At 42.8% G+C, this 142,291-nt stretch overlaps 7 protein-coding genes and 1 long non-coding RNA gene across 18 annotated transcripts in view; 4 read left to right on the top strand and 4 right to left on the bottom strand.

Moving 5' to 3' along the window:
* The window catches only part of ALOX12B (arachidonate 12-lipoxygenase, 12R type), a 20,294-nt gene extending 13,717 nt beyond the window's left edge, over window positions 1–6,577 (top strand). The window contains exons 13-15 of the mRNA XM_069104103.1: window positions 371–471; window positions 652–822; window positions 1,563–6,577. Of these exons, the coding sequence (XP_068960204.1) occupies window positions 371–471; window positions 652–822; window positions 1,563–1,742 (452 nt within the window). The 3' untranslated portion in view covers window positions 1,743–6,577. The remainder of the gene's footprint in view (window positions 1–370; window positions 472–651; window positions 823–1,562) is intronic.
* On the bottom strand, window positions 2,108–14,329 carry LOC138174025 (polyunsaturated fatty acid lipoxygenase ALOX15B-like). The gene is given in 10 exon segments (XM_069104181.1): window positions 2,108–2,152; window positions 2,779–2,940; window positions 3,237–3,337; window positions 3,452–3,573; window positions 4,714–4,874; window positions 8,229–8,432; window positions 9,051–9,206; window positions 10,675–10,847; window positions 14,231–14,281; window positions 14,284–14,329. Coding segments are annotated over 10 exon segments (1,221 nt in total).
* Window positions 14,330–42,110: 27,781 nt separating this feature from the next.
* GUCY2D (guanylate cyclase 2D, retinal) lies at window positions 42,111–81,245 on the bottom strand. Its single transcript, XM_069104180.1, has 19 exons — window positions 81,239–81,245; window positions 78,182–78,790; window positions 77,358–77,659; window positions 75,631–75,982; window positions 75,174–75,258; window positions 74,632–74,734; window positions 73,938–74,039; window positions 51,992–52,072; window positions 51,293–51,505; window positions 50,978–51,134; window positions 48,745–48,894; window positions 47,779–47,927; window positions 46,930–47,093; window positions 45,126–45,318; window positions 44,670–44,844; window positions 44,332–44,430; window positions 44,043–44,137; window positions 42,787–42,872; window positions 42,111–42,204 (listed from the first exon to the last, which is right to left on the bottom strand). Exons 1-19 carry the CDS (start codon window positions 81,243–81,245, stop codon window positions 42,111–42,113), a joined length of 3,216 nt encoding a protein of 1,071 aa, XP_068960281.1.
* Window positions 81,246–87,205: 5,960 nt separating this feature from the next.
* CNTROB (centrobin, centriole duplication and spindle assembly protein) lies at window positions 87,206–112,421 on the bottom strand. 8 transcript variants are annotated; one of them, XM_069104091.1, is made up of 21 exons: window positions 112,293–112,421; window positions 111,486–111,722; window positions 111,040–111,320; window positions 108,803–108,887; window positions 108,546–108,627; window positions 107,999–108,155; window positions 107,229–107,345; window positions 106,660–106,776; window positions 105,146–105,244; window positions 104,213–104,449; window positions 103,695–103,841; window positions 98,667–98,800; window positions 98,306–98,431; window positions 98,027–98,180; window positions 89,570–89,837; window positions 89,064–89,194; window positions 88,727–88,790; window positions 88,404–88,574; window positions 88,086–88,221; window positions 87,596–87,668; window positions 87,206–87,392 (listed from the first exon to the last, which is right to left on the bottom strand). In XM_069104091.1, the coding sequence occupies exons 2-21, from the start codon at window positions 111,508–111,510 to the stop codon at window positions 87,279–87,281; spliced, it is 2,718 nt and encodes a 905-aa protein (XP_068960192.1). In that variant the 5' UTR covers window positions 111,511–111,722; window positions 112,293–112,421; the 3' UTR covers window positions 87,206–87,278. The 8 variants fall into 8 exon arrangements, 7 of the variants coding, with proteins under 7 accessions (XP_068960192.1, XP_068960194.1, XP_068960191.1 ...); XM_069104093.1 differs by having other exon boundaries at window positions 111,486–111,695; XM_069104090.1 differs by having other exon boundaries at window positions 112,297–112,421.
* Window positions 112,422–112,566: 145 nt separating this feature from the next.
* TRAPPC1 (trafficking protein particle complex subunit 1) lies at window positions 112,567–118,654 on the top strand. Of its 2 annotated transcripts, none has more exons than XM_069104102.1 (5): window positions 112,567–112,708; window positions 112,899–112,997; window positions 113,365–113,435; window positions 113,971–114,109; window positions 118,247–118,654. In XM_069104102.1, exons 2-5 carry the CDS (start codon window positions 112,899–112,901, stop codon window positions 118,373–118,375), a joined length of 438 nt encoding a protein of 145 aa, XP_068960203.1. In that variant the 5' UTR covers window positions 112,567–112,708; the 3' UTR covers window positions 118,376–118,654. The 2 variants fall into 2 exon arrangements, with proteins under 2 accessions (XP_068960203.1, XP_068960202.1); XM_069104101.1 differs by having other exon boundaries at window positions 112,591–112,740.
* A 739-nt stretch (window positions 118,655–119,393) lies between these two features.
* KCNAB3 (potassium voltage-gated channel subfamily A regulatory beta subunit 3) lies at window positions 119,394–128,045 on the top strand. Of its 3 annotated transcripts, XM_069104100.1 has the most exons (14): window positions 119,394–119,789; window positions 121,427–121,470; window positions 121,574–121,611; window positions 121,972–122,051; window positions 123,232–123,276; window positions 123,392–123,436; window positions 123,981–124,024; window positions 124,317–124,403; window positions 124,732–124,817; window positions 125,014–125,134; window positions 125,314–125,408; window positions 125,548–125,668; window positions 126,586–126,674; window positions 126,782–128,045. In XM_069104100.1, the coding sequence occupies exons 1-14, from the start codon at window positions 119,533–119,535 to the stop codon at window positions 126,857–126,859; spliced, it is 1,230 nt and encodes a 409-aa protein (XP_068960201.1). In that variant the 5' UTR covers window positions 119,394–119,532; the 3' UTR covers window positions 126,860–128,045. The 3 variants fall into 3 exon arrangements, with proteins under 3 accessions (XP_068960201.1, XP_068960200.1, XP_068960199.1); XM_069104099.1 differs by having other exon boundaries at window positions 126,586–128,045; XM_069104098.1 differs by lacking the exon at window positions 126,782–128,045 and having other exon boundaries at window positions 125,548–126,728.
* A 2,941-nt stretch (window positions 128,046–130,986) lies between these two features.
* On the bottom strand, window positions 130,987–140,055 carry LOC138173988 (uncharacterized). Its single transcript, XR_011171604.1, has 2 exons — window positions 137,882–140,055; window positions 130,987–137,444 (listed from the first exon to the last, which is right to left on the bottom strand). It is a non-coding gene; the product is annotated as an uncharacterized lncRNA (long non-coding RNA).
* Window positions 140,056–140,093: 38 nt separating this feature from the next.
* Window positions 140,094–142,291, top strand: part of RNF227 (ring finger protein 227) — a 2,220-nt gene continuing 22 nt past the window's right edge. Inside the window, exons 1-2 of the mRNA XM_069104088.1 lie at window positions 140,094–140,748; window positions 141,675–142,291. The exon at window positions 141,675–142,291 is cut by the window's right edge and continues 22 nt beyond it. Coding sequence (XP_068960189.1) covers window positions 140,262–140,748; window positions 141,675–141,727 — 540 coding nt within the window. The 5' untranslated portion in view covers window positions 140,094–140,261 and the 3' untranslated portion in view covers window positions 141,728–142,291. The remainder of the gene's footprint in view (window positions 140,749–141,674) is intronic.

The following is a 142,291-nucleotide window of genomic DNA, read 5'->3' as shown; positions in this document are numbered from 1 at the left end:
ATTTAAATTCCTTTAAAAAATTTTTTTTTGGAGGGGGGAAGGCAAGGCAATTGGGGTTAAGTGACTTGCCCAAAGTTATAAGGTTAGTTTTATGTTAAGTGTCTGAGGCCGGATTATGAGCTGAGGTCCTCCCTGACTCCAGGGCCAATGCTCTATTCACTGCACCACCTAGCTACCCCTAAATTGGGTTTTAAAGGATAGTGTTCTAAGCATAGGGAACCTAGACCCTGATGAGATGCAGAGAGTAGTCCAGATGGAGCTCCATATAAAAGGCACAGAGGGGAGAAGTATGAAATAAGGTTCAGAATGTAAGGTGGCATCAGATTGTGAAGATTTATGGAAATGACCCTGTATCCTCTCCAACCCCCAGGATTCCCCACCTGCCTAAGGACAGTTCCTGAGCTTATCCGTTATGTCACCATTGTCATCTACACTTGCTCAGCCAAGCATGCTGCTGTCAACACAGGACAGGTATTGGGGTGGGGACTCCAAAATTTGTCTACTCCTTCACAGCCCTATTTCTGCTCACAGTCCCATGACCCTGATTCGGGACAAGGTTACTCTGGCACTGGGATAGGCAAGTGGGTCGGTCATTTGGAAACTAGGCTTTCATTTTGACACCAGATCCCCTTCTCTTCCCTTTGTCTCCAGCTAGAATACACATCCTGGATGCCCAATTTCCCATCATCCATGAGGTGCCCACCTATGCAGGAGAAGGGGCTGACCACCGAGGAGAGTTTTTTGGAATCACTGCCTGATGTTAAAACCTCATGCATTGTGCTCCTTGTGCTCTGGACCCTTAGTAAGGAACCTGATGACAAGGTACTGGAGGATGGAGGCTGAGTGTGGGAATGTTGGGTGGGAAAGTGATGTTGTTAAACTGGACCTAGAAGAGGGTGGCCAGGACTAGCAGGATGAAGGAAGCTAGAAATTTGGGAGTTGGGGAGAAAGGAGGGAGGGAGCCCCCTACAAATAATATTTTTGGAGGGGAGAAATGGAAGAAGTAAAAGGAGGGAGCTGGGTGGGTGGCACCAAAGGGACCTATAGGTTACAGTGTATGTGTAGAGCAGTACTAGAATCCAGGTGGATTTAAAAATTGTGTCCTTGTGTTACTATCTGCCTGGTTTTTACTTTAGACCAACTGACTATATGAACTAAGGTCATGGGGAAAATTGTCCAGTATTTTTTAAAAATGCATTTATAAGAGTCATGTTTTTTTCTTTTCTTGATTTTTGGAGGGGGGAAGGCAGGGCAGTTGGGGTTAAGTGACTTGCCCAAGCTCACATGGCTAGTAAGTGTTAAGTTTCTGAGGTCAGATTTGAACTCAGGTCCTCCTGACTCCAGGGCTGATGCTCTATTCACTGCACCACCTAGCCACCCCAAAAAGTCACATCTTTAGGTGTCACTTTCTAAGTGACTGCCTACCTACTCCCAACTTGTCTCTGCACAAGGGTGTAGCATTAAGGGGCTTTGTAGAAAATGGATCAGGCCTAGCCCAACCCAGATTTAGGAGACTGGATCTTTGGACCCCATAACTTCCTTCTACTTTTCTCAATCCACAGAGGCCACTGGGTCACTTTCCCGACATTCACTTTGTAGAGGAAACACCATGGAAGTACATTCAGAATTTCAAAGAGCGTTTGGCCCAAATTTCCTGCAACATCAAAGAGCGGAACAAGACCCTTCCCATTGGCTACTACTATCTAGATCCTGCCTTAATTGAGAACAGCATTTCCATCTAGATGTCTTCTCCTGGTCCCCTACTGTAATGCATACAATATGTATGTATGTACATGAACATATATCCCACTCAGGGCCCCAAAAAACTGTGTCTCCAGCCCTGATTCCTCTTGAGGAGCTAGGAAACTGGTCTTCCTACCCTCATTGACCTAGCCCTTGGAGGGAGAAACTATTTACTGCTCTGTGGATTCCTGCTTCCTACCACCCAGCACTCTCTGTTCTTAAAACAACAAAAGCAGCAGCAACAACAAAAAACCCAACCCCACCCACACACACACACAAACAGCTCGAATGCCTTCTAGTTGTATCAGCATGCATGATTTAGGGGTGAGGGAGGTCGGAGTTGGACAAAGCTTGCTGGGACAGCCTAGGCCTTGACAGCATTTACTGGTATCACCAGCATTTCTTGAGGCTATAGAACAAAGGCAGGCACAGGTCTGCTTTAAAGGGGTGGAGGAGGTGGATTCTTGGGGTTTTAGGACTGAGAGAGAAGAAAGTGACAAGGGCTTAGAATTCCTAGATCCAAGACTGGAGTGCTAAGGGTCCAAGGTAAGATTGGAAGTAGGGACCAGGATTTCCGGGTTTTCTGGTTCATCATACTATTACAATGCAGAACAAGCTGATGTTTTCTCTTGGGTGGGAGTAGAGAGATGACTCTGTTATATGTCAACACTGTTTTCTATATGGAGAGGATCAAGGTAGGTGTAAGGCAGTTCTAGGTCCTTGTTCTGCTCCTGGATGTCCCTGGAGATCTGGACCAGGTGACTCTGGAAGGCAGCTATGCTTTGCCTGGGCGGTCTCCTCCATGGAGTGCACATCTGGGTAGTTAGTTACCCAGGAGCCTCTGGGGACAGGGAGAAGCATGTGGGACCAGGCATCTGAGATTCTCCCTTCCTCCTCCAGCCTTGAACTCCCAACTCTCCCACACTCTGGCCTCACCCATCTGGAAATCAGGTCAGGACCAAGCCTCTCAGTCCTGCCCCTGAATCTGAGATCTCTCTGATCAGGTCCCAGCCCCAGATCCACTGCATGGCTCACCATGCCTCTGTCCTGGTCACTGACACCCCAGAAGAGTATCAGGGCATGGCAAGCTGTGGTGACATCCCTGAGGGATCCCAGAAGGTCTGCAGTGTCCTTGGTTACAGGTGGGGGCAGCCTTATGGAAGTGGGAACATTGGGTACCCTGGCACTGAAGTCAAACTGACAACCCCTGCCCCCCCATCCACAGATAGTTAAGTCAGGACCCATGGCTTCCAGTTCTCCTCAGGGGACCTAGGGAGCCTCCTTCCCCAGCTCCAAGTCACCAATCTTCTCCCATTCCTGCCTCCCTCCTAGCCTCAAGTTCTTAGAAGGCCAGGGCCTTCCTTACCCACTTCTAGGTCAACACCCCTACTCTTCCAAAATCTGAGCCCACAGGAACTCGTAGTCCTCAGCTCAAGCCCAAGTAGGCCCTCTCTGGGATGCAAAGAGAGGAAGAAGTTTACGGGTCAGCTCACCTGACTGCTGTTGACTGCAGCATGCTGGGCAGAACAATTGAAAATAATCATAGTGAGATACTGAACCAGGGCCTGTAGGGTCTCCAGGCAAGTGAGGACACCTGGAGGGGTAAAGCAAGGAGGGAACTGGGAATTAATACTGCATATCTATTCCAGAGAGGAACCAGTTCTGGGGGGAGATGGAGAACTGAGATACTAGGAGTAGAAACCTATACCTGAGCTTTTTTGGTCCAAAAAGCCCTCCATAAAGATCTCTTGGACCCAGGCCTGGAGTTCTGAGTCCTGGAGGACAGATCTGTCCTCTGGGTAGTAGATACCAATGACATCTGAGACAAATCTGAAACAGTTAATAAATATCTACTACGCACTGACACACCTGCTGTATACCCAGTACAGTAGAGGGTTAGCCAATTAATCAGTAAGAAAGTCAGTGCTGAGAAATTTTCTAGTCTAGCCCTTATTCTATAGATGAAGAAATAGAGGCAAAATGCCTTGCCCAAGGACACTTGCTCAGCTGTTTTGAGGGAAAAGCATTATAAGAAAGGCTTAGAGTTAATGACACTAATGTGTGGTGAATGAGGAGAATTTCTGGATCTTGCTGGATTGGAGTACAGGATGTATATTGGGTAGTAATGGGAGAGCTGGTTAGAAAGAAAGGTAGGACCAGTCAATTAATGAATGTTTATTAAGAGCCTACTGTGTACTAATGTACTACAACGATGATCTTTGCACTCAAGGGACTTGCAATCTAATAGGGGAGATAACATGCAAACAAATCCATACCAGGCAAGCTATATACAGAATAAATAGGAAGTAATTAACAGAAGAAAGGCACTAAAATTAAGAAGGGTTGGGGAAAATTTCCTGTAGATGGTGGGATTTTAGTTGGGACCAGATTACAGAGGGACTTGAAAAATCACAGAAATGATGTTTTGGACTGGATGCAGTAGAAACTGGGGGCCATTGTAGGCTCTTGAGCAGTGACATGAAAATAGTGCTTCAGGGAGATTAATCTGAGTGCTATGTACAAGAGGGACTGGAGAAAGAGGGAGACTGATGGGGGAAATCAGTTATGAAGCTATTACAGCAGGCTAGGTGAGAGGAGATGGGAATCTGAACTAGGGGGCTAGCAGCAAAAAGTAGAAAGGAGGAGACCATCATGACAGACATTTTGAAGGAAGAATCAACAGAATTAGGTGTCTTATGGGATGTAGGGGAGTGAGGGAGAAGGAAAAGCCAAAAGATAACTGATATCCCAAACCTGAGTGAATGGAAAGATGGTTTCCCCAATAGAAATAGAGACATTAAAAGCAAATCAAAGAAGAGAATAGAACATATGATGAGTTTAAACTATAGAAAATGGTACCAAAGTCTAGATCTCTAAGGGGAATTAAAGGTTGTAGAGTATAAAGGGCTGGATGAGGGCTGGTGCAGAGAGACATCTGGGGGTCTTGGACCCATGGGTCTTTATCCTCACCTTTCCACGGCATCCCAGATCTGCAGTCCATCATGGTGATAGTGATAACTGGCAAGTGCCCGGACCCCTCGATCAGCTAAGTTGTGGGGCAAGCAGAGGGAACGGTAGGTGAGGACTTTCATCCTTCTGGCTACCAACTCAAGACAGCCCAGTGTCCTAGACTTGTAGATTACAGGGAAGCAGAGACATCACCCCCATCTGGATGCAGAGGGCACCTATATCCCTTGCTTCTTCCTCCTACTCCCTCACAGCTCTAAGCACCCTCACTCCCTACCTTTGCTTCCATGTCCCCATTCATTCATTCGGAGTACCAAGCTAGCAGCTGAAAAGAATACAAAGATGCCGTCAAAGAAATGACAGTCTAGTAGAGGAGATGAGACAGGGACACATAATTGTGTAGGAGAGAAAGGAATTTGGTGTTGGAAGTACAAAAAATACTAGCCCCACCCTTCCCTTTGAGTTTTGCTAAGTTAAGTTACCAAAGGAAGATTTTTATGGGGTGGCTAAGAATAGGATTGGAACATTTCCTTGTATATCCATTCTTTATCAGAGAAACTTGTTGCAAAGATGCTTTCTTCTCTGTTAACTGATTCCCTTACAATTTTAACTACATTGATTTCGTACACGCAAAACCTCTTCAATTTTATGTGATCAAGATTGTCCATTTTATCCTCTAAGATCTTCTCTATCCCTTATCTTCATTACATGTAGTAGATGGGGGTCTAAATCTTAAAAGACCTGAGATACCTTTAGGTCTGTGAGCTAAAAGAAAGGACAAGTGACTCCAGTGGCAGCTAGAGAACAGTTCAGCCCAGATACCAGAAGATGGCAGCGTAGCAGAAAGAATAGATGGGCGGAGGACTCCCCTCCTCCCACACCCAAACTCCCTTGGAAGCAGAGATCTTTATTTCAGTAGGGATTGTCACCCTGAGAGGTCCTGGCCATATGTCTCCTTCTCCCACTGGTGGGAGATCGTACTTCTCTGTATGAAGGAAACATTACTTTGACCCTGCTGTTGCTTTCAGGAGGGGTCATGATTGCAGAGGGCCTAGAAAGTATGTGATGGGCAGTGATTTACTGGGTAGTGCTATGAGTGTTGCAGAGAATGGCTGCTGGAATTGGGATGCAATGACAGGAGGTTTGGACCACCCAAACTCCAGGCTTCTCTCCTGGCATTTATTGACAGATTCCTAGAACGAGTCACCTATGTCTTTTCTTGTTTCCTTTCCTGTCACTCACTATTTGAACCTTTGTTAACCTAGCTTCGGACATCACCATTCAACTGAAACTGATTTCTCTAAGATGGCATGGTTTTTGGAGTTGCAAAATCCCAGTGGCATTTTCTCAGTTCCCCTTCCTCTTTGCAGCCTTTGACACTGTTGACCATCCTCTTGACTACTCTTCCTTCTTGTCTAATCACTGCTTTTCAGTCCCTTTTCCTGGATATATCTTCCCTCCCCCCACCTGCCCAAACCCAACTCTCCCCCAAAATTCCCTCTCTGTTGAAGACAAGTCCCATTGTTCCAACCACCAAAGTTCCATCCACTCTTCCTTGCTCTCTCCCTTCCCATATACAATCAGTTCTCAAATCTTGTATAATATCCTAAATATCTCTCATGTCTTTCTCCTCTACACTCATGAAACCACCACCCTATTTCAGGTCCTCATCACATATATTCCCTGGACTATTCCAACATCATCTTCATTAAACTTCCAGATTCAAGAGCTGATTATTAAATTTCCAGTGAGCTTGGAAATAGGCAAATGCTACAAATCAAGACTTGATTTATTGTTTTGTTGATTGTCTAGACTTAAGAAAGTGATAGAGAAAATGTTAATACTGTAAATTAAACTTTAAAATGTATTGTGTGGACCTTTTTTTTGGAGAGCCAGTTTTTTTTTTTTTAAAGCAATCGGGGTTAAGTAACTTGCTCAAGGTTACACAGCCAGTTATTTCTGGGTGTGGTGCTGAGTATCTGAGCCCAGATTTGATCCAGGTCATCCCGACACTGGAGCCGGTGCTCTTACTCGCTGAGCCACCTGGCCACCCCTGAGCAATTGGGGTTAAGTAACTTGCTCAAGGTTACACGGCCAGGTGTTTCTGGGTGGGTGCTAAGTGTCTGAGACCAGGATTTGATCTCCAGGTCTTCTCAACACTGGAGCCGGTGCTCTTACTCACTGTGCTACCTGGCCGCCCCCGGAGAGCCAGTTGTTAAAATTTATTAGCACAGAACTATTTAATATCAAAATTCAGTTCATGTGCCACTCCCTTAGAAAATTCTTTCATCATTCTATTGTTAGTCTTCTCTACTTCCCCAAATGATTATGTATATGCATCTCTGCATAAATGCAACCACCAAAGAGAATGTAAGCTTCTTAAGGGCAGAGATTGTTTCGATTTTGTCTTTGTATCTATCCCCAATGCATAAAAGGTAGCATGGAGTAGAGAGGTGACAGCTGGCTATGGAGCCAGGAAAACCTGATCTCAATATCCCCATAGGACTCTGGCAAATTATAGGTCCAGACAAAATAATACTAATAATAATCCCTGGTGCTTAGGAAGGCACTTAATAAATGTATGTTGTACCGAATTAAATTGTAAACTACCAGGTGATTTACAAGGGTGTCCTAGGAATGATTTCTCTTTTCCCTCCCTACTCCACTCCACCCCAGGCCTGAAGGTGTGCCTTTCCTGTCTCTTGCCCTGGGTACTGACATCCTGGTTATAGTACTGCTGATTGGTGCTGTGAGAGAGATTTCTACAAAGTTCTCTGAAGAAAGTATTTCTCTGGATCTACTGCAATCTGTACTCCAATTGACAATTCTCTCAGTTTCCTTATTTCCAGAGTCAGATAGCCCCACTTCCAACTTTCTCTCCAGGAAGGCCTCTAATTCTTAGACATACCTCCATTCCCCTTTTCCTTAAAATCCCAGATTCTCTCTTATTCTTGAACCCTGCCCAAGCTTCCTCCACTCCACTTCATTCTATATCCTGGATCTTTAGTCACTCTTAGTTGACTGATTTGTCCCCTCCTTCTGATGTCTTCAGCCTAGGCCTAGATTCCAAAGATCCCTTACTCCCCCAGTCCCTTCCATTCCCCTTTCTCTGACCTTATTCATGAGGGCCCCAGGTTTACAGAAGTCCATGTATCCTATAGTACTGATGTGAAAATGAGGGATGAGCAGCTGTGGGAAGGAAAAGTGAGAGATGGGGATGCCTTTCTACCTTAGGTTCCAATCATGTGATACAGAAGAAGGATTTTGAATCAAAGGACTAAGATTCACATCTTGGCTTAGCCACTTTCTATCTGGGTGATCTTGGACTAATCACTTAACCTCTCTGGAACCCAGTTTCCTCATCTGGAAAATGAAGGGCTTGGACAAGATTTCAGAGGCCCCTTCTAGTTCTAAATCTATGATTCTTTGAACCCTCATGAAGATTCCTGATATTTTGGGGAGATGGTCAGATGGCTGGGGCTCAGAGGGAATGTGGAAGGATCTGTTGTAATCCTGACCTTGAAGACTGGATGGCACATGGGCAGCTGACACATGGTGGCTATGGCAAAATCCTCAGAAATGAAGTGTGGGCAGAGCAAGTGAGTGACCATCTCATAGATGAAGAACTCTGAATTTTGGACCCAGGTCTTGGCCAGGAGCCAGTCCTTCTCTGAATTGCTTGGCAAGAAGATGGGGTTGTCAGGGCCTGGAGTCTGGCTGAGCTAAAGAGCAAAGAGGCTGCCAGAGAGACAAAGACAGATGGAAGAAATGTTTTCTGAGCCTTTGAGGTCAACAAAGACATTTCCCAAGTCAAATCTACATGATATTCAGAACTGGGAGTAATCTCAAAGATCCTCTAATCCAACCCATTCATGAAACAGAGGATAGAGACCAGGGAAGGGGAGATGATTAGTGGCAAAGTCAGGAGTAGGATTCAGACTTTCTGACTTCCAGTTCAGTGCTCTATAAAACGCCAAAAAACATCATCACCATCTTCTTTCTTTTAAAAAGATTTTAAAAGTAACTTTTCAATGAAACATTCACTTCCAAATATATCCCTCCCAATATTTCCCCAGGAAAGTCACTCTTAGCAACAAAAATCTCAAAAGATAGTAAAAGGACTTTGATCTTTCAAAAGATCTGTGATTTCATCTGTGGGCATTCCCATTATGATGCAGAGTGCAACTTCTCAGTGCCTTAGGAAGCAGTTTTTAACCTGATGGTCCCTGGTACTAAGTCTATTCAAGCAAATCCATACCTCCAAAGGATTTTAGATATCCTTGTAACACATTTATATAATGTATTTACATGCATCATCTTCCCCCACTCCATCCCATGACACATCTCTCCTGGATGGCAAGGGGCAGGAGTGGCCCACCGTCTAGTCTCTGGTGTAGCAGAGGCATTGGGCCAGCCACAAATTGGGGTTTTCCATCAATGAGACCAGGAGAGAGGCCTGAGAAAAGGCTATGATCCACCAGGTACAGAGAACCCTTCTAAAAGGTCTTTCTAAAAGGCTAAGGATAGACCTTCCAACAGTATAAAGTCCAATTCCAAAAGACTCAGAAGGAAGGGGTAAGTATAACTTAGAACAAAGAGGTACTGTAGACCTGAAGTCAGGAAGAACTGAGTTCAAATCAGACCTCAGACACTTAATGGCTATCTGATAAGTCACTTAACCCATTTGTCTCAGTTTCCTCATCTGTAAAATGGGGATAATAATAGTACCTACCTCCCAGAGTTATAAGATATGAGATAATCAATGAGATAATAATTGTAAAGCATTTAGAGCACTACCTGGTACATAGTAAATACTATATAAACGTTTGCTATTATTATCATGAGGTATCTAGATGGTTTAGTGGATAGAACACTGGACAAGAAGTCAGGAAGACCTGAGTTCAAATCCAGTCTTAGACACATTAGCTGGGCAAGCCAGTTAACTTCTGTCTTCTTTAATCCACAGATGAAGAATATGGCAAACCATGTTAGTACCTTTGCCAAGAAAATCCCATAGTCCATGGGGTCACAAAGAGTCAGACACGACTGCATGATGACGACAGTTATTATTAATATTATTAAGATCATCTTAGTCACAGATTTATATCATAGAGCAGCAGAGCTAGAAGGGCCCTTTGGGATGATTTTCCTTTTATGGAGGAGGAAACAAGTTCAGAATGGGATAGGACTTGCCTGAAGTCATATATCTAATTAGAGTCAGGACTAAAGACCAGCTCTCCTACATTTCCTACAAACTAAGCAGCCTATGGTGAACTTTTAGAGGTCCAGTCCCAGACTATGTCAGTAGATGTATATGGAGAGCCAGAGCTGTGACTTCCCAGGTGTGGAGATTCCTCCATGGATGCAGATCCACAATTTGCAACTTATCCCACAGAGTTGCCTGGAGGCAATGAGGTGACTATAAGTGACCAGACTATGGCCACACAGTTAATATGTATGAGGAACAGGATTTGAGCCCTAAATTTCTTAATTCCAAGTTCTGGAATCTCTTCATTCTGCCATTCATGGTTCCTCTCATAGGATCCCCAAATCAGCTTTCTACCCTATTGCAAATTGCTCAAACAAGCCATTTGTTAGGCTAGCTCTGGACATCAAGAAAGCTCTCACCAGTTCAAAACCAATGACAAATTGCTAAGGCCCCTTGAATGAGTTTGTGAACTGGTTGGTCATCGTACAATTTTTTTTAAAGGGTCATTCTCAGGACAAAAATAGGCACTTCACAAATCATCTAAAGGGGGATTATATATGAACTCCTGGCCAATCTGGTTCTGTCCCCTCTGCTTTTGGCATGACAGATTAAAAATACTCATCAGGTAGGAAGTATTTTCTGTGAGAAGAGAATTGACAAATTTAGCTGACTAGATGCCCATATTCTTAGAGAGTTGTGGCTGGAGGTGAGGGTAAGAGCCAAAAGTAAGGGGTCTGAGGATCTGAGTCCCTCACCTTCAGCATCTCCTGCAAGCTGGTACCTGGTCCTAAGATGGCAGCCACCATGTCATTGGTGACAAGGAAGTTGTCTGGGAGGCTGCAGCAGCATCAGATCAAGACAGGATTGAGGCCATTCAGGAACTGGGAGGCAAAAAAGGCATCTTCTTGCCAATGGTCAGCTATGTACTCTGGGAGATAGAAGACATCAGGGTCACTACCCAACATTCTTAGGTACCCAAGTTCCTGGCTTCCCAGCATAGGACAAGAGAACAAGGTTTCTTCCCCCACAACTGATTTGTTAGCTTAATAGGGTGCTGATTTCCCTGGAAAAAAGGAAGGATTTGAGTCTTCTGACTCTGTTCTAAGGAACTCAGTCCCCATCTATTTTTCTGAGATGCAGGCATTCCTAGCTATCTTAAGAGAATATAAGCTGCTTGAGGCATGGACTGTTTCATTTTTATCTTTGAATCTCCAGCACTTGGCTCAGCATGTGGTAGGTTCTTAATAAATGTTTGCTGATTGATAGATCCACGATGTGAACTGATGCAAACACAATCCTATGGAGTAGCAGGTTAAATTAGGATGAGGAAGAAGGGAGATGGTAGAGAATTTGAAGAGACTTCAAATTCAATCATAATAGGAAAGGGAGTGGTCTTATCAGAGAACTAAAATGGAAAGAGTTACTGACAAAAGTGGGGAGAGGAAGGAGGTGAGAAGGGGAGTGGGAGTCCGGAGACCCAGGCTCCTCTCCTGACTCTGCTGCTCATTGGTTTTATAAACTTGAGCACATGATTTTCCTTCTTCAGTGCCTAAGTTTGAGTCTCTGCAATTCACTGCTCCTAATTCAGAGTTTGATCTTGATTCCATATAACAACCTTTCAAATTCCTGAAGACAAATAGCAGGTCCCCTCCCTAAGTTTTCTCTTTTCTGAGCTAAACATACAAATTTCTTTCAATTAATGGACTGTTTGAGTGCTTTATCTTTCTGCTTTTGGTCAATGGGCTCTAGTGAATCCTTTAATTTTTGGTGGTCTGTGACATGGGAGACACTGGCACAGGACAGCTCAGCCTGGTGTGCCCACATCAGAGAGGGTGTTGTGCTCTATGAGCAGAGCAGAATTGAACTCAAAAGAAACATGAAATGTGCAGATTTAGAGAATCTACCCCAAATGTTCACATAGACTATTTGTGCTTGACCTGTGGTAGAACATTGCAAGTTCACTTATATTGGTCTGATCAGTCACAATCAGACACACTGTAACTGGACTCTAGGATAATGATGCCATTTTGGTCCTCTTCAAGTACAAAGGGCAACAACAAAACCATTTTTGGTAGTAGTGAAATACAGGCTATCTTCTATTTGATACCCATATTTTGCATTATCTACCTGTTATCTATTTACACATTATCCCTTGGTTATCTCATAAACTTTCATGATTTGATATCACTCTTATGTAAACAATTCATAAACAACCCGGTCCTTATATTTTCCTCGAACTTCAGTCTGCAGGTTAGACATCTCTTCTTGGATAACTTAGTGTCACTTTAAACTCAACATATGAATCTGTCTTTGGGCACATCATGTAACTTCTCCAGGTCCTAATTTCCTCCAGTAAAACTGATTTCTTCCAGTTCTGACATTCTATCATTCAATTTATAAAACTGAACTCATTATTGTGTCCCCAAACCTGCTCTTTGTCCTAACTACTCTGGTTCTGTGAATGGCACCACTGTTCCCAGAGTCACCTAGGTTTGAAACCTCCTTGTTGTCTTCCCTTCCCTTCACCCTATATAATAAGTTGCCAGTTCTATCAGTTTTACCTTTACAACATTTCATCCATCTGTTCTCTCTAGTTATGTGGTTACCAACCTCTCAGCCCTCTATTACCTGCTCTCTAAGAGGTATTACAATGGTAATAGTTGTAATGGAAATGCAAATTTAAAGATCTTCCATGCCCCTAGGCCCTTTGATAGGCTTAAGAGACTCTGAGAACCTTCCTTGATTTGAAAATATACTCTGCCACCTAATAGGCTGAATGTGGTCACATGGAGCCTGTGGCAGGAGGCTTGGTTTTCAGGAATTGGCCACACCTTGATGCTGTGTGATTGGGCAGTGGGTCAAGAGGGTGGTTACATTCTCTGACCCAGGAGAAGGCTATATAATCCCTGATGTGAGGCTTTGCTTTGGGGCTCACTTTGAGAAGTGTTCTGTGATTTGATCAGATGAGGATCTGGGAAGCCTTTGTTGAGAGCACCTCCCCTCCCCCTTCCCGGCTTTGAAACACCCAGATGTTGATTTGGTATGGATATAATGTTTGGACAGTTTGGAAACCTGTCTACTTGATCTGTTTCTCTGTCTTGATAATTCTGTCTGTATACTCTGAAGTTCGGGGTGCTGACCTTTTTCCCCTGAACTGGGTGAACGATATATGTTTGACTGATTAAGGTAAGCTTGTTAACCAATTTTGAGTTGCTTTCCTTTAGCAAAGCAGATCTAAGAACCTGTGTTGGCAGCCACCCTGGGGACGCTGGGTGTTTGCTGCTACAATAGTCTAAAGGCCTTTTAATTTCTCTCCTTGACTCCTGTCTCTTCCCTCCCCAGTAGATCCCCTACAGAGATAATCTTCCTAATGTATGTCTGATCACACAATTCCCACTGTTCCAAAACCTTCAAGGGCTCCTCATTACCTATTGAATAAAGTGCAGACTCCTGAAAGGTTAGTATGTAAGACCCCACCCAATCTAGTTCCAATCCACTTTTCCATTTTTACTTCACACTACTGTCCTTTGGACGAAGTACACACCAACCAAACTGGAATACTCAGCTATTCTCTCTATTAACCCCATGTTTTCCTGCCCTGTGCTCACCTGAATTTTCTATATCTGGAATAAACTGCTGCCACTATCTCCCCACCCCCCATTTCTAATCTCTAACATCTGCCTGCTGGTGGCTTATCCATCTTTCAAGACCAGATCCCATGCTATGGATTCTTCTCTATGCCCACAGTCCAAAGTGATCTTTTCATGCTCAGGTCAGTTTCAACACTTTGTGCCTTTTTAGTGCATTTGTATTACTCTAATTTGTATTGCAGAATTTTTGCCAGGAATTTCAATTAACAGGCCTATGGGAGATGGGGGCTGGGGTGGGGGGTGAGGAAGATGGAATAAGACTGTCTTTCTATACCCCTCAGAAGACAACTGATAGTAGAAAATAGACCAAAGGGGAAACTTTGGAATTTATGTTGTACAAGCAGTAAGTCAAAGCCAACTAGATGGAAATGCTCTTGGTCACATCAGGAAATTGTACAAGACAGGAAGAGTGATGTATACAGTCCAGGAAACTAGCCCAGAGGGGAAGGAGGGTAAATGTGGGCAGCAGGAAGGGAGTTTATGTTGGACAGGAAGTAAGCCACTGAATACAGAAAGGGATTTCCTTTAGGATGGAAAGCAGAAGATCTATAGGCTGGCCATGGCTGTTGGAGGCCATAACTACTGCTGCTCAGGTCTATGGGGCTGAGGCTTTGCTCCACTGATATGTCCTACTCCCCTCTCCATATTCAGCGTGACAGACCTGAAACTTTTGATTTCAAGAACATGAAGATTTCATGGATTTCATCCAGATTTTCCAGGAGCCTTTGTGATCCATCATCCCCTTCATTTTCAATCTCATTTGTCAAAAGAAAAAAAGACAGAAAGAAAGAAAGAAAGAAGGAAGGAAGGAAGAGAAGGAAAGAAAGAAGGAAAGCTGGAGGAGGGGGAGAACTGGATGGGGCATGGCAATGGGGATGGGGATGGGAAAGCAGTCTCATGGGGGCATGGTGTGAAGCTTGAGGACCATATTCTTGGCAGTGAGGGATCAAAGATGTGGGTCTAGCTCTTTCAGATTATCAGCATCCAGACAGTGAGGTAACCCTGGGAAATACTCACTCCACCTAGAGACAGAGGAGAAGGAGATGGGAGTGAAAGCAATTGGTCCATTCCAGGTTTCATATTTGGGATAGACGTGGAGATGAAAGGCAGTATGGCAGGGACAGAAGTAAGATGATGTGTATGATGTAATGAGCATTTGGAACAGGAAGAGGATGACAGGTAGACATATTGTGACAATATTTCTCAAAACAAAAATCAGGAACAGAGTCTGACATTCCTTTGCAAAACTTTGCAAAAAATACACTTTTTTTTTAAATTGGTGTAATGGGAATGCAAATTTGGAAGATCTTCCCTGCCCCTAGGCTAAAGTGCACCTGGAGCCTGGGGTGGGAGGCTTGTTTTTCAGTAGATACTTTCTGATTGGCCAGTAGGTCCAAAAGGTTGTTACATTCTCTGAGCCAGGAGAAGGCTATATAAGCCCTGATGTGTAGCTTTGTTTTGGGGCTCACTTTGAGAAGTGTTCTGTGATTTGATATGGATTCTGGGAAGCCGTTGTCTGGAGCCCCCCCCCCCCACTTTGAAAAACACAGATGTGGAAACCCAGAACTTGACTGGGTATGGATGTAATGGTCGGACAGTTTGGAAATCTGTCTACTTTATCTGTTTCTGTCTTGATAATTCTGCCTGTGTACTTTGAAGTTCGGGGTGCTGACCTTTTCCCCTGAACAAGGTAAACGATATATGTCTGACTGATTAAAGTAAGCTTGTTAACCCATTTTGAGTTGCTTTCCTTTATCAAAGCAGATCCAAGAACCTGTATTGGCAGCAAACCCTGAGGACGCTTGGGGTGCTTTCTGCTACAATTGGGCAAGTCCAATATTCATGATTTATCTATGAGATAGGTGGCTCAGTAGATAGAGCTCTGGACCTGGAGTCAGGAAGACCTGAGTTCAAATGTGGTCCCAAACACTTACTAGCCATGTGACCCTGGGCAAGTCACTTCATCTCTGTTTGCCTTAATCCACTGGAGAAGAAAATGGCAAATCAGTCTAGTGTCTTTTGGACATGACTGAACAACAATATGTGTTATTATATTCTTTCTCCCTGTACTCCCCTCTCAATCCATCTCAACCCATCCCAATCACATTATCTTCTATAGGTTCAATTACCATGTGCCCTGTCCCTCCACAATCTTCAGACTTTTTATTCCATTGTGCCCTTTGGAACCCTTCCTCTATTATTAACTTTCATTTAACCCAGATTTCTTCACTTCATGTTCTTTCTGTCATCTTGGGTAATCAAAAACATGGGTCTGCCCAAGAGAGACCAAATTCCTGACCACTCTGTCATGCATATGATGCTCCTTTCATCCTCAAGGAAGAGGAGGTAAACATAATTTGGATTTCTCATTTCACTTCCAGACTGTCTCTTTGCTATTCTCACTCATCATCATCCTCTTTGAGGTTTATGCCATCCATTTATAGCATTTACAACATCCAGCCCAACTTCTTGTAAAAGGCATGTATCAATCTCCAGAACTTTCTCTTTCCTTTCTCAAGGAATTCAGTACCTGACTTATAGTCTTCTTCTCTTCAAGCTTAAGGACTTTAACAAACATTGTGATATTCCTTAAATACTCTGGTCTCCCAGTTTATCATTCTTAACTCCTGTGACTTCTATGTTTACTCCACCTCAGGCACACACAGGATTGATCACACCTTTAATCCCATCACCCCCAATTTTTTTGCCTCCATTATCTAGAATTCTGAAATTCTTTTACTTGAATATAATGTCCTATCCTTCCATCTCTTCCTCTCCTAAATATATTCTTTGCTTTTACCTCCAAATCAGGCCCCTCTATTCCTCCCTGTTCTCCCAGTCCATTATCCCTGTTCTGACTTTCCTCCTCCCCCTTCATAGTCATGATTCTGTGGTACATCAGTGTACCCTATGGCTGAACCATAGATTATCAGCTACCTTGCCCTCTTATCCTACCATCAGCCTTGTCTTGCTCAATGCCAACCCTGGGTTATTCCCACCATCTACCTTCTCCATTCTGGAGAATGGCTCCTTCCGTCCTACCTAAAAACATGCCCAAATCTCCCCTATTCTTAAAAAAAATCCCACACATTTACTTGACCTTTCTATTCCCTTACTCTATCATCCTAGATCTCTTTTCCCCTTACAGCCAAACTCCTAGATACAGTATTTTAAACTAATTATCTCCATTTCCTTAATTCCCACTTATTTCTCAAGACTTCTTAGTTCTATTTTACTGAAACTTCCTCTCCCAAGTTACTGGTTGTCTTTTAGTTGCTATGCCCAATGAGTTTTTTTCCTCAGGCCTTATTCATCTATACCTTTCTGAAGCTTTATAATCTCTCTTCCTTGGCTTCTGTGACACTGCTCTTACTTCAGTGTCCTTCTCCCATCTATCTACTCATTCTTAGTCTCCTTTGCTGGATCATGGTCTGTGTCTGACCCTTTTATTATGGGTGTCCTCCAAAGGCCTTCTTCTCTTCCATATCTACCTTCTCTCCCTTTGTGTTCACATCATCTTCCATAGGTTCACTTATCATGTGCAGACGACCTACAAATCTCTCCATCCATCCCTGTTCTCTCTCCTGAATTCCATCTGGTTCTGCTCCTGTACTAACTGCCTACTGGGGCAGGGAGGTAAGACTGAAGGACAGAGAGAAGGGAAACTCAGGGAATAAATAGGGAGATGAGGAGAGAGAGGAAGTAAAAACTAAAGGACCTGGGAAAATGCATATGGAAAAGGAATAAGGGCAAAAGAAAGGTAGGGGAGGGGGATGCTGAAAGGTCAAATATATCCCCCTTACTGCTTTATCCCTTTCCAATACTCACTGACATTCTCCATGACTATGGAGGATTCACAGCCATCTACTGAGGCCCCCAAAGTACCCATGGGCCTGCACACACAGGCACATATAGGAGCCCCAGACACCTCTCCAGCAGTGGAATTCTTATTCTGTTTGTTTGCTTTTGGACTAGGCCTGTGATTTCATTGCTAAAAGGAATCCCTGAGGAGGAAACTCCCTATACCAAAGCAAATGGCAATTGTTTGTGATTTGTAATCTTACCTGAGGCAGGTTAAGTAACTGGTCCAGAGTCATACAGTCAATGTGTGTTTCTCTCAGATAATACTGAGTCTGCTTCTCCAGAAACAGGGCTCTTACCCGCAAATTCCAGAGCTGTGGGTGTGTCTAGTAGTGAATCAGAGAAGTCTGAGCACAGAAATTTGTGACTTTACCCAGTTAATAGATTTGAGAGGGCACTAAATCCACAGGGTTCAGCCCAACCTTCAGGTTAGTAGTCAAGGTAATATTTAACCACAGTACCTCCAGACTCAGTATTCTCACCCGTAATTCTATTGTCTTTATATGAGCTCCAAATGGTGCTGCTTGAGGAGGAATGGGAAGGGGTCAGCCCAGATCACTTTGGCTAAAGGAGAATGGAGGAAAATGGGCAGTGAAAGTAGAAAGGAAACCTCCCCTCCACCTCTAAACTTGACCCTAATATCATACTCAACCTTGACCCTAAACCTTACCTTTACACCCCTAACCTCAGTCCCACAGTGACTTTAACTGAAAGTTGATCCTGACTGAAAACCTCAACCTGAATCAGAAATCTAAGAATGTCAAAACTGAAAGGACACTTAAATTCCTTCTAAAATATGATTACATTGAAGGAAGCCTCAAAGCCACTGTCTGACTCTAACCTATCCCTGATCCCAGGGATCCTCAACCAATTGTTCATGACACTGAATACGAGTGTCTTTCCTTCCCTGGGCATGTCTGTTTCAGTCTCTCAATGTTTTTGCCTTCTGTTTATCCGGCATTGTGCTATGTGTCTGTGCTACTTGTCTGTCTCTCTGTCTCCCTCATCAGGTGCACAGATGTCTGAGATCCCAGTCTCATTTGGGGAGGGGTATCCTCACCTGCCCCATCTCAAAGCACCAGGCTCTCCATGCCCTCTAGCCACTGGTAACAGGACAAATGGAGGGAAAGGCCTTTAGGGGGGATGAGGTAAAGCCATTGGCAGAACCAGGCATCAGGATCCAAAGAGGGCAAGGACTTAGGCTATTCTGGGGATGCCTTGTGAAGCTGCAGCAGCAATTCAGAACCCACATCCTGGAGGATCTTCACTTCAAAATCCTCTTCCTGGTGGCAGAGAACACAAGCATTTGTTAAGGGTAGAAGGAGTGAGAGGGGACTGGGAGCAAGACAGGAATCTTAGGATCAAGAGTTAGGAGGAGTAAGATCAGAATCAGGCCTTTTTTACTTACCACTTCCTGGTTGAAATCTTTCCCAAAGTTGCCCAACTGCACAGAAAGGCTTTCCCCTGCGGTCCCCACCAAATTGACTGAAATGTTGTCCCAGGACACTATTCCCAGAAAGGAGCCTGTGGCTACTCTAACAGTGTACACTCCCATATGATAATGGAAATAAGGACAGGGAGGAAAGCAAAGGCCAAGGAATCAGGGCAAAGGGGCTATTTGAGATGGTGTTGAAATAACTATATTTGAGATCAAATGAGAATGGGGACAAAGTTAGGACTGGAGTATGCATGTGAAGGCTAGTCTAGACCTGGGGTCAAATTATGGGTAGGGTAGGAAGTTTGAAGGGTCCTCTTAGGCCTTGCTGTGGTCTTTGCTGCCTCTGCCTCCGTTTGATGCCTCCTGTTTGATTTATAAAGAAAGTAGATGGGCTGGAACCTAGATAGTCCCACCCCAATGTCTCCCTGATCTTAGCTAACCCTCCCAGGAGGGATCACAAACTAAGAAGGTCAAGGTGTTGAGGAAGAATTGGGGTGTAACCCAGGGCTCAAGTATGGATCATTTGCTTAAGACTTTAATCATTGTGCTGCTCAGGGGAGGAGTCAAGATGGTGGAGTAGAAACAGCACTTCCTCGAGGCTCCTGCTCCCACCTCCTCCAATTTATGTAAAAAATGACTCTAAACAAACTTTGGAACTACAGAATCCACAAAATGACACAGAGAAGCTAACCTTCCGCTGAAAACAGTTCAGCAGGCCGGTAGGAATTGGCCAGCACAGAGCTCTGAGAGCCCAGCCCAAGCCCGAGGTTTTATCCTCACGATGGCCACAACCAGCCGCCCGCTAGAGGGACTTCAGATCACCAGCAGCTGTGGTGGTTTCCAAAATTATCAACCCATAGATGCTAAGGACAAAGTGAGAGGTCAGTGCAGTTCAGACTTTGGGACCTGGGAGTTCAGAGTGCAATCCAACTTTGCCCCTGGGGCAAGAAGAGGCTGAGGCATGGCAGCTGTCCAGCCACTGCCAGGTGTCTGCTTCAGAGCTCCTGGCCTGCAGATTGTAGGGGGACCAAGCGTAACCACTCTTGCTTTAACCTGCTTGGATCTGGATCACTGTCTGGGGTGGAGGTCCTGGGGTGCATGACCTGGTGCCAGAGCATGTGGAGGCTTCAGAGAGGGCACCCAACTAATAGCTCCAGCAGCTGAGAAAACTCCAGCAATTTGGGACAAAGCTCGCCCCGCTGGTAGCAGAGTTCTACTGTGGCAAAAAGCTCAAAAGTCAAGTAATTGAATGGCAACCTGAACAAGCAAAGGAAGCAAGGCAAGCACAGCAATCCAACTTTGGATTCCTTTTAGGGGACAAAAAGGATCAGGGCATGGAACAGGAGGAAGACAACAAAGTCAGAACTCCTGCACCAAAAGCTTCAAAGGAAAATACAAGCTGGTTACAGGCCATAGAGGAGCTTAAGAAGGATTTTGAAAACCAAATAAGAGCAGTGGAGGAAAAATTGGGAAGAGAAATTAGAACAATGCAAGAAAATCAGGAAAAGAGAGTCAACAACCTGACTGAAGAAAATAACTCCTTAAAAAATAGACTAACTCAAGTGGCAAAAGAGGCTCCAAAAGCCAATGAGGAGAAAAATGCCTTAAAAAGCCGAATTTGCCAGATGGAAAAAGAATCTCAAAAGCTCACTGAAGAGAATCATTGCTTCAGAATTAGAATGGAGCAAATGGAAGTTAGTGACTTTATGAGAAATCAAGATTAAACAGATCCAAACAAATGAAAAAATAGAAGGCAATGTGAAATATCTCATTGGAAACACCACTGACCTGGAAAATAGATCCAGGAGAGATAATTTAAAAATTATTGGACTACTTGAAAGCCATGATCCAAAAAAGAACCTAGAAATCATCCTTCAATAAATTCTCAAGGAAAATTGCCTTGATGTTTTAGAACCAGAGGGCAAAATAGAGGTTGAAAGAATCCACTGATCACCTCCTGAAAAAGATCCCCAAAAGAAAACTCCTAGGAATATTGTAGCCAGGTTCTGGAGTTACCAGATCAAGGAGAAAATATTACAAGCAGCCAGGAAGAAACAATTTGAATACTGTGGAAACACAATTAGGATAACCCAGGATCTGGCAGCTTCTACACTAAGGGATCAAAGGGCTTGGATTATGATATTCCAGAGGTCAAAGGAGCTGAGATTAAAACCAAGAATCACCTATCCAGCAAAAATGAGTATCATGTTTCAGGGGAAAATATGGTCATTCAATGAAATAGAGCACTTCCAAGCATTCTTGATGAAAAAACCAGAGTTGAATAGAAAATTTGACATTTAGATACAAGAAGCAAGAGAAGCATGAGAAGGTAAACAGGGAAAAGAAATCATAAGGAACTTATCAAAGTTGAACTACTTACATCCCTACATGGAAAAATGATAATTGTAACTTATGAAACTTTTTTCAGTATGAAAATAGTTGAAGAGACTAGAAATATATATGTATACATACATATATGTCTATATAAGAGGATATATGGACGTATGAATACATATGTTAGTGTGTGTACATATATGTACAGGTATACATAGAGGGCACAGGACCAATTGAATAGGAAGGGATGATACTTAAAAGGTGAAATTAAGAGATGAAAGAGGAATATAATGAGAGGAGATGGGGAGAGATAGAATGGGGTAAATTATCTCATATAGAAGAGGCAAGGGAAAACTGTTACAATGGAGGGGAAGAATAGGAAGGTAAAAAGGAATGAGTCAACCTTATTCTCATTGAATTGGGCTTAGGGAGGGAATGACATACACACTAAATAGGGTATCTCACCCTACAGGAGAGTAGGGGGGAAGGGTATGAGAGGGGGGGGGATAATGGAAGGGAGGGCAGGCTTGGTGGGAGGGAAGTTGGAAGCACCCACTTTTGAAAAGGGACGGGAAGTAGAGAATAGAATTAGTGGGGGTTGGGATAGGATGGAGGGAAATATAGTCAGTCTTTCACAATATTTCCACTATGGAAATGTTTTGCATAGCTACACATGCACAACCTATATTGAATTGCTTATCTTCCCAGTAAGGGTGAGTGACAAGGGAGGTAGGGAAGGAATCTGGAATTCAAGTCAAATGTTTAAAATATATGCAAAATATTATTATTATTTTACATGTAACTGGGAAATAAGATATACAGGCACTGGGGCATAGAGATCCACTGTGCCTTACTGGAGAGTCGGAGGGGGGATGGGGGAAGATATGGGAGAGAGCAGATTGGGGCAGGGGATATTCTGTGGGATCGCTGTTTTGGGGTGGTGGGTAGGGGAAAAATGGGGAGAAAATTTGTAACTCAAAATCTTGTGGAAATGAATGATGTGAATTAAAAAATAATTTAAAAAAGAAAAAATAGTTTAATCATTGTTAAAGAGAAGAATGATTCAATACCACATGACTGCATGGAAGTGGGGAGGATAGTTGGGACCAGAACTTGGGAGAAGAGAGAATCTTCCTTTCTGCTTCTAGAGAAAAATCATATGTGGTTCCAGACTCTCTTCTGGGAGAGACCTTGTGAGGAAGAAAACTGACTTTGGAAAACAGACATGTAGGGGAAATTCTGCTCCCCAACATGTCCTCAATTTCCAGTTCGCCCCCTTAGAGACTTTGAGTCATAATTCTCTCTGCCAGTGAAGAGAGTCTTAAGCAAATATGTTCCAGGTTTGCAAGTTGGGTTAAGTTTCCCTTAAGGTCAACTTGCCTCATATCCAGGCTTAACACCAGACCAGACCAGTTCTGTCAAGGCTTTCTTTTGAAAAGGAAATAAATATCCCCATTATCCTCTCCACTCTCAACCAACAATTTCATTTCTAACTACCTTCATTTTGCTGTCCCAGCAAACATCAAAGATCCCTTACTTCCCCCAACCCAGCCAGCTCAGTTCATATCTTTGTGACTGTTCTTTCTTTTGCCCAGAATTCCCTATTCTTGCCTTTCACCCATCCTTTCCCCCCTCCTCTCAAATAATGAATTAGCCTCTTCCCTTTCAGTCTGGGTCACCTCTTTGCTTCATTTCCATTCCAATCTAAGCTAATCCATATTTATTAAGCACTTTCTATATCTAAGACTGGCTGTTGTCCTTTGTTCTCAAAGTGGACCAAAGTGACTTCACTTTGCTAGAGTCAAGTTTCAATGTGTCCAACTGCAGCTGATCAGACCAATAGGAGCTCAGAATGCTCTACCACAGGTCGGGCACAAATAGTCCATGTGAACATTTGGGGTGGATACTCTAAATTTGAGCATCATGCATTTCTTATGAGCTATTTCAATTCTGCTTTGCTCATAGAGCACAGCACCTTCTCTGATGTAGGCACGCCATGCTGAGAGGTCCTATGCCAGTGTCTCCCATGCCACACAATCACTTCCAAAGTTCTTAAGAGAGGCCTTGAGAGTGTCCTCGTATCACTTCTTCTGACCACCATGTGAGGGCTAGCCCTGTGTGAGTTCTCCATAAAAGTCTTTTTGGCAGATGTACGTTTTGCATTTGAACAAAGTAGCCAGCCCATCAGAGTTGCTCTCTGCAGTAGGGTTTAAATGCTTGGCAGTTTAGTTAGAGAACCATAATTTTCAGTATTTGCTTTGCTAGTTTGCTTGAACAGGGAAGTTGCTAGCCATAGGACAGAGAAGTACCAGTTGGTTGGGTCTCCCTCCCATAAAGGTCCTATGGAAATGAAGACTTATAAGAATACTTTCATGTGTTCTGTCCAAAAAACACCCTTTGTTACTTTGGCTCACCCCAGTTCACACCCTCACTTTAGCTTCTGCTCAGATCTCATTGGAACAGGGTATGACAGAGGGCTCCGGAGGATAACAAAGCTACTCTAAGTTTTCTACACCCCAGATCTGAAAATGTCAGAAAAGAATGATATTACATTCTAGTCATCACTGCCCTGCCCAGTCTACACCCTGATGGAACTTCAGCAAAGGCTAAGAACAGCTAGTATGGACGTTCCCGCATGCCCTGCCATCCCCAATCCTTGTCAAATTTCATCACAGCCCCACCTACTTCTGCCTCTATTCTTCTCCTTTACTGTTTATGGATACTCCTCTCTCTTACTCAGCCTTTCTATCTTCATTTCTGCCTCTGTTTCTTCTTCTTTTATTGTGTCTCTGAGTCTCCAGCTATCTTAGGCAGCTTAGTAGTATTTAGAAATAACCTATAGTTATTATTCTCCATTGGGGCAGCTGGGTGGCTCAGTGGATAGGGTACTGGGCCTGGAGTACCCTATCTCCCTGAGTTTAAATCTGGCCTTAGATATTTACTAACTACATGACCTTGACCAAGTCAGTTAACCCTGCTTGCCTCTGCTTCTTCATCTGTAAAATGAGCTGGAGAAGGAAATGACAAACTGGTATCTTTGCCAAGAAAACTCCAAATGGGGCCGTGAGGAGTCAGACAGGACTGAACAGCAGATATTTCCATCCTTCTTTAAGTATACATTTGTCCTGGTTACTCTCTGTGAACAGCCAAAAAAGCTGGTAATGTTATTTGTTTTACAGTTTGAGATCTACTAGACTGAAAATTTCATGAGGGCAGAGACTGGCTTTTTTTTTTTCATTTATCCCCAGCATTTTCACAGTGCTTGGCTTATAGTAGGTATTTAATAAATGAATCAAAGGACACATTAGGTCAATCCTTTGGTCAAGGATTCAAATTTTCAAAACTTTATTGTTTATTACAAGGTTGTATTCACCCTGAGCCACATAAAAGGCATATTCTCTCACACCCAAACATATACTCTTGGTGTTGTAGCTTTAAAGAGATGAACCCAAGAGTTCCTAACCCTTCCCCAACATTTAATAGCAAATGGTCTTTAGAGGGATAGTTTTGTGGTGGACATACCATCATGCCACTGTGAAACAAAATTCAACACACAACTCCCATATATTCTAATGCAATTTATTAAAAGATCTGGTAAAGTCAGTCAGATCTTACATACATAATGCACACAGAAAGCTTGAGTGTTACCAGTTCCCCTTTGGGTGCTTCCAGGTAAGTGACGTGTCAAGTTCCTAGGCCTACACTAGATGTCAACACAGCAATACACACACTAACATCCCGATGAAGATAGTGAAAAAAACCTTCACCAGCGATGTAATTTGAAGCTGGATTATTTCTGCTTATATAGAGAGAAAGAGTTCTTTTCAGGCACAATTGATAAATAAAATCTCAATTATTTTTATCAGCCTTGAAGCCTTGGGAATATTGATTGATCAGGTTATGTATGTGAGACAACTCACAGACAGTCCTTTCTTAATTCATGATTGATCTTTTGGGCAACTTGATCTTAGTGCACATTTGCACATTCAACACTGTTGGAGACTATAGATGAAGGTGAGGTACGGAGTGGGCCAAGCTTCTATACCAGGCAGTTCTTCATCACAGACTAAAGAATTCAGGGTCTTTACCATTTTTTTTTTTGCTTTTTGGAGGGGGTAACGCAGCGCAATTGGGGTTAAGTGACTTGCCCAAGGTTACAAGGCTAGTTAAGTGTCTGAGGCTGAATCTGAGGTGCTCCTGACTCCAGGGTGGGTGCTCTATTCACTTTGCCACCTAGCTGCCCCTAGGGTCTTTCTCATTAATCCTTACAAAGACTACAACTCTCCTGCAAAGTTTACAAAATTGCTCCTGATAAAATTTCTTTAGCAAGAATTCTTTAGGAATTGATTTTTTAAAGAGCTCATATTCCTACAGGAATATGAGGAGAAGAGAACATTCCAAGTAGAAGAAATAGCATCCAAAAAACGCACAGGGGCAGATGTTCTAAAGAATTGTTTCCATAATCCTGTTTGACTGGAGTATGACAGAATTTGACAGAATGTGAAGTGGGAGGAGAGTAGGAGACCAGGAGTAAACAAAGCTGTTGAGGTAGGGTAGAGCCCAGACTGGGAATGGCCTGGAATGCTAGGCCTTGAATGATAGCTTGAAATTTACTTGAAAGTCAATAAGAAGTCATTGAGATTTTGGATCAGAGGGAAATGATGTGATCAGACCTGTGCATCACAGGGTTCTTTTAGTAGCAATAAAAATGGTTCTGTGAAACAATTTGGAAATATGCTAGAAAAAGTCAGTAAGCTTTGACTTGCAATACTATGTCTAGGACTTTATCCTAAGGAAGTCAATGACAGAGGGAAAATTGGAGAAGACCTCCCCACAGAAAATCCCCAATGAGAGAAGAGGGGTTGGCAGAATGAGGAGGCCAAAGGGGCTGATGTGAGTGAGGCGTCAGCTGAGGAATGATATTGAAGTCCAAAGAGAGAGAGAGATAGAGAAAATATCTCATTATTATATGTGTTAATTAAGAATAAAGGATGACTGTCCAGGAATGTCACTACTTACTCTTCCTGATCCACATGAGGGGAGAGACTAAACTTCTCCAGATACAGTATTCCTGCCTCTCTTGGTTTTGCTGAACTGCTTTAAAAAAAGTCTTTCTTAAAGGAGTTGGTTCTCTGAGGAGGGGAAGGGAGAAGCATATTTTTGGAAATGAAAACGATGTAAAAACAAAAATAGCATATAAAAATTTTAAGATTTAAAAAAAGGAGTAGGGGAAAGAAATCTAGTCCATGACCACAAGTAAGAAAAGGAGAGAAGTTTAGCTCTGTACCATTATAGCAGAATTATACCACAGAATGTCAGAGTTGGAAGGACCTTAGAAATCAACACATTCAACTCCCTTATTTTACAAGGGAGGAAAAGAAGGCCAGGAAAAGAGAAATAACTTGGCCAAGGTCTGCTGAATCCAAATCCAAATTTAGACTGAAATTAGAGGGAGGTGGGGGAGAGGGGGGAAGGAGAGAGAATGAGAAAACTTTATCATGTTATATTTTGTCTTACAATTTAACTGGTGTGTGTTTGTGTGTGTGTGTGTATGTGCGCACGCATGTCTACTTCTGTGGGTGTCTCTTAAATAAAACTATAAAGACTGAGACCTATAGTTTTGATGGGATCTCTCATGGTGCCCAGCACATGAACAATATCTCTTGGCTGAATGTGTGAAATAAAAAAGGGGGCAGGGAGGAATAGAGACAGAAACAAAGAAGGAGTAATAGAGAACTCCAGATACACAAAGGCACACAGACAGAATGAGGACACAGAGATAGTCGTTCTTGGAGGATAGTTATTTTAGGATATTACTGCTAAAGCTATGCTGTATTTTCATAACCACAGATGTCAAAGGGGACATAATTCACAGAATCATAAAACCTTAGTTGTAAAGGGATCTCAAACGCCATCTGCTTTGTATTTGAACTTGAACTCACTCTATAGCAGTCAACAAACATTTATTAAGCTCCTACTATGCACCAGGTGCTGTGCTAAATGCTGGGGATGCAAAACAAACAAATAAAAATCACAGTCCCTGTTAAGAAACTCACCATCTAAAGGGGGAGACAACATGCAAATAGCTATGTACAAACAAGATATATACAGGAAAAATTGGAGATAATCAATGGACCGAAGGCAATGGCATTAAATGGGATGGAAAAATGCTTCTTGTGGAAGGTGGGGTCTTACCAGGCAGAGCAGAAAACGGAAGTGAGGAGAGAAAGTTTTCCAGGCATGGGGGACAGCCAGTAAAATTGTCCCAAATCAAAAGATAGAATGAGTTAACAGGATTTTACTGAGCCAGTCTCTAACCTGGGAATTCTCAAAGCCTGAACAAAGCAGGCCTAGAGACAGGAGTGCCGGTAATCAAGTAGCAATTTAATTGATCAGTTTCTGAGTGAGGAATGCTCTCTAGGCTGGGCAGCTTATATAGATCAATCAGGTAGGGAAGGTGGGTTACAAACAATCCTTTCCAGAGCTTGAGTGGTTTCCCATGACAAGCTTACAGGTAGAGGACAATACAACTCTTTCTTTGATTATTTCAAATTTTGGAGGTCATAACCACCCCCTCAGGGCATAGAACCAGACTTCTGTGATGGAAGTTCTTTTTTTGATTTAAGGTACATAAGCCCAAGAATGCAGTGATTATAAGAACATTGTCAAGGATTTGATGGATCATTTCAAGTTGTATTGTAAGCTTGTGATTCACAAGCCAGAAGAGGCAAAACTGAAAAATCTAAATTATTAGTATATTCATTATACATATTGCATTGATAAATATAAAAATCATAATTGCCCTCACGAATGTCTTGTTTGTGTCACTGGTCCCAGTGGGGTGTGAGGCAAAAGAAGACTAAAAATTTAGGGACCCCTTGTAAAGGGTAAGTAATTTTCAATGAAGTTTATGAAGTGCCAAAACTTTTGATTAACCATCATTACATATATTTACAGATTTACTTACTTTATGAAATGGTTATTAGCTATCTTTTCCTTGATAACTCAAGGTCATGATCTAAACATACATTTTTGTAATACATATTTTTTTTTGTCTTTTTTAGTTTCCATCTCTTTCAATATTTGATCTTAACTATTGTTTTTTTTTCCATTCTCATTTGGTTCTTTGAATTTTGGTTTACTGTTTCTAGTTATAGGCTAGACCAAAAATTCTCTTTTTTTTTTTTGTGGATAGCAATTTATTTTTTAAAATAAATTTCATGTTTATTTTTAGTTTACACCATTCATTTCCACAAGATTTTAAGTTACAAATTTTCTCCCCGTCTTCCCCCTACCCACTCCCCCAAAACAGCCATCCCACTGTATACCCTCTTCCCCCAATCTGCTCTCTCCTACATCCTCTCTCATCCCCCTCTGACTTTCCAGTAGAAACAAGATGGATCTCTATAACCCAGTGCCTGCATATCTTATTTCTCAGTTGCATGTAAAATTATATATATTTTAAACATTTTATTTTAAAACTTTGAATTCCAGATTCTTTCCTTTCCTCCCTTGCCACCCACCCTATTGGGAAAATAAGCAATTCAATATAGGTTGTACACATGTAGCTATGCAAAACATTTCCATAGTGGATATATTGTGAAAGACTGACTATATTTCCCTCCATTCTATTCCGCCCCCCATTTGTTCTATTCTCTACTTTGATCCTGTCCCTTTTCAAAAGTGTGTGCTTCTAACTTCCCTACCCCCCAACCTGCCCTCCCATCCATCATCTCCCCTCTCATCCCCTTCCCGCTACTCTCCTGTAGGGCAGGATACCCTATTTAGTGTGTATGTCATTCCCTCTCTAAACCCAATTCAATGAGACTAAGGTTGACCCATTCCCTTTTGTCTGCCTGTTCTTCCCCTCCACTGTAACAGTTTTCCCTTGCCTCTTCTATATGAGATAATTTACCCCATTCTGTCTCTCCCAATCTCCTCTCATTATAGTCCTCTCTCACCTCTTAATTTCACCTTTTAAGGATCATCCCTTCCTATTCAATTGGTCCTGTGCCCTCTGTCTATGTATACCTGTACACATATATACACACATTCACATATGTATTCATACACTCACATAACCTTCTATATAGACACATATATGTATGTATACATATTTGTGTATATATACATATACATATACATTTATATTCCCTTCAACTATTCTCATACTGAGGAAAGTTTCATAAGTTACAATTATTATTTTTCCATGTAGGAATGTAAGTAGTTCAACTTTGATAAGTTCCTTATGATTTCTTTTCCCTGTTTACCTTCTCATGCTTTTTGTATATGAATGTCAAATTTTCTATTCAACTCTGTTTTTTTCATCAAGAATGCTTGAAAGTCCTCTATTTCAGTGAATGACCATATTTTCCCCTGAAACACGATACTCAGTTTTGCTGGGTAGGTGATTCTTGGTTTTAATCTCAGCTCCTTTGACCTCTGCAGTATCATATCCTAAACCCTTCGATCCCTCAGTGTAGAAGCTGCTAGATCCTGTGTTATCCTGATTTTGTTTCCACAATATTCAAATTGTTTCCTCCTGGCTGCTTGTAATATTTTCTCCTTGATCTGGTAACTCCAGAACCTGGCTATAATATTCCTAGGAGTTTTCTTTTGGGGATCTTTTTTAGGAGGTGATCAGTGGATTCTTTCAACCTCTATTTTGCTCTCTCGTTCTAAAACATCAGGGCAATTTTCTTTGAGAATTTATTGAAAGATGATATCTAGGTTCTTTTTTTGGATCATGGCTTTCAGGTAGTCCAATAATTTTTAAATTATCTCTCCTGGATCTATTTTCCAGGTCAGTGGTGTTTCCAATGATATTTCACATTGCCTTCTATTTTTTCATTTGTTTGGTTCTGTTTAATAGTATCTTGATGTCTCATAAAGTCACTAGCTTCCATTTGCTCCAGTCTAATTCTGAAGCAATGATTCTCTTCAGTGAGCTTTTGAGATTCTTTTTCCATCTGGCAAATTCGACTTTTTAAGGCATTTTTCTCCTCATTGGCTTTTTGAGACTCTTTTTGCCACTTGAGTTAGTCTATTTTTTAAGGTGTTATTTTCTTCAATCAGGTGGTTAGCTTGTTGGGGGCAGAGTCAAGATGGCAGAGTAGAAGCAAGACCTCCAAGAGGCTCCAGCTTCCACCTTCCTCGATCAATGTAAAAATGGGACTCTGAACAAACTTTGGAGCTGTAGAACCCACAAAATGACACAGAGAAGCTAACTTCCTGCTGAGGATAGCCCGGCAGGCTGGCAGGAGTCGGCCAGCACGGCCCTCTGGGAGCCGAGCCCAGGTCTGAGTGAGCAGGAGGTTTTAGCCCCAGGGCAGGTCTGACCAGCTGCCGGCTGGAGGGACTCCAGGTCAGCAGCAGCTGTGGACATTTCCAGAATTATCCACACATAGATGCGAAGGACAAAGTGAGAGGTCAGTGCAGTCTGGACTTTGGGACCCAGTAAGTGGGAGTGAGTCGGCTTTTGCCCCCAGGGTGAGAAGCCTCTGAGAGGCCCTGCACAGCCAGTCAGCGCCATGTGGCAGCTTCAGCTCCTGGCCTGCAGAGTGTAGGGAGACCAAGAAACCAGTCTGAGGGGTATTCACTCTTGCTTTAACCTGCTTGGATCTGGATTGTGGTCTAGGGTGGAGGTTCTGGGGTATGTGTCCAGCTTGCCAGGCCTCAGAGAGGGCACCTATCTAATACCTCTGGCAGCTAAGAAAACCCCAGCATTTGGGATGAAAGGCCCCCTGTCTGGTGGCAGAGTCCTACCATGGCAAAAAGCCCAGGGGTCAAGTGACTGAGGGGCGACATGACCAGGCAAAGGAAACAAAGCAGACAGAAGATTCCAACATTACACTCCTATTTGGGGGACAAAAAGGAGCAAAGCATGGAGCAGGAGGAAAACAGTGAAGTCAGAACTCCTGCACCAAAAGCTTCAAAGGAAAATACGAGCTGGTTACAGGCCATAGAGGACTTAAGAAGCAGATAAGAGAAGTGGAGGAAAAATTGGGAAGAGAAATGAGAACAATGCAAGAAAATTATGAAATGAGAGTCAACAGCCTGACTGAAGAAAATAATACCTTAAAAAACAGACTGACTCAAATGGCAAAGGAGGCTCAAAAAGGCAATGAGGAGAAGAATGCCTTAAAAAGTCAAATTTGCCAGATGGAAAAAGAATCTCAAAAGCTCACTGAGGAGAATCATTGCTTCAGAATGAGATTGGAGCAAATGGAAGCTAATGACTTTATGAGAAATCAAGATTCTGTTAAACAGATCCAAACAAATGAAAGAATAGAAGGCAATGTGAAATATCTCATGGGAAAAACCACTGACCTGGAAAATAGATCCAAGAGAGATAATTTAAAAATTATTGGACTTCCTGAGAGCCATGACCAAAGTAAGAGCCTGGAAAGCATCCTCCAGGAAGTTCTCAAAGAAAACTGCCCTGATGTTTTAGAACGAGAGGGCAAAATAGAGGTTGCAGCACACTGCAGTGTGCTGCAGTGGACCCTCCCTGCTGGTCTGCCAGACTGCCTGCAGCAGGAGATTTGTTTCTCTCTGTCACTTTGTGGGTTCTGTAGCCCTAAAGTTTGTTTAGAGTCATTTTTATGGGTATTTGAGGTAATTCTGGGGGGAGCACATGGAGTTTTCCTGCTTCTAGCTGCCATCTTGGCTCTGCCCCAGACCAAATAATTCTTAAGAATTCTTAAGAAACTTAGGGTTCAATAAGGCCTCAAGAGTAATAGGCAGAGGAGGATATCTTTAATGGCCATTTCTGGACTCATGCTAAGCCTGCTAGAATTTTAACTTTAAGATAAGCGTAGGGTTGGGGTGGCCAGGTGGTTCAGCAAGTAAGAGCACTGACCTCAGTGTCAGGGTAACCTGGGGATCAAATCCAGGCTCAGATACTTAGCACCACACCCAGAAATAACTGGCCATGTAACCTTGAGCAAGTTACTTAACCCCAATTGCTTTTAAAAAAAAAGATAAGCGTAGGGTAAAAAGGAAAAACGGGGAAATTTCTAAGAAGGAAACATGAACTTGTTTACACATACATATCGTGCTAAAACAAGATCATGAAGGTTACAGATATATATGAAATTTAGCGTTGTCATTGATTAGAATTAGAAAGGCAATGTAATAGTAGATAAAGAGCTAATGAAGACAGGAAGACCTTGGATCAAAGTCCTGCCTCTGACATGTACTGACCAGTCTAGAGCCTGAAGTCATTGGAAAGTAAGTACAGGGTGATTAAATGTTCCTCACCATATATGGGAAGGTTCCTTCCTTGATTACTACTCTTCTCGCTATCTGAGATCCTCACATTAAGTTACTATCAATACTCCCTTCCTCCAAAAGTGATTCAGGATACTAGGGCTGCATAATTACATGAACTGAGACCTAAGAGCACAGCTCTCTTCTCTGTTTCCCTTCTCCTTTTCCATTTCTTAGGAGTGTTCCCACCCAGAGGTTCAGAACTTCAGTCATCCCCTTCTAATCCTATCTTTTTAGCTAGTCACTGTTCCCAACAACTCCCTGCCTGCACAAATGACTTTTGTCAATATATTGTGAGTATGAAAGGACAGATGATTCCTCCACTAAAGATAACAACAACACAATGTCACAGGTTCCAGGATAGTTAATGCTTCACTTTTACAGAACTAGGATCCAAAAACCCCCATAGCAGTCTAGAAAATTGAGCCAAATGCAATAAGATGAAATTTGACAGCAGAAACTGTGAAGTGCTACATAGGTGCAAAAAAATCAACTTCAAAAGGACAAATACAGGGGGCAGAGCCAAGATGGCAAAAGTAAAAGCAGGAATTTACTTGAGCTCATCCCCAATTTCCTCAAAAGGACAAATATAGGGCTAGACTGTAATTTATTTGAAAAAGAGATGAGAATTTTAATGGACTGCAAGCCTATGTGTCAATAGTGCCACTTGGTAGATAAAAATGCTAATAAGCACCGTGGCTGCCCAGGAATAGTGTCTAGGATAAAGGAGATGATAGTGCAGCCTATGTACTTTGACTTGGTCAAAGCTGCATTTAGAATATTGTGCTAAATTCTTAGTGACATAGTGTAGGAAGGATATTGACAAGCTAGAGATTTCCCCAGAGGAGGGTGATCAAGATGGTGAAAGCCTTCAAGATCTTACCACATTCAATTCATTCAACCAACATTTATTAAATATTTATTAACTGAGGGAATTCAGTATGCACACATACACAAATATAAGATGATTTGAGAAGGCAGAGCCCTGACAACTGAGGGGACCACTTCCCATAGAAAATGGTACCTAAGCTCAGCCTTGAAGGGAGCTAGAGATTCTTAGAGGTGAAGGTGAAAAGGGAAAATATTCCAGACATGAAAGACTGACTGGGTAAAGGCATGGGAAAAAGAGAGAGGATATCCAGTTTGGGGAGCTACAAAACAGGCTTGTGAAATGTCTGGAAATCTGACCAAAGGAACCAAGGATAATTTAGCATGGAGAAAAAGGGACAGGATAGCTATGCTCAAGTATTTGAAGGTTTGTCAGATGTAGGAAAGGTTAGAGTTCCACACAGAGGGCAGAACTAGGCACAACAAAGGAAACTTGCACATGCATCTTTAGGCTTCACATCCCGAAAAACATTACTCAAAATTAGAGCTAACCAAGAGTAGAATGGGCTATCCCAGGAGGTAGTGGGTTTCTCTTCATTGGAAGTCCTCAAGCAAAGTGTATACTTACTTTTAAGGGAAATAGTAGGAGACATTCTTGGACAGGGTGACCGGTTGGACAAGGTAGCCACTGAAGTACCTTCCAATTTGAATATTCTCTGATGGCCTGGACTAGGGTGATAGCAATAGAAATTTAAAGGAAAGGATAGCCAGGGAAGAAATAAAAGACAGACTGACTGGAGATAGGAAAGAAAAAGAATAAAACTCGGTCAGTTGTTGTTTTAAATCCTTGAGCAATGGAGACAAGTATGAAATGCTTCAGGAAGTAGAGGTTCTCCATCACAAGAGATTTTCCCGCAGGGAAAAGGTCTTTATTGTTGAAGGATGGACGCAGAGTTCTATGATTCCCTGTCCACAGTTATGACAGCCTGAGTATAATGTATAACAGGCCAGTAGTGAAACATAGTACAGAGTGTACATCAGAGCTGAGCCCAGACCATCTACAAATTGTTGGATGACATCAAGCTCCAAGCAAATGTAAAAGGAGATTTTGTAAAAGCAACAGAAACAAAAAACAAGAGTCATGTTTTTATCTCACATTTTTATTGAATTTACAAACCAGGGAGCTAAATACCAACTCAGCTAAAATTACTTTATATTGAGTTAAAATAAAGTTTATTTTATTTTAATTATTTTAATTGAATACCTCTTAACTTAATTTTTTAAAAGATGTCATTGTTTTCATTATAATATATTGTAGAGGAGGGGTCATGAGTTCAGGACCAGGTAGCAGTTCAATACAACAAAACTCAATTTATTGAGTTTTCCTCTATTGGAGGCTGGGCCCCCTTTTTTTAAGACCCTTCCCTGCCCCTCTTAGAAGAATGAGCACCTTGCTGTATCTCTTGTCTGCTTGCCAAGTATTACTTGTTACACATCTTTGTTACCTGTGCATGTTTCTGTGACCCAGCACATCCTATTCCCCTGCTAGACTATAAGCCCTGTAAGGGTAGGCTTTTCTGAGTTTTGCATCTCACCTAAGCCCCCAAAATGGTGCTCTGTATACAGAAGGTACATGATTCTATGTTTGTTGAATTGAATGCTGAAAGACATGAGAAAATAAGGTGCTAGCAGGAATTTAGCTAATAACTACACATCAACAACAAAAGGAATTTCCTGAGTGGAAAGGCGTTGAAGGGAAAGGGTTTGCCTTCAATGTCTTTAACCTGTGCTTTTCCTGCTCTATCATCTAGTCTGAATTCTACCCCAGCTGTGTAGAATGACTGAGAGGCAAAAGGAGACACAGAGTAGTCATACATTATATTCTTTAACTCTCAGCTACCCTCCCAAGAATACAGGTCATAGAATTCTGGAGTCAGATAGAACCTTAAAGACCATCTAACCTAGGTCCTGCAGGTAATGAAGTGGCACAATGGGTAGAGTGCTGGACCTGGACACTTACCTTCCCGAGTTCAAATCCTGCTTCAGATACCTACTAAGTGTGTGACCCTTTGGAAAACACTTCACCCTGTTTGCCTCAATTTTCTCATCTGTAAAATGAGTTGGAGAAGGAAATGGCAAACAAAAAATCTTTGCCAAGAAAATCCCAAATGAGGCCAGGGAAGAGTTGAAAATAACTGAACAAACAAACCAGCTCCTTCATTTAACAATTGGGCTAACTGAGGTCCATAAAAGGAAATGATGTCATAAAGGACACATACACAATGAGTCAATGGCAGAGCTTTGACTGGAATCCTAGTTCCTCTTTCTTTAAATCGTGTTCTTGCCAAACATTAAGATATTTCTTCCAGGGGTAGCTAGCTGGTGCTGTGAATAGAGCACTGGCCATGGAGTCCGGAGGACCTGAGTTCAAATCCAGCCTCAGACACACACTTACTAGCTGTGTGATCTTGGGCAAGTCACTTAACCTCAACTGCCTTGCCTTGCCCCCTCAAAAAAAAAGATATTTCTTCCAGATAAGATAGTACCTTTCCTTGGGATGTTTTCTAAAATAAAGAGACTAAGAGGGCGAGATTGATAATTAAAGGGGAGCTAGATTACTTGGGGGAGGTATAGAATAAAGGAATGTAAGTATATTTAACAGTAGAATCTCTAGACACTAGGTTTATTCCCCTATTCTATCTCAGTCAGGAGGAACATTGTGCTCTGTTCTGGGATACTGACTGAGTTAAGGGAATTGGCAATAAAGTCATTGAAACACCCATAATCATCTTGTGTCATCTCTTTTCTGAGGCCCAGGGATCTGATTAATCCCAGCAACAATAATACTGAACTTATGGGCTCGGCCCAGTGTTTTTTTTACCTTCTCTATAGAATCCTAGAATCTTAGAACTGAGTTGGAAAGTTTCTCTAATCGGTTTTCTAGTTTAACCTTCCATTCAATGCAGGAATCCCCTCTATGACTTCTTCCAGTGGTGTAGAATTTACTGTCTCCCAAATTCGCTGTCCAATAGCTCTAGTTGCTGCAAAGTTCTTTCAGTATCCGCATTAGCGTACTGGCTTCCAGGACTTCTCTCTCCTGTTTGTCCTAACTGTCTGACAGTTCCTTCTCAGTCTCCTTTGCCGAATCATCTTCCTAATCCTCCATTGCTCTGTCCTTTGCTCTCTTCTTTCTCTTCTTTGGTGATCTCACCTGCTCCCAAGACTTCAATTATCACCTGTCTGTGAATAATTCCCAAACCACAGCCCTGAGCACTGGGTCCCAGATTTCCAAATGTCCACTGGATCAGAGGCTCTAGAATTAGAAGAGGCCTTAGAATTTGGTTCAATGGGATGAAGTAATTTGCCCCAGGCTACACAGGTAGTAAGTAACAGAACCAGAATTCAAACCCAGGTCTTCTGACTTCACATCTGGAGTCCTTTCTCCAAATTCATACTACCTCTTCTGATAGAAGCCCCAGTAGTACTACAAATTCAACAAAACCAAATTCATCTTCCTTTCCCTTTTCTCAACTAAATCTGGGAATAACCCTGGATTCTTCTTTCTACCTCACTCCTCACCCCCACAGCTAATGAGCTGCCAAATCCCATGGATTCAAACCAAAAATATTTGCAGCTTGTGCTGCCGCTCCACTGCCGCAACCTACTTCCAGCCTTATATGCCCTATTATAACGACCTTTGAACTGGCATCTTTGCCTCCAGTCTGCCCCCTCCCCAATCCAGTATAGCAGAATGAATCCTGGATTTGAAGTTGGAGGATCTGGGTTTGGATCCTAACTTTGCTGCTTGCTAGCTACAGAAGCTTTGGGGGATCCTTTGATGATCACCAGCATGTGTCCTTGTTAACTCTAAGTGATTCTAAGGCACAGGTCTGCACTCATCATTGCCTGTCTCAAAAATTGCCTGTGACTTCTCACTGATGACAGGATAAAATACAACATTTCTTAGCCTGATGTTTTAAGGCCTTCCACAGCTGGACTATCTTTCCAGTCTTATTTCATACTATTTGCTTTCATGTACTTTTTTTTTTTCAAAATGAATGGCTTGCTGTTCCCAAATTTAACTTGGAATATAGCCTACCCTTATCTCTGATTGTTAAAGATTTTTCTCTTTCTTCAAGGTCCAACTCAATTGCTACCTCCTCCATGAAGTCTTCCCTGGTCCTCCCAATCAAAAGTGAGGTCTCCTTCCTCAAATCTTGATAAAGTACTTTGTATTTTTCCTGTACACCTATCACTCCTTATCTTGCAATATGCTCATTCGAATTCAACAAACAGTTGAGTTTCTATTGTGTTTAAGGGACTATATACATATTTTGCATAATTAGACTGAAATCTCCTTCAGCACAAGGACTGCTTCATTTTTTATATTTGTGTCCTAATTGCCCAGTAGATCTCCTTGTACATTTTAATGTTTGAATTTAACTGAATTAAATAATAGCATATCCTAGAAGCTGTTGCTCAGAATGACCACTCTCATAGAGAACTCCGAGGCTCTGAAGTAGATAAGCAAGAAAGTGATCTTGAATTTTACACCCTCTGGTTAAGAAGAAATTCAGATTAGAATATTCTGTTTGCCTAGCATTCTGGGTCATTATAGATTCACAGTAATTTCTCATTATGGACTCTATTTTTTTTTCTTTTTTGCTTTTTGGAGAGCAATTGGGGTTAAGTGACTTGCCCAAGGTCACATAGTTAGTTTTTGTGTTAAGTGTGTGAGGCCAGATCCGAACCCAGGTCCTCCTGACTCCAGGGCTGGTGCTCTATTCACTGCGCCACCTAGCCGCCCCAACTCTATTTTTTTTTAAAGCCCTGAATCAGCCTCTTTGGGAGGCTTCATTGAATCCAAGCTGAATGTGTCAACAGGGCAACATGAAAGCCAAAAAGCAAATATGACCTTAGGGTTCACTGAGAGGAAGGGTGTTCAGAATGGGGCAGGTGAGCATCTTGCTATACTCTTCTCTTTGGTGTGCCATTGTTCTGGAAGGACAATTACAGAAGAGGATGACCGAGAGGTTAAGAGGGAGACTGTCCCAGCTGAAGCAATTACAAAGGTTTAGACAGAAGAAAAGACTAGGGACTGGGGATAGGGAACATGAAAATGGTCTTCAAATATATGCAGGTAGAAAAGAGATTAGAGCTTTTCTTCTTGCACCAGAGGGAGCAAAATAGGTAGAAATTTCAGAGAGCCAGATTAGTATTCAGTAGAATGGCTTTCTAATAAAGGAAAGACTTTTTAACAAGTTGTCCAGTTATGGAATGGGCTGCCTTGGGAGGGAGCCAGTCCCTCTCACTAGAGGACTTTATTCAGAGGCTGTTGGGGACATTGAAGAGGCAAATCCTACTCAGGAACAGGTTGAACTGTCCCTTCCAGCTCTGAGGTTTTTTGTCCTTAGGCAGGTCATCTTTGCTCATAAACTGAAATTTATAATGCTTTCCAGCTTATAAGTTACTTTCCTCACAAAAACCCTGTGAGGGAGGTAGTGCAAGTATCATTCTCCCCATTTTACAGTTGAGGAAACTGAGGCTCAGAGAGGTAAAGGGACTTGCCCAGGGTCACACAGCTAAGTAAGTGGCAGAGACAGGACTTGAACTCATGTTTCAGGATGCCCAGTCCCATGCTCTTTGCTCACTACCACACTGCCTCTCTCTCAAGTGCAAAAAGACCAGTTTCTAAATAGTGGCTTAAGATATTCCCTAAAGTATGCACTTAGGTATCTTTTAAGCCCTGAGTGAAAAACACAAATCCTCACCACTCCCACCACACACACACACACACACACACACACACACACACACACACACACACACCCCAAACACTTACACTTCCCCCCACCCCCCACTGCTAGCCCCAACCCAGGGTGTTGAAGGGAATCCTTTTCAGTAACTTATCCTCTGTCTTTGGAGGGCAATGACCTCAGCACCTCTTGACATGTAATTCCATTATTTTCTGTAATTTGACTTGGGCTCAAGTCCCAGGATCCCTGGGTGGGTGGATTGTAGTGGGAGGGTTGGTTGGAGGGAAGTAGAAGGCATTGAATCCCAGGATTCTCAAAGACCCCAATGCTCGTATAGCATGGGTTGATTGGCCTGTGATGGCCAGTCCTAGAAGTATGCTTAGATAATGTCTGCCTGGCTTTAGTTCAAGTGATCATGGGGAAATTTAGGGGGAACTGGTTTCCAACCAACTAAGAGGCAGGTACTATGAAATGACTAAAAGTCTCATAATGGAGAAGCCAGAAAAATGGATGACTCAGGGGTTTTAGATACATTTCTTTCTTTTTCTTTTATGGCTACAAGGAGAAAACTTTGAGCTACCTCTCAGGAACTGGGTGGGGGAAGGGCTTCCCTGTCTCTTACCCTGCCAGTAGTAGCTGTGAGCACATGGACACCACCACATGCCCTTTCCTATTTTCCTCCCTGATTGATTAAGGACAGAGCAGCAAACTTGAGCTAGATATGTCCAGGCACTGACCTTGTGAGTATTGCAAGGCCTAGAGAGATTGTGGAGTGATAACTGGTATCCTTCTCTCTTCTACCACCTGAACTGACATACTATCTGTCTGGGGGAAAAGGAGAGGAGAATCATGTGGAATCTAAGTGGAGGGAACACTAAGATTTAGATCTGGGCCTTTCTGATGACTCTGGATGAGAATGTATAAACGGTATTTGGGATCTCAAAAATGTAATCCAAGAAGAGCTAGCAGGAGTTGTTCTAATTTTGAGGACCTGAATAGATAATGGTTTCACATAAACACGATGAAGAGTTCCCCACTGTTGCTAAGCACCTCATAAATAAGGTGTGAGAAGATGTATTAAATTTGTTGAATAACAATTTTCTCCAAATGTTAAATCAAACTTGGAATGATCCTTGGACAGCTATGGTGATCATTAAAGATGACAAAATAATATGAAGGATGTCTACAATTGGAATCGTTTTTCAAGTTCAAGTTGTATATTATGACTTAGGTTCTGAGATCATCCATGATTGCAATCTTTGACAGGGCTGCAAGGCATGATTGCAAGAGTGAGGGAGGCTGCTTCCATTTTCATGCCCACTCAGTCCCAGCTCAGTAACCAATGAGTCATCAGGTCTTTTGGCTCCACAGCCTGTAGAAGACATTTTTTCCTCCAACCCAAGGCTCCAAGCCTTGGTCCTGAATGGCCAGAAAACTGCTTTCCCTAAAGTGGGATATGGTCTTAAATGGTCATTTGGATTGCAAACAGGCAGGGAATATATGAAGTTCACTCCAAGGACTGTCACTCATTGGGAGGTCCATCCATGCTACCCTTCCAAACCTCTGGGATCTTCTGATACTTAAAGTCCCAAAGTCCTCAAATCATTTTGGGCTGTGGGTTCTGATGTCCCCAAATCCTCTTGAATTCCTGAGACCTCCCATGTTCCAGAACTATTTGAAGCTGGAAGTTCAAATGACTAGAAATCCTGAGTTTCAATAGGGTCCAAGGCCCTTGATGTCTAGTTGATTTGAAGACCCAGAAATCTCTGCAGTTGGAGGAGCCTTCAGGGTAGGAGGTTCAAGAGTTCCAGAAATCCAACAGGGACCAATGTTCTAATGTCTCAGGATCAAAATCACAGAACCATGGAGTGTCAGAGTACAAAGGAAACCTTAAAAATTGTCCAATCCGACTTTCTTAATTTATAGAGAAGGAAAATTACTTGTCAAAAGTCACAAAACAAACTTGTAGTCAGGTATTCTACAGTCTGAGAATCTTTTGGTTCTGACCTAAGGTATGCCTTTTCATGACTCCAGGAAACCATGAGAGTGTGATGTCCAGGAGCAGTATAAACCATATTCCTCCTGAGGGACAGAGACAGAGAGAGAGAGAGAGAGACAGACAGACAGACAGACAGACAGAGAGAGACAGAGAGAGATAAAAGCATTAGGAAGTAAACTGGGTGTGAAAAGAAGAACGAACACTCAGGGAACAGGGGGGGTGGAGGGCTGGTAACATTGGAACCTTGCTCTCTCATCTGGTTTGAAGAGGAAACAAAGTATATTCCTGAAGTGTAGAAGTCTTCTAACTTCTAGAGAGGTGAGAAAACTTGGGGATGGGGGGCTGGGACTTTTAAAAGGGTGTATTGATTAAGATTAGGAGGGTGGGGTGAATAGAGAAGAGGTTAAAATAAGAGGGAAGAAGAGAAGAGAATAGCAACAGGGTTAAAAGAGAGGCTGAGAAGGAAAACTGAATAAAAAAAGAAGGAAGGAATTTCACAAATAGCAATTATAATGTTATTTGAAAAAGCAAGAGAACATTATACATAGTAACAGCAATATTGTTTTAAGAATAACTTTGAATGATTAAGTTATTTTGTCTATTATAAATACCCAATTAACTTTAAAGGACATATGAAGAAAGATGCTATCTACATCCAGAGAAAGAACTGATAAGTAGAAGTATGTATAGAATAATTTTACATATATATGCCCATTTATATCTAATAAGATGGGGGAGAGAAAAAAGAAATCTACATAATATTTTGGTGTATATTTGTAAGGAATAGCAAGTTGTGCATAATAGATTTGCAACTTCATTTGCAACCGTCTTTTTTGATTGTACTATGTTATGGAAGTGCTTGTTTTATTCCATAAATTAAAAATAAAAATTTAAAAATTAAGTAATTGGAAAGGCCATCAAGTGGTCTCAGAGAAGAGTAGTCATGAAATGGATTCCAGGAAGCATTTGTGGAGAGGACTCATAGCAGGGGATACACAGAGGGAGAATCATGCGGTTTAGGAAAGAAGGGTCACCTGTTCTTGGGGCCATGTCCTCATTTTCCTAGTAATTGCCCTGGGCGTGCCTTCTCCAGCTTCTTCCTTCTCTCTTCAGGGATCTCTTGCAAACTAATGCCATGGCTACTGGCCCTAGAGAAATGAAAACAACAACAATAATAGAGAAGATGCTATACTTTTAAAATTATTTAAAATTTTTTTATTTTATTTTTTATTTTACACTTTCTAAACACCTTCACATATGCTATCTCTTTTGCTTCTCATGATACCCCAATGAGGCAAATTATTATTTCCATTTTACAGATGGTGAAATTGAGACAGAGAAAAATGATTGGTCCAAGGTCACAACTTAGATTAAAACCCAGTGCTCCTGACTCCCAGTCCAATGGTTGGGGTAGAGGAGAAATACAAGTATCAGAAGCTGTAGGGAGGTAGAGATGGGGTGCAGCGGAGGGGCAGGAAGTACAAAGTAAGTAGCCTCTGCCCATAGGATCACAGGATTTAAAGCTGAAAGGGGCCCTGAAAGATTTTCTTACCCTTTTTGACCCCCAACACTTATGCTCAGGGACCTCTAAGAGAGATGAAGAGAAATTGGAGAGGATGGTAATAGTGATGGGAGACTATCAAACCCTCCCTCAAGCTTTTGCACTTGGAATCCCAACATCTCTGTGAGTCCCAAACCCACCAACATTCCTGTGGTGCCTGCCCACTCACCCTGGCTGCAGGTCAGGAGGGGTAGGAATAGGTTTGTCAAACCCTTTTCTCCCTACCAGCCAGTAGGTACTCTCTACACCTTTTCCCTGTGGGAAGAAATGTGGGAAGGTAATCAGAGTAGGTCTGGGATTAGGAAGGAAGGGTTAATACAGCGATCAGAGAACAACAGTGAAAAGAGGTTGGATCTGGGGAGGAAGTTCAAAGCCGATAGGAATAGAGGTAAGGGGGTTCCAGTGAACTGGAAAATAGTAGCCAAGGAGAAGTCTCAGACCAGGCTAGCCCAGAGATCAAAGGTGTCTTCTTGGAGATGACTTTCCATTATTAGTCTAGGGCAGGGGGTGGGGAACCTGCAGCCTTGAGGCCACATGTGGCTCTCTAGGTCCTTTGACTGACTCCAAACTTCACAGAACAAATCCTAAGGGTATTTGGATTCAGTCAAAGGGCCACAACTAGAGGGCCACTTGTGACCTTGAGGTCACAGGCTCCCCACCCTTGGTCTAAGGTGCGAGAGGTGTTGGGGCAGAGGGGATAGAGCAAGAATGGCCTGGCATCCTGGGAAATGTACCTATTCCAGCCAAGATATTTATTGAGAGTACTAGGGAAAAAGTTAGAAGGATTGTAATGAATTATACCACCTGATACATTTGTAAATACTATGAAATATTTCAGCATCTTTACAAGTTAGGATGTAGTTTGCATATTATGACTAACCCAGGTGCAGGTTAATTTACAATTTTTTAAAAAATGGGTTTTCATTTGGAAGCTTATTTTTTCAACAGAGTTTTAAAAAATAAAAGAATATTGAAGAATATTGTTTGCTTTTCTGGAGAGAGAGAGAAAAAGAGAGGGAGTAGAAGGGAAGAACACAAATACTAGGGAAGATGTAGTAGTGAGGTCAAAGGTTTTCCAAGGGGACAGTCCCATTATGGGGGCGATTCTCTAGTAGAGGAAGGGAAAAAACATTTATTAATAGCTATTACACACCAGGCTAAGTACTTTGCAAATATTATCTACTTTAATCCTTACAATCTGGGAAGTGGGCGCTATTATTATCCCCATCTCATAGTAGAGGAAACAAGCAGACAGAGGGATAGTAACTTGTTCAAGGTTACATAATTAGTGCCCAATGCCTGGAACACAGTAAGTGCTATGTAAATGTTAGTTATGATGATGAGGAGGTAAAATTTGAACTCAGAGCTTCCTGACCAAGTCCAGCACTCTCCACTGTACCACTACTTACTTCTATAAGGCATTACCTTGAGTTCTGTTCTGCCTCTGACTTCTACCTGGAAGCCCTCATTCAAACCCTGAAGAATCTTCACTGTGCTCAGGTTCACATGGATTCGATAGGCTGAGGGAAAGCAGATTGATAGTTCAGAATACACTCCAAAATCTGTAACCCCAGCCTCCTCCCTGGCACCCCATCATTTCCTGTCTCCCCCAAAGCTGTTTTTATAAACACTTCTCCTAACTCTCCCCTTGCCCCGACTACAGCAAACCCTCTTTATTTCTCTTGTCCAAACCCCCACTCTAGTCCCAGCTCACGTAGCCCTGTGGATTCCATCCGAGAGGCCGTATTGACAGTATCCCCAAAGAGGCAGTAACGAGGCATGGTGAGGCCCACCACTCCAGCCACACATGGGCCTGAGTATAGACACAGGGTGGCACAGAGTCATGGAAATCCACAGAGACATGGAAAAAGAGAGAGAACAGACTATGGGTTGTTGGAAAATAGAACCAGTGCATTTTAAAGGGATTTGGGAGAGGCTAGGGTAGAAAGGTTATCCTTGGTGTGGAACCCTATAGGATGGTTTGAGGAGCTCTGGAGATGAAAAAAAGTTTATTGGCAATGGATGGGAGTTCTTGGTGGGTGGGCGGATTACCAGAATGCAGGCCTATGCGGATGCGTACAGGAACCTCTGGCATATGGCGCATTCGGAAGGAGCCCACAGAGCTGAGGATATCCAGTGACATGTTGGCAATCTCTGCTGCATGCCTCTGCCCATTCCTCTTGGGTAACCCTGAAGCTACCATATAGGCATCACCAATTGTCTCCACCTTCAGGGACCAAGACAACCAACAATGAGTCATCCCTAACTCCCTGCCTAGTGGCTGATGCCCACAGAATTTTCTGTTCCTTTCTGGCTTCTTCCCCTCCCATAGGTCTTTTCAGGCCCAAATAGTCAATATTGGTCCTATTCCCCTGCTTAAGCTAAAGGTCTCATTCACTCACTCCCTGCCAACTGCTATGGCTTCACAAAGAGAACTGGGTCTCCTGAGTAGGTGGTCCCCCCTGATCCTTTTCTCTAACTCCAACATGACCCCTCCATGTCACCAACCTTGTAGACATCATGGGAACCAATGATGGCATCAAAAAGTGTGTAGAGGTCATTGAGCAGATCGACAACCTCAATGGGCTCACTCATGGCTGAGATAGTGGTGAAACCAACAATGTCACTGAAGTACAGAGTGACCTCCTCAAAATATTCAGGTTCTACTGGGATTCCCAGCTTCAGAGCCTCAGCCACAGACCTGGGGCAAAGAGCACAGAGAGTACAGAGCTAGAGGGGTCCATTCAGCAAACACTGGGCAACTCATTTTATGCAGAGTCCAGGGACGGCAAGTGCTGGGAAAAATAGCCTCTGCCCTCAAAGATCTCACTATGAGAACAGGGAGAGAAACGGTGTCATACAAAGTGCTAATGGAGTTCAGAAGAGTCAGAGATCAACCCTAGCTAGCAAGGTCAAAGAAAGCTTCATGGAGGAGCTAGGTCTCTGGGAACACCTGCCTGTCACAGAAAACAGCATGAGGACAGAGGTGAGATATATTTAAGGAGCAGCAGATAGTCTAGTTTGGCTGGGGAGGAGGGAACTTTATATAGCTTGTATCTGTGTGGGATGATTAGGGCAGAGTATGCCTGTATCTAGGACCTCAGCCATCTCTGTGGGAGAGGACAATAAGAAAAAGGAAGAAACACTTGACACACTTACTAGCTGTGTGACCTTAGGCAAGTCACTTGACCCCAATAGCCTTGCCTTCCCCCCTCCAAAAAAAAAAAAAGAAAAAGGAAGAAGTTGGACTAAATTATCTCTAAGGTACTTCCTATCTCAAAATATTCTATGGTTCAAAGAAAACTACATGCCCAAGGGGTGATCCATCCTGAGGGACCTGGCCACTGATTTGAAGTGAGGAATGTAGATAGGTTGCCCTGACCTCAAAGTCTGGGCTTCTGTCCTGGTAAAGAGGGCCTGGGGCAAGGCAGAGGCCATGTGATGTATTGGTGTAATTTTCAGTTAGAAGGAACTTTAGAGGTCTTCTAGTCTTACACCCTCACTTTACAGATAAATAAAGATCCAAGAAAGTGACATGGCTTGCCCAACATCCCACAGGTGGCAAGCACAGGTAGAGCTAGGACTTGAACTCGGGGCTTTAATTTTCATATCCAGAGAACTTTTTTTTTTTTAAGCAATAGGGGTTAAGTAACTTGCTCAAAGTTACACGGCCAGTTATTTCTGGGTGAAGTGCTGAGTATCTGAGCCTGGATTCGATCCCCAGGTTATCCTGACACTGGGGCCAGTGCTCTTACTCGCTGTGCTACGTGACTCTCAGATAAGCAAACCTTAACTCATTCCACTCCCCCATCTTCCAATCATTTCCCTGGATGCTTGTGATCAGCCATCTTTAATATATTCAAAACCTCCTGCCTTTCTCCATACTTATACAGCTAGGTCCCAACTAGTGCCAATAATGAATTTGTGATATGTTCCCATTATTTGAATTCATACTGTATATTTTCACTGGGCTGGAACCAATGACCATATTTTACATAATTATAATTTTGAATAGCACAAATTTAAATATATGCTACCACTTCATGGGATTCATTATTTGCGTTAACCAGGATCCAGCTGTGTGGCCAAATTCTGATGGTTTTCAGGGAGAACCCTAGTTGGAGGAATCATCCATATAGATTCTAGAGAGATTCCAAGATTTAATCTGGTCTATTTGATCTTGGTGCTTTCCTGCTCACCTTTCCCTGACACCCTGTCCTTGCCCTGCTCTTTAGCATGTTTTCTCAGGCTTGTCCTCCACTCACAGCCATTCTCCTTCCCCCCACTAGAGCATCCCCATAGAGCCACTCACGGGGGGAGCATCTGAGTGAGCAGTTTGTCCGTCTTCTGTTTCTCAAGCTCTAACTCCTCTGTTCGTTCTCGAATCAGGTCCTCCAGGTTGCTAGAATATTGCTCCAGCATCCGAAGCATGGAATCAATGATGTTTGTCTTCCGGCCCTTGTTGATGTTCTTGAACTTGAGGGTGGAAGGTAGGGAGGAATGGCTCTTAAGGCCTCAGTCTCACAACAATCCAAGAGCTGCAGCTCTAATCCCCTCCCAACCTCAAATTCCTTGTCTAATTCCATTACCCCCTACTCCAACAAGGGGTTTTCCTCCCTACTTCCTTTTCCCCAGCAGTAAAGTTCCTTCCTTCTCTCTTCTATCAATTCTTGTTCTCACAGACAGATTTCCTATGTCTACCAGCTAGGGTAAGGCATTTGTTTGAAAATTGTGCTCTCCTCCACCTTCATTGCTTGTTACTGTCTGCTGATGGCTTTCAGCTGTGACTAAACACATGTAACATAAAATAAGTACCTATGGGCACAGAAAACACTATTTTCTGCCATTAAAAATATGTGCCCTTACAAAAAGGGATATTAAAGTATCCCCTATTGTTCCACCCATGTGTTGTACCTTAGGCAGTTGCCTACCTTACCTAACTTATCCACCCCTAGTCCTAGTTCTGCTCTCACTCTCTGGGCCTCCCCCCGAGGGACTAGGCATGTGCTGCACACCAGCTAAAGGTACACCCCCCCCCTTCTACCCTAATGTCTCCTTCAATCCCCAATCATCAGCTGAGTGCAAGATTACATTAATCCTTGGCTATGGGGTAAGGGACTACTCTGCTCCTACACATTCCTGGGACCCCCCAGTCCCTGACCAGGTCAAAGGTTGTGTCCACGGTGGGCCTTAAGTCTGGCTGCTCTGCCCAGCACTGCTTCATGAGCTGGATACACTCCATGGGGGCCTGGTCTATGGACACTGAGGGCCGGCACATCGGAGGGGGGTTCTGCACTTTTTGGACAATTTCTGTGGGGAAAGAGAACACAGAGTCCAGAATCTAACTACCAGTCCAAAATCATCCCTGATCCCAGCTCATCTAAGAGTGACTTCTGGGAAGTATGCATGAGAAAAGACTGGGGCCAGTGGCAGAGAAGGGAGTGTGGTATTAAGGGAAATGAGCTTTTGAGATCCAATGAAAAGAGATTGAGATATTGAGGAGATTGAGGGCCTAGTGAGGGAGACTGGAAGACTGGTAGCATAATGGACATTATAAGTCTAGGAGCTGGGGGTTGTGGGGTTCTTTGTGGATGAGTTTTCAATAGTGTGTGTTGTGTGTGAGGGTAAGGGGATCCTAAGGACACTGTGCCATTTTGACCTTGGAGGTCTAGCCAAGGAGAGGCCCAGATGCTTGGGTGTGCCAGCTGAGGCTGGTAATTCCTAACACTTCCAATGTCTCTAAGATAACCTGTCCTGTCCCCAACCAGAAGTGAGAATGACATTTTAACTTTGCCCCATGGAGATCTGCTACCTCACCCTAGCAATGCAGGGAGGCCAGCTCCCCCCCAGAAGTTCCTGAATAGTGTGGCAGGCTCTAGTGTAAGGAAGAGAGCCTCAGAAAATGTGAGAAAATGGAGCCACAAAATTTGAAAAAGTTCATTGGGTTAGGGGTGGTGTCTATGCCTGTAGGGATGAGTTCTAGATTAGTGTCCCTGGGAGTACAGGGAGGTCAAAAGGAGTGCCCAATTGGACTCCAAGACTGGAAGAGTCCCTGTGTAAGTGAAGAGGTCTTCCTGCTGACTTCCTCCCCAAAGAACAAGACCCAAATGGAGGTCGGGGGAGATACCCTGAGGGGTCAGCTCCAACATGGCATAAGGCTCACAGCGGCATACTACTTCTTGCATGATGATGCCCAGGCTGAACACATCTCCCTGCAGGGTCCCCTGCCGTTCCAAAGCCTCATTCCGCAGTAGTTCAGGAGCTGTCCACAAGCGGTCTTAATAGGAGGGAGGAGAGGGTCACAGGATAGGGAGGGAAAAGAAAACTTTTTAACATGTAGTGAGGGCCAGAGCAAGGATCCCATATCACTCCCTGCTTCTCCCCAATTCACTAAAACTATCCCAGGTCCCAAGATAAGTTTCTGCTACTATCAGGAGATTTGTCTGTCATAGAATCAGAGGGTTGGAGCTGGAAGAAACCTCAGAGAACATCAGGGCCAATGACCTGATTCTCCAGAGGAAGAAACTCAAGCCAAGAGAAGGTTTAGGCAAGAGACCTTGCCTAAAGTCATAGATGTTTTGTTTCTGAGTCGAAATTAAAGGTTGTTTCAGTGTTCTCTGCAACAAAACTCCCTCTTCACCTGGAGGGGAGTCCTCACTCCCTTAGACATAAACAATGTCAGAAAAAGAGAGCTTAAAGATTATCTGTTCCAAGTTTCTCATTTTACCTTTCTGAAGATTTCTTCATCTGTAAAAAGAAAGGAGTAGAGGGGGAAATGGGTATATTAGGTGATATCTAAGGCCATTTTTTTTGCCTTTTTTTTTTTTGGAGGGGGGAAGGCAGGGAAATAGGGGTTAGGTGACTTGCCCAAGGTTGCACAGCTAGTAAGTGTTAAGTGTCTGAGGCCAGATTTGAACTCAGATTCTCCTGACTCCCAGGCCATTGCTCTATTCACTGCACCACCTAGCCGCCCCTCTAAGGCCATTTTTGCCTGGATGGTGCACCAGCCCCTTATTCTCAACATGTCAAAAACTGAATTTATTTTCTTCTCACCTCTTCAAGGAAGCCTTACATGGCCCTGAAGTGGGCAATGACCTTTTTACCCTCAGACTTCAGATGTGACTTTTTTTTTTTGAACCTCAGTGATACTCTTGGCTTGTATTAGCTCATACTATAGTTATCTGTGGAACCCATACACTTCCCCTGATTGTAGTAGATTCCATTATGACAAGTACTGTCTCTAAATTATATCTCCTCCCTAGAGAAAGTGTTGTGTAATGGCTAGAAGCTGTCCTTAGAGTCAAGAGGAACTGGGTTCTTCGAGTCCTGCCATACAAGCTGTGTGCCCATAACCACTTGGTTCCTCCAAGCAACTCTCTGGAAGGTTAAGTTGCAAAAGAGTTGCAGGTCAGCATTAGTGGAGGAAGACTCTGCATTGAGACTTCCAAACCCACATATCAATCAAATCACAGATCCAGACCCAGAGATACACATAGTTTCTCCCCACATCTAGCACCGATGTCTGCACTCAATAGACACTTAATTTGCTGAACTGAATTAAGCCCCATCTCTGTTCAGTCATATTAGGTCTCCTTCCCAGCTATGACTTTTATGTCAGTTACTACCATTCTCATTGGCACAGAGAAGGAAACTATTTTGCCTGCGATTGTGTAGCTGGTCAGTGGCAGAGCTAGGAATAGTACCCAAATCTCCTGATCTCCAAGGACCTGGGGTTTTCACCTTTGCTTTTTGCAGACTGAAAGGGGAAGCATAGGACCCCTTTTCCTAAACTGCTCTGGGACTACACTAACCTTTACTGCTTCTCCAAGGATTAACCATTAGAAACTCTGGAGACTTCCCACTTTCTGGTTAGGCTCTGAGGAGATTTGGAGATGGGGGAGATGAATTCCTACCCTGGACCTAGGGGACTGAGGAAAGGTCCTTGGAAGTAAGGGCCCATTCAGTGAGCCTCTCTGGTCTTGGGCTATCCAAAAGGACGTTGAGTGACAACGACACATTATAGTTTCAGAACTGGTAGGGAACTTAAAGATTATTCAGTTTGATCTCTTTAATTTACAGATGAGGAAACTGAGATCCAGAAAGGGAAATTGACTTGTCCAATGTTATGCAAGTAGTAAGTAGCAGAATTAAAATTCAAACCCAGACCTTCTGAGTCTAATTCTAGGGCTCCTTCTAATATATCTTCTATGTGGCATAACTATGAATTGTATCTTGCAAGGAATAAGGACATTAGGAGGAGTGACTGAAAACAAATGTAGGCAAATAAAAGGTCCCTGGGGGCAAGAAGGGGAATTGTTAGGGAACAAAGAATTTGGGGATATTTGGGAAAGGCTTTGTACCTTCAGCTTGGGGTGGCTCCAAGGACACTCTTTGAGCCTCCAGCAACCGCCCATGACCATGATCTGTGATCTTGAGCACGAATCTCCCATCCACCACACAATTCCGGGACTTGAGTCTCCCGTGAGCAACCCCACGATGGTGCAAATAGCGTACGCCCTTAGAAGTAGCAAACATTAGAGGTTCACTGAGAGTGGAGTGGATAGAACCATAGCCCCTAGTTCCCAACTATGGGATCACAACTGCTTGACTTCTGGTTTCCCTCAAGTTCTTTCCTCTGCTTCCTCCCAGAACATCTCTCCTTCTCACTCCCTTACCTTAATGAGATCCAGCAGGAGGGAAGATTTGAACATCCAGTCAAGTTTCATGTCCCTCTGAGTGAGTAGATCTTGAAGGGATCCTCGAGTGCAGTACTCAGAGACCACAGCTAGGATGCCCCCTCCTGGCCCTCCTGATCCAGCCCCTTCCATATTCCCAGCCAGGAAAAGCCCCACATAGAGAGCCACATTCTCATGGCGGAGCTCCCGTAGCTATGACATTTTGGAGTTGGAGAGAAAAAAGACAATCAGACTTCTCAGACTTCGGGGAGGATTTCCTGATTGGGAGTAGGGGTTCAGAGGGGAGGATAAAGCTGCCAATGGACTTCTTGCCTTAGGGAAAAGGGAATAAGGAGAGAGAAGTGATGGTTCCTTTTCCAAAGAAAGAAAGCTTTCTGTGAAAGAAAGTCCTGAGGAAAGGGGAAGGAGGAAGAAGGACCATCAGGATGCTATTAGGTTTGGGGGAAGGGGGGAGGGCAAGTAAAGGGAGGCTTGGGACAGAAGGTGAAGGGTAGAACTCTTTCCTACCTTATAATCTTAGGTTTTGCTAACAAAGGATATTGTGTTATTCTACAGCTAAGCCTACTTTATTAAATTATAAACTCCTTCAGGGTACAGGGCATCCCTTTATTCATTAGTTTATCCAACAATGCTTTGGGGACATTGAATCTCTTTCCTACTTCCCTAACCTTTCCTCACCTTGGAGAAGGCCATCTTTGTTGCAGGACGAATTTCAGTATGTTGATCACCTGGAAATTTCTTCAGCCAAACCCAGTCTCCCTGGAGCAGAGGGAGTGGAGAAGAGGGGATCAGTATTTAAGCAGGACTACCCTTCCCCCAAAGGATGAAGATGCAAAACTTTCACATTTTTGCTTGGAATCTAAATTTTTTCCTTTTTTTTAATGAATGAAAATATATTTTCTCTTCCTATTCTCTCCTTGTAACAAATATACAGTCAAGCAAAAAAAAAAATCATTCATTGCCAAAGTCCAAAAATGTATGTCTTGTTCTGCATTTTAAGCCCATCACCTCTGTGTCAGGAGAGGGGTAGCAGTGCAATGAAGACTGGGTCTTGAAATCAGAGTTACTCATTGCAGTAATCAGAGTTCTTATGTCTTTCAGAGAGGTTTGTTTTTACAATGTTGTTACTATAGAAAGTATTCTCCTAGTTCTGCTCATGTCATGCACTATTTTGCACAAATCTTCCCAGACTTTTCTGAAACTGTCCCTTTTATCATTTCTTATGGACAATAGTATCCATTATGTCGTTGTTACTCTTATTCAATCATTTTTCAGTCGTGTCTGACTCTTCAAGACCCCACTGGGATTTTCTTGGCAAAGATCCTGGAGTGATTTGTCATTTTCTTCTCTAGATAATTTTGCAGATGAGGAACTGAGGCAAACAGGGTTAAGTGACTTGCCCAGGGTCATACAACTAGTAAGTGTATGTCTGAGGTAAGATTTGAACTCAGAAAGATGTCTTTTTGACTCCAGACCTGTCACTCTATCTGCTGCCACCTAGCTGTTTATTTAATAATAGGAATGAATAATATGAAGACCCTCCTATTATGTTCCCCACCCCCCACCCCAACCCCTGGAGATATAGAGCTCCATATCTAAAATTCTGTTTTATAACCAACTAACTTGGCTGGAACACATTCATTCCACAGGCTACTGGGAATTGGATTCAGTACATCATCATAGTAATCATCATCATAATTTTCACATCATTATCATCTATAGGCCACTTGGTTATTACTGGATTATCAATCACCATCAGTCTAGAGGCAGTCTGTAAGAAGATAGTTCTGTGCTTGGAGTCTCTGACACTGCCCATCACTTAACCTTTATAATTCACCATAATCATCACCTTAATATTTCATCATTGTTATCTGGTGCTCATTACTACAACAGAAAGAACCCTGAAGGAATTCCAGACCTAAATTCTGATCCTGCCTATGCCACTGATTAGCTCTGTGACTATGTCTAAGTCAACGCCCCTCTCATCAGCCACACCCTCTGTAAAATGAGGGATTGGAACTAGAAGACTTCTCATTCTATGGCATTGAAGCAGACTCTCCTGAGTTTCCCCTATCTCCTTCTATCCTCAGCCTTCTGCCCTTCTCTCTATAGTCTCTCCCTTTGCAAACTCATCCTTTCCTGCAACTTCATTAAATCATTCCTTCTGTGTTGAAAACTCCCAGATCTATATGCCCAGCTACAGAGATATACTATGGTACAGGGGAAGAATGGCAGCTAGGTGGTGTGGTGGATAGAGTGACAGGCCTGGAGGCAAGAAGACTCATTTTCCTGAGTTCAGATCTGGTCTCACATACTTACTAGCTTCGTGACCTTGGGTAAGTCACTTAACCTTGTTTGCCTCAGTTTCCTCATCTGTAAAATGAGCTGGATAAGGAAATGGCAAACCACTCCCAGTATCTTTGCCAAGAAAACCCCAAATGGGGTCAAAAGGAGTCAGACATGACTGAAAAATGATTCAACAACAACAAAGGGGGGGAGAATGTCATATTTGGAATCAGAAACTTTGAATTCTGACTTTGCCACTTCACACCTTTAGTCATACCTTTAACCTCTCTAGACCTTAGTTTCTTCATCAAAAAAGATGGGGGGTTAGACCCCTTTGCTCCCTCCTGATGTAAGGAGGGAGAGGAGGAGCAGTCAGTGGGACTAAACATAAGAATTGTGTCTTTCCTAAAACCCATAGGCTATTGGCAATCAGAGTCTGAGGACATAGCCACATGAAAATTGTTCTATTACATATTGATTTATTCCACTTGTTGATTCTGTATCTATGGGTTAAAACTATATGCAGAAAAATCAAAACAGGGGGAAAGGGAAGAAAACTAAGGTTCCTTCCAGCCCTCATTATATGATCCCATGAGCTACACATAAATGTCCTTAAAATTGAACCCATCACAAATTGTTTTTTACATGCAACTGGGAAATAAGATGTACAGATACTGGGGTATAGAAATCCATCTTGCCCTACAAGAAATTTGGGGGGAGATAGGGAAGGATATAAGAGAGAGCAGATTGGGGGAAGGGGCACTCAGTAGGCTCACTATCTTGGGGTGGGAGTAGGGGAAAGACGGGGAGAAAATTTGTAACTCAAAATCTTGTGGAAATGAATGTTGAAAACTAAAAATAATTTTTTTTAAAAAATTGAGCTCATCAGCATCTTTAACTGTACCCTTTCTCCCTTCTAAAGCGGAGCTTTCCTCTTTCCATTTCTGTGCATTTATAAAATACCAGTAAATTATCTCTGAGTCTTCTCTTTTCTTTCATGGATTTAGAGTCAGCAAGATTTGGGTTCAATACTAATTGAGTCACTGTGGGGAATTCACTTAACATCTCTGAGCCTCAGTTTCCTCATCTGTAAAATAACACTTGTAGTACAACCTCACAAGGCTGTTGTGAGATTCAAATTAAATCATTTATGTAAAACACATTGCCCTGTATAAATGTCAGTTCCTAACCTGACAGATATTGACTGTGTGTCCCTGTTCAAGTCACTTAATCACTAAGTGGTCTAGTCAGGTTTCTAAGGCTCTAAGTTGACAAGGAGGTGCTTACCTGCATTAGTAGGGGAAAATTCCTCATCTAGGAGTTCCCTATACTAATGAAATCACAGGTCCGGTGTCTATCCATATAAATGTAAGTTATTATTATCGTCATAGAAAAATTACTCTCATTGTGTTCAATGGAATTCAGATAGAAACAGTCCTGGGAAAAATAATTAAGCTCCAACATGGGAATTTGTTTTGCTTGATTATGCTTATCGTTACAAAGGTTTTCTTTTTCTTTCTCTTCCTTTTCTGCTTAGTGGGTTGGGGAAGATAGAAAGGGAAAAAAATAAATGCTTGAAAATAGAAATAAAGTTTAACTAAATTAAAGAAAGAAAAGTCAGTATTCTATTGGTATTCCTTTATATTTAATATTTTGTGGACTATCACATGGCTTTTTATAGTTGAAACTAAAGAATTAGCATGTAAGTTCATCTCTGTAGGATCAGTGAAAGAATCCTTGGGACAACCCCAATAATAGTCAGAATCACAGGGTGATATGTTCTTTAATCTGTTCTTATATGATTTTTATTTCTTCAGCTAAGTCCCTGTGTTTTGAAAGCTTTTCATTCCATGCATTTTGGAGATATGAATCTTTGGCATGACAACATCTTTTAAAATATTTGCTCCTTGAGAACAGGGCCTGTTTGCTCTTAAGATTTTATGGATTGATGCTATGTCTGGGTAATAATGGGCAACAGTTCATCCTGTGATAACACTCCAGTTTCAGTACAGTATATTGATTAGCCAATGATATTTTGAGGTCTGTATTTGTAGTAAAAGGGATTTGTTGTCTTTTAGACCATGAAAGACACTGAGCTTCTGGAAAGTATAATTCTAATCAACAATTTGCTGTTGTTGTTTTCATTATTATTATTATCAGCAATAATTAGAGGTAGCTTCAGAGTCAAGAAGATTGGGGTTCAAGTCCTGTCTCTGAAATGTAGTGGCTTTAAGACCAGTTGAGAGACCTCAATGCCCTCAACAACCAACATTAACCCCACTTTACAGACCAAGGAATGAGGTCACAGAGGTTAAGTGATTTACCCGAAGTCACTCTAGGAGTAATTGCCTGAGAATGAATTTGAACTCAGGTCTCCTTTTTTACAAGTCTAGCACTCTGTCCAATGGGCCACCTCTAAGGCTGTAAGTTGCTGAGTAGGTGACAGTTAGAGGAAACTTCTTCATCAGGAGTTCCCTATTCTGGTCACAGATCTATTCTGAAAAAAATTATTATTGTTATACAGTCAGTCACTATGTCTAGACGACCCTAACATATATTGCACTTGTCCCTTAGCCATATCATGTCACAACTGGATTCCTGGAATGGCCCTTTAGCTGGTTTCTGGCAAATGGCCATTCACCTTCATAAAAGTGATTGTATATTGTGGGGCCAGAGGGGTCTCTGTTAAAACATAAGATATTCTAAAGTCATTGAGGGCTAACATGAACATGCCAGTCTGTCATGCATTAGGATCTTGGGGTACTACTATGAAGCTGCTCCTTTATAGACAAGTTGGCCTATAAACTTAACCATGGTACAATGGAAAGAACTGAAAGTGGAGTTATAGGTTCCAAGTTCTGCTTGCCAAATCCCAGTTCTGCTACCTACTACTTGGATGACCCTGGGCAAATTACTTAACCTAAATCTCTGTAAGAGGAAGACTAGATGACTTCTAGTTTGGAAGGAAGTTAATGGAAGTAAGGTTCCTTCCATTTTCAAATCTGTGATCTTATTATGATCTTCATGAATCATGAAAGGCAGCACTGCCATGTGTCACATGGCTCAATGTCATCAGGGCCACGTGCATGAATAATCCTGTATCTTCTTACTTTACACAATTTAAAGTAAAAAAAAACGAAAGGCTAAATCTTGGTCAGGTAGAGTGACAGACTTGGAGGTCAGGAAGAAGACTTATCTTTTTGAGTTCAAATCTGACCTGACATTTATTAGCTGTGTGACCTTGGACAAGTCACTTAACCCTGTTTGTTCAGGTTCCTCCTCTGCAAAATGAAGTGGAGAAGGAAATGGCAAACTACTCCAGCATCTTTGCCAATAAAACCACAAATACTTTCCAAGAGAACACCAAATGGGGTCACATAGGGTCTGAAACAACTGAACAATAGCAATGAACCATATATAAGGATCCTATTGGCTCAGAATATCACATGTTAGTATTGTCTTTGTTCTGTGGTATTTTTATTTATTTTGTTAACTATTTCTCCATTACATTTTAATCTGGTTCTGCTATCTCCTGGATAGTGTAGGTTGCACAGGGGCAGCTAACTGTGTGTTTGACACCTCTGTCCTAGGCAACTCTCTAATTGTAAGTAGACTTGCAAGGTTACCACTATACCACTAAAATCACAGACCCAGTCTGTGTCCCTATCATTTATACTCCACCACTAACTGACTACACTTAAGTGTGAATGAGTTTCCCACAACATATTACTTTCTTCACATATATCCCTAACTGTAGGAATATCTCTCTTTAAAGAATTTCCATTATCATCAAGCAGAAGACTCCTGAAATCATACTTTATCTATCTATCCTTAAAGTTTTTCTGAAAATATACTTGCTTTAGACACTTTGAGATAATAAGGGAGAAGGATTGTTCCATGACTTCCACATTACCATGATACAGGGGAATTGGATTTGGGGTTCAAGTTCAAATCTGCATTTTGCCATTTAATACTATCATGACCTTGGGCACTTACTTTTCCTAGGCTTCATGTGCAAAATGAGGAGGTTGGACTAGACTAGAGGGCCCCTAAGGTAGATTCAAAGGTTCTGGTAAAGCACATGAAAAACTTCCTTTTGAATTTCTCTAGAAATACAAGAAATTAATATTTCTCTATCCTAAAAACTTTTCAGACTTTTCCCTATTTGAAAATATGTAGTCTAAGAACAAAATACTTTTCCTTAGGGAAATGGATTAAGGTTAGAAACCAAACCTTGAACAAACCTTATCTTATCTTGTTAAATCATTGCCTTCCCCAATCCCTGGAATGACTGTCTTGCTGCCTACTTAAAATAAGTTCCCTCTTCTCCTTTCAGAGGGCAGTAGCCTATTTCTTATTCATAAAGAATTCTGGATAAGGTCACCGGGAAGGAGACCCTTTCCATCCTTGAGGGCAGTGGTCAAGGAAGGACTTGGATAGTTATTAAGTGAATATCATTCTATTTATTAGAGTAGAATATTAATCCCAAAGTGTATTTTAATACATTATGACATTTTCCTTGTTAAAGATTACTCTAAACGTTACTTCAAATCATGTTTGGGATAGAAAGGCATGTGCAAATCATGGTAGTAGGGTCAGAGGGAGGGGGATCTGCATTATTCTGGACATTTCTCTCTAAGCTAGAAATGATTTGGAAAAATGTTAAATTAATAAAAAATTGTTCCTTTCAGACTTTTCCTGTGTTTCTTCAGGGATGATCATTGAAACTGGCCTGGTTAAATTCTAGAAGCCTATTCCTGGGAATTTTAAGGGCAGTGGAAACCATTTTCCTTCTTGAAGGATCTGGAATCAATTTAGCCTAAGCATATGCCTGCCCATCATACCCCCTTCCTCCAAGTTTGTCCTTTTTCTAACTGAGTAAAGGTCCTCCCTTAGGGAGGACTGACTTCCAAATGCTTGTTTAATACTTCTGACTCAGAAGTTAATAGCTAGAAGAAGCTGTAGGCACTATCTCATTTCACAAATGAGGAAACTAAATTCCAAAGTAGAGAAGGGATTATTCTAGTATCAGATAGCTAATAAAGAGTAGAACTAGAATTCATATAAAATCCAGGTATCTGAGTTGATCTCTGAGGTCCTTAACAATTCTTAGATTCTGTTTGTAGTCCAAGTTCCCTGTGGGAGATTGAACCTCCCACATAGACATTGCCATGAAAACTTGGTTTGTAGGAATGCAGGCCTGCTGGTGGCCAGACATTACCCAGAGTTCCCTTCATTGTGGGTTGGGTTGGGTTTGATTTTTACCTTGATGGAGCTTCCTTTTGGAGAAAAACCAGATGGCATGTTGGAGGAAGAAGGATGGTTCTGCCAGGGGGTACCTCATCTTGCCAAGCCTATTAGGGAGTTAGAGATAACCCACCAGCACTCCTGACACCAAAAGCAAGTACAACAGAAGCAAGGCCTTACCAGACCAGAGAAAGACCAGGAGCAGAAGTTATAGTGGTTGTTAAGAATGAAATTCAAGCTCATTTGTTGGCCCCCTCTCCTGCCTTGTATCCTTGGATTGCTGAATCTGACCACTACTTTTTTCCCCATTCTCCCCCAGCCTGAGTGGAGGAATGAACGGATCCACTGCCTATAATATTGTAGCCTTATATACCACATTTAATGCATATCTGTGTTTTCATGATATATGATGATTCTATTAAAGTATGGCCATTTAACTATGATTAAGAGAGAGGAAATAAACCAAAAGGTAGAGATTTTCCCTAGTTCCACCTAGGCTGAGGATAACATGACTAGAGAGAGAGAGAGAGTTTCTATGATTTTAGTAATGATACAGTGTATATCATAGACTGCCTTTTTGAACCTGGAGAAAGACTTAACAAGGAAACAAGCCTATGGAGAGGTGTAGAGGGTTAGTGCAGTTGTATCTAATTGGCATTTGCTGCTTGTTAGGCATTAGACAGTTCCTTGTATCCCCAAAGGGTCAACAATCCATGTAGGGTCCCTCTTCTCATTTTACACATGGTTTGGCATTTGATAGTATTCAATGGCATTTTTGTAATGTAACCCTACTTTTATGACCTCCTTTAGTATTTGTCAGATTTATGCTCTCCTGTATAATTTCTGCCCCTAAAGTTTCTAAGTTTCAGCCTCAGTTTTCTCTTCCCTAAAGTGATCCAGGGGTGATGTAAGGCTCAAATGGATATTAAGTAATTTGCAAACTTATCATCATCATCATTAGGTTCTAGTCGGGTGATGACTTCATTCCCTGAGCCTTCTACTGCCCTTCTACCAAGGTCAAGAAATGTTTATAGAGCAATACAAGAATGAGCTGGGAATGTTTAATGCGAGCAGGGGGGAATGTATACACATATACTTTTAAGCTTAATCTGCATTATTAACAATTTAGACAATGAGTGAAATAATAAATCAAGCCTTGATTTATTTATCATTTGCTTATTTCTGAGGTATAAATTCTTACACTGAAAATTTATCAATCAGCTCCCAAGCCTGTTTGAGCTAGTTCCAGCTCATCCCTGTCAAGATCCTTCCTGGCTCTGCATCGAGTTGTGAAAAGAGGCACCAGTCTTATAGTAAAAGAGAATTGTATAAGTAGGTTGAGGAGGTGGGAGGGAGCTTAACTGAACTAGGAGGATGAATGATAGCTACAGAATGAAGCTGGAAAGAGCTAAAGAATATGTGTTATCAAGAGAAGGAAATGAGGGGGCGGAGTCAAGATGGAGTAGAAGCAGGACCTCCCCACGGCTCCGACTTCCACCTTCCCCAATCAATGTAAAAAGGGGACTCTAAACAAACTTTGGAGCTGCAGAACCCACAAAATGACACAGAGAAGCTAACCTCCCACTAAGGACAGCCCAGCAGGCTGGCAGGAATTGGCCAGCGCAGCGCTCTGAAAGCCCAGCCCAGCCCCATGCCAAGGCTTTAGCCCCAGGGCAGGCCTGACCAGCTGCCAGCCAGAGGGACTCCAGATCAGCAGCAGCTGTGGCCGTTTCCAGATTTATCAACACATAGATGCGAAGGACAAAGTGAGAGGTCAGTGCAGTCTGGACTTTGGGACCCAGTAAGTGGGAGTGTGTGGGCTTTTGCCCCCAGGGTGAGAAGCCACTGAGACACCTGGCACAGCCAGTCAGCGCCATGTGGCAGCTTCAGCTCCTGGCCTGCAGAGTGTAGGGTGACCAAGCGACCAGTCTGAGGGGTATTCACTCTTGCTTTAACCTGCTTGGATCTGAATTGCAGTCTAAGGTGGAGGTCCTGGGGTGTGTGTCCAGATTGCCAGAGTGTGTGGAGACCTCAGAGAGGGCACCCATCTAATACCTCCGGCATCTGAGAACACCCCAGTGTTTGGGACGAAAGCTCCCCTGTCTGGTGGCAGAGTCCTACCATGGCAAAAAGCCCAGGGGTCAAGTGACTGAGGGGCGACATGACCAGGCAAAGGAAACAAAGCAGACAGAAGATTCCAACATTACACTCCTATTTTGGGGACAAAAAGGAGCAAAGCATGGAACAGGAGGAAGACAGTGAAGTCAGAACTCCTGCACCAAAAGCTTCAAAGGAAAATACAAGCTGGTTACAGGCCATAGAGGACCTTAAGAAGCAGATAAGAGAAGTGAAGGAAAAGTTGGGAAGAGAAATGAGAACGATGCAAGAAAATTACAAAATGAGAGTCAACAGCCTGACTGAGGAAAATAACACCTTAAAAAATAGACTAACTCAAATAGCAAAAGAGGCTCAAAAAGCCAATGAGGAGAAGAATGCCTTAAAAAGTCAAATTTGCCAGATGGAAAAAGAATCTCAAAAGCTCACTGAGGAGAATCATTGCTTCAGAATGAGATTGGAGCAAATGGAAGCTAATGACTTTATGAGAAATCAAGATGCTGTTAAACAGATCCAAACAAATGAAAGAATAGAAGGCAATGTGAAATATCTCATGGGAAAAACCACTGACCTGGAAAATAGGTCCAGGAGAGATAATTTAAAAATTATTGGACTACTTGAAAGCCATGATCAAAGAAAGAACCTAGAAATCATCCTCCAGGAAGTTCTCAAAGAAAACTGCCCTGATGTTTTAGAACCAGATGACAAAAAAGAGGTTGAAAAAATCCACCAATCACCTCCTGAAAAAGATCCCAAAAAGAAAACTCCTACGAATATTATAGCCAGGTTCCGGAATTCCCAGATTAAGGAAAGAATATTACAACAGCCATATAACATATAATCCATATAACAATAATTACAAGAATATTACAAGAATCCACAATCAGGATAACCTAAGATCTGGCAGCTTCTTATGGTATTCCAGAGGTCAAAGGAGCTGGGATTAAAACCAAGAGTCACCTACCCAGCAAAACTGAGTATCATGTTTCAGGGGAAAATATGGTCATTCAGTGGAATAGAGGACTTTCAAGCATTCTTGCTGAAAAAACCAGAGTTGAGTAGAAAATTTGACATTCAGATACAAGAAGCAAGAGAAGCATGAGAAAGTAAACAGGGAAAAGGAATAATAAGGAATTTATCAAAGTTGAACTATTAACATTCCTACATGGAAAAACAATAACTATAACTTATGAAACTTTTCTCAGTAGTTGAAGGGAATAGAAATATACATATATAGACATATATATGTCTATATATGTCTATATATGAGGTATATGGAAATATGAATACATATGTGAATGTGTATATATATTTGTTTACAGGTATACATAGATAGAGGACACAGGACCAATTTAACAGGAAGGGATGATACTTAAAAGGTGAAATTAAGAGGTGAGAGAGGAATATAATGAGAGGAGATGGGAAGAGACACAATGGGGTAAACTATCTCATATATAAGAGGCAAGGGAAAATGGTTACAGTGGAGGGGAAGAATAGGAAGGCAAAAGGCAATGGGTCAACCTTATTCCCATTGAATTTGGCTTCAGGAGGGAATGAGATACACACTAAATAGGGTATCTCATCCTCCAGAAGAGTGGAGGGGGAAGGGGATGAGAGGGGGGATGATGGAAGGGAGGGCAGGCTGGGGGGAGGGAGGTCAGAAGCACCCACTTTTGAAAAGGGATGGGATCAAAGTTGAGAATAGAGCAGGTGGGAGGTAGCATAGGAGGGAGGGAAATATAGTCAAGTCTTTTACAATATATCTACTATGTTATTGTTTTGCATTAGCCATACATGTACAACCTATACTGAACTGCTTATCTTCCCAGTAAGGGTGGGTGACAAGTGAGGAAGGGAATGAATTTGGAATTCAAAGTTTAAAAATCAAATGTTTAAATATATATATAATTAATACTATTTTACATGTAATTGGGAAATAAGATATACAGGCACTGGGGCATAGAGATCCACCATGTCCTACTGGAAAAGTCGAAAAGGGTATGGAAGAAAATATGGGAAAGAGCAGATTGGAGGAGGGGATATCCTGTGGGACTGCTGTTTTGGGGCGGTGGGTAGGGGGAAAACGGGGAGAAAATTTGTAATTTAAAATCTGGCGGAAATAAATGATGTAAATCAGAAGTTAATAAAGCATTTGAAAAATGAAAAAAAAAGAGAGAGAGAGAGAAGGAAATGAATGTGGAAGAAAGAGACAAAATGGAGGGGAGAGAATAGCCCAAGACAGAAAATCCATGATGATGGAATTGCAAGTGCAGGGTCAAGGGATAGAGGGAATCTTAGGTAGGAACCTCAACCTTTTCCTCATGAAGAGCTACTCTGATTTTTCCAGTGTCTTAGAGGGGAAGGATTTGGGGTGGGAGAAAACAAGGAGGGTGGAGAGAGAATGAGGGTTGGACTATCCTTCTATAATTTTCAGCTTCTCTCCCTTTCATGCTTGGAGTTCCTGAAATAGGAAAGCAGAGAGGACCCTTTAGTAGCAATAGGATATGGTCTTCTCCTTTCTATCTACTCTCCAGGTTGGAGTGGAGAGAGAGGGTAAAGAAAGGGGTTGCCATTTGTGACCTTGAATATAAAAATGTAGTACATTCCTATAATGTCAGATATGTTAAAACTCATGTGGGCAGAAGAAATCTAAAGACAACCAAAATAGGTGCTATCAGGGTGGCTAGGTGGCGCAGTGAGTAAAGCACCGGCCCTGAGTTTGGTTCCGGACTCAGACACTTAACACCCACACACAAAAAAATAACCATATAACCTTGGGCAAGTCACTTAACCCCAATTGCCCTCCAAAAGGCAAACAACAAACAAAAAAATCTATCCCAGGAGAAAAGGGAGAATCAAAGAATAAGGTGCTTGGGGTAGATAAGTGACAACAGAGAGAAGGCAGTACTGTTTGATTATTATTTTGCTTCTGTTTTTTTTTTTCCCCCACCAATGCAAATGGAGTTTGTGCTGGAGATGAGAGAAGAAAAATGACTAATAATAATTGTGAACATTTGTGTGTCACTTTAAGGTTTGAAAAACAAAATAGAGAGTTAATACCTGATACCAGAGCCCTGATCACCCATCCTCACCAGAGGAAAGTTAACTTTCCCAGATAAATTATATTCTCAGGTACCGAGAATTTTCAGGTGTGATTGCTGAGGCACTGTCAAGGATATTTGAAAGATCGTGGAAAATGGGAGAGGTGCTAACAAGATGGAAGACTGGCAAACATTGCCCTCATTTGAAAAAAAAAAAACAAGGAAAAGAAAAGTGTCTACAAACTATAGGCCAATAAGTCTGATTTTAGTTACCAGGAAAATTCTATAATGGGTCATTAAAGAGATGGTGAATCACCAATGGTGATGAAGTGGTGAATCATGGTGACAATTCTATAACTGGTAATTAAAGAGATCAACCAACTTGGTTGTTTTTTTTATTACAAAGAGCCAACATTTGCTTCATCAAGAATAGGTCATCTCAAACTAATCTTATTTCTTTTTCTGGACAGAATTACTAAACAGAGAGCTGTAGAGTTGATTTACCTATGTTTTAGCAGTTTTTCATAAAATGTCTCATGCTTTTTTGTGGAAAACATATAGAAATATGATTAGAGGAGAATACAATTAGATTGACTCAGAATTGTCGGATGATTTGGGGATTTTAGTGGACTATGATGCCAATATAATGTAATATGATGCCCTTAGTATAATATGGTAACCCAAAAATGCATTTTGGGGCTAACAATAATAATAACTAGCATTTATATAATGCTTTGAAGTCATTAATGGCTTCACATATTAGAGTATAGCATCACTATACTCAGTCCCATCACTCTCTCCTTCCTCCTCTGTTTACTAATGAGCAGCTGAATGAAGCTGGAGGAAAACCCACAGCTGCACAGGGGTGAAGAACCTGAATCCTTGAGGCCACATGTGGCACAGGTTCCCTGCCCTATACCCATTACAAATTCATGTTATCCAACCTCAATGGGGTCCTCACTATAGCAACACAGTCCTTTTAATTCTTTAAGGGCACATGTTAAGTCCTTTTGGTTGATTCCCATCTCAAGCCCAACAGAAGCTACAACCTTTTCTTCCTTTCTCAACACCTTCTCCCCACCTCTCTTCCATTTGAAGACTTTTCCTCTTATGTAACCTAAAAAATTAAGACCATTCAACTGGAGTAACCTCTTCTCCCATTCTCTCCATCTCAAAGCCCCTTGGTATCATCTCCCACTCTCTCCTCCTTTCTCTCAGTCTTTGGCAAAGAGGGCTATTTCCTTCCCAAAGTCAAACCCTTTACATGGGCACTTGATCTCATCCCCTCTTGCCTTCTTCAGCAGATTGCACCCTTAATCTCTCAAATCTTTAACCTCTCCCTATTACCTAGTTCCTTCCTCATATCCTTTAAACACGCACAAATCACTACAAATTAAAAAAAAAACCTTTCTTAGACCCTACCATCCCCTTAACACATTGTTCTATACCTCTCCTCCCTTCCTCAGCCAAATTCCTTGAAAAAGTTTTCTACATTTCATTGTCTTCCACTCATTGTCTTCACTTCCTTCCTTTTTGCTCACTCCTCAACCCTTTACAAATTTGCTTCCTACCTCATCACAACTGAAAGTGCTCTCTCCAAAGTTGCTCTAATTGCCAAATCTAATGATCTTTGCTTTCTGAAGGGGGGGAAGGCAGGGCAATTGGGGTTATGTGACTTGCCCAAGGTCACATGGCTAGTAAGTGTTAAGTGTCTGAGGTCAGATTTGAACTCAGGTCCTCCTGTCTCCAGGGCCAATGCTCTATTCACTTCACCACCTAGCCAGCCCCTCATGATCTTTTCTCAGTCTGAATCCTTTTCAGTTTGTCTGCTGCATTTGACACTGTTGACCACACTGTCTTCCTGTATACTCTCTCCTCTCTGCCTCCTAATTGTCTTATTGCTCCTTTCCTCAGTCTCCTTTGCTGGCACACCATGTACCTCACCATCACCTAACTGTGAATGCTTGACAATGTTCTGTCCTGGACCCTCTTCTCCTATTCTCTCTTTTCTTCTCTCTCTCTCTCCCTCCCTCCCTCCCTCTTCCTTTTCTTCTCTTCTCCTCTCCTCTTTTTCTATTCTCCTTATTAGTCCCTATGTACTTAACTATCATCTCTATTCAGATTATCCCCAGATCCATATATCTAGCCCCAATTTCTCCCCTTGAACTTCAGTCCTGAATCACAAATTGCTCATCAGGTATTTGAAACTGGATACCCTAGAGACATCTTAAACTCAGTGTGTCTAAAACGAAACTCATTGTTTATACTCCTAAGCCACCTCCCCTTCCAAACTTCCCTATTCTTTGTTGAAAATACCACCATCCTTCTTGTGTCTCAGATTTGTAAAATTGGTATTCTCCCAGACTACTCATTTTCCTTTACCCTACATATCCAGTCAGCTGTCAATTCTTTTTTTGGGGGGGAGGGGTGTATGGAGGGAGGCAATCAGGGTTAAGTAACTTCTCCAGGGCCACCCAACTAGTAAGTGTCTGAGGTCACATTTGAACTCAGGTCCTCCTAACTCTAGGGCCGGTACTCTTTCTACTGCATCACCTCGCTGCCCCTAGTTGCCAATTCTTGCCATTTCTACCTTAACAACATCCTTTGCAGCTGACCCCTTCTCTCCACTCACACAGCTACCATATTCTATCAAGTCCTATCACTTTGTACCTAGATTATTACAACAGACTCCTACAAAACCTGGCCAAAATCTCTCTCCAGCTTTGTTGTGTATTACTTCCCCTTCCACACACAAAGGCTCTACATATGGAAGATGATGGGAAAAGCTGAAGGGCAGCTGATTTTAAGAAGAGGAATTAAACATAATAGCTAGCTAAGAAGAGGATGCCGATTTTTCCTCTCTGGTCACTTGGAGAAGCCTAGAAGATCGTCAGCTGGTCTTATGAAATTAGGAATAGGGATAGAGTCACCAGAAGGAGGGCTTAGTGACTGCTCAGGTAACTGTGGCATGACCCTGCTTGCTCAAGCTGGACCGAGAGACTCTCAGGAGGCTCTAAGTTTCTGTCTTCCACCAATAGTGAATCTCACTCCTGATACCAAATGTCCAAGTGGAAAACTCTTGTCACTCAGCTGCCAATTGGGAGCAATCAAGAACTCAGCTTCCAGGTTAGCCTTTATCCCAGGTTAGCCCTTACCTCTAGGCAATGGGAGAGAAGAGAAGATAGATTTCTGTCCCAACACGTTTCTACTTTGGGAGGGGCTGTGATCCAGAGAGCAAATGGAATGTATAATCCTCGTCCTTGTTACACACCAATTAATGCCTCTGTTTTGATGTTCCTTTGCTGTTCACAGATTAAATGCTGCTTACAATAATAGCTAGAATTGAATAAATTACATGTAAACTAGGGAATGAAAAGGATATTTTTTTTTCCTAGTGGTATGGCAGCTGGAGCCATAAGAAATCTGATTGAGGGGCAGCTAGGTGAATAGAGCACTGGCCCTGGAGTCAGGAGGACCTGAGTTCAAATCCAGCCTTAACACTTAACACTTACTAACCTGTGTGACCTTGGGCAAGTCAATTAATCCCAATTGCCTTGCCTCCCCTTCTCCAAAAAAGAAAAAAAAAACGAATTAAATAAATCCACACAAACCCTTAGACTACTCTCTAACTCCCACTATATCTACACCCAGAAATGGTCATCCTTTAATCTTACTATCACTCACCACTGTTCTATTTCCATATTCATTGACTGAAATTCCCTTATCTAGTCAATCCCTCTGCCTTGCTCTTCCAAACCCTGCTCTTCCTCACCACAACCTCCAATCCCTCCACCCCTGTCAGTTCTTTCCCAAATTACTATTACCTATGCACTGGCTACATTCTCCACCCTTCCCTATCTCTACTCCTTAGGGAACCAGTTCAATTCTACATTGCCATCCTCTCTCAAGTTCATTGACTGTTATCCTCTCATTGATTTTATCCTGCCAAACTTTAACCTTGGATTACCCACCATCCGCTGCCCTTGATCTTACTCACATGATCCTGAATTAAGCAGTAGAAAATCAGAAAACTATGTTGACTAGATCCACTACATGTAATTATGTTCCATAATTTCAACTGGATACTCACTGCTGCTAGGCAATCTATTTACACCTCCCTAATCAATTCACTATCCTATTCATCATAACAGCTTTTCCTAATCTTTTCATCCTTCCTCAAACTTCCCATGGCTTTCCCTTCCCCCACTCTCTCAGCTGAGAATTTTGCCTCATTTTTCACTGAAAAAACTGAGGCCACTCCCAGAGACCACTTATTTATTCCTTTCTCATCTCCTGTCACTCTCTTCTTTCACCCCAATCTCCCATGACAAGGTGGCCCCTCTCTTCACCCATTTACATGCACAAGTGATCCCACCCTCTCCTGCCTTCCCTAACAGATTGTCCCCTTTGTTATTCCTATTCTCTCATTGATCTTCAATCACTTGCTCTCTACTGGTTGCTTCCCAACTGCCTACAAATATGTTCGAGATTCCATCCTCAAAATAGTCTCACTTGATCCATTCATCCCCACTAGCTATCATTTTATATCTCTCCTTTTTGTGGTTGAAATCCTTGAACTGAAACTTTCACTTGCATTCCTCTCCCTCCCCTCTCTTCTTAACTTTCTGAAGTCTGGTTTTCCACATCATCATTCAAGTGAAACTTCTCTCTGTAAAATTACCAAGGATCACGTGATTGCCAAATTTAATGATCTTTTCACAACCTTAATCCCTTTTAACCTCTTCACAGCTTTTGCCACTGTAGGTCACCCTTTTCTCCTTGATACTCTCTTTTCTCTAGGTTTTTGTGAGACTGCTCTCTCTTTATTCTCCTCCTACCTAGCTGACCACTCCTTAGTGTCCTGTGCTGGATCTGCATCCAGGCCATGAACTGTGGTTGTCTCCCAAGGTTCTATCTTGGGACCTCTTCCCTTCTCTTATTATGTCATTTGCTTGATGTTCTCACCAACTCGAATGATTCTTAGATCTAGTTATCTAGGCCTAACCTCTCTCCTGACCCCCATTTTCAGAACTCCAATTACATTTTGGGTATCTTGAACTGGATGTCTCATAAAACATGGGAAACTCAAGATGTCTTAAAATAAGCTTACTAGCATTCCCACCAATTCTCTCCTCGATTCTTAATTTTCCTATTACTGTTGAGGGTACCACCAACCACCAATAACCCTCACAGTATAAATGTCATCCTCAACTCCTCACTCTCTCTCATTCCCCTATATCCAATCAGTGGCCAAGTTCTATCATTTCTACCTCTACAATATCTCCTGTAAATGTCTTCCTTCTCTCCTCTGATACTGCCACCACTCTGATAAAGGCCCTTATCACCTCAAGCATGGACTATTACAATAGACTTCTGTTTGGTTTCCTTGCCTCAAGGGTCTCCCTACTCCAGTAGCCTCATTAGATTGATGTTCTTAAGTTGGATCTGACCATGTCACCACCACCCCCACCCCCAACTCCATTCAATAAACTCCAGTGATTCCCTTTCATTTTCAGGATCAAATATAAAATATTTTGTTTAGCATTCACTGGCTTTATAATCTAGCCCCCTTCCATGATTTCAGTCATGTTATACTTTTCTCCCCCTGCCTTCCTCTCTGTAGCCCAGTGACAATACTATTACTTGAATAAAACACTTCTCAACTCCAGGCATTTTCACTGGCTTAAAATGTTCTTCCTCTTCATTTCAGCCTAGAAAGTCTTTCCTGATCCCCCTACATATTAGTGCCTTCTTTCTGTTGATTACCCCCAATTTATTATGTATTTAGCTTAAATGTACAAAGTTGTTTATATGCTGTTTCCCCCATTAGACTATAAAGTCCTTGAAAGCAGATTTTTTTTTTTTTGCCTTTCTTGTATTCCCAATATACAGTGCCTAATGCCTAGGAGCTTAATGTCTCTGAGAAAAATAGCTTGAGCACAAACTTTATCAAAATTTTTGGGACAGATGAAGCATGAGTTTGAAAAAAAAGGAGTTAAAATGTTTTTTATAAATGAGAGGTCTTGAGGGGGAAAAATGAGAACTATGTGGGGGGGGGGGTGGGGAGGGGGGGAGGTGGAGAAGAGTTGGAAAGAGAATTAACAGCTTGGTAAAAACTCCCTGGAAATTTGAGTGGACCAAACAGAAGCCAATGACTTTAGGAGGTGATAAGAAATATTTAAAAAAAAAAAAAAGGTTGGGGCGGCTAGGTGGCGCAGTGAGTAGAACGCTGGCCCCGGAATCAGGAGGACCTGAGTTAGGTTCCGGCCTCAGACACTTAACACCCACACAAAAAAACTAGCCCTGTAACCTTAGGCAAGTTACTTAACCCCAATTGCCCTCCAAAAAAAGGCAAAAAAAAAAAAGGTTGAAAAATGGAAGAAAATGTAAAGTATCTCATAGCAAAAACAACTTACCTGGAAAACAAATGAAAAAAAAAATTAAGAATCATTGGACTAGCTGAACACATGACCATAAAAAAGGAAGAAGATGAAGAGCTTCTTGCTATTTCAAGAAATTTTAAAAGAAAACTGCCCAAATCTCTTAGAATCAGAGGGCAAAATGGAAATAGAAAGAATCCACTGGTCACCTCCTGAAAGAAACTCCAAAATGGAAAGCTCCCACAAACATCACAGCCAAAATCCAGAGCTTTCAGGTCAAAGAAAAAATATTGCATGCAGCCAGAAAGAAAGAATTCAAATACCTAGGAGCCGCAGTTAGGAACACACATGATTTAGCAACCATCACTATTAAGCAGTGGAGATCTTGAAATACAATGTTCCAGAAAGCAAACAATGGCTTACAGTCAAGAATAACTAACCAGCAAAACGGAGTATAATACTCCAAGTGAAAATTGGATCTAGTGAAATAGAGGTCTTCTAAACATTCCTGATAAAAAGACCAGAGCTACAGAGAAATTTTGAAGCCTAAACATAGCAGCGAAGAGAAGCGTAAAAGGGTAAACATAAATGAATAATGATAAAAGACTAAATGAGGCTATAGAGATGATACATGTGATTTCTCTGAACCCTATCATCATCAGGGTTCATAGAGGGAGTCTAATTTAGACAAAGCCTGGGAGTGGTTCTGTTATGTCTTCATTATCTTTTTTAAAAAATAAATTTATCATTTATTTTTAACATTCATTTAAAAAAATTTTTTTTGAGTTCTGAATTCTCTCTTTCCCTCTGGTCCCATCCCATTGAGAAGGTAAGAAATGTGATTTCAATTATGCAAGTGAAATCATGCCAAACGTATTTCCATATTAACCATGATGAAAATAAATGAAAAAAAAATTATGCTCCCAACTGTACTTAGATTTCATCACTTCACTCTCTGTCAGTGGATAGCAGTTTTCATTGTAAGTCCTTTGGAACTGTCTTGGATCATTGTATTGATTAATATAGCTAACTCATTCACAGTTAATCATCATAAAATATTGCTATTTACTGTGTAAAATGTTCTTCTGGTTCTGTTCAGTTCACTTTTCATCAGCTCATATAAGTCCAGGTTTTTCTGAAACCATCATGCTTGTCATTTCTTATAGCACAATCATATACCACAGCTTCTTTAGTCATTCACCAGTTGACAGATATCCCCTCAATTTCCAGTTCTTTGTCATCACAAAAAGAATTGCTATAAATATTTTTGTACATATGGGTCCTTTTACTTTCTCTTTGATCTCTTTGGAATACTGTCTACATGATCTTAAGAAAAGAATGGAAAGAGAAAGGAATACATTGGTTGAGAGGAAAGGGAGAAGGAAAAAGAAGGTTAAAGGAAATTATCTCACATAATCAAGGTGCACAAGTAGATATTTATTCAAACAAGGAGGAGGTGAGAAGCAGCTGACATCTGAACCTTACTCTCATCTAAACTGAACTGAAAAGTACCCAGCTTTTTACTCAACCCAGTTTACTCCACGGGGAAATAGGAGAGAAAGGGGAGGGGGAATTAATGAGAGGGTAAATTAAGGGAGGGATTAGTCTTAAGCAAAAGCATTTACAAAAATATATATAACTTTTTGAGGTGGCAAAGAATAGGAATTGAGGAGGAGCCTACATATTGCAGAATGAATGTATGTTATATAAATGTGATAGAACACTGTGGTGCTCAATTCTAATCAATGTAATGATTCCAGACACTAGTGATGAAACATGCTACCTACCTCCTGACAGGGAGAGGTGCAATGCAGAAAGAGACACATTTTTCTTTTGAAAAGAAATTTTGGACAGTGGAAATTTATTTTAATTGACTATACATGTTTTTCTCACCCTCTCAATTAAGGGTTGGGAGAATAAGAAGGTTGGCTAATTAAAACAAAATATTTTTTTAAATAAAATAAATTATTGTTGACTGAATAATTAGCATCATTACTTGGAATAGCAGCTGAAGGAAAGGGAAAGAGGTGGCCAGGTTTCTGAGAGTCTGAGAGATCCCCCAGAGCATGGCTGATATTCAGTGAGGCCCATGGGAATTAAAATTTGATTGAACTTTAGTCATTACTCCACAGCAGTTCTAGTAGTCACATAAAGGGCCTTAGTAGTCACAGAAATGAAGTCTCAGAAAGATGAAGTAATTTACTTAAACACAGGTACTGAGTGTTCTAACACCTTTAGAAACTCAGGTTTCGTGACTTCGAATCCAGCTCTCTTTCCACCAGGCCCTGTTATCTTTCATAAAGGCATTCTGCAGAAAACACCTGCCCAACAACATACACAAACCCTGAGCCAGGATCTACAGTTGCCATTTTGCTGGCTTGAGTTAAAATTACTGCCCAGGGGACTACTTGACAGAAACCTTACATTCTGCACAAACCACATCAGTCTCCTGGGAGGTATGTTCACACTGTAAATACTTGCACAGGATTCCAGATAGCCCACATTTTTCATCACTGACAACAATCCAGGTAAACCACATTTTGCATCAAGGTATTCAGCCTTTTTCAGAATGTCAATCTAGAGGCAGCTAGGTGGTGCAGTGAATAGAGCACTGATCCTGGAGTCAAGAGGACCTGAGTTCAAATCCAGCCTCAGACACTTAACACTTACTAGCTGTGTGACCTTGAGCAAGTCATTTAACTCCATCCAACTCTTCTGCCTTTTCCCCCTCACAAAAAAACCAAAACAAAACCAACAACCAGAAAGCGAATCTATTCTTTCTTTTTCACGCGGGCTTACAATCATAGATGCAAGGATGGAGAGTAATGTTTGAGGTTGTTAGCCAGGCAATCGGCCAAGGTCCCCTACAGGACCCTCCAGTTACTCATGACTGACTTGCTGGAGAGGTTTCTTTTCACAATAATAAGAAAAGACAGCCTTTTCTTGGAGCCACACTCTAGATCAGAGGTGTCAAGAATACTGCCTGTTGCCTGCAACGCTCCGTAGTGTGCCAGAACTAGATTAAATAGCTACCAAAATAAATGTGCAATAAAACTTAGATAACATCACATTGACAACTAAGGCACTATGTAACTCGAAGGGATCCTTATGTAGGGCTTGTTGCTGCTGCTCAGGTGTTTCCAATTCTTCCTGACCCCACTTGGGATGTTCTTTGCAAAGATACTGCCATTTCCTTTTCTAGCTCATTTTACAGGCGAGGATCTGAGGTAAAGAGGATTAAGTGACTTACCCAGGGTCACACAGCTAGTACGTGTCTGAGGTCATATTTGAACTCCTGATTCCAGGGCCTGGCATTCTATCCACTGTGCCACCAAGCTGCCTCTAAGTATGGTTCAGTGGCCCCCATTTCTATTGGAATTTGACACTATCATTCTAGATCATACAAAATACAGTTTAATATAACTGACAGATAAAGCAGAATTTTCATCCACTCCTCTCTCATTCCATTGTTTAGCTGATACTATTTTTTGAACAGGCATCTATAGTTAGAAGAAAGACTGGGTCTATGAGGAAGGATCCTGGCAGGGTACTCACTTCATACATGCCGATGTTGGAACTGTCTTGGGGCTGGCTAGGGATGCTGCGCATGTCAGATACACTGTGGGCAGCCAGGCTTGACCGGCTCCCCTCTGCTACCTGGGTAGGGAGAGAGTCAAAGGAAGTATAAGAAAATGGGAGAATAATTAAGGGGGAGGAGGCAGCATCTTTGGGCTGTGATTGAAATCAGGATGGGGTTGAGAGTTAAGGAATAGGGAAGGAAGAAGGTAGGGGCCAGGTATTGAGGGAGAAAATGATCAGCTCTTCCCTGTGTATAGTTATTTATAGGTCAAAACCCTTTTACATCCTTTCTCCCATTATATCCTTTCTGCTTTGAGATAATTAGTCCTCAGGTAATAATATTGTTATCCCTGTTTTACAGAGGAGGAAACCGAAGTCCAAAGTGGTAAACAGAGTGTTATTTCCTATAAAGTCACACAGTAATTCAGTAGCAGTGACCACATAGGATCCCAGGTCTCCAGCATTCTGACCATTACCCCATGCTACTTCTCCGAAAATGTTGTGGGGAAGGTAGACTAGGGCAGAGACAGAGGAATCAGGGCGTGGCAACCAGAGGCTGAAATGATACCCAAAAAATCTTCTAGAGTCCCCCACCTCTTTTCCCAGTCTCTTAGGACTAGACTGCTACCCAAATCTCTCCCCATACCCACAGACACCTAGACTCCCATACCTTTCGGGAGCTGCTGCCCTGTCGAGGGAGGAAAGTGATGTCCTCCAGAGTCAGGATCATCTTGTTGGGACCAGAGATCATTTGGGCATGGAGGAGCTGGCGTCTGGGAGCCCAGAAACAGAGGAGTAATTTTGGAAAGGGGAATTTGGGGAGAGAGTGATGGGGAGAAGGAGAGGATCACCCCAGGTACAGGATAGGAAATGAGAGAGTTTTATTCCTGTGGTAAAAGAGGGTGATGGGGGCAAGCCCCCAATTCCTTCTAGCACCTCTCCTACCAAGGTCACAAAACTTGACTGGGAACTGACAACAACCCCAGCACCCATCTCTTTGGTCTGATGAACATTTTCTTTACTCTACACCCCAAGTTACGGAAGGCTATACAGGTTATCCAAACACATGGTTCCCAGAATCAGGCACAGAGAAGAGAGTTGGCTCATCAGTCAACCCCCAATATCAGTTTCTAGAACTACCCCCTACTCCTTCCTGTAAATCCTGCTCTCCTTTTCCATCCAATTTCTCCTCCTTCCCAACCTTCAGCTCACCGAATGTAATAGGCCAGTGTGGCAACCACCAGCCCCATAGCAGCAATGATGAGCATGACAAGAAGGATGAAGCTGGGCTCGACTCCTGAGGACAAGAGAAAAATGGAGAGGAGATCAGGGCAGCAATATTTATTGGGGGATGGGGGGCAGAGAGGGAAAGAGAATTTGGAAACATGATGATCAAATGGAAGAAATAAATTCAAGGGGCAGAGCCAAGGTAGGATCTCTAGTCTGGTAGGCCTGGGAGGGAATTTTTAAGATAGTCATGAGGCAAATCAGGGGGTTCCAGTAGGTTTCTAGGGGAGAGATATTTGGGGTTTCTAGGAGGTCTGAAGGGGAGTCCAGAGAGAGAGAGATCCTGAAGTGAGGGGGTGGGATAGTCAGCTAAGAAGAATCTCAGGAAAAATTACATAGGACATATGTAGACTTAGAGAGGTAGAATGGGAAAGAACCTCACCTCCACTGCAAATCATGTTGGGGTCAAACCAGCAAGGAGGGTCAAGACCAGGCCCCCGGCCACCATGAGGAAAGTGGATGGGATTACCAGCATAACTGAGGACACCCTGGGCTGGGTCCAGTGTATAAGTGGGGCGTAGCTGGTCCCCCACTCCATCTGTATCCAGTAGCACAAAAGGAGGCTCCTTTGTCCCTCCCAGGTGTCCACAGAAGCCAGGGACCTCAGTTTTAGGGATGTGGCGGGCCACTGCTGCCCCAGAGACCCATCCGCCACCCCCAGTTACTTGTGCTCCTGCCACGGCCCCTGCCAGCAGATAGATAGCGTCATAGATTGTGCCAAAGAGTGGGGATACCTGAAGAATGACAGAATTAGAGGCCATCTAGTCCAAGCCTTTGCACCATCCCTAACAAGTAGCTGCCCAATCTGTTTCAAGACTTCAAGGTAACCCATATCCCTTTTGAGACAGCTCTAATAATTAGGACATTTTTCTTCGTATCTGATTTCCAGTCAACATTCCTAGTTCTGTTCACTGAGCAGAAAGGAGCAAGCCTAATTCCTCAACTACAGTTTCCTCAGTTATGTCCCTCACTATTCCAATAACCTTCCTTTGCATGCCCACCACTTCACCAGTGTCCTTCTTAAAACACTCCAGATAGGAGTTTGACCAAAGCAGAACACAGCAGGACTATAAACTCCTTCCATGTAGATGCTATACTTTCCCATACTTAGCCTATAAGCTTTTTTGTTGTTGTTATTGTCGTTTTTTTTTTTTTTTTTTCCCAGCCTTGTCAAAGGATAAACTCTAAAACCCCCAGGTTCTCTTCATGTGAGATGCTTGCCAGTCACACCCCATGCCCACCCTCTTGTTTTTATGTAACTGTTTCAATTTTTGCAAAGTGCAAGACATGACATTTTTCTCCGTATTCCATTCCATTTTGTTAGCTATGGCCCATTGTCCCAGTCCATCAATGTCCTTTTAGATTCCAGTGCAGTGATCCAAAGTATCCTAGCCTTGAAACCAGACCTAATGCTCCAGATTAGGAAGGTGATGATCCTAAGGCATTCTACTCTAATCTGACACCTGAAGTGTTGTCATCAGGCCTGGCTACCACATTTTAAGAAGAACATTGACAAATTAGAGGACATCCCAGTTTCTAAGTATGTGTCATCCAGAAATTTGATAAACATGCCTTTGGGTAAGTCATTGATGGAAGGGTAGGAGGGAAGAGAGAGACTGGGCCAGAGCCAGGCCTGTCTCACTAGCCAGGAATCCATCTTCCCTATTGCCTCACTGACTGGGCACTTTTCAAGTCCCCTGGCTAAGGGGAGACATTTTTTTTTTGGAGGGAGGAAGGCAAAGTAATTGGGGTTAAGTGACTTGTCCAACGTCACACAGCTAGTTAAATGTCTGAGGCCGGATTTGAACTCAGGTTCTCTTGACTTCAGGGCCAGTGCTCTATTCACTGTGCCACCTAGCTGCCCCAAAGGGGAGACATTTTACATCAGCTTAATCCTATTTTCCTGTTGATGACTAGATACCCATTCTCAGCTTCCTTTACCTCCTTATACTGCTGCTCTCTCATCCCATCACCTCTCAGATCTCGTCTCCTATATCTACCCCATCTCCTCCACCCATTGTCCCAGGACCCTCTCTTCCTGATCAGGGATCCCACCCCGACTTCTATCTTGTCTATCTATACACTCTGAGTCCCCACATCTCTCCTCACCTGCTGGAGTTTAAGGTCCCGTGGTAGCTCTTGGTCCTCCTGGGCCTGGCGTAAGCTAGCTGACACACTCCCCTTAGGGCAGTAGCGGGTTAGAGTGAGCACAGCATCATGAGCTTTTCGGAGTCTGGAACTGTTTGTGATGGGCCTTAGGGCCTCAGGGCCAGGGGGCAGGGCATAGTGTAGGGTGTCGAAGGGCAGGAACACCATTGCGCCTTCTACTAGGCCCAGTTCCTCGGCAGCTTCCAACAGCAGCCGCTGCTCTTCCCCACCCAGCAGAACTGAATGCATCACCATGATCACCACTGCAGAGGCAGGACAGGCCAGGGGTGGAGAGGGGCTCAGGCATCAGAACCTGGCTTCTTCCTATTTGACTCAGGAGATCTAGAATTCTAGGCTCCTGGCTCAATTTCATCTTCTCAACTACCTTCCTCTCCTAGATAGCCATACCAAGAGCCATCACTGAAGGAGGTCCACCATTCCCATGCCTTAAGATCCTCTGTCATCCCTCATCACAAGGAACAGACTACAAGGCTTCCTCACCAACCCCAGGCTATCACCTCCACTGTCCTATGGCTATATTGTTCCTCTGCTAGGGCTTGACTGTCTTCTCTCATTACCACCTGTGCCCACTCCCACCTCTTCTCAGGGTTAGGGGTTCAAGGAGTATTTGCCATGATGCATACATAGGCTCTGCATACATTCCTTGGGGGACAGGCCATCTTCCTTTGCCAGTGAGATGATGCCTGTACAAAGTTATTCAAGCTTCCCTAAGGCTAAGAATTGTCCCCACTTGTAAGAATTCTTACTTGCAGCTCTATACATACCTTTTACCTTGGGACCATCTCTGACTCTTTTTAGGGCATTCTTGGCACTTTCCAGGTCTGTAGTCTCCAAGGAGGTCACCATGGTTACAGGCAGGCCCCTGCTACGGAGCACCCCAGCAAGGGCCTGGCCAGCCTCCACCCACAGGTCCTGTGGGGCAGTGACGAGGGCTACCTTGGCCCAGCGGAATGCCCGCAACAGGACATAGAGGGCATCAGGGGCTAGGGGAAGGGCAGGGGCTGTGGTTCGAGCTTCCCCCTGGGGACAACCCCAGGGCACCAGGGGGACCCCAGCTTCTTGGGCCAGTAGTTCAGCAGGGTGGCATGCAGCTGGGTTCACAGGCCCCACAAGACCAGAGACACGGGCTAATGAAGGGGATAGGGCCCCCAGAGAACCCGAGGTATGGCATGGCTCTGAAAGCAGGATGACCTCAAACCAGGGACCACCTTCCAGGGCTTTCTCATGGTTCAGGCGAGTAGAAGCCAGGTGGGCAGCCAGGTCTGGGTGAGCCCGGGAAAAAATAGGGTCACAGGTCCAGGGACCCAGTACACCTATTGTGAAGGTGGCAGGGAAGATTGGTGCGGGGAGGAAGAGGAAAAATAAAAAGAAAACTGGAAGAGGGAGAGGAGGAAAGCACCATGGTGGATGATAGGAGAGACCATTTATGGGAGGGACCAGCATGATGGGACAAAAGGGTAATAGGGTCAAAGAGACAAGGGAGAAGATGGAGAGGGAGCCATGGTGGGATAACTTGGGAGACAGACAGAAAACATAAAGGTCAAAAGAAAAGGGTTATGCAGTAGGAGAGAAAAAGGAAGGGACAAAACCATCACAAAAGATCCAGTTTGGACCTTTTTCCACCCAAACCATTCCCTACCACTATGATACCTCCTCCCCCACTCTCCCATCCCCTTACTTCCCTTAATCCCTTGGTTTTTCAAGGCTAGTCTAGTACTTTGTCACCCCTATGGAAGTTCATCACCACAACCTTCCTCCCATTCCCCTGCCACTACATACATATACCCAACAAGGAATCAGAAGACAAGATTGAGGAGCAAGGTGAGAATAGACAATGTCCAGCAACGTTTTCCCCCACCCTCCCCACCCGTCCACCCCCCTGCTGCCATACCCTCTTCTTCTCTCTTCATATCCCTCCCCCAAATACTTCTCTTGGAAACCCAATTCCTATCCAACAACAGCTACCTTACCCCCTGTCTAAAATAAATAAGGGTTTATCCCAGGCTAGAATCTGACCTCATCATGCCTCTAACTTCTTCTAGTTCTTTCTATGGAAGCTTTCCCACTCACCACTGGCTCCCAAGGATTTAGGCCCTTCCTGGGGGCTAAGGGGATGGATATTACAGCTTGGAGTTCCCCTTCAGGTCCTTGCCTCTCTCTTCTACCAATTGGCCCCCCAGTTGGGGAAGAAAGGACACAGATAGCACAGAGCCCCTGGGTGCTATCTCCATAATCTCCCACATATACACTCATAAACTGATTAGTAGCTGTGGGGCCCCCAGAGGGAAAAGGGACAAGAGATTAGCTGAGAGCTGAAACAGTGAGACAGCCAGATAGCTGTGAGGTCCTTGATCTGGCAGCCACAACCCAAGCAAGGGCTTGGGGTAGCTCAGGAAGGCAGCCACTCCTGGGGCACCTTCCTCCCCATGGTAAGTCATCCCAAAAGCAACTCATTACAGACTGTGTGACTTCCCGGGGATCACAGTAAGGACTTAACTGTTAGGTGGGAAGATAATAGGGTTATACACCATTAACAAATTAGGCTATTATAGATAAAAATAGTAAGGTTCCTCTAGTGTTTGTTCATTTTCATCACTCATGCTGAATCCTATTTCTTGCTTTCCACTCCCTTGAACCCTCTTCTTGCTCTGACCCTAATTCCTGGGTTCAACTCAAATTGTCTTTTATTCTTAAATTATCTGCCCTTTCGTTCTCTCTTCAAGCCTTACTATCATCTTCTGTCTTCTCCCTTTCAGCAGAGGAACTTATTGAGAACAGAGGTGCCATGAACTCATTCTTCCATATTCTATACCTCATAACCCTTTGTCAGTCAATACCATCCATTCCTGTCTCCTCTGGAAGTAAGCACCCAGCATCATTCCCTTCTCTGTGTAACTGCCAAGTTCTCTCTGTCTAATGGTTCCTTCTTTAATGTACAGATGCCCTCACTTAAGAAGTCTTCACTTGACATAACTGTCCCCTCAAGCTGTCATCCTTTTGTCCTTCCTTTTACAGCCAAACTTCTAAAAAAATTTATATATATATATATATATATACTTATGATTTCACTCCATTTGCTCTCACATTTTAACACCTTGCAATCTGTCCCCATACCTCACTACTTAACTGAAACTTTCCTTTCCAAAGTTATCAGTGATCTCTTAATCACCAAATTCAGTGTTCTCATCCTTTTTAGACCTTCTGCACCATTTGACACCTCCTAAAGACTCTCTTCTCTTTGGTTTTTGTTCAATATCATTGCCTACTGACTTTTCTCTTACCTGTCCCCTGTCTCCTTTCACTAATAAGAAGCTTCTATTCTACCTCTTTGCCCTCTCTGGGAGATCATCATTGGATTCCATTGTCATCTCAATGTGGATGGCTTCCACTGCAGTATCTTCTAGGCCCAAGTCCCTCTCCTCAGCAAACATTTCTTTCTCACTGGACACCCTGCAGTATTGTTCAGTAGTTTTTCAGTTGTGTCTTTGTGACCCCATCTGGAATTTTCTTGGCAAAATGGCTTGTCATTTCCTTCTCCAGCTTATGGATGAAGAAATGGAGGCAAACAGGGCATGTGACTTGCCCAGGGTCACACAGCTAGTAAGTGTCTGAGGTCACATTTGAACTCAGGACTCCAGGCCTGTCACTTTACCTGTTGTGCCACCTAGCTCCTGAAGATGTTCAAAATCAACATGTCTAACAGAGAACTTATTATTTTTTCCATGCAAATGCACCTCTCCTTCCAAAAGCCTCTATTTCTGTTAAGGCCTCCACTACCTTCTCAGGTTTACAGTTATCTTCAGTTCCTCACTCTCCCTCACCCCACATGTTGACTCAGTTGCCAAGGTTGAGGAAAACTGAGGGAAGTAACTTGCAGAAGGGACCAGTCAACAATTGACCGTCTCTCATAGAATATATACCCCCTAAGATCCTCTGCTAGTCATTTAGGGACACACAGGAGGGTCTCTGGGTACCCTAGGTGTTACAGCTCTTCCCATAACCCTAAGAAAATTGCACCAGATCTGGAATGCCTTTTATACTTCAGATCAATCAGGAGAAAGATCATATGTGATCTTGAAGCTTTGAGTGATAAGGGCCTTGTGGTGCAGTAGGAAGAGCTCTGGATATGTAGTAAGAGCTCAGCTTTAAAATATTCCTCATGGTATTGGAGTAAGATTCTGCTCCCACACCATATGTGCATAGCAAATTGGATCTCTACAGTGCATCTGACTGCATTGCCCCCTCAGAATACAAAGGGTAACCCTCAAGAGAAGTAGGGTCTTCTAATGCTGTTGGCTCAAGTCTCCATCCAGCATGTTCCTCCCACTATCATCACTAGTGATTATCACCTCAATATCATTTAATATGTTGGTATCTTTTCAATATAATTGATAACCAACTAATATAAATTAAAAGGATTATTTACTGAGAAAATAGAGTAAGAGGGGGCAGTTAGGTGGCACAGTGAATAGAGCACCGGCCCTGGAGTCAGGAGGACCTGAGTTCAAATCCAGCCTCAGACACTTGACTCGATTACTAGCTGTGTGACCTTGGGCAAGTCACTTAACCCCAACTGCCTTGCCTTCCCCTCTCTAAAAAAAGGGGGGTACAATTGCTCACTGAACTGACCTGGCTCAAACTATAAGAAAGTGAACACTCTCTAGAGAACTCCTGTTCCTAGGACTTCTCTATTGAAAATATTTCTTTGCAACTGTTATGTTTTAGCCACTGGCCTCTATGCGGCTCCCCTCCCCCTCCCTGTCCCCCTCCTCCCCCTGCCTCCACAGCTGCTGCCCCTCAGTCTAGGAAACTGATATTGGCAATTTCTGGACCAAGCTGCTGCCGCCATCTGCTGGTGATGAGGTGAAAAGGGGGCAAGGAGGAGGGAGGGCCAGAACAATCTTCTTCAACAGAAATGTTATTCTTTTCCGATTTTTGTCTAGCCAATGTTAGGCCCGTAGCCATTTGTGGATACAAAAGGGCTTATTGGATGGCTTTCAAAACCTTTCTTTTTTTTTTTTTTTCCAACTCTACTCATCCTCTGGGGCAGCTAGTAGATAAAAGAACTGGGCCTGGAATCAGTAACACCTGAGTTCAAATCCTGCCTTACTAGTTGCGTGACGTTTGGCAAGTCACTTAACTATAAATAAGTGGAAAAAAATGCAGAATGACTTGAGGAGGGAGACAGCACTAATGTATCAAGAAAGGCTTCCTGGAGGAAGTGTCAACTGAGTTGATCTGCTGAAAGAAGCTAAGGATTCTAAAAGGTAGAGGTGAAGAGAGAATGTTTGGAGGATGCACAACCTCTGCAAAGCCACATAGGTGGGAACTGATGATAGTTGAAGGTATCCAGCATCAGCTCAGAAACTCTCCCCTGGAATATTAGGCTAATTAGCCTCCTGATTGGCCTCCTTGCCTTAAGGTTCTACCTACTCCAATCAATCTTCCACATGATCACTAAAGTGTTATTCCTAAGCTGGCTCTGAAAGGTCCAATGGCTCCCAACTCCCTCTGGGATCAGATACCAACTCCTCTGTTTATCATTTAAAGCTTTTTCCTCCCTAGCTCTAACCTCCCTTTCTGACCTTATTACATCACACACTCCCCAGGCCAGTGAAACTGACTTGGCTGTTCCTCCTCTATGACACATCATCTCATGTCTCCTCTTAGAATCTCAAGTGTCCTTGAAAGCTTAACCCAAGGGTCACTTCCTTTAAAATTCTTGACTGTTGGTGCCTCCCTGTCCTCTCAATATGCTATATTCATTTTTATATAATTTTGATATACTTGAATGAATAAAGCATTTACTATGTCCAAAGCCCTAGGCATACAAAAAGTAAGACAGTTCCTGCTCTAATGGGGGAGACAATACACATGGAAGGTTTTAGCTTCAAATCAGACAGTTAGATCCCACGTCCTTAGGTCCACTGCACAGTGAGCACTGAAAGTGATGCTTCTTCTTTTTTTTGGAGAGGGGGAAGGAAGGGCAATTGGGGTTAAATGACTTGCCCAAAGTCACAAGGCTAGTGAGTTTGTCAAGTGTCTGCGGTCAGATTTGAACTCAGGTCCTCCTGACTCCAGGGCCGGTGCTCTATTCACTGTGCCACCTAGCTGCCCCAATGCTTCTTCTTTAATTACATGTACATATACTTATGTGTAAACATATCTCCTCCTATTAGATGTAAACCCCATAAGGGCAGAGACTATTTCATTTCCCCAGTGCCCATCTCAGTGTTTGGCACATGCTCAGTAAATACTTGTGGATTGATCGATCCCAGGGCAAACTACTCTTCCCTTCTTTGGGCCTGATTATGCGTCTGCATACGACATCCTTGACCCCTTAACAAAGTGTTCTGGTTAGCTACTCCCCTCTTTGTGGTACTTAGAAATAACTTAGCTCAATTCACACTTCATAGGCTTCCACTTCCAAGGACTCTTCCCTAACCAAGTTAGACTCTTCAGAAAAGTCATAGCAGCAAGTCATTGGAGTTTGTCTATAGATTTCTTATATCTTGAATAAGAAAGGAAAAACATAAGCAACATTTTAGTGGTAACTACTTCACGCAAGGGGCACAGGGACTAGGTAAGAAAGCTTTTAGAATTGCCAAGATGTTGTGGGTCAAATATTTCTTTGTATTGCATATAACTTCCTTGCCAGAGTTCTTCATGACCAAGGCACAAACTGTGAAAGTTAACATGATAAGCAGGCTATGACTTCGCCTATACTCCCAAAGAAAGCAAAGAGGAAAAGGATTTATATACACAAAATATTGATAGCCAGTCTTCATGGTAGCCAAAAATTGGAAACTCAGCGTCTGTCTTTCTATTGGAGAACGGCTAAACAAATTACAGTATGTGAATGTGACAAAATATTATTGTAGTTAAGAAATAGTGAAACAGCTTGACTACTGTGAAAATGTTTAATGTGAAGGTATATGTAGAACCTGTATGGGATTATATGCTGTCTTGAGGGTGAGAGGAGAGGGAAAAAATTTTGAACTCAAAAACTTGTGGAACTGAATGTTGTAGACTAAAAATAAATAAATTTAAAAGGAAAACAAACAAAAAATAGTGAAACAGTTAATTTCAGAGAAAACTGAAAAGCCCTGTATGAAATGATGCAGAATGAAATGAGCAGAACTAGAACAATCTATATATACAATGGTAACATTATAAAGAAAACATTTTCAAAGATTTCAGAACTTGGATCAACACAATGATAAACTGTGAATCTAAAAGGATGAAAACAAAGTATGGCATTCACCTTTGTTATTTTAAAGTGATGTTTCTTTTGATGTTTGTGTTGTATAATTGCAAATTTCAAGTATACCCTGATTTCCCCAAGAGACTGAAACATTTCTGTGTATGAACATTCAGCTCCTGGGCTGGAGGACACTGCCAGAGAGATGTCAGACTCTAGAAACTGTCAGTCACAGAGTTTAAGACTTTGATGACTTTTTTAAAAACTTGATTTGGTATTTGTGAGAGACATTCCATTCCACGTGCTGTGTAGAAGAAAGGGGAGGAAGGGTTTGTCCAACTTCAAAACGCTTCCTTACTCCCTGGCATCTCTCCTTCCTGCCACTTTCTCTCAGACTCCGGGGAATGTGGCTTTCCCACAATGGCACTCGGAACTGTGGGATGCTTGCTACTAGTCAAAAGAGCTTTAAGAGTTGCCAAGATGTGATTGTGTCAAGGGCTAGTCAAGGGCAGCTAGCTGCTTTCTATCTATCTCCTTTCTGATCTTGAACAATGTCATTTTTTTGTTGTCATTTCCAAAATTAGAATCAAGCTGCTCTGCTTTTTCTGCTGTCAATTATCTTCCCAACTACCCCAAGGAAAGATCCTATCCTTTCGCAGACCCTTTTTCTCCCTCACTATTGCAATTCTACTGGTAAAAGAAATAACTGTAGTTTTTCCTTGGATTTATTAGTTTTGCTTCTTTGAACTTCTTTCAACTATTTCAAATGGCCTCTGGACTTGTACACCTCCCCTTAACTCCGGCCTTCCCCCACCCTTCACCCCTACGACCTTGTATCTGCTTGGCATACTTAGGTCTCCAGTCATAAAGTTTTTTAACGGCACTTGTTTCTTGGGTCTCCTTTGTGTCTAGGATGCCTGGTAATTAGTATGTGTTTAATTAGTGCCAGTTAAGGTTTATGGATCAGTTCCCTTCACCTTTTCCATCTCCATGTGGCCTTTTAAAACTACTGAATGGGTCTTGTCTCACACTGAGATCTGGAAAAGACCTTGGCTAAAAAGGCCAATGTCTTCCACTGTGTCCTGGGCCATCTGCATTAGTCATGACCTATATCTTGCCACTGGACTCAAGATGCCTGGAGGAGTGAGGCAGATAATTTTGTACAGGTCTGACTCACTTAAATCCAATTCACATGCAAGTTGAGATATCACTGAGGTCTTTGGTCCTCTTCAAGAACAAAGGATGAACAAACAACAATCCTTGTGGCTTAAAGTCATGATATTGAAGATTAACAACCAGGAAGGTCATAGCTCTGTGTATAATGTGCATAATACATTTTAAAAACTTTTAAATGCCATATGAATATCAATTAACAGAGCTATAACTGGCAACTTTAGCATTCAAGGAAAATGGGGAAAAGAAAGGAGACTCAGGGCTGCTGATAGGTGATGAGGATATTGATTAGGCAGTTACTAAGCATTTCTAAAACACCTACTGTGTTCCAGGCCCTGTGCTAAGTGCTAGTACAGAGTATTATAAAACATACCTTGCTCTCAAGAAGCAGGGGAGGAAAAATACTATTTGGCAGAGTCCTAGTTTTAACTACTCAATTAGATGGCACTTTCTGATTTGTGAAATACTTTAGCTTATTTGGGCCTCACAACTACTCAAGAGAGACACTACAGGTATTACTCCCCATTTTACTGAGGACCCTGAGGATGACAGATTAAGTAACTGACTTGCCCATGGTCACAGAATAAGGATCAGAATGGGATTTAAAATCAGGTGTTCCTAGTACTAAGTCCCACACTCTAGATTTTTTGGCTGCCAGCCAGCTGGATGCTAAACTCAATTCCAAGTTACATAAAAAGTAAGTGCCATTAACAGTCTCAATTTTGTCAACCTGGTGCTAAAAACCAGTTACCCCCACACTAGTTATAGATGCTACACTGAATATTTAAGATCCTTTTTTTAAAATCAGAAATAACTTTTCCCTGCTGAAAGAGAAAACCTCCTTTTCTATTAAGTCTGAACTGAATACAAAATGCTCTGAATGCTAACTAAGCCTGAAGCTCCACTAAAACTCTTTAAAACCTGTTCTCTTTGTAGGAACAAAGTCCTAACCCCACTGCTGCAAAGCTGTGCCTGGGACCCCTGGGGGCTAAGGCTTAATTTAAATCTCCTAAACTGTGGCTTCCTAGTAGCCTTGAGTCATATTAAAGTAGCTTTCTGATCACCTAAGGCCCACCCACAAAGAGATGGGGTTCTGTACTCAAGGTGGAGAAATCTCTATCTTGCCTGGCTGACCAGATTCCTTTCCAGCTGGAGATGAGGCAGGACAAGGTAGATTCTTTCTAACCAAACTAAGTGCTGGAGCATCCTTGAAGATTCCTTCAACATTATGCCTAAGTAAACCTTTTGTTAACTACTGACTGACCTGCATGTCTCATTTTCTAGCAACATCAAACCTGAGACAGGGTCCAAGCCTAACACTGACAAAAACAGCTCTCTTATATAGGGTCTGTGGTCCTTTTCACAGAATTATATTTAATCCACCCACTTTCCCAGTTCCCCAAAGATTCAGATATAACCAACCAATTTTTATTAAATAAAATATTTCTTTTAAAAAATGTTAAGAGGCTGGGGGTAGAATACAGGGGCTATCTCCAGATTCCACTTCGACTCCTACCACTTCCTGGTGCAGGATGGCCAATCTTCTTTTTGCCCATTGGTTTCTCAGCCTTATGAGTACTGGTAGATCGACGGGAGGAGGCCTGAGAAGGAAGTCATGAAAGAGAAAGACAAATGTCAGTTTTAGGCATTTTACACACTTTTGATCTCCCAATCCCCACTAAAAGTCAATGGGAAGGAGGAGCCATGGTCAAAAAGAAATGGACAGACTGTCCATGTGCCATGGCAGCCAAGCAATAAGGTTGAGCTAGCAGAAAGCTTCTCAAGGTCCCTACTCTTCTCTTACCTCTTTCCGGGGGACCTCTCCCAACCGTGTGTCTACATTCCTTCTAGGGAGGCCATCCCCTCGACCTTCAACTCTGTCATACAAATTGAGAAGCAAGGCAGTAGGACATTCAACATTGCCCCAGTCCCGGGAGGGATGCCTACCAGCAGCTCAGAACAGAGGTAAGTAACATCTTGTTACCCCAAGAGGTAAGCAGGAAGACATGATTACAGGAGGGAGAGGGGAACTGAGCAGTCAGGATGACATAGCCTTGAGGGGGAGGCACTATGGAGTGGGGAGATTTCGAAGAAAGGAAGGAAGAGAGAGAAAGGGTAGAAAGCAAGAAGGAATATGGAAGGGCAGTGGGAAAAACTTACAGGCCTACCTCCTTGCTTTTCTACCTTGGACAGACCAAACCACCCAAGAAGTGAGATGGCAAAGCCCCACTATTTCTTATCCCTCCCTAGTCACCCACATTCTTATCCCTCCTTCCCCCATCCAGTCCTTTTACCCACTATGCTCCGACCCCCTTAAGTACAGTAAAAGATCCTCAGTAGATGGGCCCCCATTGCCTCGAGCCTGGTACTGTTGAAGCAGCCGGGACAGCTCTGCCAGTTGCCGGGGGAATATCGGTCTTCCCTCTCCACCTTTGGAAAACATAATCATTATTCCAGTAATTCCTGTACCTTGTCCTTCCTCCCTTTAGTCCCCAAGTTTTCTCACTGCCCCCCATCATATCTCTCTCTGAAGAAGGTCTCTTCCTCTCCCAACTTCAGTCTTCCCACACTCCAACACTCAACCTCACCTCTTCTCCCCCTGCACCACTCACCTCTCTCTGGGGAGCAACTTTCATGGCTGCAGCTTTGTGGAGGAGTTGGAGGGGGCTCAGGTACCCGGAAAAGACAGGATGCTTTGGCCAGCGGCACCTTAGTTTTGTGGACAGGAGGTGGGGGTCGTGGTAGTGGAGGGGCTTCCTCCCAAGGGGGGACTGTCAGGGGACCTGGACAAGGGTTAAAACTTTCCTTATTAGGAAAAATCATTAGAGGTTTCATTCTCCAGTGGAAAACTCTATGACTTTGCTGAGCACCTCCCTCACGTTTACCTTAGACATAGAGCCCTTCCTGGGCTCTATGAACTAAGAGCTAGACTTACCAGGTTTAGGGGGCAGCAGATCAATGGTGGGGCTCACACAGCTTTGGGGCACTGGTTCCAAGAACTGTGGAGAGAAAATGACAGAGGACCCTAGAAGAGATAGGGGGTTGGGCTTCTTGGTCCCTGCAAGGGTTGTGGTCTGGGGAAGGGAATGGAAATATCAGATGGGGTTGAGTAACCTAAAGCCTGGGAGTGTCTCCAAGAAGGTACCAGTAAAGAGAGCTAGAAACAAGGAGAAACAGGGACCTGGAAAGGGAGCAATGATGCCTGAATCCCTGGGGAAGAGTCATGAGATAATTCAGGAAGTCCCATACCTGGTACAGATGAAGTCCCATACCTGGTGCAGATAGTGCTTCAAGTCTTCCAACTGTGGAGGGGGCAAGCCTTGCTCTAGGTGCCCTTCTCCTTTGGCTCCAAGAGCCTCAGGGAATGGCCGTTCTGCTCGGTGCTCAGGAGGAAAGCCTCCAGCTGGTGAGAGGAAAAAAATGAGCTAGTGGCAGGGGTCACAAACACCACCCACAGCAATAAAAATCAAAGCTAAAGGCAGAAAGGCTAAATCTTGGGAGGTTTGGAAGAGAGTTTGAAAGAGAAGGCTGAAGATTAGAATTATAAGAGACCAGATACCAGATAAGATGAGGAGACTAGATGAAGAAGTCTAGAGCTGAAAGTGAGCATAAGGAGAGAGGACAGAAAGAGAAGTTTAGAGCAGATTTGTTTACAAGGGAGACAAGCCCAGGGCTAGAAAAGCAAATATTCAAATTCTAGGAGGAAAGAACAGGAGTCAAAGAGAAGAGACTAGAGAATGAACACAAAAGGACTCCAGTGATGGTCATTCCTAGTTACCTGAAGGTGGAGTAATATCAGGTTTAGGCTCCAAAGGCTGAAAGCTATGGTGGCTCTGGAAATCAGGGCCTAGCAGAAGGCTGAGATCAGGTGAAGGGGCACAAGGGTGGGGGAGGCCTCCAGGCAGCTCCTCCCTTGGCTCCCGGCTCTGCTGCAATGCTGGCTTCAGAGCCACCGCTGCAGGCGGCACACTCCAAGCCCTCCTCTCCTCTTTCTCTGGTTCTCTGGAACCAGAGGCCAAAGAGCTGGGAGTACGAGGAAGAGGGACCTGTGAAGAAATGGGGAGAAGAGCAAAGAGAAGAAGAGGAGTAAAGGTCAGAGCTAAGGGAAGAGGAGGCTGGAGAAGAATCAGTGAAGGCGGGAACCTTTGTGAAAGTGATCCAGGGCCATGTTTTCTACAGGGTAGAAATCTATGCTATTCTAAAACCAGAAGGTAGCAATTTCTTAGACTTTGGTACAATCAACAATTGTCCCAAGCTTGAAGGGAAAGGGGAAAAAAGAAAGGAAAAACAAACCAAGTGGGATAATAACAAGAGGAATAACTTCCCATGAGATAAGTGGTCAAAGGACAGAGTTTTCTTTCTTCTTTTTAACATTTTTAAAAATTTTAAGTTCGAAATTCCCTCCCTTCCTTCCTTCCCCCCTCATTGAGAGGGCAAGCAATTTATTTGATATAGGTTATACATGTGCAATAATGTAAAACCTATTTCCACATTAGTCTTGTTGTGAAAGAAAATACAGACAAAAAAAGCAACCAACCCCCCAAAATGCAAGAAAAATGAAGTAAAGAAAAAGTATGTTTTAATCTGCATTCAGATTCTATCAGTTCTTTCTCTGTAGATAGATAGCAGTTTTCATCATAAGTCAAAAGGATAGCTTTCAAAAGATGAATTGCAAACTATAGATGATGATTTGAAGACATGCTCCAAATCATTAATACTAAAAAAAAAATGAAAATTAAAAACAACTAAGGTTTCATCTCATGCCTGGTAAATGGGCAAAGATGACAAAAAAGGAACAATCAATGCTGGAGGGATTGTGGAAGGAGGGGTGCACTGACGCGCTGTTATTGGGGCTGTAAACTGATCTGACTGTTCTGGACGGTAATTTGGAATTATACAAGAACATTAACGGAACTATTTATACTCTTTGGCCAAAAAAATCTCATTATTAGCATCTATTCCAAGGAAGCCAAAGGCAGAAACAAGTTCCCGTCCAAAATTGCAGCTCTTTTTGTGGTATAGCAAAGAACTAATAACAAATTATCAATTAATCAGGGAATGGCTGAAAAAACTGAGGCATATGAATAGAATGGAATATTATTATACAGTAAGAAATAATAAGAGAGAGCATATCATACAGTAGATAGGGAGTTGGGAATAGGCTTCTGGGTTCAAACCCTGGCTCTTACACAAATAAGATATGTGATTCCCCACCCTCTTCTTCCCCCAACCCAACATAATTTAATCTGTGTCCCAGGCAACTCTCCAAGGTAGAGGTATCACTGGACCCTATTAAAATATAACAGGGAAATGTTTCACAAAATAAATAAAAATACAATAAAACATAATGTTAATTGTAATTTTCTTTCTTTTTTGTTTTGAGTTTCCCCCCCCAGAATTCATTTATTTATTTTTAGTTTTCAACATTCATTTCCACAAGATTTTGAGTTCCAAATTTTTTCCCCATCTCTCCCGTACCCCCCACCCCAAGATGACAAGCATATTGATTACTCTTTCCCCCAGTTTGCCCTCTGTTAATCCCCCCCCCCCATCCCTTCCCTTCTCCCCTTCCCCCTTACTTTCTTGTAGGGCAAAATGGATTTCTATACCCTATTGCCTGTATATCTTATTTCCGGGTTGCATATAACAACAATTTTTTAACATTTGTTTTTAAAACTTGGAGTTTGATTTTCTCCCTTCTTCCCTCCTCACTCCCTGCCCCGCCACCTTGCCCCCGGGAAGACAAGCAATTCAATATAGGTTATATATGTGTAGTTATGAAAAATATTTCCATTGTAGTCATATTTTGAAAGACTATTGTTTCCCTCCATCCTATCCTGCCCCCCCACTTATTCTATCTTCTCCTTTGACCCTGTCCCTTTTCAAAAGTGTTTGCTTCTGACTACCCTCTCCCCCAATTTACCCTCCCTTCTATCATCCCCCCTCTTATGCCATTCCCCCCTACTTTCTTGTAGGGTAAGATACCAAATTGAGTGGGTATATTATTCCTTCCTTAAGCCATAATTTGTGATTTTCTAAGCAATATGCATCCAGCATGGATATTACCCTAAGACAATTATCTATGCAAGACAATTCACTGTAGTGCAGGAAGAAAAGATTAGAACACTTATTTATATATATAAAAAAGAAATCAGTCTCAAATGACATTTACTATCTTTGCTGGCATTCTCAAGCAGTCTATTGTTCTCAGATGTCCCAATCTCAAAGTATCCCTGAGAGAAGAGGAAGAACTGACAGTGAATCCCTCACTAGTTTCAGTGTATTGTGATGCTAAGTGGATTTATGGATTACATTATCTATCTTTAACCACCACAAACTAGACCGGTGGCTTAAAAAGATTCTTACAGAGAAACTACAGACTGAAGATAATGCTAATAATGCAAGCACAAGCAAACAAGAAAAATGGCAGAGTTGGTGCTTCTACTCTTAGTAAAAGCTCTGTCATCACTTAACAATGACATTCTAATCAGATCTGACAAGAAGCTAGCCAAAAATAATCAAAATAATATCAACATCCAATTCAAAAATTGAAGCAACCAAGATTAAAATAAAGATTTATCTCCTCTGTCATTAACAACGAATCTCCCTTTAAAGGAAGATAATCAGTGAGGACTTCAGCCTCAGGACTTCCTGAACTATGGTGGACTTCCACATGTCTAGTTCAGAAAAAACTTCCTCTACCATGTAGACTGGCAACTATTCAACTCATACTCTTAGAACAGTGAAACTTTTTTGATTATGTATTTCAGTGAATAAAATTTTTTTTAGCATGGCTCCCCAGGATATGTGTAAGGGAAGAAGTTCTATTCCTCACATCAGGAAATGTTTCAATGTGTAACTGTCCAAGATAATATGGTTCTTCTACCCCTCAGAAATGCAGAAAAAGTCAGCTGAAAGAAAGGGGGACTCCGAGAAAGCCGGCACTAGTAAACAAATCAGCAGCATCTCAGCAACCAGCAAGAGACAAATGGAGCCTGCAAGTCTCTGTGTCCAAAGGTAACAAAAGCAGAGTGTCTTGAAGAAAGCACAGAGTTGGAAGTTTGAAGAATTTTGGGAAATGGCAATGACCAGAGTGGCATGGGAACATTCAGAAGAGGGATTCTGAGGTCCCTAACAGTCTGCTCTGATATACTGGAGAAGGTGCTGAAGATACAGTGCCCTGAATTTCAAGAGTCTGGGGGTGAGGGTAATATTGAGAGGTAGAGGTCACCTCAGGAAGCCAATCAACCCAGGGCAAGACAAAGTAGGGCAACCACTCCAGCCAAAAGCATATGAAGCAGAGCCAGGCCCTCAATTCAGGAACTAAAGCTGGAGGGATGCATAAAAAACCAAAGACAACACCAATCAATATAAAAAATTATGGCTGTAGTAGTGCCCAACATGAAGGAGCAAGTAACTCTGTTACAATTGTAAGGAGAGACTCAAAGAAAAAAAAAGAATTTCCACAAGAACTTCAAGAATACCTATTCAAGAAATGAAGCAAAAGATAAAAAAATGAACTAAAAACTCTAGAGGAAGGAACTGGAAGGAGAATAAATGAATTAGACGAGAAAGTAGTAAATCTTGCCTAAGTAAAAGACTCCCTGAAAACTAGAATAGCCCAACACAAACTCCATGAAACACTAAGAAAATCTAAAACAAAAAAGATGAGAAAAATGTAAGAAAATGTAAGATAGCTAATAACAAAAGTAGTTAACCAACTGTTAACCAAAAATAGGTCAAAGAGAAATGATGTAAAAACCATTGGGAGTCCTTAAAACTATAATTTTTTTTAAAAAAGCATGGATATTATATTTCAAGAAATCATAAATGAAAATTGCCCAGATCATTAAAGCCAGAATGAAACTGGAAGACGAAAGGAACCCACTATCACCTAATGAAAGAAATCTCAAGAGGAAGAATCTCAGGAATGTCAGGACTAAAATACAAGCTTCTAAGTCAAATGAAAAATATTGCAGGCAACCAGAAAGAAAGAGCTCAAGTACCATAAAGGGACATAGAAAAGACTAGGAAGCTTTTCCTACTAATGAGAGGCGATCTTAGAATATAATACTCCAAAAAACATAGGTTTACTATTAAGAACAATTTATCCTGCAAAACTAAGTGAGTATAATCCTACAGGTAAAAAACAAAAAATGGATCTTTAAGGCAATAAAAGACTTTCAGATATTTCTAATAAGATAAGAGCTGAGTAGGAATTTTAAAACACAAACACAAAGAGTCAAGAGAAACCTAAAAGATAAATTTATCTTCCATTGAAGGAGCTGCATAAACTTACTGTTTTATATTGAATTCTCTCTTATGGTCTGCTGTGTACACAGCAATGTTTTTTTTTTCTTTTCTCATTTTGTATTTAAATTTAAAATTTTTTAAATTTACCAAAAAAACCCTGCCATTACCAAAATAAGAGCTTAGACATCCTATTTCAAGAAACATTAGAAAGAAAACTGTCCAGATCTCTTAGAACTAGACAGCAAGGTGAAAATAGTAAGAATCTACCTGTTACCTCCTGAAAGCCCAAAATGAAAGCTCCCAGGAACATCACAGCTAAAATGTTCTTCTAGGTCAAAGAAAAAAATACAAGCAGCCAGAAAGAATTCAAGCACCAAAGAGCCATAGTTAGCATCATACACAATTTAGTATCCACCACTATAAAGGAGCAGAGAACTTGGAATACAATATTCCTGAAGGCAAAGGATACAGGCTTACAGCCAAGAATAACTTACCCAACAGAACTAGGTATAATGCCACAGGGGGGAAAAATGGATGTTTAAAGAAATTGAGGACTTTCAAGCATTCTTTTTTTTTTTGGAGGGGGGAAGGTAGGGCAATTATGGTTAAGTGATTTGCCCAAGGTCACACGACTAGTAAGCGTTATGTGTCTGAGGTCAGATTTAAACTCAGGTCCTCCTGACTCCAGGGCCAGTACTCTATTCACTGCACCACCTAGCCACCCCACTTTCAAGTATTCTTAATGCAAAGACATGAGTTGCATTGAAACTCTGAAGCTGAAAGACAAGAGTTAAGAAACATAAAAAGATAAACATAAATGAACAATGAAAAGGGATTAAACAAGGATAAACTACTTAATTCAAATATGGGAAGATGATACATGTATCTGCTCTGAATTCTAACATCTTCTAGAGTCACAAAAATAGTCTTCTAATTAGAAAGGCCTATGGGTGGTTCTATTATATCTTGATGATCTTAAGAGAAGAATGGAAAGTGAAAGAGGAATACAGTGGTGATGAAGGAAAGGAAGGTTAGGGAAAATTATCTCACATAACAAGAATGCACAAGAAAACATCTATACAAGGGTCTGGGGGAGCACCTGACACTTCAACCTCCCTACCATGTGAACTATTTAAAGGAAGAAATAAGAAATACATTTCCATGAAAATGGAAATAGGAGGGTAAGGGATAAGGAGGGCAGGGAATTAGAGAGGAGGTAGGGGAATTAGAGAAAGAGTAGACTAAGAGAGGGTACAATCCTAAGAAAAATGAGCTCTAAGAATGTACAAAAATATTTATAGCTTTGCTTTATTTCATAAATTAAAAATAAAGTAAAATTTAAAAAAAATAAGTAAAAAAATATTTATAGTTCTTCTGAGGAAACAAAGAATAAGAAACTGATGTGATGTCTATTAATTGGGGTATGGATAAACAAGTTATAATATGTAAATGTGATGGAATTTGTATGTAAAAGATGATGAAGGTTTCAGAGAAACCTGGGATGTCTTGTATGAACTGAAAGGAAATGAAGAGAACAGAATCAAAAGAATAATTTATAGAATGACAACATGGTCAAGACAAACAACTTTGAAAGAACTCTTATCAGTGTCATGACCAAACACAATTTCAGAGAACTAATAAGGAAACATGCTTCCCCTCTGCTGATACAGAGGTGAAGGACCCAAGAGTACAGAACGAAACAAACTTTTTTTTGGACGTGTACTTCCCTGATAGGCCCATACTCCAAAGGCTGGCAATAACATCAAAGTGCTTCAGGATGTACCTACCCTGATTACAAATCAGATGACCTGCTTGTCCAACTGAATTATGTTTTGAACAAGTTTCCTAAGATTGCTTCAATTTTTAATTCCTCTTTTTCTATATAAATAAACCCTGTAAATCACTCCTTTGTGTCTGACTTCTGAGGTATCAAATTATCTGATTCCACTGGCAATAGTCGACTTTGTTTATTAAATCATTGTACTCTGGAGTTTTGGACCTCAGCCATTTTCCTTTTTTTGGATTTAAAATCAACAAAAAGGGGCGGCTAGGTGGAGCAGTGAATAGAGCACCTGCCCTGGAGTCAAGAGGACCTGAGTTCAAATCTGACCTCAGACATTTAACACAAAAACTAGTTGTGCAGGGAGTAAGAGTGCTGGCCCCGGCGTGGGGAGACTCAGGATCGGTTTTGGCCTCAGATACTTGGCACCCACACAAAATAACTGGCCGTGTAACCTTGAGCAAGTTACTTAACCCCAATTGCTTTATTTAAAAAAAAAAAAAAAAGCTAGCCATGTGACCTTGGGCAAGTCACTTAACCCCAATTGCCCTCCAAAAAGCAAAAAAAATTTTTTTTTTAAATAAAATCAACATAAAAAAAATCAAGGCTGGGACAGCTTCAATTTTGATCAACTAGTTCCCTGACGTTCCTAATGCAGAAATCTTTATCTTCCTCCTCTGTTATTTGTTCCTTGATGTGTGGATCCTTAATTTCCCCTTTTTGCTTCCTATAAAATTCCACTGTATTCATCCAGCTTTTGTACTCACATTCTATATATTGTTACTGAAACTGATGCTCTGGGTTCACTAACTTTGTATACAGTGAAGACTGTACTTCAAAAGACTACACTACAAAATTGCAGTTAACCATCCCTTCAATGACTGACAGCAATAACTAATTAATGGACCCGTAGGTAATTTTTAATCTTACTAACCAAATACTTTCTTGAACATGACTGATACTATCAAATGTCTTGCTAAAATCTGTATTAACTCTCTACAGAATTCCCCATATCTACCAGTTTCAAAACCCTATCAAAAAAGTTAATATAAGGGGCAGCCAGGTGGCTCAGTGAGTAAGAGCACCAGCTCCAGTGTCGGGATGACCTGGGGATCAAATCCGGGCTCAGATACTTGGCACCACACCCAGAAATAACTGGCCATGTAACCTTGAGCAAGTTACTTAACCCCGATTGCTTATAAAAAAAAAATGGAAATATAGTTCAAATTGTGGTGCTAGAGAAGACTTCTGAGAATCTCTTGGACAACAAGGAGATCAAATCAGTCAATATTTAAAGAAATTAATTCAGTCTATTCATTGGAAGGTCAGATACTGAAACTGAAGCTTAAATACTTTGGCCACGTAATGAGAAGACAGGTCTCGCTGGAAAAGACTGAGATTCTGGGAAAGATTGAAGGCAAAGGACAGCAAAAGATGAAATGGATAGTGTCATAGAAGCAATGAACATGAACTTAGACAGACTTTGGGAGATAGTGGAGGAAAGAAGGGCCTGGTGTGTTATAGTCCATGGGTTCAGGAAGAGTTGGACATAAACAAATGATTGAACAACAGCACCTGGTATGATCTGTTCTTGATAAAGTCTTACTCTTTGTGATCACTACTTCTTTTTCTAAATGGCTACTAAACATATTTTTAATTAGAGTATTAAAATTTTGCCAAAACTTCAAACAAAGCTCATTGGCATAAAGTTGAATTACATGACATTCTCTTCCCTTTTTGAAAATCAGGACTACATTTGGCCATCTCCAATTTTGTGGTACTTTGTCTACTATCAAAGACCACTGACAATGACTCAGTAATCATATCCACCAGTTGTTTTTTTTAGTGCCCTAAAGATGTAGGTCACTGGGGCCAAGTAACTAGAATTTATTAAGGGGCACATGAGTGTTCTTTAAATAGCTTTCTCGATCTTGTTAAGTCCCTAATTTGTCATTTTTGTTCTGTACTTTTCAATACTAAATTCACTGTCCTTGGAAGAAACAGAAACAAAAATAAAAAATGACCAGTTCTGCCTTTTTTGACATCAGTTACAATCTTATCTACTCTGAGTATCAAGTTCTATTCCTTCTTTGATCTAACTTCCACCAAAACAGCTTTTAAAAACTTGTAAGCCTTAGCATTTTTCACTTGATTTCGACTGATCTCTGAGCTCACTGTGCATGTCCAAAAGACAAGGCTTACCTGAGAAGGGGCTGTGTTGCTGAGCAGTTGGTGTGCTTCATCCCAATGAGCCTGCAGCATGGACTGGAATCTCTCTACCAGCTCTACCCGCTGCTCTTCTAGCTGCCGGTGTGCCATCCGTAATTCCCGTACTCGGGCCTGCTCATGAGCCAATCTGGGAAAATGAGGAGAAAAGGGATTTAGGGACTCGCTAGGCTCTTAAATTGGTGATGAGATTATCAGAATCCTGGGTCACCCAAACCCAGAAGAGAAGTTGGAGGAGATTCCAGAGGCCAGCACCTGAGTTCATAGTCTTGAGCCACCTGCTGATGCCGATCTTCTCTCTCTGATAACTCCACCTGGAACTGATCCAACTGACTGGACAGTTCCTGCTGATGCTGCTCAGTCAAGTCCTGTAACTGCTTCCTAATAACAATTAGATCCATTAGTAATAAAAACAACTTTTATGGAGCAATTTAAATTTCACAAAGGTTCCTCAGTAGGTAGGAGCCAGAGATGAGAGAGGTCTGAGTTTGGGGATGAAAAGGGAAAACAAGAGAAGGGGGAACAGGGTCAGAAAAACAAAAGCTAGGCCTGTCCATGACAAGGGCAGGAGTGAGGAGACAAGTAGGAAAGGGAAAAACTGCATCATGCCAAGTACCTGTGTTGTTCCCGAAGACTGCTCACTTGGCGAAGGCTGCTCTCTTGCACCTGAGCGAGTCGCTCAGTTACTCTCTGCTCTAGCAGGATAGCAAGCTCCGACTCCATCTGTACTCGCTGGGCTTCAAACCGGGCCTGATTGTGAAGAGATCTGGAGTCTAGTCAGGCTGGCCAAGGAAACCAGGCTCTAGTCTCTGCTCCCTACTGAGGTTTAAAGAGGCTAAAGGGAGAATACACACACACACACACACACTCCATTCACAAGCAAAAGGGAGAAAAACAAAGAGTTTCTTTCAATCAAGGAACATGAAGATGTCTCCTTCCTCCTACTACTCTGTGAATTAATCACCTTTCAAAAGATGAAATTATTCCTCTTTCAAAGGAGAAAGATTGTCCCCTTCTAAAATTAGCTAATTTAGGGGAGGCTAGGTGGCACCATGAATAGAGCACTGGCCCTGGAGTCAGGAGGACCCGAGTTCAAATCCAGACACTCAAAACTCAGACACTTAACACTTACTAGCCGTGTGACCCTGGGCAAGTCACTTAACCCCAACTGCCCTCCCTGCCTTTCCCCCTCCAAAAAGCAACATATAAAATAAACAAAATTAACTAATTTGAGAAAGCAGGCACATTGATGCACTATTAATGGAGCTGCAAATGAGTATAGCTATTCTAAACTGGGTACATCCTTTGACCCAACAATACCACTATTAGGCCTATCTTCCAATGATATCAAAGAAAGAGAAAAAGCATCTATGTATTCAAAGCAGCTCTTTCTATAGTGCAAAGAACTAGAAACTAAGGAGGAGAGGTGCCCATCAATTGGAGAATGAAAATATTATGGTATATAAATGTAATGGAATATTATGTGCCATAAGAAATTAAGAAAGGGATAATTTCAGAGAAACTTGGGAAGATGTGTATGGATGTAGAGTGAAGTAAGCAGAATCGTAACATTAACATTGTAGAAACAAATTTGAAACACTTAACTGATCAACACAATGATCAATTAGGATTCCAGACAAGCAATGATGAAGAATCCAGCTTACCTCCTGACAGAATATGATGGATAAAATGAGGTACATTTTGAACATAGCCAATATGAGAATGTATTTTGCTTAATTATGTTTATTTTGCAACAAAGGTTTTGTTTTTCATTCCTCATCCAGGGAAGGGAGAAAAAAATAAATGTTTAATAGTTGAAAAAACAAAATTTTAATTAAAAAATAACATAAAATGAAATAATTCTACAAGGAATTAAGTGTGCATCTAAGAATTTATTAACAGAAAATATACTAAAACCATGATTTAAACTTGTATAAAGGTATGTACTTTTTCATGTGCTTACTTTCAATTCTATTAAATTGAACAAACATTAAATATTTACTATTGTGGCAAGTCCTCATGGGACTCCCATGGGATGGGAGTACTAGATCATCTTACTTGTCTCCTAAGAAACTTGTATTTGAGTCAAGAAACAACAGTTAGAAGCAAACATGGAACAACTGATTAGTTCAAGATTGGAAAAGGAATATGATAAGGCTGTATATTATCACCTTATTTATTTAACTTATATGCAGAGTACATCATGCAAAATGCCAGGCTGGATGAAACAAAAGTTGGAATTAAGGTTGCTGGGAGAAAGAGCAACAATCTGATACACAAACTCTGATGGCAGAAAATGAAGAATTAAGAAGCCTCCTGATGAGGGTGAAAGAGGAAAGTGTAAAAGCTGGCTTGAAGCTTAACATTAAAAAAACTAAGATCGTGGGATCTGGTCCCATTACTTCATGGGAGAAGAAATGGAAGCAGTGTAAGATTTTATATTCTTGTCTCAAAGATTATAACAGACGGTGACTGCAGCCATGAAACTGTTCCTTGGAAAGAAAGCTATGGCAAACCTGGACAGCATACTAAAAAGCAGAGACAACACCTTGCCAACAAAGGTCCATATAGTCAAAGCTATGGTTTTTCGGGTAGTAACAAATGGTTATGAGAGTTGGACTATCAGGAAAGCTGAGCATAGCACAAGAGATGCTTTTGAATTGTGATGCTAGAAAAGGCTTTTGAAAGTTCTTTGGAGAGCAAGATCAAATCAATCAATACTTAGAGAAATTAAATGATTATTTGTTGGAAAGCCACATACTGAAGCTTAAATACTATGGCTACATAATTAGAAGATGGGAATCATTGGAAAAGACATCGATGCTGGGAAAGATTAAAGGCAAAAAGGGGCGGCCAGGTGGCTCAGCGAGTAAGAGCACCGGCTCCAGTGTCGGGATGACCTGGAGATCAAATCCCAGGCTCAGACACTCAGCACCACACCCAGAAATAACTGGCCGTGTAACCTTGAGCAAGTTACTTAACCCCGATTGCTTTAAAAAAAAAAAAAGGATTGAAGGCAAAAGGAGAAGGGAACAGGAGAGGATGAGATAGATAGTGTTATCAAAGCAACGAACATGAACTTGAACAGACTTTGGAAGACAGTGGAGGACAGAAGGACTTGGTGTGTTATGGTCCAAAGGGTCATGAAGAGATAGACTTGACAGAACAACAATAATATATATTATATACAATATATATAACAAGTATAAGGTATTGCACTAAGTGCTGGGGACACAAAGACAGATAAAATAAGCCCTACCCTCTTCAACATCCTACTGAGAGGAAACAAAATACATGTATACAATGAAGTATAAGGAAGTGATTTAATAGATGGAGACAGACAGAGACACACACAGAGAAGACTAAAGGTGGGGGAGGGGTCTTACAAAGGTGGCATCTGAGTTGTTCCTTTGAAAGACATCTCTAAAAGATGCAGAAGTGGAGCGAGTAGGACAAGGTGTGGAGAAATGCACACCTGGACAGTAAGAGATGAATTGTACAGTCGAGCTCAGGGACCAAACCTCGAGTTTGGTTGAAATGTAAAGTTGGTTATGTCCCCTTTTCTCCTGACTCTACCACAACCCTGGTGCAGGTCCTCCTCATTCCACATTCAGATTATTACAATATCCTGCTGGTGAGATGCCTGCCTCAACTCAAGTCTCTTCTTACTCCAATACATCCTTCATTCAGACATAAAATGACTTTTCTAAAGCTCAGGATCAATCATGTCACCTCCCTACTCTATAAACTCCAGTGGCTCCCTATTGCCTCCAGGGTCAAACACAAAAATCTTCTGTTAAAGCCTTTTATAACCTAACCCCTTCCTATCGTTCCTATGGCGTAAGTCTTCTTACACTTTACTCTTCAATCTGGTGACACCAGCCTTTTTGCTGTTCTGTGAACAACAGATTCCATCTCTCAGTGCTGGTCTTTTTCTCCAGACTGTCCCCCATGACTGGAACATTCTTACTTTAACCTCTCAATTACTGATCTTTCTGGTTTCTTTTAAGTCCCAACTTAAAAATCACTACTCCCCACTTCTACAAGAACCCTTTCTAACTCCTCTTAATTCTAGTGCCTTTCTTCTGTTTTTTTCCTACTTATCTTGTATACAGCTTGCCTGTATACATGTTTGTTTGTTGTTTCCCCTATTAAGACTGTAAATTCATTGAAGACAAGGGACTGTCTTTTACCTCTTTTTGTATCCCCAGCATTTAGCACCGGGCCTTGATTAGAAGGGAAGTTGTATGAAATAAGATTGGAAAGGTAGCTAGGAGAAAGACTATGGAAGGTCTTATTAAATACCAAGTTGAGGGTTCCTGTTTTTTCCCCAAGGCAATGAGAAGCCTTTGAAGGTTAATGAACAGAAGGGTAATATCTAGACTTGTGCCTTATAGATTATTTTGGCAGCAGAGTGGAGAACAGTTTGGGGTTGAAAACAGAGAGATTAATTCAAAGGCTATTATAGTAGCCTAGGTAAGAGGTCAGAAAAATACTTTTTAAAAAAGAGGTGATAAGGGGCTAAACTAGGATGGAGACCCTGTAACTTCTCTTCTTAATCTCCTTATTACTGTCTAGAGTATCACCATACTCCTAATCATCCAGGTCCCCAACCTAGGGGTCATTCTCAACTCCTCACTTTCTCATGCCCTCACCTTCATACTCAATCTGTGTTGCCAAGGCCTGTTGACTTTACATACATAACATCTCTCATATGTACTTATTCTCTCCTCTGAAACTGTCATCATCCTGGTAGTTTTTCATTGTTTTACATCTGGACCAGTGCAGTAGCTGCTGGTAGGTCTGCCTGCCACAAGTCTCTGATCCCTCCAATCCATCCTCTCTACTCAGCTGTCAGTCATAATCCTAAAGCACAGGTCTAACCATGGGACCCCCTTTTCAATCAACTTCAATGGCTCACTATTACCTATATGATGAAATATAAAATTATGTTTGTCTTTTAAAGTCCTCTATACACCTTGCACCTTCCTACCTTTTCAGTCTTCTTATACTTTACTACTCTCCATATATTCTAAGATCAAGTGACATGGCCTCCTGGCTGTTCTACTCCATTTGAGTCATCTTGCTGAGAGATCCCATCTCTTGACTATGCCTTTTCACTGGCTCTCCCCCATGCCTGGAACTCTTTCCCTTCAGCTAAAATCCTATCTTCTACAAGAAGCCTTCCACAATCCCCCTTAATGCTATGCCTTCTCTCTTTACCTCCAATTCATCATGTATATATCTTATTTGTAACCAAGTTGTTTGCATACTGTCTCCCTCATTTGATTGTGAGATATTTGATGTTGCCATCTTTGCATCCCCAGAGCTTATCACAACAGTAGACACTTAATAAAGACTTGTTGATGTGTGTGGAGAAACAGATGACAGATGTTTTGGAGGTAGAAATTATGTAATCTGGGAAATGAATGGACGTGAGGGGTGAGGGAAAAAGTCTAGACAACTGGCACTATGGTGCCCTCAAGTGAAATGAATATGGAGGAAAAGCAAGGAGTAATGTATACTAGGCTCTACCACACTGAAACAAAATCAGGTCTCTTCTTTGACTCTCAAGGATCTTGGACAAACCTTTCTCAACCACATGGAAAGTTAATGAATCCCAATACTCTCCCTACCCCCTGACCTGCACCAGACTGGTTTCCAGCTGTAGAGCATCTTTCTCTCGCCGTGCTGTGTCCAATTCCTCTTCTAATCTCCGCACATCAGACTGAACAGAGGCCAGGAGCTGCTGAGCCTCTCGGGCTGCTTGTACCTCACGCTGGGAGTTTGCCTGAAGAAAAAGGAAAATCCAAGTCCTTTACACCCTATTCCAAGGCTATATATAGCCCAGTTTAACCTCTATACTCTGCGCTCTGCTTCTAAATCTCTTAATTCATGCCTCAGCCCTCTCCCTGTCCTCACTCTCCAGCCTAAGCCAAACTACTATACATCCATAACCCTCCATAGCAACCTGTCCCTCCGGCTAGAACCATGCATGCCCTCTTGGCCTTGTCTTCCACATTCCTTCCCTCATTTGCCACCACCACCCCTAGTAAACTCTATTTCTGTACCTTAGTCCCTTTGCCTTAAGTCTTTCCCCATTTATGCCCAACTTTCTGCTCATTCTCCCCTCTTCACCCTAGGCTTCTCTCCTTCCTTCACCTGCTCCCTTTCGAGTTGGATCCGGCCCTCCTCTTGTAGACTCTTCCAGCGCTCTTCCAGCTGGCGTTCACGCTGGGTCCAGGTCTGCTGCTTTTCCTCCAAGGCAGCCTTGAGTGCTTCTAGCTCTCTGTGCTGATTCAACTGCTCTGTCCGTGCCTCATCCCGCTCCTCCTGCAGAGTCCGACACCGCTGCTGTTCTCGCTCTAAGCTACGAGCTAAAGCTTGTCGTGCTTCCTTCTATAACCGCAACAGAGAACCATGATACCTACCAAGGTCCAGTGACAAACTTCATCTCCCATACTTGGGAAATACCTCTTTAACTATGCTTTTCCAGCAAGGACATCACTCATACATGGTGTAGTGGAAAGAACACTGAATCTGAGTCAAACATCTTGGATTTAAGTACCAGCTCTGTCATCTACTAACCATATGACCTTAGACAATTCACTCAGGGAAACTGTGGCTCACAGGAGTTATGTGAAAAATGGAGATAGTCACATTTAGCACAATCTACATCATAGAGGGATTTCTGTGAGGAAAGTGATCTCTAAATGTTTACATAGTATAAAAATGTGCTGTTATTATTATTGTTATTTTTATTATGAATCATAAGTCAAATAAATCTCAGTAGGCAATGAGAGAAAGACCTAAGGTTGGAACTCTGGTTGAATACTCCTTAACACTAAAACTGGGCTATTGTCATCAAGACAAGTCCTTTAGTACAATACGTACCAAATCCCACACTTAGCTCCTAACATATAGTAGTAATCACCTCATTATCTACTCCCTCAAAAGACTTGATTCACATCTCAATTCTTCAGTCAGAACCAAGAAGCAGGATACTAGCTACTTGCATGCCAGACTCTCCTGATAGCCCACAGTTCCCTAGGAGTCAGAATCCAAAGATAAGTGAAATTAGTCTGGCTCTCTCACCAATGTCTCTTGTTCCTGTTGCTGTTGGTTGGCTCCTTCTCGCTCCCTACTAAGGGCCTCCTTGGTCTGCTTTAGACTCTGTTCTAGGCGAGTTATAGTCTATAGGCAGAAGGAAGGAAGAGGGGATAGAATTCAGGAATGATGAGGACCCAAGTCCCAGAATGCAGTATGCCTTCCAGAACACACAAAGAATACACACTCCTTAGTTAGCTCTTAGTAATCTAGGAACTAACTGAGCAGGGGCACCCAACTTTTCCCAAATACAGTACTAATTCTTAATTTTTGAATGCCAGATGGGGTGGGGCTGAGGCTAGAGGGATAATGCTGACAATGAAATCCATGGTACTAATTTTGGGGGTGGATGGCAGATCTACCAAGTGAGGCTTCAAGATCATGCTCCATGGGCAAAGAATGGAAAGTTTTCAAAAGAATTACAAACCAACAAAAGCCATTTGAATAAATGTTCCAAATCTTTAATACAAGAAATAAAAATTAAAGCAAATCTGATATTTGACCTCAAATTGCCCATCAAATTGGCAAAGTTGAAAAAAAAGACAGAAAATCACCATTGGAAGGGCTAGGTACATTAATGGACTGTTTGTGGAGCTGTAAATTGGTCTCACTGATCTGGATAACTTTGGAATTATGCAAGAAAAGTAATTAAATTTTTTATAACCTTTGATTCAATAATCCCACTACTGGACATGTTCCTTAAGATAGATAGATCACTGTCATATAACATATGTAGAGCAGGAGTTTTTTGTGATAGCATAAAACTGGAAACAAAGTGAGTGTCCATCAGCTAAAAAATGGCTAAAAAAATTGTGGCGTGTGAATATAGTAAAAGATTATGACGATCATGAAGAATTCGAAGAAACATGGGATGACTTGTATGAGCTGATGTAGTGTAGAGAGCAGAATAAAGGGAACAACGTGCACAACGACATTAATGAAAACAACACCAAAAAGCAGCTCAACTCAGATTATATCGAACAGTCAATACTGAATCTAGAGAGATGACAGAACTTTCTTGAGGTTGGACTGGTGGAACACAATGGATGCTACATGCTGATAAAGGTGGTCCCTGTGTTGGGTGCTTTTGCTTAACTGTTTATTTTTGTTATGGGGTAAGGAGGGTGTAATAACCAGAATATAACTGACTTTGTGTAAAACACAAAGGGCATCAATTATGTTGCTCAAAAAATCATGTTCAACCTCAGAACCTCCTCTCTCTTAACTTTCCTTGTGTCATGGACCCCTTTAGCAATCTGGTGGAACCTAGATTGAAGGGGCCCTATTCTGGACTCCTTCTCAGAATGTTTTAAATGCACGGAATAACAAAGGAAATCAATTATATTCAAAGAGTTTATCAAAATATTTTTTAAAAAACAGTTCAAAAACTGCAGATTAAGAACCCAAATCTAGTGTCATGTTTCCTATGACTAAAGTTTCAGCTTCCCCATTCCTTTTGACCTTAAGGAAGCTGCCTTGCCTTCTGACCCCTCGATACGTGCCTCTTGCTGTTGGCTTCGAGTAAGCTCCACAGCCTTCTGCTCCTCTTGTAGCACCCGAAGTACTTCTGTCCGTTCAGCCTCATGTCTGTTCCAGCCCTCTACCACTCGGGCCAAGGTCTAGATAGGATAGGGGAGGGGGAGGAAGGGAAGGTTCGGTGAGATCTTATACAATCTTTTAGTTGCATCTCTGTCTTCTGACTGGATTGGTGGCCACCTCCACCTCCTAGCTTACGTATGAGAATAAACAGTCAGAAACCTGTGTCTGTAATTCCCTCATTCTCCATAACAAGACTAATATGGAAATGTTTTGCATGACAACATGCATATATAACCTATATCAAATTGCTTGCCTTGTCAATGAAAAGGGAGAGAATTTGGAACTCAAAATTTTAAAAAATGAGTGTTAAAAATTTTTACATGTAATTGAGGAAAAAAAATACCAAATAAACAGAATTCCCTTATTAATTGTTCTACAATTCCACTATGGTTAAATCCAATCCTTTGTTTCCCTGTTTGTTTGGGTAGGTGACACTGTACCCCAGGCCCAGTTTCCCTTGTTCCCCTGGCACCTTGTCCAGTTGCTCAATCATAAGATCTTTCTTTCGGTCTGCAGCCACAGCAACAGCTAACTGCTGCTGTAGTTCTAACACCCGGGTCTGGAGATTCTGGATGTGACGCTCACAGTGCTAAGGAAAAAAAGCAAGGAACAGCATTCATTTTTTACCTAGTCTGGCCCAAGCCACAGTACTACCAGAGCCTTCTGGTAGAGTAAAATGAAGGTTTCAAAACAGTTTGTCTAGGTCCTAGGTGGTGCAATTTGGGCTAAAAGAGGGACAACTGATGACCATGGAGCAGGAATCTGAGTCACAAAAGGCAGGTTGAGGACTGAGCTTCAGATATCTCCCTAACATGTTCCTCTTAGCCTTCAGGAACCAGACTTAAATGTAACCCTTCTCCTGAGTTTCTTCTTTTCCTTGGCCCCCTGGGAAAGGGTCTTGGAGACCCAGGGAATTACAAAGAAGCCTATTGTACACATCAACTTAACATGGCAGGTGTTAAAGAAGATTCCTCAACTTTCCCTCTCATCTAGGAGATCAGGCCTTATGGACAATTAGGTCCCCTAGAAGGGAATAAACGAAGGGCAATGTTTACTTTATTTTCATGCCCCTTCTCCCTCTCCAATGTTGTTTGAGTAGAAGATGTAGGATGGGTACATCAAATAGTTTATAGTTTATTCCTTCAGGTTCAGAACCTTATGTAATTGGTCCCACATCTACTGACTCTTCACTCCCTTGGAAATGATTCAACTATGCTTTCCTTCTTCAATTCCTCAACTTACCCTACGGCGGGTATGTTCTGTGTCCAAGGCTTCTCTCAGTCCCTGCAGATCAGGAAAGTAGTGAGGAGTTCCAGGCCGGATGCTAGTATATCGAGGGAACAACTCCCGTAGGGCTGGAGCTGAGCTGGGTGGAGATAGCTCTTGGAGGGGCCGGGTACTGAGCAAATCACAGAAACTCAGAGCTAGAAAGGACCTTAGATTAGTTCAGATTAATCCAATTCCCTCCTTTTACTGATGAAGAAACTGAAGCTCAGAGGTGAAGAAACATAACCAAAGTCCCTCAACTAACTAATAGTAGACTGAACCAAGAATCTAATTCTTGTGATTCATAGTCCAGTGCCCTTTCTACTAAACGTTGCTATACCATTATAAGCAGATAAGTTAACAACAGTAAGGGGAGGAAAATTCTTAGCAAAGAAATAAGAGAAGTTGGGAACCTGAATGCCTGCGTTCTAAAACAAAGCAGAGGAAAGGACAGATGGTTTAAGACCTTAGATACCATGGCAGAGGACACCTGTATGATTCACAAGGCCTAAGGGTAACTCACTTCAGCAGGGTGGCTGTGCTGTCACTGTCAAAAGAGTCCTCTTCTCGCCTCTCTGGGACAGTACCTGGAGCAAGGTTATTCCCTGCAAGCAGCCACAGGAATCAGGGCTAGGGGTAAGGTATGGACAGGGGCAGGGCCTATTTGAAGAACAAAGGTAACAAACAATCCTTTCTACCTCACTTTCTTCCCTTCCATGCTCTTCCAGCCCTCTTGGCTACATACCCCTTTCATGGCCCCAAGGGAGCAGGCTCACTTACGAGGAACAGTGTCCCGAGAAGCTTGGAGCATACTTTGGAGGTGACCCCGTACATTTTCCATCTCCAAGATATGTTGGGAGCCTCCCTGAAGGACAGAGACCCAGAAACCCTGGTTGATCCTATACTGCTTCCTGTCAAAGGAGATATTATCTTCCCTTTTCCCCAACTCTAGGAACCAGCTATTTTAGTATCTCAGCAAACAGGTATAAATGAAGTGATCCCACTAAGAGCCACTTTTCTCACTAGCTTTTTCTCCATAATAACCATCTTGATGATATGTTCAATTAGAATACTGTTTTGTGTTAACTCACTAGATTCAAAATACTAATGTTAAATCTCGTTATTTTGCTACTATCCCTAAACTCTTGGTCCTATCTTGTGACCCAGGCATTTTACCTTCATGTCTCTACTTCCCAGTCTAGATATGACTCTAGATCTTCCTAGGATCTAGGTCCCCAGCATATCCCCACCCCTTCCCAAAAGTATTATTTGTATGATATGTTAGGGAGAATTTTCCAGTGTGTCAAACTCATAATATTCTGGTCCTTTCTCCCTTTCACAAATACAAGTTACTAGTAACAAGTATGACTGGTTCCACACTCTAATGTGGTGCCAATGAATAGAGGGGCTTTACCTGGAATTAGGAAGAACTGAATTTGAATTCTGCCTCAAACTCTTACTAGCTTGTAAGCCTGGGTAAGTCACTTTTCTCAGCTTATTTCCACATCTATAAAAATGGGATTGATAATAATAGTACCTACCTCCCAGGGTTGTTTCGATGACTAAATGAGATAATTTATGATCAATTCAAATGAAAAAATAAGTAACTTATTGCAAACCTTAATATTTCAGTTGTGTCTGACTCTTCATGACCCCATTAGGTTTTCTTGGCAAAGATATTGGAGTAGTTTGCCATCTCCTTCAGTTCATTTTACAGATGAGGAAATGTGAGGCAAACAGGGTTAAATGACTTACCCAGGGTCACACAACTAATATGTTTCTGAAGTCACATTTTAACTCAGGTCTTCCTGACTCCAGACCTGGTGCTCTATGCCACCTAGTTACTCAAAGCACTATATATATAGCATTTATGCTAGCTTTTATTGTAATGGTTAATTAGATGTAATTCTGAAGTATTAAATGCCAAGGTTACCTCAACTGCTAAATGTATATTTTCTCAGTCTTCAAACTACCTAATCTCTCTTTCTCTCTATAGTTTTTGTCAATGTTGACTACCTTCCTCTTCTGCTCCTTTGGCATCTGTGATGGTTCACTTCTTTCAATGCATAGTCATATAGTTCCAGCTTTTTATCCTGGGCTCTCTTCTCTTCCAAGATCTCATAAATTCTCAAGGGTGAAATTATTATCTCTGAGATGATGACTCAAATCTATCTAGCCCTAATCTCTAACCTGAACCCCAAGTCCCAAATTGTCAAGTACCTATTGGATATTTCCACCTTAATTTCCCACTAAACCTCAAACTCAGTATGTCCAAAATAGAATTCTCTTTCCCCCTAAAATCACTCCTCTAGACTTCCCTATTTCTTTTGAGAACAGTACCATCCTTCCAGGCATGAAGGTTTGTAGGTTTTGAGCCAGCAATGATTCCTTCTCCTGTACTTCCCATATCCATTCAGTTGCAAGAATATGGATTCTATCTCTACATCTTCCCCCTTCTACACAGGACCATACCCTACTACATACCATCACGCGCTCTCCAATTCTGTTTCTGATTCCAATTTTATGCCCTTTCTATACACAAAACTGACAAAATAATCTTCCTAAAGCCCATATCTAAACACATCATTCCCCTGCTCAAAATTATTCAACATCTCCCTGATGCCTCTAGGATAAAAATGTAAACTCTTTGAACTACCATTTAAAACCTTCCACAATCTATCTCTAATCTGAATTATTTCATATTAATGATGAATTCCCTGTTCAAGTCAAACTGGACTAATCATCAAACCTAGCATTTTATTGTCTATCTTAACAACTTTACACAAGCTATCATTCATACCAGGAATTCAACACCCCCCCCCCCCCACCAGTTGTTAAAATGTAAGACAAGGCAGTGTTTCGTTCTTGTCCAGCACCATGCCGTCCTCAGAGTAGGTTCTTAATAAACGTTTGTTGAATTAAAGCATGCAATCCAAATTCAACCCTTCACAAAAACTATCTTGTTCTATATTCATCCAATGACCTGAATATCCATCAGCCCAAGTGCCCAGCCCCACCTTTCTCTGTGAACTGGTCTCCACCCCAGTAGACAGGCTTCGGCTGAGCTCTCTGGCCAGGCCCTCGAGTTCCTCAGGAGGGGGTGGAGAGTTAGAGGCCAGGTAGAGACTGGTCCTGGCAGTGGCCTCTGCCTTTCGGCTTTGCCTCAAGGAAGCATAAAGCTGAGAGGTCACCTCAGAGAACGTTCCTTGGCTCCCCCCAGGAGGACCTGCTGCATCACTCAGGAGGTCCTCTGGCCGGAGGGGTGAGTTGGGGCTTGGAGCTTGAGCTGCCATGGAGACTAGAGGGGAAGAGAGCTAAAGGCAGTGGGGAACAAAAGGTCTCTTGGCTCCATTCAAAAGGGGCCCGGGGGAAAAAGAAAACAGCATAGGAAAAGGGCTTGCTGAGATGGGATGCAGGAAGGAGTAGCAGGGGGAAACCTCCCCAAAACCGACTGGGCTCATACCCAGGAGATCAGCTTGCTGAGACATCTCCAGAAGCTTAAATCACTGCTGCTTCCATTGGCCCTGAGTGCAAGCACTCAGGTGTCTCCCCCTGGACCGGGACTCTAATCCAAGAATACTTCATTGTTCCAAGTCACCATGGCTCCCAGACCAACCCTGCCGGGTTCTCCTGATTGCCACAGAATGAGGCAAGAAACTTCTCTTCTACAGCTCTAGTAGGCAAAGCAAAGGAAGCTTACCTGTTTCAGGGTTGGGGGAAGAAAAAGAGGAAAAGGGGAAGGAGGAAGATGATAGACAGGGGTACCCTGCAATTCCTCCTGGGAGATCAACTTACTTCGCAGCAGATGCCCCACTTTAGCTCGAAGCATCATCCCTAGTGAGGTAAACCAAGGGTGGGACCCCCAAGAGGGTCCCAAATCCGGCTCGGTTTCCTTCAAACTCCTACCTGATCAATGTCTCGGAGGGACAAGTTCCTAAGGGGCCCCATGTCCTCCCCAAAGAGCACTAAGGATCCTGAACATACCCTCCAGTCCTTCCTGGGAAGAATTTCATCACTGGCTTCTCAGGGCCATCCATCTCCTCAGCCAACGCCAATGGAGAGGCCCTTCCCTAGCTGCCCTCGGCCGCCATCCTCCCCTAGCCCTGGAGCCCTGGTCACCTCCCCAGCCCCCCCACCCCGCTTTGCTTTCCCCTCCACTCGGACCCTTGCACCCCTAACCAGGCTAACGTAGGAAAGACGTGTGTGTGTGTGGGGGGGGGGGGGGGGGTGACTCCTTTCCCTTCCCCCTCCAAGAACAGCTGGATGCCACCTGCCCGTTTCCCGGCCTCCCGTCCGCGCAGCACAGCATCCATCCGACCTGGTACGAGTCTGGCAGCACGCGACGCCCAAATCGCCGTTTGAACTAGGGCTGCTCAAAGAGCCCGGGAAAGGGGCGGGCCCAGGGGCGGGGACTTGAATGGGGTTGGCAGAGCTGGAAGGGGGCAGCGTACGCCTTTCCAGCGCCACAGAGGATTGGCTGTGGGGAATCGAGCAGAGGACGCTAGGTGTGGCGGGCCAGGAGAGGCGGAGCCATCCGGAGGCGGTGGAATTGTCTCACGCGTCACCGCGCGTCGCAGTGCAAAGGGAGTTGGGGCCCAGCAGGAACCGGAAGTGGTGGGTGACAAAGGACCCCCCCACACACACACACACTTCGTCCCACCCCCGGCCACCCGCCGTGGTTCTCAGGTACGCACGCGCACAGCCGGGGTGTATTTCTGGTGAGTCCTGGGAGCGGTGTCCTGAGATAAGCGCGGGGAGGGGGCAGAATGAGTGTTGGGAAAGTGGGGAGATCCCAGGTTGGAAAAAAGAGTCTTCAGGCGGAAGCGGGAAGTGGGTGCTCCCTGGCCTAACTCGGAGCCCCCACCCCGCCCCACAGATGACTGTCCACAACCTGTACTTGTTTGACCGAGATGGGGTTTGCCTGCACTACAGCGAGTGGCACCGCAAGAAGCAGGCGGGGATCCCCAAGGAGGAGGTGACACGCAGGATACAGGGAGGGAGGGAATGCTGCACCACAGCGTGCTCTCCTGGACCCTTGCCCTGGCCCCCCAACACTTCCCCAACCCCTCACATTCTGGGCAGTGCGGCCTGGTGAAAAGAACCCTGGGTTTAACTCACTGTTCAGACCTTGGCCACTTCATTTCTCCCATTCCCTGCCTTAGTTTCCTTTTATGAAATTAATTTTTCTGGGCCTCAGCTCCCTTCTCTGTAATATGGACAAAATATTGTCCTGTCTCCTTCCCGCCCTCCCCCCCTCCCCCTTGCAGAGATGTGGTGAGGAAAGCACTTGATTAGTACTGCATAAATGCGAAATGTTTGTTATTATTTCCTGCTCCTGTCAGGAGTACAAGCTGATGTATGGAATGCTCTTCTCCATCCGATCTTTTGTCAGCAAGATGTCACCTGTGGACATGTATCCTAAGGGTGGGAATGGGTTTTGGGCTTCTGGGACTCAAAGAAAAAAGGATCCTGGAAGGGAAGTTGGCTGACCAACTCTCAACAGATTTTGAGATAGTATTATTTGACTTAGCAGATGGAACCAAATAGAAAAAAAAAAGTGTTGGAGCTGGGAGGGAAAAGATATAGCATTCTAAAGCACTTCATTAAGACAGAGGGTATTTTTTGGGGGGATGAATGTAGCATGAGTCAAGGATGGGAGTAAAAGTAAGATATTTCTCCACTCTTCTCCAAAATTCTTGAAAAAGTGGGTATTTTTTGGAAGAAGATTTTGGTTCTAATCCTGCCTCAGACATGTTGTAACTTTGTGACCATCAGGAAGTCTCTTAATCTTTTAGTACCCAGGCAACTCTAAGATAATAAATTACAGGATAATTACAAGTTTTCATCAATGTAGAAAGTTTCTACATTGTAGAAACCTACATTGTAGTACCTATAGCAATAAAATCATAGGTCCAGATCAAATGTGTTCCTTAACATCTATTCTGCAGGAAAGATGGATTCCTGGCCTTCCAGACAAGCCGCTACAAGCTCCATTACTATGAGACACCCACTGGGGTCAAGGTTGTAATGAACACAGATCTGGGTGTAGGACCCATTCGGGATGTCCTACACCATATCTACAGTGGGGTCAGTGTTCTCTCTCTCCTTCCCCTCTCAACATCTCCAAGTTCCCTTATACTCTTGTGGACTCAGCTCAAGATTCTCCATTATGTTGGTTCTCTGTAGCATAAAAATCTGAAAAAATGATCAATCAATAGAACATTTATTAAGCATCTACCATGTGCCAGGAATTGTGTACACACAGTGCAAAGACAAAAATGAAATGATCCTTGCCTTCAAAGAGCTTACAATCTGACTAGCAAAAGGTCTCCAGCAAGTCAGGCAGATCATCTATAAAGGAGACATTGGGTATGCAAAGCACAGGATTCCTATGGGATAAAATTGTAAGCTGAACCAGTAGAAGGAATCCCCATGTCAATGAGACCCCAAATACTAGGATACACTGAAATACTGAAGTATAACAGGGTTTGGTCATAACATACTTTGAAATTATGAAATTTCATTGGGATAGGTACTCCCTCTATAAATTGTCATATGTCCACACCTTAGTAGATGTTTTCTTATGAACTGCTATAGCCAAAGAGTGGTATCATTTGGTAGCCAGACCACTCCAGAATTAGTGAGGCTTGTCCTCATCTCAGACATACAGTCCAGCTGCTACTCGGAACCTTTCCAGTTTGGTAGCAGAATGTGTGTTTTGCTGGCATAGCTTCTAGAAATGAGGCTTCAGAGTAGGACTTCAGTGGAGTTTGATCATAACATATTAATGACATAATTGCAAAATGTTGGTCAAGATTGGTTGAAAGTTGGCGATTAATTAAAAACAAGGAGTTTCATTTTTGTCTTTGTACTATATACAATTCCTGGCCTATCATAGGTGCTTTGTTGATTGATCGTTTTTTCCATATTGGTACCAGGTAGTTTTTGTGCTATCTATTACTCCTATCCCTGACCACATGACCAATCTCCCATTCCAATCCATCAATCAACAAGTATTTATTAAGTGCCAGACACTGCACTGGGTGTTGGGTATATAAATATAATACAGTCTCTACACTTTTACACTATACTAGGTAGAAACAACCCATACACAGATAAGGATATAAGGGACATACTTAGTTTTACAAAGTGAATATACAGTGAATGGTAGGGGCAGGAATAGTAGTTCCAAGACGTGGGAATGAGAAAAGGCACTCCAGGAATAGGGGAATAACCTGTCCAAAGGATAGAATATTGTATACAGGGAGTAGCAAGCAGACTTGTTTGACCTGCCCTGGCCCCCCAACACTTCCCCATCCCCTCTCCCTCTTTGACTAGCACATAGAGTATGTGGGTGTAATCAGCCAAGGAAGAGAGGCTGGAGCCAGATTGTAAAGGGCTAAACAGAGGAGTCTGTATTTAGCTTTAAGGCAGTGTGGAGCAATTCAAGCTTCTGGAGCAGAGGATGTCTGTTATGATTAGGCTTTAGGAATATCATTTTGGCAGCTGTGTAGAGAATTAGAAAGATGTCGAGTGGAAATAACAAGACTTGGCAACTAATATGAATGGGGTGAATGAAACTGAAGAATTGAAGGTGACTGTTGGGTAGTAAACCTGGGTGGTTGGAACAGTGGTGATACTTTCCCCGGAAAGTGGGATGTAAAGAGAAGGGGTGCATTTAGGTGGAAAGATAATGAGTTCTGTTTTAGACATTTTGAATTTGAAATGCCTATGTGACAGACATCTAGCTGAAGATGCCCAGCAGGCAGTTGCTATTCCAGAGTTCTTTATTGCTAAATCCATTGGCTTTTTCTTTTCAGTCCACATTTGTCTTGACCTCTGCAGTATTTGATTCTGCTAACCATCCATTCATTCTAGATACTTTTCCCCCTGGTATTCATGACACTGCCCTGTTGTGGCTCCTTTCCTGCCTGTTGGACCATTGCTTCTTGGTTTCCTCTTCAGAGTTATCATCCATATCCTATTTCCTGTGCATGGATATGCCCCAGGGCTCTGACCTGAGCTCTCTTTTCAATACACTTTTGTTGATCATTCTTTTTACTCCAAAAATCTACACAGTCAGCCTTTATCTCTCCCCTTAGTTCCAGGCTCATATTACCAGTTACCTGCTGGAAATTTCCACCTGGATGTTCCAAAAGCATTTAAACTCAATATGAACAAAACAACTCATTATCTTTTCCCCTAAACCTCCTAACTTCCATGTTTCTGTTGATAATATTACCATTCTTCTAGTTACCTGGAACCTTGCAACCTGGAAGTCAGTCTTTACTCCCATAGACATCTGAAACCCACTATGCCCAAAACAGTTTGGAGGTTGCATCAAGGACAGATAATGGGGTTAATAATAATACTGTTTTATGACATCTTTTATGCCATTTTTTGCATATAGGACATTATTTGAAGTATTGCAGCCTGTGTGCAAAACCCTATGATGTTACATGCAGGTCTCAGTGCTCTGAGCTAGTACTTGACCCCTAACATCAATTCCTGAGATAGTCTATTTACCGTCAGTCAACAAGTATTTTTCAGGTGCCTACAATGTGCCAGTAGTACTAGTGGCATAGAGTGTAGGGTCGTGGAGTCAGGAAGACTCATCTTCCTCATTTCAAATATGGACTTAGATATTTACTATCTGGATGACTCTAGGCAAGTCACTTGACCCTGTTTGCCTTGGTTTTCTCTCTGTAAAATGAGATGGAGAAGGAAATGGCAAACCACTGCAGCATCTTTGCCAAGAAAACCCCAAATGGGATCATGAAGAGTTAGACACGACTGAACAACAACACCATGTACCAAGCACTGTGCAAGGTGCTGGGAATTCAAATATAAAAGTGAAAACAGTTCTTACAAAATAGTCTGCCTTTAAGGAGACCACCCATTCATACATGTGTAAGTAGACAGAATATATGTAAAGTAAGTGCAAGCTAATGTCAGTGAAGGAGCCCTAGCATCTGGGGTGGGGTGGGGTGGGGGGATTAGGAAAGGTCTAATGTAGGAGAGATTCCCTTAAGCAGAGGTGATGAGACAGTGTATACCATGCTTGGGGAACAGCCTGTGCAAAAGGAGATGAGAGATTCAGTGTCCTAAGATACAACCTAAAGTGACCAGAGAGCCAAACTCATGAAGAGAAGTAATGTGGAATCAATCTGGAAAGAATGTGAATTCCAAAAAGTTTGGTCAGACCTGTATGGATAGATTGGAGAGGAGGAAAATACAAGATTGTTGTTCAGTTGAGGCTGGATTGGAACTCAGGTCTTCCTGACTACAGACTTGGTATTGCATCTGCTAGGACACCTAGTTGCTCCAATAAGAAGGAAGTATTTGCAGATCCTATACTTGATTTCATGCCGCCATGATGGGGGGGGGGGGGAATGAAAGGAAGGGGAGAAAATTTGAAACTCAAGGAATTGTGGAACTGAATCTTGTAAACTAAAAGTAAACAAACAAATTAATAAAGACAAAAGAAAAAAGAGATAAAGAGGCCAAACAATTAAGAGCCTAACATAATAGTCAGGTCTCCAGAGGTGATGAGGGCCTGAACTACAGTTATGTAGGTAGAGAGAAGAGAATGCATTGGAGAGATAATGCAGAAGCTGGAATGGGCAAGACCAACTAAGTGGATGTTAAGGACTTGGGAGGGTGAAGAGGAGGATGTCTTCAAAGCTGTGAACTTGGGTGACTAGAAAGATGGTGGTACTATCTGCATATCATTCATATGGTACTAATGATAACATCTGTATTGGAGTGGGTGGTTCCCCAGGTCTCCCCACAATCCCTCAAAGCCCATTGACTGCTTTGGCCTCCAGCCCACATATTTTCTCCAAGTTCTCAGGGTGTCTAACTTTATTGTATTTGAACCTGAGTTCAAAGCTTCCCTCAAACATTTTCTATCTCTGACCTGAGCAAGTCACCTAATATCTGTCAGCCTCAATTTCCTCATCTGTAAAATGGGGATAATAATAGCACCTACATTCCCAGGGATATTGCAAGATCATCAGCATTATTATTATACCTGGGGCATGGGGAGTGATATTTCACTTCCTACTCCCACGATTTGGGGAGAAGTGAAAGTTAAGAGGGAGCAGAGAAAGAGAGCATATAGAAAGAATGAGGATTTAAGGGTGAAAGAACCTTAGCCTTTTCCTTCCTCTCTGTCGCCCCTGACTTGTCTCCCCCCCCCCCCCCCACCTTCTTCTTCCATAGCTGTACGTGGAGTTGGTGGTGAAGAATCCTCTGTGCCCACTGGGTCAGACTGTACAAAGTGAACTTTTTCGCAGTCGGCTCGATGCCTACGTTCGATCGCTTCCTTTCTTCTCTGCCCGGGCCGGCTGAGAACGGCATTCCTCTAGAACTGCATCTGTATTCATTCTGGATCTCCCTGTTTGCTTTCATCACCAGAAGAACCTTCCAATCCTCCCCAGCGCTGCTCCAATCCCTATGCCAAAGTGGCTACTTGAGGAAACCCAGGACTGAATTCCCCTCCAGACTCTTCCACCTCCAGTTGTCCTTTGCTTCTGATACTCTAATCCCACCCACTCAACGCCTACCTCCCTCCCGTCCCCTTTCTTGCTGCTGTATTGAAAATAGAGAATAAAACTTTCACTTGTCTGATGTCCCTGGGAGCGTTTTTACTTAAGGCAGGGTGTTTTGCGAGGCTAGAAGTACCAAACACAGGTCTTGGGGAGTGGGGGGGTGGCGGGGCGGGGTGGGGGGGAGAGACTCTTCGGTCCTCAAAAGTAGGAAAGACGGTACCTCCTCCTCTTTTTCCCTTTCCACTGGAGCCGGGTCATGCAGATAAAGCTTCTACTGCCCCCTGTCTGCAGCCTGGGAAGGTGGAGCTTGTGTGCAGACTGGGGAGGTGGAGCTTGTGTTCAGACTGGAGAGGTGGAGATAAAGCTATGCAGATGAGGGGTGGGGGATATGCAGATGACCTAAGAGCAGCTGCAGGCTGGAAGCAGAACCCCTCGGGTTGCGGTTTGGGCTGCTGCGGCTACACCTCTCCCCTCCATTCCCCTCCCACCTCCCTGGGGTTCCTTGTTCTCCGAGGATCTCCTTGGAGATTTGGAACCCCAAACCCTGTCCCTTCCTCTCACTCCTGTGCCAGTTCTCCGGCACCCCAAAAGAATTATCCCACTTGAGCATCCCCACTTATCTCCCCATCCCCGGAACCTGTTTCCACCAGCCTAACTCCTGGGCCCCTCCTGTTCTCACTCTGCCCTCCATGTTCCCCTCTCTGGGTCTGCTCCAGCCACCACTCCATCTCCGGTCCGCCTGGCCTCCTCACCTCGTCCCCCAGTCTTCGAAGAACACTGAATCTAGAGGACCTTCGCCTCCTTTGGGTTGCCCCCACCCCAGCCTACCCTAACCCTCAGCCGGGCTTACCTCCATCCCCTCTTCTCCCACCTCGTCCCTAGTTCTTCCTCCCTGCCCTCTTCTCGAAATCAACCCGATTCCTCAAGGATCCCGTTTTCCTTCCTTCCTGAGCCGGGATGCAGGTGTCCATCGCTTGCACTGAGCAAAACCTCCGCAGCAGGAGCAGTGAGGACCGTCTGTGTGGACCCCGACCTGTCCCTGGGGCCGGGAACGGCAGTGGAGTGACCAGCAGTCACGGGAATCCTTCAGGGGGAGGGGGACCCGGCCCCAAGGCCCGGGCTGTGCCAATAGCACGACCCCTAGGTCCGGCAGCTGTGACCCACTCTGGGCCCCTACGAGAGAGCACCGGCCGCGGCACCAGCATGAAGTACAGGTACCGGAGGAGGGGGTCAGAACAGTCCGTTTAGCTGTGTCCCCCTTCCTCTTGCCTCCCAAGAGTCCTACATTCATTATCCTAGACTCAAATTTCACCAACAACATCCCAATTCCTTACTTATATCCATCTTCATCTCTTTCACATTCCCTCTCCTTGGCTGTCTCTTCTCCATCTCCATCTCCTGACTTTCTTTTGAGATTCAGAATAAGTTGTTAGGGTTCACTGTGTTTTTCTTATAGCTTCCCTCCCACCCCTAAGGCACTAGTACCTCAAAAAAATATTCTGAGGTTGGACTCAGGGGGTGTTTAAGGTCCCCTCATGCTACTTTTAGGGAATGTCTTTTGGGTCTATTCCCTGCCTCCCCCACCCCTTTGCTTTCTAGCCACTGTATCTCTAAAATTGGCAGTGGGGCTCACCAAGCTCCTGATTATCATTAAAGCAATAATGGATTTGACCCACTTTCACCAACAGTACCACCCTCCTGACCCCCAGGGTCAGGGTCCTCTACTTTTTTCAGGCAGATAAAATGACCCTAGAAAAGGGGAAAAAAAAACTTTAGGTCCCCAAAGTACCAAGGAGATTTGCAGAGTGTGGGGAGAGCAAAGGGGGCTTTGGAAGGAGTATGGGGAGGGATTGATACAATACATAAAGTACAGCAAGGAGCCCACAACCCCACCCCATAGCATGGAGCTCTTCTCCTCCCCACCCTTCCCCCCGCCCCCTCCCACCATCCACTGCAGAAGAAATTAATGGGATTTCTTGGTAAACAGCAGTGTTCTGACATTGCCAAAGGGATTGTACCCTATCCTGGGGTGGGGTGGTGAGGTTATTCATCTGACAGGTCTTTGTCACCGAAGAAATCAGATATCGCACCCCATCCTGCCCCCCACTCCCATCCTTTCTCATTCTCTGAGAGCTAAATTATTCTGAAACTTTTGGGGTAGGGGGGAGAGGGTTCAGATGGGTCTGGGAAGGAGTTTCAGGAGCCAATAGGAATAGGGGGGTGGAGAACCATGAGGAGAGGGGCCGGGCTTCCTTGTTCCCTTTGTTGAACTAGTCTAGATGATTTAATAAAGATTCCTTCTGATAGACAACCATCTGCCTCAGGGATTGAAGTAAATTAAACATTTATCAACTTTATATCTCCCTATTTTAACAAGTATTTGGGGGTTGACAGGGATGGGGAAGATACCAGTGGTCTCTTCATTTTCCACCAACCAAAACCCCAATCTGTTGTTTAATCTTCAGATTAAACACTCTCCTTGAGCCACTTTGTGACTCCTTCCCCATCCAACCCAAGAAACCATGACAACCTAACACTAGTCATGTCCTATGCAGGAAAATCCATAGATATGACTGTGAGAAGAGACACACTTCAAGAAAAATCAGGCAGCAGATTTTAATGATAGCAGGGAAAATAGAAATTGCGCAGCAGGCCCCAAAGGAAGGCTCATTAATTCATTCAACAAATATTTGAGTGTCTACAGCCTACACTAATAGCACTGTGCTTCCCTCAGAGTTGAGTTTGAGGGAGAGAACATATTCAAGGAGGCAAAGAGCTAGAGAACTTCTTATTTAGATCTCCAAGGGGAACCGAAGGTGAAAATCCTTCTACTGACTTTTATATCCCACAGGAATTTGGGAAAGTCTGGTCTTCGAGTATCCTGTCTTGGCCTTGGTAAGTCTAATGGGAAATGAAAGGATGAGGAGGCTGCAAGGGTCAAGGTTTTTGGAGACCTTGTCTCTCACAGCTCCCATGTCCCTGGATTTTCTTTCTGCAGGTACCTGGGTCACATTTGGGTCTCAGATCTCAGATGAGGTATAAATGTCTCTGACCCCAAAAGATAGATGGGAATAATGGGTGGGATGTAGACAATAGAGGGTGGGGAAAATAGAGAAATGGGAAAATAGGGGGATTGTGGAAGGGTGGGATAGAGAAGGGAGTATAATGGATATGGGAAATAGGGCATGGGAAACACGGGTGGGAATTAGAGGAACCGAAGTTAGGAAAAGGGAAAGGTGGAAAAGATATAGGGGGCAGGAATGGGATGGTGGTGCTATATTTGAAGACCCACAGCACTTAGAAGTCTCTTGGGATTTGGAGAGCTGAGGGTAGTAAGAAAATCACTGGAAAAGTAAATAGTCTTAATTCTATCTACCCCAACATACTCATCCCTAGACAGCCGAGAATCTGATGACTGTGGCTTATGAGCATGGAGTGAATCTGTTTGACACAGCCGAAGTATATGCAGCAGGAAAGTATGAACCAGGGAAAAGGGGAAGGGTATGAATTAAATCAGTGGAGGAAAGGTGGGGAGTGGAGAGGAAAAGAGGGTCTCTCATCTTTGCTTCAGATAATCCCTGGTTCCAGTGAACATTTGCCTTTCCCATTATGTTAAGTTTTTGAGGGGACTTAGAGAAACATGGATGTTGAAACCCCAAAAGTAGTTCCTCTTTAACTCTTTTTTTTTTTTTTGAAAGCAATCAGGGTTAAGTAACTTGCTCAAGGTTACACGGCCAGTTATTATTTCTGGGTGTGGTGCTGAGTTGCTGAGTATCTGAGCCTGGATTTGATCCAGGTCATCCCGACACTGGAGTGGGTGCTCTTACTCGCTGAGCCACCTGGCCGCCCTTCCTCTTTAACTCTTAAGGAGGGAATGAGCAGGATATATAGGCAAAATAAAATTTAAAAATACATATTTATTGAGCACCAATTCTATGAGGGCAACAAGGAGGCATAATGGGGGCTACAAAGAAATATATCCTTGCCCTTAAGAAGTTTACAATCCCATTGGAGAGACAAGACTGAAATTTTATTTAACAAAACAGATTTATAAACTTTTAACATCAGCAACAGAAGGAATGTTACAAGGCAATAAATATATTTCTAAATGACTATGAAGACAGTGATTTACATATGACATAGTAAACAGAAACCTGGTCTTGTGAGAGGACCTGGGTTCAAGACTATTAATTAAGACACTTGCTTAGCTGTGTGACCCTAGTTAAATCTTTTAACCACCAAGTCTTTTTTCTCATCTGAAAAATGTCGATAATACTTGCACTACCTACTTTGTAGGGCTGTTGTGGAAAAAAAAAAAAGACTTGTACATCTTTAAGTGTCACATAAATGTAAGTTGTATATCATTGTTAAGTTCAAAGGCATTTCAAACTGAAATGGTGAAAGAAGACTGCAAAGGAAGTGGAACTTGAAGAATGGGTTAGGGCAAATTTTAAAAAATAGCTATATTTCTGTTCCTACCAGACTACAGAGCTACAACTCCCTGTACCAACTTCTCTGTTCTTTTCAATGTAATATAGGGCCCAGGGACTGATGGGTGCTATTCATACTCTGCTAGAAAAGGAAGTAGAAATAAGTTGTGGGGGACTATCACTAGAGGGAGAACCCCTTACTCCTTTATTATTTTCCTTTTTCTAGGGCAGAACGAACACTGGGCAATATTCTTAAGAGCAAAGGTTGGAGGTAAGGTTGTGATTTTGGGTACAAGGCAAGGAATATTTGGGTGGGTGGGTGTCCACAGTGACTTTGCTCCTGCTGACTCTACCCCGACTTCCCTTTTTTTTTTTTTTAAAAAAAGGAGATCCAGCTATATCATCACTACCAAAATCTTTTGGGGAGGACAGTGAGTATCTCCTTTCCCAATAGCCTCCACTAGGGATGACAGTTTGGAGTGGGGACATGATAGGTTTCCAAATATTTGAAAGGCTGTCATGTAGAAAACTTGTTCTGTTTATCATTGGGGGAGGGGGAGGGGGGAAGAGCAGGGTAAAAGTTGCAGAGAGGAAGATTTAAGCTCAATGTCAGGAATACCTTCCTAATAATGAGAACTGTTCAAAAATGAAGGGAACTGCCTCAAGGGATAGGTTTTCCTTCACTTGAGATTTTCAAGCAGAAGCATTTGAGATGGTACCTACTGAAGGCAAGGGAGTGTTTGATTTGTCTCCATATCCCTAGAACATAGCACAGTGCTTGGCCCATAGTGGGTGCTTAAAAAATGCTTGTTGATTGATTAATCATTGTAAAAAGGATTTTTGACTGAAGTCCTTTCCAAGAGAAGATCCTCATACTCCAATTGAGCCCTTAATCAAGAGATGTGGGGATCCATTGGGTTATAATTCTTACCATCTATCTTTAGCATCATCTAGTGAACTCAACTTTTCCCACAGGGCAGAGACAGAAAGAGGCTTGAGCCGAAAACACATCATCGAGGGTGAGGGACTAAGAATGGGGAGTGGGGGGGGGGGGGATTGAAGGATGTTGTGGGGGACTGGGGAGGGAATCAAGAGAATCCAGGAAAGCAAACCAGAGGAGTTGAAGGATTCGGGGTCCAGAGATTAGGGCAGCAAATTAAGAAGCTGGGCTGGGGAGAGGGGGAAGGGAATATCAGAGGGAATGAGACATGAATAGCTGAACTTCAAGAGGCAAAAAATTAGGGAGCTGGAACTCAGGGGGCCATATCTGAGGAGACTGAGGTCACTTATCTTCTCTTCCCCCTCCCCCAGGCTTGTGGGGCTCCTTGGAACGGCTTCAGCTGGGATATGTAGACATAGTCTTCGCTAATCGCTCGGACCCCAACAGTCCCATGGAGGGTGAAAATAACCCCAAGAATGCCCAAACCTAGAGACACCCATAAACTTGGGGATCACCTCCCCAACACTGACCCCAGGGTTTTCCAACCCCAGGGGCCTCAAGGTGTTCCCAGGTTTCCCACCTCCCCATCAGGGATTCCAGAAAAGGGTAAGGGAAGGGGGTGGGAGTGCTGGGCAGAACTCAAGCGTTAACCCTTCAATCTCACATAGAGATATCTCGGTTCTTGGAGGGATATGGCTGTAGGGGAGAGGATTCATCCATCTGGGAGATGGGGTGCCTGAATCCCAGGGTCTAACTGTCAGGATTTCATCACCCTTACACATCCAGAGATTGTCCGGGCCATGACCTTTGTCATTAATCAGGGACTGGCACTGTACTGGGGGACATCACGCTGGGGAGCTGCAGAAATCATGGTAAGTGATACTATACTATACATTTCCTTAAATATACTATACTACATAGTATACATTTCCTTAAAAAACACTACAACGTCTAATCCTCAGAATGCATGCTTACCAAGTAACTGGGTTGGAGGAGATATGGAGAAGAGCTGAAAGGTAATGGGGGTGGGGTATTCTGATGCTTACTTCCTCCAAACACCTAATCCAGGAGGCCTACTCAGTGGCCCGACAGTTCAACCTGATTCCCCCTGCATGTGAACAAGCCGAGTACCACCTGTTTCAGAGGGATAAGGTGGAGACACAGCTGCCTGAGCTCTACCACAAGATAGGTTAGAGACTATTCTCCCTACCCTGCCTGACATCTCTAGCCTCAGCCTCCCCGGTCCTTCTCCCTCACATAAACCATCTCTTTGTATACTCTTCTCTAAATTCCTTCCTTCTGCTCACCATTAAAATTGGCCCTCACTCTTTCCCTATCCCACTTTCCCATATCTCCTTCTGCTCTCAGGTGTTGGTTCAGTGACCTGGTCACCTTTGGCCTGTGGTATCATTACTACCAAGCATGAAGGAAAAATCCCAGAAACCTACAGGGGTACCATCAAGGTAAGAGACTGTTAGGACTCAGATCCCTGGGCACCTGAATAGAGCAAGGACTGGGGATTCCTCAGCTGTCTGAGCTACTTGGGAAGGAAAAAGATGGAAGAGTCTGTCAGTTATTCTCACTCCCCCCTTTCTCTTCCAGGGCTACCAGTGGCTCAAGGACAAGGTGCAGAGTGAAGATGGCAAGAAGCAACAGGCCAAGGTCATGGACCTTCTCCCCATTGCTCACCAACTTGGTTGCACAGTAGCTCAGCTTTCTATTGGTGAGGAGGCTCTCTTCCTACAAAACCTTAACCCTTACCCTAAACTTGACTTATCTGTGTTAGACATTTTCCTCATGCAGTTCTCAAAATCAGGGCTGACGGGGAGAAAAACAAAAAAAAAAAAAACCAAAAACAAACCCCAAACCAAAACCAAACCTCCTTGCCTTCAAAGAATTTATCATAATTTAGTTTGGCATGGGGGAGAAAGGAAACATATGGAAATAAATGTAGTTATAATGGCCAAATTTAAATAGCACTTTAAGATTTAAAAATAGCTTTATATAAATGATCTCATTTAGTCCTTACAAGAAATGTTCTATGGGGTGGCTAGGTGGTGCAGTGAATAAGAACACCGGCCCTGGAGTCAGGAGGACCTGAGTTCAAATTTGACCTCAGACACAACACAAAAACTAGCCGTGTGACCTTGGGCAAGTCACTTAACCCCAACTGCCCTCCAAAAAAGAAAAAAAAAGTTCTATCTACTTTCCATTTTGGTCAGCTGGATTTCATTCTTTTAGGGAACTTCTGGTGTGTAAACTCTCTTCACCTATGCAGATGGACACCTGGTCTGTAATTGTAGTGAACTGCATGAGACACTGAGAAACAGGATTTTAAGCATCCTATTAGCTGCACCAGACTCCTCAACTGTATTAGTTTGTGTAGTTTGGAGGAGAGGGGCAACCAACCTTGTGATTTCTGGTGTAGGGGATTTGCAGCTAGGAACACCCCCCCCCCCCCTTCTACATATACACACTTGTCAGTGCACTTAAATTTAATCTTAGAGAACTGCCTATGATAACCTATTAAGTCAGAAAATGTTCACGTGCCCAAGAAAGCTCCACTGATGTGGGCCTCTAAGCTTTCTTTCCTCCCTCTGCCAGACTGTCTTCCCCCCGCCCCTCTTCTTTCCATCACAGCCTGGTGTCTCCGCAGCGAGGCTGTCAGCTCCGTCCTGCTGGAGGTGTCCAACACGGAACAGCTGATGGAAAACCTGGGGGCCCTGCAGGTGAGGGCTGGAGGTGGCCGCATCGCACGGTCCCAGCTTCTCCCGAGCCCCACTCCCTCCTCTCGAGTCTGCCCAGCGTGACTCGCGGCTTTTTCCTTCCTTCCCAGGTGCTGGGCCAGCTGACGCCCCAGAAGGTGCTGGAGATCGACGGGCTCCTGGGAAACAAACCCCACTCCAAAAAATAGTGTCCCTCCCGCTAGGCGCAGGCGCAGGCGCCGCCGCCTTCACAGCCAGCACAGCGCTCTTCCCCGGCCCGGGCCCGTGCAGCGCCCGCACCAGCAGAACCAGCCTCCTGCAGCTCTCGCGGCATCCAGGCGGCCCAGAACGCGAACTGACGCTTCCCTTGCTCCGGCGGGAGGCCCCCGATGACCCCGCCCACCCAAGGAGTCCTTGCTACACGCATGATCTTATAAGCCATATCCTGCCACAGCATGGCTGGGGAAGGAAAGTAGTTCGCCAACTCCCTCCCCTCCCGCCCAGGCCTTGGCTCTCTCTTCCCGGCATATAGTCTCCCGGACATGAGCTGGAACTTGGGGGGGGGGCCCCTCTCTTCCGTCCCGCACTTTTTCTCCTGCCCCCTCCCCCACCCCCAAACCGCGCGGAGGCCTTGAGAGAATCCACCCGTCAGGTAATGAAGAGATTGCGTGAATTTATCCGAGACTGGAAGAGCTCACCGGTAGGGCAAAAGGCAACATAAACAGAACCGGTTCCAGGGAAGGGAGACTGGGGGGCGACGGACCGGAGCTCTTGATGCGCTGGCCTGAAGCGCGCGCTTGACAGTCACTTGATTTGTCCAGAGAGCCCAAGCTGGAAGCGAGTGGTGACATCACTTTGAAACGCTATTAGAGTTGTTCACTGGATGACATCTGAGGGCACCGAAAAAGCGAGCCACCCTCCCATCTCCCATTGAGCATCCACTATGTTAGGGACGCCTAGGGCTCACCCTTTCCTCAGATGTGAAATTATGCACCGCATAACTATGGCCTTGGTCGAGGTGGGGGTGCGGCAGTCAGGCCCACAGACTTTACAAGTGGAGTTGAATAGGATGCCATGTTCAGCACCTGACAAGAAGTGGACATGTTATGTGGGATCACAGGTGGAAGCTGGCATCCTTTAATATGGATAAACATGTAAACATGGCATCCTTTAACACCCAAGCTGAGGAGTGGAACCTTCAGAGAAAAGCCCCTGAGGGATGGGTTTTCAGAATTGGAAAGTGCTGCTGGGGTAGCAGCAGAGGAAAGCCCACCCTCTACCCGTCCCTCCTCCCCCCCACCCCCATCCTAAAGCAATAACAATGGGTCTTCCCAGGGAAAATAAAGACAGCTTCTTCCTCACAGAGTCTTTGAGGGGAAGGGGTAAAGTCCCAGTATTCAGGCACCTAAGCCTGCTATTCCTAGATTCTCTTTTCCAGTCTTTCTGGGGCCCCTGATAACATCTGTTTTCCTTACCATTGAAACTTGCCTCAAGGACCCCTACAGCCAGTTTCTATCAAAGGCCCAGGCTGACACACCAGCTCTGGATCCTTCCCCAATCCCTTGTCCCTGCATTCCTCAGGGAGCCAGACATCTGGTTCCACAGGATCACAGAATTCAGAAATGGAAGGGATCATCTTCATTGTTCCATCTTTTCTGCCCTTTAGTTTTTGGACATAGCTATATTTAGTGTACCTAATGCTATCCAAAGGACTTCTCTCTTATTTTATTTCCCATTCATCCCCAATGCCACTGACCATAAGATTATAAGCCTAACACTGGAAAGAACCTCGTGACCATCTCAGAGATCCCTCATTTGATGAGGAATCAGTCCCAGGGAGTCGAAATGATTGGGCCAGGATAACACAGCTAGTAAGTCTGAAGTGGTAGTTGAATTTAGGTCCTCTCCAGATTCAGTGCTCTGTTATACCACACTGCTTCTTCTGTACCACAACTTCTGATTTCCATGTTTTTTTTTTTCTGTTCTACCTCTTTTCTTGTTCTTCTGCCTCCTTTCCTGCTAATAACTGATATTTATGTAATGCTTTAAGGATAGCATAGCGCTTTACATGCATTGTTTTATTTGATACTTCTACTAACATTCTGGGATATGTGAGGATTAGGAAACAAGCAAAGGGAGATTGAGTAGCTTACTCAAGGTCACAATCAGAGTAAGTATCAGAAGCAGGATCCAAATCCAGGTCTAATCTTGGGTCTAATTCAGTGCTCTTTTTTACTATACCCTACTGCTTCTCACTCACCCCTTTAATTATAGATGTTCTTCAAGGCTCAGTCCTAGGAACACTATTTTTCACACTCTACATTCTCTCCCTCAAAAGCTATAAGATGATTATAGAAATTAAATCTTGAAAGGGACCTTAAATATAATCTATGCCCCAGCTTTATTTTGGAGATGAGGAACTGAGGTTCTAAGATTCTTGCATTCCAAGATCCTGACCACAAGTATTCATTCCCTCTCTCCCTTCTGAAAAGGTAATACTGAGCCCTGGAGTTGGAATCAGAGGGCCTGTATTTGAGCAGTGGCCACAATACTCAATTGCTTCATGACTTTGAGTGATTCCTGTCTCACTGGAATTCCTGTCTCACAGCCTCAGTTTACTTATCTACAAAATGTGGAAATTGGATATGATCTTCAAGTTCCAAATCCTATGACACTGACTTGCTCTATGATTCCGGGCAAACCACTTTATCTTTCTCATCTGTCAAATGCGCAGCTTGGTTCCAATAATCTCTAGCTGCATTTGAGCTATAAATATAGTAATATAAGAGTTATATCTATTCCCCTCTGTGGGGCTGTTTCCCCATTTCTTATATGATAAAGTTGGACTTAAAGATCTCAAAGCATCCTCCCAGCTTTGAATACTGTAGCCCTCTAAATGTTGTTGAACATAAGGCAGCTTGGGAATGTGGGGAGATGATGGTAAACTGGAAAATATACAGTAACAAGGAAAGTGAAAGACCTCAAATTCATTATATATGAGGGTTGGTTGAAGGAACCAGGAAGATTTAACCTAGAGAGAAGACATGAGGTAAAGGTGGCATGATAACTGTCTTCAAGTTATCTGAAGGGCTATTACTTGGATGAGGGATATTAGACTTGTTCTGCTTGATCCCACAGGGCAGAACTAGGAGCAAGGGATGGAAATTGCAAAGATATAAGACATTTAGGCTTATGGGGGGAAAACTTTCTAACAAGTAAAACTGGCCAGGGCAGCTAGGTGGTGCAGTGAGTAAAGAGCTGGCTCCGGAGTCAGGAGGACCGAAGTTCGGTTCCTGTCTCAGACACTTAACACCCACACAAAAAAACTAGCCATGTAACCTTGGGCAAGTTACTCAACCTCAATTGCCCTCCAAAAGGCAAACAAACAAACAAAAAGAACTGGCCAAAAATGATTGTCTTGGGAAGAAGTGGAATCTTTGACATTGGAAGTCTTCAGTCAAAAGCTGGATTAGATATTGTAGAGAAAATTCTTGTTTCAGTTACAGGTTGTGATATATAGTCTCTGAAAGCCCTTCAAACTCCCAATTTCTGTGGCACAAAAAGATGAAAAGTAATTTGTCCAAGCTCATACAGGTAATAAGTAACAGAGTCAGGATTTTATCCTGTCTTTTGATACCAAATTTAAAGTTCTTTCTACTATCCCACCAAGTCTTTATCCGTCACCCTACTTTACACCCATTGTGGCCTATTCCAAAAGGCTGGGTGGTTTACAAACAGCTTTACCCCATTAGGATGGACAAGAACCTCATTTCTGTGGATCTGGGCAAGGAGAACACAGGATGTTGGTACAGAGACATGCAGAAGCAGAATAGAAATATTCAGAGAGATGGTCCCACAAAGATAGAAAATAAAATAGGTAGAAAAACTGGATTACAGGTGAAGGCAGAGATCCATAAAGATACTATTGTTGTTCAGTTGCTTTCAGTCATGTCCAACTCTTTGTGATCCTATTGGGGTATTCTTGGCAAAAATACTGGAGTGGTTTGCCATTTTCTTCTCTAGCTCATTTTACAGATGAGGAAACTAAGGCAAACAGGGATAAGTGATTTGCCCAGGGTCACCCAGATATTAAGTGTCTGGGGCCAGGTTTGAGCTCAGGAAGATATGTCTTCCTGACTCCTGGCCCAGCACTCTATCCATTGGGCCACCTAGCTGCCCATAAAGTGACCTGAGAAAGGTGAAAAACCATCAAATGGGGCTAGTGGGCATACTCCCCAAAGAAGACAGGTTCCATGGTATTAGAAATGACCAAGTAAGCACTGGCCCCTGTAATGCCAAGCAAAGGCAACTTCCCAAGGTTCAAAATACCAGCATAGCTGCTCTACATTTTATTCAGTGACAAATTAAGAACAGAGAAAATCAAAATATAGCATAATTCAAAATACAGCATTCACCAAGTGTAATTCAATAATTTCCAAGTATTACTCCACCCCTGGACATTACATTCATTTAGTCAACCACAAAGCCCCTCTTCTCAAATGGAGATTAGTTTCCAATCATAAACAAAGTACATTCATTTGGTCAGTCACAGAGCACAAAAAAGTCAAAAGTTTCCCAACCATGGATCACAACTGAATAGGCCATCTACCCCAGAGTTACAACAAGCTTAAGCACAGCATTTAATACCCAAAGAGAGGTCTTTTCTTCATCTTGACCCAAGGCAAGTTCTCAGCAATCTTTGTTCCTGGGGAGACAAAGCTTAGCAAGGCCACAAGATACATTGCCAATGTCCTCATTAATTCATTATCTGTCTGCAGAACAGTCCTAGGACCCCTGAAAACATTAGCAAAACCCTCTTCCAGGATTTCTGTAAACATACAACAAGAAAATCCTTCTTCAGGGCTTCTGAACCAACAGCAAGGTTCCAGAACCTCTGCAACAACAGCACTGGCCTTCACCAGTGGGCGCAATTCATTCTCTGTCTGCAGAACAGTCTCTGGACCCCTGAACCAGCAGCAAGGTTCCAGGACCTCTGCAACAACAGCACTGTCCTTCACCAGTTGATGAATCTGGCAAAACTACATCAAAACAAAGTACCAGCATAACAGCCATGTCTCTTCAGTCCTTGGCAGCTCTCAAAAGTCCTGGGCAGTTCAAACTGGCCCTCAGCAATCCTCTCCATCTCTCTGCCTCCACGATGCTGCTTCCAAAAAAATTCTTCTGCCTCTCTCTCTGTGCCTCTCTAAATTCATGTCACCAACTCCTCCCAGTTCAGCCCTTTCTTTTCATGTCAACAAGTCCATCCCACAAGTGGGATTCGCAAGCTCTGGGTTTTAACATAATCCGAAAACCAAGTCAATACAGGGGGATCTTTAAATTCCATTACTATTACAGCCCCAGAGTAAAGTGCTGGCCCTGGAGTCAGGAGGACCCGAGTTCAGTTCCAGCCTCAGACACTTAATACCCACAGAAAAAAAAAAACTAGCTGTGTAACCTTGGGCAAGTTACTTAACCCCAACTGCCCTCCAAAAGACAAAAAAAAAAGACTAAAGGTTTGCTAAAGTCCCTCAGGAGTGTTACATCACTAAGGACGTGGAATGAGACTACAATCAGAATGTCATTTCCACTGTCCCTCTAGCCCTATTCTCCAAGCAGACTATCTGGAAGATAGGTGCACCTAACTTTCATATCCAGCAGAAAAGAGTAATTGCTTGGCCAGACACCCAGCAGGCTAGTCAATCAAGAAAAATTTGCTGACATTCCAACTCCTGGTTATTCCTGCCATCCATCGCTTACTCACCTCAGGTCACTCACTGTAAGGATACAAAGCACAACAAAAACTTTTTTCTAAGTTTAATATCTTAGAACTTGCCTATCTAAATGAGTATTATTACATTCAAAACTGTTCTATTGAGAAGCTATATATATTTATTTCAGTGCTGCCACTGTTCAGGACATTCCTGGAATGCTTTTTGGTAATTACCTAAGCCAACTGATGACCTCTGTGAATAATCAAATTCAATATTTGTTTGACATACATTTCCAACTCTCACCCCCATCCCAGGCAATTTAATGGCTTGATCACACACTTTTCTTGGCTTTAATTGACCATTGAACATTTCCAAAATTTTAATTCAAGGGAAAATATCTGCCACCACTAAGAATGGTAACAAGATTATTGAAGGTTCTGAAGGCAATCACTAGATCTGAAAACCAAGTCAATACAGGGGGATCTTTAAATTCCATTACTATTACAGCCCCAGAGTAAAGTGCTGGCCCTGGAGTCAGGAGGACCCGAGTTCAGTTCCAGCCTCAGACACTTAATACCCACAGAAAAAAAAAAAACTAGCTGTGTAACCTTGGGCAAGTTACTTAACCCCAACTGCCCTCCAAAAGACAAAAAAAAAAAGACTAAAGGTTTGCTAAAGTCCCTCAGGAGTGTTACATCACTAGGGACGTGGAATGAGACTACAATCAGAATGTCATTTCCACTGTCCCTCTAGCCCTATTCTCCAAGCAGACTATCTGGAAGATACTTATATAAGTATATGAATATATATTCATATATATGAATATATGATATGAATTCACACACACACACACACACATATATATATATATGTACAGTTATACTTCATATAAAAAATAATCCTTGGGGCGGCTAGGTAGCAGCGCAGTGAATAAGAGTGCCTGCCCGGAGTTGGGAGGACCCAGGATCACTTCTGGCCTCAGATACTTAACACCCACACAAAAAAACTGGCCGTGTAACCTTGGGCAAGTTACTTAACCCCAACTGCTTAAAAAAAAAAGAAAGAAAGAAAGAAAGAAAGAAAGAAAGAAAGAAAGAAAGAAAGAAAGAAAGAAAGAAAGAAAGAAAGAAAGAAAGAAAGAAAGGAAGGAAGGAAGGAAGGAAGGAAGGAAGGAAGGAAGGAAGGAAGAGAATCTTTGCTCTCTAGGAGTCAGCTTGTTAGTTGGGAACAAGATTTACACATATGACACCTTGTGACTCTCATGTGACATTTGATCCCTATCAAGTTTTCCCCCTATCAAGCCTAAATGTCTTATGTCTTTGCAATTTCCATCCCTTGCTCCTAGTTCTGTCCTGTAGGATCAAGCAGTAATGGTGGCATTCATCCTTAAGATAGAACATCCAGATGACTGGAAATGTCATTATCCATCAAGTGACTGTAATATCTGAATTCCCCACCAGGAGGTGTCTCTCTTTGATGCACTTGCCCAAATAGTTACCTCAATTTCTCAGTGAGGCATGTGGGGACAGGAGCAGTGGTCTGCCTGGCCACTACCAAAAAGTGCTTAGGCTTGGCTTGGGCATGTTACTCAACAATATTTTGTTGCTCAAAATATCAAAACTTGTTCCTAACCTGGAGAGACTTATATAAACTGAAGCTGAGCGAGAAGAGCAGAACCAGGAGAAATCTGTACACGATCACAGACACAACGTATGTGTGATGACTAACTTCAATAGACTGGGCTCCTCTCAGCAATATAAGTCCAAAAGACTCATGATGGAAAGAGATATCCACATCCAGAGAAAGAGCTTCCGAGTCTGAATGCAGATTGAAACAAACTATTTGCTGTTTCTTTTTCTTGTTTTGTTTCGTTTCCTCTTTCTCACTGATCATTCCATCAGTTATAATCCTTCTTTACAACCTGACTAATGATTAATGTGAAGATATTTGTAGATCCTATATTTGAGTGCATGCCGCCATGATGAGGGGGGGAGGGAGATGTGGAGAGGGAGGGGAAATTTGAAACTCAAGGGACTGTGGAACTGAATGTTGTAAACTAAAAATAGATAAACAAATTAATTAAAATATATTTTTTAAAATATCAAAACTTGAAAATCTACTGCTCTAGAGCCCCTAACTCCACCTAGACTCTTCTGTGGTCACAACCCTTTCACAAGACTGATATAGTCAACATATTGTGGCCTCAAAACTTAATGGAAATAGTAGAAATGGAAATAAAAAGATAAAGCGCCCCTGCAAGGAATCATTCACTTTAAGCCATTTTCCAAAACCTTCCTATATATGTACTCCCAGTTCTTCAAGTATGTCAATCATAGGTATCCATAGATTATAGAGGGAATAAGGTGGAGGTTGAGTCCAAAACAGAGATTGATTCTCAAATAGGATTTGAGAGGTAGAAGGGATTCCAGCAGCCATGTAGTTGAACTCATCTACCAAAGGAATCTCCACTATGATACACCTGACAAGTGGTCATCTAGCTTACCAAGGAGGGGGAAATCACATCCTCTCCAGGCTGCCTGTTCCACTTTGGGACACGGTGATTGTTTGGAAGTTTTCCGCAACATCAAGACTAAATTTTAGCCCAATACTCCTGGTTCCACCCTCTGGAGACAAACAAAAGAATTCTGATTTCTCCTCCACATGTCAGTCCTTCAAATACAGCCATCATCTCACCCTGAGTCTTTTTCTCCAGGATATATATATATATATCCAGTTAATTCAACCCTTCTTCATATGTTATAGATTCAATTTCCTTCACTATCCCAGGTGCCCTTCTCTGAATACTCTCCAACTTATCAATGTCCTTCCTAAACTGTAGTGCCCAGAATTAAATAGTCCAGATAAGGGCTGACAAGGGCAAAGTATCCTGGGACTCCATAATCCTGGAATCCCTCTTGATACAACCCAAGATCACATTAGCTTTTTTTGGTTACCCTATCATATTACTAATTCTGACTAAGTTTGTAGTCAATGAAAACTCCATATGTCTCCACATCTTATATTTGTGTAACTGGTTTTGGTTTTCTTTGGCATGTTAAGTGCAACATTTACATTTATCCCTATTGAATTTCCTCTTAATAGATTCAGTCCAGTGTTCTTGTCTGTCAAGATCCTTTTGGATCCTTACTCTGTCATTCAGTGTTTCAGTTCTCCCCCTTAGCTTGATGTCATTTGTAAATTTGATAATTATATCATCTGTGACTTTAATCAAATCACTGATAAAAATCTTAAATGGGGGGGAGAGAGAAAAGGGATACACAGTGCTAGGTCCTTTTTATAAACATTATCTTATTTGAGCTTCACATTAAACCTGTAAATAGGTGTTTTTAGTATCCTCACTGCACAGTTGAAAAACTGAGACAAACAGAGGTTAAGTGACTAGCTCAGGGTCATATATCAATAAGTCTTGAGGCCATATTTAAGCTCAGGTCTTCCTGACTACAGTCCTAGTGTGTGCCATGTCTTGAGTGAGAATCTACCAACTGCCTCTAACATAGAGGCACTGGGATAGATTGGGTTACTCCACTGGAGATGTTCTGCCACATTAAAAATTAAACCATTAACAACTACTCTTTCAGAATGGCCATACAATCAATGCTGAATTCATCTAACTATATCATCATCTAGTAAAGAAGGTGGAGAGAACTTTTCTTTCACTGCTCTCCTGGGTTTCTGTTTAGAAAAGATGGGAGTTGGACCATGTAAATATTCATGAATATGAATGTACCACAATCCTATTATTAGGAGTAGAAAAAATTAGGATGTGTTAAGCCTGGCAAAGTAAGCCAAAAGTCTTTACCACATCCCTCCATCTTCTCCACAAGAAGAGTTTGAGATACTTTAGGAAAAGTTTGGTCAAACTCTAGGTAAACTATTTCTTCAGTTCTCCCTTCCCCTATTAGTTTAGTAATCCTGTCCAAAAATGAAATGAGGTTAGTCTGGCACAACCTGTTCTTGAAGAAGTCATACTGGTTCCTTGTAATCAGTTTCTTCTTTTGCCAACCATCTCTTTAAATGATCTATTCTAGAATTTTCATGGGAATCCAAGTAAAACTTATTGATCTATAGATTAACAATTGTTCTCTTCCCTTCTTTGGGGAGAAAATAAGTAATATTTGCCCTTCTCCAGTCTTGTGGTCCACCTCTCCTGTTTTCTATGATCTTCCAAATACAAGTGATATCAAGCAATCACATCTACCAGTTCTTTTAGAACCCAAAGGGATAAGGTCATTTGGGCCAGGGGACTTGATTTCATCATGTGTAGCTCTATGCTATCTAATCACTTAACTTGAATATTAACTCCTTATCAATGATCTTCCCCTGTCATTTCTTGTATAAAGGCCATCTTCCTCTGCAAAGAAAAAAGAAACAAACTAAAAAGAGCAGTTCTGCCTTCTTTCTATTGTCAGTAATCACCTTCCTATCCACCCCAAGTAGAAGTCCGATTCCTTGTTTGGTACTTTAAAAAATCCCAATATAGGGTGTCCCAAAAGTCTTGGTGCAAATTTTAAGCTCTAGTAGCTTTAAAGACTTTTGGGACACCCTGGGACTTTTAAGCTATTAGAGCTTAAAATTGCACTAAAATTTTTGAGACTTTTGGCTTACTTTGCCAGGCTTAACACATTCTAACTTTTTACACTCCTAATAATAGGACTGTGCTACATTCATATTCATTCTGTTACACGGTCCAACTCCCATCTTCTCTATACAGAAACCTAGTAGAGCAGTGAAAGAAAAGCTCTCTCCACCTTGTTTACCAACTGCTAAGATTTTCAATGGACAGGACCACTTGTAGGATTGGTGGTCTTCTTCTGCTCCAGTCTCCACTTCTCCAGGGACTGTGTCACCTCTTCATGCCAGTCTCTGACAGCCACTGCTGTTGGCCAATGAAGTCTTGGAAGATGACAATTAACAGCTGTCACTACAGTGAGCCTTGGTGCTCCCCTTGCTTACATTGCCCACATGTGACAATCAGCATTTCCAGCTCTAACAGCAGCCCCGTGACTGCCTCAGTTCTCCACAGTAATTAGGAAGTCCAAACAGGAAGAAAATGATCCCAAACCTGCACAAGAATATATGGAATTTATGCCTTCCTCTTTCACACCATGTGACTTCTTACCCCTTTCAAAAGCACGCTCCCTAAGACTCCCAGTGAAGGAATGTTTCTTAACTTACCTATCTTCCCCCCCTTCCCCATTCTCTTATTTATCATTAACTTGGGGCCCAGAAATAAATAATTGGAAGATAAAAATGCATGGCCTGAGCACAGATCACACACACACACACATACACACACACATATCTTCTTCATGAAATAGGCACTGTCAGTTGTAATCTGAAAGGTCCAAGTTTGTGCCACAAAAAGCTTAGTTGTTTTGGTTTTTGGTTTTTAAATGGAAGTAGCATGGTATAGTAGAAATAACACTGCATTTAGAGTCAGAAGGCCTGGGTTCAAAATCTGATTCTCTAGGCCTATTAAAAACCTTAAGATATACTTACAATACAATGTCCAGAAGAGAACATGGCATGGTGGTTAGAGAACAGACCTTGGAGTAAGGCAAACCTGGGTTGTTGAAGACACCTCTGATACCTCTTCAGGGCAGATCACCTAACTGTTCAGTTCTTCAAGGCAATTCTCTAATACTCTAATTTACAACTGTTTACAGCAACTGTGGTAGAGGAAGCCTCTTCACTAGGAGCTTCCTATACTTACAGAATCACAAGTCTTAACTAAGAATAAGTACTCAGAAGAGAGGAGGTTATATTCTTCCCTGGATAGATCACAGCTGAATATATTGGCACCATATTTTGGGAAAGACACTGACAAATTCTAGAACATCCAGAGGACAAAGAGGGGACTGGGGAGTAGACTAGCTAGAATGGAAAAAACAAGGAGATAAGGAAAAAGGTTCTCAAGAGTAGTGGAACCTAGGAGACAGAGGTAGCAGGCAGTTAAAGCTGAAGCCTTAGGTGTGATTCCTCTCTATTCTAAATTTGGTGATAGGGCCCCAGTGGGGAATGTAGGTCAAGAGAACCATGTCCTGTTTATCTATGGAGGAAGCTGGAACCCTGAGTCATAAATTATTCTGGTCTGTGTTAACATGAAGGATGGTGTGTGGGTGTACAGGTCCTGCTACTCTGGAAGGTATTCATTTCTGGCATTCTTGAGGCCATGGTTCTGGAATCTAGATTCATATTTCCACTCCAACCCACCACAGGCTGGGATGAGAGCTGGAACCTGGGCATATTGAAAGAGAGAACTTTTGTGGCTGTGACAAAGAAGGAATTGTGGTGGAGGTTGGGTTTAAGGATAAGACAGAAGGATCTAGGAGTTTAATCAATGTCCTGATGAAAACTGATTCCAAGGGGGGCAAAAAAAAAAAAAAGAACAGCACTATTTAGCTTCGAACGGTCATGAGAACACACGTAAGTGGACAGTGAAGAAGAGTGTAGAGAAGACAGTGAGTTAGGGACACTAAAAGGGCTGAGGACGGCGATGTCTGAGGCTGTCTGGGGGTGGGGACAGGCAGGATTTCAGAGCTTAGCAATTATGTTTAGTCCTAGTCATACCTCAGGAGGAAGGGGAGCCTCCCAAGGGTCAGGTACAAGGAAAGTTGATCTTGGTCTGGAGATTAACAAGGCAGAAAATCAACAAAAAGAATAGGCTACATTAATAAAGGTATTGTATCCTGGACTAGAGAAGTGAAGTCCCACTCTACCAGCTTCTGGTTAGACCACATCTTGAGTATCATATTATAGACACCGTATTTTAAGATGGACATTGACAAGCTAGAGTGTTCAGAGAAGGGCAACCAGGATACTGAAGGAAGTGGAAAGATTTAGCTTAGAGAAAACTTAGCAGAGGATACCTTTCTAAAGAGAGTGTTTGAAAAGCTATGCTGTGGAAGAGGGAATGCCCTTGTTTTGGAGAGCAGAACTAAGAGCACTAAGTAGAAGTTGCGGACAGATTTAGGGTCTATATAAGCAAAGATGCTCCTGCCATTCTCTTTGGTTGTCCTCCATGCCTGGAGTGCTCTTTCTCCTCCTTATCACTGATTTCTCCGGCTTCCTTTAAATCTCCACAAAAATCCTACCTTTTAGAAAGCCTTCACCAACCCCTTTTAATTCTAGCGCCTTCCCTCTCTTTTATTTACTATTTATTCTGTAACTCACTTGTTTTGTATCTGTTGCATGCTGTTTCCCCCTTTAGATTGAAAGCTTCCCAGGGTCAGGAACTGACTTTTACCTTTTTTTGTATTCCCAGCCCCTTAGCACAGTGCCTGGACATAGTAGGCATTTAATAAATGTTTTGTTTACTGAATTAGAACTCTCCAAAACTGGAATGGTAGGCTCTCCCTTACTGGAGGTCTTTGAATAAAGAATGGATGACCCCTTGGTTATGTTGTGTTCTGGAGTTTGACTAAACTGCTAGAATTCTGGTCTGGAGAGTCTTGCTTAGAAAGAAAGGAACTTGAGGGAAAGGGGGCCGAACTGCTAGGATTTGGGGGCTAACCTCAGAAGAGAAAGCTATGGGAGATATGGAGGGGGAGGGTGGGTGAACCTGCCTTAAGCGGAACGCTCCTAACCCAGCTGACTCCCTTCCTCCACCAAAGTCTCTAGCATTTTCTGGCCTCAAGCTTCAACCACCCCTACACGTGCCAGCCCCTGGAGCGAAGACTCACCCGCGCGCCCGTGACGTCACGGCCCAGCCTCTTCCCTATAAAAGAGGCAGGAAGTCGCGGTGCGGTGCCCCAGGATGGACTGGTAAGGGGAGGTAGGTGCTGGAAGACTGTGGGTCTAACACCCAGGATCTTGTGTTTCAGCAAAGCACTTAAGGACTCGGACGCAACATCCCCCACAATTCGCCGGGAGGAGGAAGATGCAGCTGCTGTTGAGGATCCCTTCAGTTCCAGAGCGGGGCGAGATGGACTGCAGCATCTGCTACCGGCCCTACAACCTGCAAGGTCGGGCGCCACGCCGCCTGCCCGGGACAGCGCGGCAGCGCTGCGGCCATACGCTCTGTACCGCCTGTCTACAAGAGCTGGGGGCCCGGGGAGATGGCAGCTGGGGCGCCGCCCGGGTCGTGCGCCTGCGCCGGGTGGTCACTTGCCCCTTCTGCCGCGCGCCCTCACGGCTACCGAGGGGCGGCGTCACACAAGTGCCTCTGGACGCGGACTTGTGGTCTCTCCTGAAGGAGAAAGAGCAAGAAGCCGGGAACTCGGGGGGAGAGCGCAGTGATGCCTCAGAAATCGTGAGCGAGAACGGAGACGAGTCAGGGACGGGACCCTGGAGCTCGGCGTGGCGACTGCTCCTGGGGCTCTGGGACAAAGCTCTGAGCCGGCGTCGACGCCCATTACCTAGCAAAGGTGAGTGATTGATGGATTGGTTTATGGCTAAAAGGGAGTCTTTTAAGTGGAGTTTAGAGCTGGATTGGGTGACTCGGCAATCTTAGGTTGAAAAGTAATAAAAAGCGTCCAGTTAGAAGACCCGAGTTTCCAAGTCCCGTCCCCACCCCCACCCCCCAGCTCAGTTTAATCATCTGTAAAACCAGCTTAATTATATCACTTAATCGAGTGGTTGCGAGGTTGTCATTGTGGGAAGGGGAAGGAAATAAGCATTTTATCTAAATGCTTATGTGTTCAGTTAAATTTTATTCGTTGTCCGTCTCTATACGACCCTCTTGGGGGGGGGGGCGGTTCTTGGCAAAGATAGAGTTATTTGCCATTTCCCTCTCTAGTTCATTTTACAGATGAGGAAACTGAGGCAGGAAGGATTAAGTGACATGCCTAGGGTCACACAGCTAAGTGTCTGAAGGAGAAGTTTTAACTCAGGAAGATAAAGTCTTCCTGAGCCAAGCCCGGCACTCTATCTACTATTCCACCTAGCTGCCCATGAATGCTTATATAGTGCTTACTATCGGCCAGGTTAAAAACAAACAAAAAAAATCTCATTTGATCCTCACAGTCCTTCGAGGTAACTACCATTATTACCCATTAAGCCTTAAGGAAACTGGCAAATAGAAGTGATTTGCTGGTGTCTTGAGGCAGGACTTGAACTTGGGTTTTCCTGATTCCAGGCCCAGAGGGCTATGCACTGCTGCACTAGCATCCTCATGCAATATAAATGTGAGCTATGGCATGCATTTGAAGTCAGATTCTACCGAAGGAGTGTTTGTAGGATGAGGAACCCCGGGCTAGGGTGCCACCCCAGAGTGCTAGATGTGAATTGTGATGGCTGTGTGGAGGAAGACTGCCTCCACCTGCCCTCTGACCTTTCTGCTTATTCTCCTCAGTGCTTTATTGCTGTCCGGAGAGCAAGACCCTTGCAGCCTGCTACATGCTGTAACTGAGGATACATGGGCTTTAACCATGAAGGTGGAAACAGCTGCTGCCTCCTTTTGCTGTCCATCAGTAAGGGTGGACTAGGGCCAGTGTTCGACCCTGCCAGATTCAAGAATTGGGGGTGGGCTCTAGCCTCAATCCTCCTATGTTATTCCAGGACATACTGGACTGGGAGCTGACCCTAATAGTCTAGGGTCTACACTTGTGATAGGAGAGATCTGTGATGGTTCCTTTGGCCTATCTGCTGTAGCAACTACCATGTTAGCATTTCTGTGAAATGGTTTGAGATGGAAAAGAATTAATGGCACAATGGGAAAAGCCTACTTTTAATTCCAATTGAATGAATTCCATATCCCTGGCATTAAGAGAACCAAGGAAGTCAAGCACCTGCACTTAATTTCATCATTTCTTCCTCCTCAATCTATCTATCTATACAATCTAATTGTACTTTGTATGGACCTTTCTCTTTGCATTTACTAATTTGTGTACATTTCTTACTTCTCCCTCCCAGATTATAAGCCCGTCAAGGACAGAAAACCATTTTATCCATATCCCCAGTTCCTAATAA

The sequence above is a fragment of the Petaurus breviceps genome, unplaced genomic scaffold (assembly GCF_028583685.1).
Source record: "Petaurus breviceps papuanus isolate PSGF00001 unplaced genomic scaffold, PetGlider_PUasm1.0 673, whole genome shotgun sequence".
NCBI classification, from domain to species: Eukaryota; Metazoa; Chordata; class Mammalia; order Diprotodontia; family Petauridae; genus Petaurus; species Petaurus breviceps.
This window is presented reverse-complemented; position numbering and strand designations above follow the sequence as displayed.

Excerpts from the sequence above, each read along its gene's own strand:
- GUCY2D (XM_069104180.1), bottom strand. Across the intron at positions 44,431-44,669 it reads CCGCATAGGCCTGCATTCTG|GCCCATGTGTGGCTGGAGTG; the intron begins GTAATCCGCCCA and ends GTCTATACTCAG. Across the intron at positions 44,138-44,331 it reads GATGGAATCCACAGGGCTAC|CCTATCGAATCCATGTGAAC; the intron begins GTGAGCTGGGAC and ends GCTTTCCCTCAG.
- CNTROB (XM_069104091.1), bottom strand. The coding sequence starts at position 111,510 with ATGTCTCAGCAAGCTGATCTCCTGG. Across the intron at positions 104,450-105,145 it reads AACAGGAACAAGAGACATTG|AAGGAAGCACGACAAGCTTT; the intron begins GTGAGAGAGCCA and ends TTGCGGTTATAG. Across the intron at positions 87,669-88,085 it reads AGGGGGTCGGAGCATAGTGG|AGTTGAAGGTCGAGGGGATG; the intron begins GTAAAAGGACTG and ends TTTGTATGACAG.
- TRAPPC1 (XM_069104102.1), top strand. The coding sequence starts at position 112,899 with ATGACTGTCCACAACCTGTACTTGTTTGACCGAGATGGGGTTTGCCTG. Across the intron at positions 112,998-113,364 it reads CGGGGATCCCCAAGGAGGAG|GAGTACAAGCTGATGTATGG; the intron begins GTGACACGCAGG and ends TGCTCCTGTCAG. Across the intron at positions 113,436-113,970 it reads AAGATGTCACCTGTGGACAT|GAAAGATGGATTCCTGGCCT; the intron begins GTATCCTAAGGG and ends TCTATTCTGCAG.
- KCNAB3 (XM_069104098.1), top strand. The coding sequence starts at position 119,533 with ATGCAGGTGTCCATCGCTTGCACTGAGCAAAACCTCCGCAGCAGGAGC. Across the intron at positions 124,025-124,316 it reads CCGAAAACACATCATCGAGG|GCTTGTGGGGCTCCTTGGAA; the intron begins GTGAGGGACTAA and ends CCCCTCCCCCAG. Across the intron at positions 125,409-125,547 it reads CCTACAGGGGTACCATCAAG|GGCTACCAGTGGCTCAAGGA; the intron begins GTAAGAGACTGT and ends TTTCTCTTCCAG.